The sequence below is a fragment of the Populus trichocarpa genome, chromosome 8 (assembly GCF_000002775.5).
Source record: "Populus trichocarpa isolate Nisqually-1 chromosome 8, P.trichocarpa_v4.1, whole genome shotgun sequence".
Taxonomy (NCBI): Eukaryota; Viridiplantae; Streptophyta; class Magnoliopsida; order Malpighiales; family Salicaceae; genus Populus; species Populus trichocarpa.
The window spans coordinates 8,962,052-9,100,314 of NC_037292.2; the positions used below are offsets into that span (position 1 = coordinate 8,962,052).

The following is a 138,263-nucleotide window of genomic DNA, read 5'->3' on the forward strand; positions in this document are numbered from 1 at the left end:
TAATAACAGGTGGATCATTGCTTGTAATTAGTTAATTGTGTTTTTTAAAAAGACATAATAATTGTTTCACCTTATTGAAAAAAATATGTTTACTTTAAATAATAATTATCTGGGAAATTAACAAAATTTAATAGCCTTGGATTAACATTGTTCAACTTAGACTTGGATGTATTGTTTGTTGGAGCAATGTGACGATGGCTTTGTTATTCCCGTAAAAAAATCACTAAAGTGATCATTGAGGACGGTAAAGTATTGTCTATGAAATATTATTTATTATTAAATTGATAAAAAATAAATATATTTTTCACTTGAAAATACATTGAAATGATTAAAATATCTTTAAAAGTTAAATAAAAAAACAAATTGATGTCTGAGAGCTTATTTATATTTTTATATTGTTTTTTTATTATTATTAGGTTGGCTAAACGGTAATTTAATATTTTAATAAATATAAAATATAATTAAAAAACAAAAAAATTAGTGTGCGCGTCATGTGGGAGATGCTTGTGCTATTTAGAGGGTGCGTTCGACGCCTCGTAAAATTTAAAAAATAACTTTCATAATGATGATGGAAACACCATGTTGAGATCTTTCTTCCAGAACACCATGTAATGGTGGTGGAGTGACGATGCAATGTGATGACTTTTTTTTTTCTCTCTTCCATTGAAAATCATGATAGCCAATCAAAATTCAAGGGCTGCTTCTTATTTGTTGAGAAGTCAACTTTGATACTTTTTTATTCTAATTTATAATTCGTGTTATTGACTTTTTCATAAAAATTGAATTTGTTTTTATTTTTATTTTTTAATCCTAATTTATGATATATAAATTTTTTTAAAAAAAGATTGTTACTCGATTTTTTAATTTTTTTTGTTTTTTTATTAATTTTTTTCCTTTTAATCTCGCCTTTAAATTAATTTTTTTTCAAATTTGATCCTTGTTCGTTTCAAAATTTTTTTTCTTATCATTATGTCAAATTAATTTTTCTTTTCAGTTTTGCTTTTCAATCAACAATAAAATTTATCTTTTATTTTAATTTTGATTCTTATTTTTTAATTATTATTTTTTGTTTTGGATCCTTTTATATAGTTAAATTATTTTTTTAATTTTATCATTCAACATTTGACTAATTGATAATTGGGTTTTGTAGTTTTTCTAAATAAAATGCTTTCAGTTTAATGACCCGAATCACGAGTTTTAAAAGTTAATGAAGGTTGAAACTATCTTTTTACTTATTTTATCTTCAGTTTTTATCATTTGATAGTTTTTTTTTTTTAAAAAAAGACAGGCTTTGTAATTCTCTTTATTTTATTTTTCATCAAATTATTATAGTCTTATGACCTTGAGCCGCGAGTTTATTGGGATAACGCGGGTTGGCTTAGCCCTTGTTATCCTGGTTATAGATTTGTTATGCGAACCTGAGTTAACCCAAGTTGGTTTTTTTGGTTTTTTTTTACCTAAATTATGTCATTTCCTATTTATGAGCCACATTGTCTATTCCATTTAAAAAAATATATAAATTTTTTCAGATTATCATGAGATTTTTTTTAAAATGATCTATCTACTGTCGTGTTATTTTTTATCATTTAATTAAAATAAAATTATTTTATTTAACCCGAGTCATTATTTTTTACATAAAAAAATATTTCAGCCTCGAGATGCAGCGTTGATCTACAACTAGTATAGACTAAGGTGGTGTTTAACATCGTAATAAAAGTTATTTTTCAAAGTGTTTTTTATTTTGAAATGTTTTAAAATAATATATATATTTATTTATTTTTTTAAAATTTATTTTTTATTTTACGTTCAAGCTTAAATAACAAAACAGTATATAAAAACAAATCACGTTATATATAATCGGATCCTGGTTTTCTATCAGCGGAAGACAGGTACACAGCTCCCATCACCATTTATTTATGGAGGGAAATTGTACTTCATCCCCACCTCTATTGGGTCGATTTATTTCATGTACTTTAGTGGGGTATAACTTTGCCATCATAAAAAATCATGAGCCTATCTGACCCTTGTCATGTCGGTTGTGTTGTGTCTTGCTATGCATATACTGTATATTGACTGAAAAACAAGTTCATGCTCAATTGTGTTCAAGGGGTAGACTTTCATCTTTTGCCATAAAAAACATGCTTTTGATGTTTCCTTTTCCTGTAGCGCTTGCATAGGGACTTGGTTTATTGATCTAGGGTGGTCTCCAGCTGGTAAATATTGATGGGAGCACCTGTGCTTGTAGAGGACTAATGTTCTTGCTAGTGGAGCAATGTCATTTCTGAATCCATCATAAATTTTCCAGAAAGATTCTTGTTGCCTTATGAATGCTATATGTGATTTTACTTCTGATTTTGAATGTCAGTTATCTATCTGTTCTCTGCATATGTGGCTATATCGTGTGAAAGCTCGTAAGAAAAGAGAAATGACATTGACTGTATTCTTTTCAACTTTGTTATTTTATACACTCTCGAATGTAACCTGACAATGACAGTGATTTTTATCAAGTTTCTAGCTGAAATATTTGATTAATTGATGCATGGTGGGCATGCGCTTCATGATGTGAGCGTTATGATTTTTATAACGAGATATAGATAGCGACGGGGAAAGACTGAAGTGAATCGTTATTAAAAAAAAAGAGAAGCGGCGGCGCCACTGTTAGGGAGGTTTTATAGCATTTGTCTGCTGTCAATACCAGGTATGATACGTTTACTTGCTTCAGTTCTTGTTCATGTGATATGTTGTTGAATTAAAAATCTCATGTTTGTTCTTGGCATGAATATATGATTGGATAATGTAATTCTTGTGCGTTGAATAATCTTGAGAACCAGATCACTGGATTTTTCTTTTGTAAGTTCACGTGTAAAAGAAAAGAAAAGAAAAGAAAAGAAGACAGACCCTTTGTAGATAGTTGAATTCTTCGACAGAAAACCATGCCTTTCAAGTGTCTGAATCTTGTGAAACTGCAGGGCGTTGTGATTCATGAACATGGGGTGTCCTGAAAGAAAAAAGAACTTGTCTGTGTGGGGTAAGGCTTTGATTTTTCTGTGAAGCATATGCTTCGGCGGATTTTTTTCCTCCCTCTGATTATTAGACATGGAATCTACCTTCGCTTTTTTAAAAAAAAACAAAACAAAAGCAAGAAAGAAAATGATGTCTCTAGGCTAGTCTACCGTTTTTTTTTTCCTTCATGAATATGAAGTCACTTTTTTTTAAAAAAGTAATTTTTAAAAGAATAATTTTTTATGTTTTTGTTTATGTTTTTGTGTTTTTATATTATTTTAATGTAGTACTGTCAAAAAATAAATTAAAAAAAATTATTTTAATATATTTTCATATAAAAAATATTTTCAAAAACAAATATATTATTTTGTGACTAGAGTTTCTTGTAATTTTTCCATGTCTGCAAAAGATATATAGTTAATTATAAATAAGAAGAAAAAAAGGAGAGAACTTTGAGTGATCACTGTCTGCATATGTTGGTGGTACCATGGTCAGAAAAAAAATAAAATAAAAACCTCCTTCTTTAAACCTTGCACGGCCAAGTCTTTCCAAAAATCCTTTTTTTTTTCTTTTGCATATTCTATCATAAAAAAAAAAACAAACATTAGTTACGTTTTAGTACTCAATAAAAATAATATTCCTACCATAAAAAAATCAAAAAAAAAGTTTTTATTTGATATTAGCATTGGAATAAAAATATTACTGTGTTATGTTTTAAATAAAAAAAATTATATATTTATATTTAGATTTAATAATAAGTTTATTAAATTCATCAAGACTTTCTTGGTAAATCGGCTCTTTGAGCTTACATATCAAAAAAATAAAAGGAAAATCCATGTTTTTTAAAATATAAAAATAATGATAAAAATTCTTAATTTTCTATTTTTTTTTACATGTCTAACACCCGCTCGGTCAAAAAAGAACAACTTAACTATCTCAGGTGGTGGCCTAGTGGTAAGAGCTTTGGACCAAGAGATTTGCTTCCTCTGTGGTCTCAGATTTGAGCCCTGTGGTTGCTCATATGATGGCCACTGGAGGCTTACATGGTCATTAACTTCAGGGCCCGTGGGTTTAGTCGAGGTGCGAGCAAACTGACCCGGACACCCACATTAAACTAAAAAAAAAAACAACTTAACTGACATGTCTTCTTTTAAAATAATCAATGTTTTGATCTTACAATCAGATACGAGTTGTGTTAATTTTTAACAATTTCAATAAAAATTCATTTTTAAGACTTAATACCAATATTTTTATAAGTTTTTTATTTTTAGAGACTGATATTATTTTCTAACTTGTTTAAAGACTGACATCAAACTATTCGTAAAATAACTAGAAATTAAAAAAATAAAAAAAGGAATTAAAATAATTAGGACAATTGATAATAATAATAAAAAAATAATTTTAAAAGAGAACATATAGTATGTAACCTTTTATAAAAAAAAAATGCTATGAGAATGACATTATTATATTTTTAAGTATATCTAATTCTCTATCTGAATATTTAAAATCAATGCTAATTTTTAAAATCCCCAACTTTCTCTAATTACAAGGTGATGGTGAATTTCAATTTTTTTTTTCCCTGTATACATTTTTGGTCCCTACGGCGACGTTCATTGAGATGCGACATCAGGTATGAAGATTCTGCTGCTAGGTGTTATGCAGCTTTCTTGTGTAGTAAAGACATAGAACTTGCTAGTTGCTAGTGATGTTACAGTTCATGATGTAATCTAGCAAGTGGAGTACTGCCTCGTGGAGAAAGAGAGGCTTTGCAAACTAGTTACAGAAGCTGTCATTCAGATGCAGCAACACAGGCCGTGTATTTTGCAAAAGATTCCGCTTAGCTTTATACTTGGCATTTGCATTTGCGGAAGTATGTCTTTGAAGTGTCTGTTTTTTTTTTTTTTATAAATAAAATCGAGAATTTATTGTTTTAAATTAATATTTTTTTAGTATTTTTAGATTATTTTAATATATTATATCAAAAATAATTTTTTAAAAATAAAAAAATATTACTTTAATATATTTTTAAATAAAAAACACTTTAAAAAAAAAACATAAACAAACTCTTAAACATCTTCTTCTTCCCCTGCCTTGGCTTGAGTTTTGGGACGATAGTACATTTCCATCAACTACTATATTTTCTTTGCCTAAATCCTTCAGGTAGTGTTTATAATTATAGTAATTATTATAATTAAATTTTAAAGTATTTTTTTATTTAAAAATAATATATTTTTTAAAAATATATTAAAAATAATATATTTTTTTAAAAATATTTTTAATATTAAAACATCAAAACTATAAAAAAACAAAAACATCAATTTAAAATAAGAAAAATATTTTTAAAAAATTAAAAACACATTTTAACCATAAAAATAAATACACTCTTACTCATTGGAGTTGGGCAAACAACGAATTTTGCATAGCCAATTTTCCCTGTGCCAAAAACGACAATTGCTCCAAGGAAGCTACCTATTAAACTCGGAAACGTGGGCAAGTTAGAGTTGAAAGTGGGATTTCGTCTTCCATTTCCCGACCGTAGGATTCTTTGTTTCGAAGATTTAGCTCTCAATTTTCTCCACGCAGGGAGGTCCTGAAAACTAAAACCCATCATTATTACCAGTTTACCACACATTTTTTTTTAAAATGAACTTCGCTAGAGGAAGGGGTTGAACCTTCGACCTTGTGGTTAACAGCCACACGCTCTAACCAACTGAGCTACTCCAGCCGTTGGCTAGGCAAGAGAAGTTAAATATTTATATAATGTAGGTTTAACGATCCCAATAGTTTAATGACAAGATGCACCGAGGGAGTGAAGGTTTAAAAATATATTAAAATAATAATTTTAAAAAATTTATTTATGATATAAATATATTAAAATGATATAAAAATATATATAAAATTTTTTATTTTTTAAAAAATAAAATTTACCTAACTCCTGTTTGAAATACATACCAAACATGATCTTAGTTCTTGTACCTGCAACCTTTGATTTGTGGTGTATTAATCATTATTGGATAGGGTTGTGATCATGCATTCGGCACTCCAATGTTTTATGATAAAAAAATAAAACCCACAAGCCAAAATAAGAAAGGCACATAAAGTGAGTATTTGGTAGTATGGTTGTGGTTGCTTTTTAAATAATTTTTCGTATTGAAATGTATGCCAATGATTTTTTTTTATTTTTAAAAAATTATTTTTGACATCAGCATATCAAAACGATCTAGAACATATTAAATTTTAGCAAAAAAAAAAATTTTTTTGAATTTTTTAGAAACACGATTTCGAAAACTCGATGCAGTTTTGGAAGTAAAAACATTATTAAATAGTGATTGGTATTGTAGGTAATCATTAAAATATTTTTTAATTTTTAAAATTTTATTTTTAATATTAGTATATTAAAATATTAAAAAATACATAAAAATAATAAATAAAAAATTAATTTTTTTGGAAAGCATGGCCACTCCATAATACCAAACTTAGGTCTAGATTGTCATTGTAGTACAATGGTGTTTTTAATTTTTTTTTTAACTTCAAATAAGCTTTTAAAGTGATATTTTTTGGGTCTCAACCAACCCGTTTTTTAAAATAATATTTTTGCTTATGTTAAAATTAAAAAATATTATTTGAAACAGGCACTTCATATAGTTAACCGTGGTGCAATTTCTGTTATCGGAGAGCATAATTAAATTAATTTTAACAGTTTACAAGAGAATAAAATTCTTTTGCCCCAGCCGTATCAATGGGCTTTCCTTTTGTTAAAAAAAAAGGGGGGGGTTTTCCAAAACTTGCATCTTGATAAATAAAAAAATAAAAAAATTGGAAGTAACAGAATCTGAAAAGGTGCCAGCTAAGCTAAGCATGCACCCATTTTTGCTACATGAACTGAAGCAGAACTAGAGGCAGGACAAGTTATAAGCCTCTGCAACGAGAAACATCATTCCATATAACTACAAAGAAAAGAACGCTTCAGATAAATTGTACACAGCCATGAAGCCTGAAAATCAGATCTTCAATGAATACAATGCCAAGGAGGCTGATACACGTATACCTAAAAGCCACAATCAGAATGGCACAGGTATTACTATAGATGCAATCGTGCAATTACATAACTACAAACAAATAATTTAAGCATAAACAGAAGGCCTGAAAACTCTTGCTCCATTTTTCACACTCCTCGAACAACTCAGGAGAGGAAGAAGAATCAATACAACTCCAAAGGCCGAAATGAATACACTAAATGAAGCTTGATTGACTGAATGACACAACTTGTATTCTTCACAGGAATTTGAAGAAGCTTCTTTCCTTCTGCCTCGGTTTCTTCTGTACATGAAGATGAACGGTGTGTGGGGGGCATCAACCCAGCTGAATACTGTGTCTCCTTGTATTCTCTTCATGCTTGTTCATTTCCCTTGAGAATGTTGAACTTGCAGAGAGGACATGTTGCATTCATCTTAAGCCATTTCACAATGCATGTAGCATGGAAATGATGGTTGCAAGGGAGTGCATGGAGTTCTGCTCCATCCTCATATGGGCTGAGACATATACAGCATTCCTAAAGGGTAAAAAATCAAAGAAAGAAAATGATGAAACAAAACTCCAGATCATTAGTGAAATTTCTTAAAAATCATAGTGGAAGTGAACTACGATTGGAAAAACTTGCGACTCATGTATCTTTCAAATATTTCTTGGCCGTTGCAATTTTCCATTTTTTTTCATCAAAGCATTTTTTTTTAAGACCACTCCAACCTCTCCTCTTAATCGAGGAGCAAACAAGCAAAAATATAATCTTAAATCTTATATTTTTCAAGTCCAAACCTAATACATTGATGTAACTCATAGCCAAAGAAGCTGACTAGCCTAGCATGAAAATGTAGACTTACCTGAGCCAGTCATTTGTCTCACAAAAATTAATTGAGCTACTTAATAGAACAATGGAGCTGATACACAACATCATACTAGCATCTCTCCACTCACACACATGCATTCATTCTTCTTGAGGGACATGATTTTCCACTTCTTATCAGGATATTTTGAAGAAGTAATTACTGGCTAAGAAGAGATTCCAATCTATGGTAAGACACCAAATTTAAACAATTACTCCACATTGACAGAATTATTAACCAGCAGCCGAGTTCACCACTAGTTATCTCGGTATGATCTAATATGGTGCTTGCTCACCAACATTGCACTAGCAAATAAATAGCTCAATTTTTCTTTCAATTAATTTTGCACAAATACTAGGGGTGTAAGTGCACATATATAACAGAACAACGGAGAGCAGATTGAAAAATTCCATGGCTTTCCAATAAAAACAACAGCATTTCCTTCTAAACATGGTTTATAGCAGTGCAGATCCACAGGCTTTAAGAAACTGTGAAAATTTTCATAACAGAACTTACTGCATCCTCAGGTAAAAGTATACGCTCAGTTCCCAAAAATCTGCTACTTGTTTCAACAGGAACCATTTTCCCTGCCTCAATGCCAGGCTTTTCCTCATTGCGTATCATTTGAAATTTGTATTTTGGCAGCTGAATGAGATCTGCTTCTGATGCACCTTCCTATATAGTCATTCATGCAATGAGAGCAGCAGTAAATCCTACTTGAGCAAGTGAAAATGCCAACAGCTATAAGGCTTACAAGTCAACAAATTATTTATTTAGTAAACTTAGATCTTCATACCTGCCCCGCAACAGCATAAAGAATAGCAATAATGCATGGCAAGCAGCAACAGAGAGCGATCCCAATCAAACATGCCAAAACAACACAAAAGATCGCAAAGAACACATCAAACGCGAGAAAAACCACAGCCAGCCTGCAGAAATTCAGAATTAGAGATTCTTGTGGTCTTTGTTTGCATATATCATTGATGCATGCAGCTGGCACAGAGGAGATAAAAGTATGGAGATGCCCTACATCCTAATACCCGTAAGGTTTATGTGCCAAATAATCTAGCACAGAGCATGAGGGGTTGTTGGTTGCTTCGGAAAAAGATGTTCTGGTATGCTTGCAAGAAATTACTGATAGAGCATGGTTGTATTTAAAAGATGAAGAAGAAAAGGCAGTTCAATTTTCTCATACATGGGCACATGAAGCTTTCAAAAGAGCTTGTGGTATTTGGTAATGCCCACCACCTTGGAAACAGAATTTCAGTACTAGATTGGTAAACTGCTTACCAGTACAAATGTGGAGCATTTTGCAAAAGGACATCGCCACCAGAGACTACCCAATAAAAGCCAACCATCCACCAAAGAAATGACACCATCGTATTCACCGATTCACATCTTTTAGTAACGCTGAGCAGATATCATTAAATTAAGAAAAAGTGCAATAAATAGATAAAAGCTTCCGGTGAAGTTACTAAGACAACATACTATGAGTGATACCACTGGAGAGACATACAAGAGTAAGTAGGAGGAAAGTCACTCAATAACAAATAGCAGGATATCACATTTTGGAGCTCACTTCAGTCCCACGTGCATAAATGCATACACAGTGAAATCACATAATTCAAAGCTTTTGTGAGCTGAGCAGAGTTGGGCACAGGCATGAGATTATAGATATTCAGAGTCCAACAGTTACATGGATGAAATACCCATACTGTTATGCTAGAGAAACCATGAAGCTCTTCACAAACATTATAACCACAAATGCTTAAAAATCAAGAAACTTGTGAACATTACTTGTTGTATTGAGAAAGTAATTAAATAAGTAAAAAAAAAAATCCATCCCATTTTCGTGCAAAAACCACCTTCCACCATCTTAAGTTTAGTCAAAATCATCCCACACTGGATTTTATAATCCTAAAAACAACTCCTTCCTTCGAGTTTCTAAAAAAAAATCCAACTAGTTTATGTGAAAAGGCAGGTTAAGTGTGCCGCGGATGATATCATCCGGTAAAACTGTAATCCTCAACATTTTCACCAGCAAGAAACTTTCAATGGTGAACTTTTAACACTTTAGATATTGTGTTAGTCTTCTTCCAATGAAAAGAATTTGATGGAATATGAATTATCAAGGACAAGTGAGCTGAGGAACCAAGCCCAGCTGTAAAGCAGCACTGCATATCAAAAAACAAAACTAAAACCAACAACAAATGAAGTGAAAAGCATCCTCTTCATTTCATTATTATTTTACTCTCATCATTACCCCAAAAACAAATGACACAAAAACCCTACCCAAAAACCATCCTTTAAAAAATAAAAAAAATCCCAATTAAATTGGCACAGAAACCAACAATTGCAACAAAAAAAATGGAAAAAAATATTTTTATACCTTGATCTAGGAGAAATGAAAGAAGCCCTGTCATCCTCTTCGTCACTCTCAGGAACATTCTCTTCCTCAGTTGACTGTTGCTGGCTCTCTATATCTCTCTCTCTTCGCGTATTCCTTCTCCTATACTCCAGCCACACCAAAACGACATGCACCAGACACTGCAACGCGTACCCACAGATCCATATCCTTATCGGTGTGTTCGGCCTCTCCTTCACCGTCACCAGAAGCATCGTTACCGACACCACCACGAACGCTGCGTTCCACATCATGTCTAATGACACAACCGGCTTCGAGTACCCCCAGTCGGCGCGTCTCTCATCCAGCTCACGCGCCGCTGTTTCTCTTACCAGCATGGAGGGGCCGCGTCGTCCGGTGGCTCGGCCTAGGAGGGCGGATAGGGTGGTTTGGCGGGATGTTGGGGAGGTCGGAGGGTCTTGGCGAGGGCGGAGCAGTGGCGCGTGGGGTTCATTCTCGGTTGACATTTTTGGATAAAGTTCAGTGGATGAGAGCAGTGTTGTTCTAGTTTCTTAGATAGAAAAGAAAGACATCGTAAGATAAATTTTAATTATTTGATTTATTGGAGATTAAAAGAGTGGGTTGGGTGGTAGGTGGTAGATAATAAGTTCCATAATAAATTTTAATTTTTTTAGTTTATTCATATTAACAAATTGAATTGTTTCCTTGTTAGCTCAGTACATATTATTATTGATAAAACACTAAAAGTACGGTCTCCGCACCACTGTAATAAATCGAGACTCGATTAACAGTGGACTTCCATAGCGCAATTATTTTTTTAAAAAATTTCCCCTTGTAAGATCAAATTTAAAACAATTAATTTATTAGAAAAAATAAAAAAAGGATCCTAAGTGAAAAAAAAAAATTGTGGTTTTCAAACTCTTAGAAAAATATTTACTGTAGTCTTCATACCTTTTGAACTATAAATAATAAATCCTTTTAATTTTTTAGATTAAAAAAATATTAATTTTAGTTCAAAATTTTATTTTTCTTGTTTTTTCAACCTCCTTTAAAAATAAAAATAAAAGTCATTAAAAGAAAATAATTATTGTCAATAATTAATATTTGTATCCATAGTTTTTATTTCACGAGAAGAGTTTTAATTATTTGCCTTTTCATGTTCAAAATGACTAAAAATAAATATATGAGCTTGAAAAATTTTCAATTATTTATATTATAATTTGGTATTTTTTATAATTTCAAATCTAGTTTTATTTAATTAGATTTGAAAAAAATCCAAGATCTTTTAGTATATGTTAGCTATTTAATTGATTTTTTATTATGGGTCAAATAGTTTAATTTTCCATGAAAAAAATACATGCATACTTTTACTATGTGTTTTTTTGCCATAAAAAATTTTCAATCTTATATATACTTCTATTAGAATATTTCGAGAACTGATTGGACCAAAAAATATAAAAAAATTGTTGATGATATATAAAAACTATGCTGAAAAAATTAAGAGATAAAAATAAATTAATATATCTAACATTACAACACATATCATATATTCAGTTGTATTTAATAACTTTATTTCTCTGAATAAATTTTTAATTTTATTAGCAAGGTCAATGTATAATACATATTAAAATTAAAATTAAATTAAAAAAACTCTAAACCTAGTAATAAAATCACTTAAATCAGGACTGTTATGGTGTTTAGGAATATAATAATGATTGTTTTTTATATTTTTTGTTTAAAAATATATTAAAATAAAATTATTTATTTTTAAAAAATTATTTTTATATCAATTTATTAAAATAAAAATATTAAAAAAAATATTAATTTTTAAAAAAAATCAAGTATTTTTTAAAAAAAATTTAAAACGCAAAACCAAACTGAAATCGTATACTGTGGACCTGCAGAACTGATCTTCGCGCCTCTTCCTCTCCCATGCTCTGGGGTGATTTGTCTTGGTTGCAATGTGCTTTGACTTTCGGCTGGAGATGCCCTTTTCTTCTCAAGGCTTCAATTGGTGCTTCCTGCTCTGGCCGGGCTTGGGTGCTGCTGGCTTGAGGGAGTCGTTTGCGCCTCTTCCTCTGGAGAGCTGGGCTTGCTTCGGCTTGGGTCTCCTTTCGTCTGTTCAGCGATGTTGGTGGGGTTTGGTAGCGGCTTGAGGTTCTTTTTTTCTTTTTAATTGTGGCCACGCTAAATTTTTATCGATTATGGGTCTTGGCTCAGAAAAGATGGCCCCTAATCATGATTATACATTCAATGCACATTACTTAGTCCTCCTGCAACATTGGGAGAGCTGCTGCTTATTGGGTGGGATTAGACGATTTGTTTAATCTGGACAATTGCTTTGGGGGTTTCAGTTCCTGATTCCTGTCATTTGTCCTCTGAGGCATATTCGGTTGTTGTCAGGTTTGGTTTTCTTTCCTGCTGTTCTGGTTTGGTTAGCTTTTCTTACCCTTTTTTATGGACCTGTGCTTGCTATGGTGTCATTTCATGTCCTATTATATTAGGTTTTAAAATATGGCAGCTATTCGGTTGTTGTCAGGTTTGGTTTTCTTTCCTGCTGTTCTGGTTTGGTTAGCTTTTCCTACCCTTTTTATGGACCTGTGCTTGCTATGTTGTCATTTCATGTCCTATTTTACTAGGTTTTAAAATATGGCAGCTACTATTGCCCTTGGGCTCGCCATGCTTTTACGTCCTTTCTTTTGGGTTGGAGAGTGCAGATAGGCTCATTCGTGTTTCGATTTGGTTTTTTTTTTTCATGCCTCTATGCTTGCTTCCTCTTTTTGTTCATTTAGCTTTCTACCATTGTTCCTCCTGGTGCATCTTTTTGGGCAACTTTTCTTCCTTTATTATCGTTAGCTTGGTTCTGTCTTTTATTTTTTCGATGCTAATTTCTTTGAGGTTATCTTCCTAGGTTTTGGTTTTCTTTCATTGAATATGCAGGTTTGTTTTGTGTTCATAGTGTCTCATAGGAATAGTTTTCCAGTGCGCTTGCTGAGGCTTTTGTCTCCTTTGTGGATGTTCTTCTTGGCCAGGTTTTTCCTCTTTCATTGCCTTCTCTTTTTTTGCCTGATCATGCTTCCATACTACCTGTTGCATTGGGATTCGATTGGTTGTTGAACCATGGATTATTTGTAGTGTTTAGATTGTTAACCTAGGTTTGCTGGTGTGGATGAGCTGCTACTTTGAGAGCACTGGATCAATGATCAGGGTTTTTTAAGGATCCTTTTGCTTTCGAAGCAAGGTTAACTACAAATATAGATTTCTAAGGATGGATCCATGTTCTTATCATGGCTTGGCAGGGCAGAAATTCCAGTTTCCGTTCATTTAACAGGAATAAATGAGAGCCACCTAAAACGTTCGGAGTGGCGCATAGAACATCGGTTAGGCGTTAGTAAGCAAGATAGAGATTAAATAAATTTGAATGTGGTGCAAAAATTGCTTTGGGGAGTGTTTTTTGAACAACCAGTTTTGGCAGCCTGGTACCTTGACTATAATGGCTGTATAAGTATGCTTTTGCTGGCCAGTTTTTGCGTCTGTGTGATTTGCTTGAAGAGGCTCTGTTGTTTTGGCGTTCTATGATGATAAGAGATTGCCTATCTAGCTTTGGATTGTAAAATTTCCCTCTCTTTTTGATTATTTGTACAGGCTTTACCTGAATATTTGGAGCCTTTTCCGAGGGAAACTTCTCAGGAGGTCTTTTGTGCGTTTATGCTGCGTCTCTTTCCCTTTTTTTTTTTTTTTTTTCTTTTGCCGTGGTCTAATTATGCCCATGTTTGCTTGATGTTTTGGTGGCTTGAGTGGCTTTTTTGTCCTCTTTTGTTTTTTTATCTTTCATGGATGGTGTGTTTTAATCCTAGGAATAGTTCCTGACATGTATTTTTTTTTGCTGCTTGCAAGTTTGGTGAGGTCTCTGGGGCCTGACTTTTTTGGAACTGATTAATTGTCTTTTGCAGAGGATCATGGAACTGTCTTAGTCTTTGATCGGCCAGCTTTCTGAACTCAGTTGTGCGCTTTTTTCCCTATTGATCCACTGTTATCTTGGGCTCTTTCATTCCTAATTTATCTGAGGTACTTTTCTTTGTTTCTTTTGCGCTCTTATTCTTATCGATGTTTTTTTTGTTCATTTCAATGGACTTTGGCATGGCTTTATCTTTTTTCCTGTCTTTTCGAGGTTACAGTGTATTTTTATAAAACTGCCCCCACCTTTTCATATCTAAGATCGTAGGCTGATACATTGTTTTTTGGTGTTTTTTTTCCATATATTTAAACCATTTTATGGCGCTCTCAAATTCATGACATGTACAAAAGTTTTTGGGATTTTTTGCGAGTAACCTGCATTTGCAGATTCATTGTTAAGTCATGCATAGTTCTCTGATTCCTAGGTTTTTTGAGTTAGGAGAGTATGCAGGTGTTAAGGTAAGTTAAACACCAACTCCATTACTTTCTTCCTGTATTTTTTTTTTATATATATAGTTTTTGGTGAACCATTGGATTGTACCTCCGTCACATGCTTTTAACTTGGTAGCATGAAGTTTTAGGATTTCTGTGAAATATAGATTGAGAGCTTCATTTGTGTTTGATTTGTTTGTTATGGTTTGATTGCTTTATTATGTTGTAAGAAATGAATATAATGCATGCTATGGTGATATTGTTTCTTCTCTTGACCCTGTTCCAATATAATTGCTTTCCAACCGAATGAAGGTGTTCTTTTCTTTTCTGACGTGTCATCTTCTTCTTTTTTTTTTCCCGTTGAGTTCCTTCGCTTTCCCTGCTGGTTTTTTTGCCACTTGCTGAGAGAGAACATACTAACACCCTTTGATCTGCAGCTTGAGAACTTCAGCCTTCTAACACATATCCACTTAGACACTTTATTGGATGAAATAAAGAGATTTGGCCAGGACTGCTTCATTTTCCTCCGTTGCTTCATAGGCGACTGTTTTTTACAGGTTCACTTATGATTTTTTTTACCAATTCAAATGTTTTTGTTTGCTGCGCTGGCCTGAAGAAAGGTGCCTAACAGCCTGTTAACCTGAGCTTGAGATCTCATCCACTTGGTTGGGACCCCCGCCTTCTTTTCGCTGTTTTTTCTGCGTCTGTTTGTCCAAGTTTGTTTCTGCTCTTATCCTCCTGCCCATCTCTTTGGTTTTCATTATTGAGGAGCAGTAATCCAATTCTTCAGCAGCCCTTAATTTGTGTGGGAACATTAAACGCTTCCGGTCCAAAGTGTGATAAACAATGGAACTCATGTGAAGAACATTGATCATCAACCTGAGCTCAACGAGTTTTTGGTCAACACCCATTTAGTTTTAGATGTTTTTAATAAAAAAAATAAAATTAATGCACTTTAAAAAACAATTTTTATTATATTTTTAAAGACATGCCGTAAATACAAACTATAATGAAATATGCATTTATCATTTTTAGCTACATTCATTGTACTATCTTTTATGATATATGATTGTGATGGCTTCATTAAAGGAGATATCATGGTATTATGGTTGAGCTTATTGGTTACCATGAATGCTGTCATAAATTATTGTTGAGCAGTCATGTGCTGGTTGGGTATTTATTTTTTATTTTATTTTATGATAATCAAGAAATGCAATCTTAAGATTATACCAATGGCAATCTTAAGCTGCCAGACGTTAAGAAAATAGGCAAGGCTTGGACCCAGCCAGCCCGCGCAGACCTAGGCTACTGTGCAAGCCCGAGTAGAATGAAAGGAGGATGTAACGCCGCAGCATTCTTCGGTTAATCGTTGGGATCTGGCATTTGTGCTGAATTCCCTCGTCCCATCGACATCATAAACACTCGGAATCTCATTTTTTTACGGTTTGGTTTTCATTGAAAAATACATTTAAACACACCTAAAGACGTGGTAATAACATATATTACCTTCAAAATTATTTTTAAACAATTAATTGACATGAAAAGTTTTTAGACCTGTAATCTCAAATCTTTCAATTTTGATAGTAAAATAACTAGTTTACTGATCCACGTTGCAAAAGTTGGGTAAAAAATAATTGAATGCAATAAAAAAAATACTCGAGGTCATTAAGAGCTATTTAATATTTGTATTAATATTGACCTAGTATGTCAATCTTGAACCTCTTGATTTGACATCTTGTATAATTCAAATTTAAAATTAAATTGTATAAAAGTTGTATTGGTATGATCTAATTCACTTGACCGGTTTGAAAACATCTTGATCGATCGATAAAAAGAGTTTGAGGATGGAATTGAGAAAAAAACAAAATTGATATAAAAACATTTCAAGCTAACTTTTTACTTAGCCTGAGTTTTAAAGTAAACTATATGGAAGTTGTCTTGACATGACCTGTCAACTTGACCAGTCAAGAGATAACTTGGTTGATCGGTAAAAAACATTTAAGGATGAAATTGAAAAAAATAATGATATTAAAATATTTTGATCCAACTTCTTGTTTAGCCTGAAAAATATTAAATTACTTGGAAGTTGAATTAATATAATTTACTCAAGATCATGTGTTTTGCTTCAGCATGCACATAATTGATAGTGGCCAAGATAATAATAATAACAATAATTTTTTTTTAATCTAGAGACAATAGGTAACTTTATATTTAGAAGAATAAAAGGATGAATTTGAGAAAAAAAATAAAAATTAAAATAGAAAAGAAGGGGAATGAAAAAAAAAATAGAGAGGGGGCAATTGAAAAAGAAAAGAAAAGAGAAGCTTCAATGATAATATAAAACAATGAAGCTACACACTCATTTACTAGTGTCGTGGGAAAATTTGTCACCTCAATTTTCTCCCTTTTCTTTGTATTCCTCTTCTCTTATTTATTAATTTTTTGATCCCCGTCTTTGTCCCGCGTTTCTTCTAGAAAAAAAAAAGTATTACAAATTTCATTCATTTTTTATCTTGAGACAGGGATGATTTTGAATTTTTTCTTGTAGTTGCTAACAAAATATGGTTTATTTTGTTTTATGCATGTATATTTTGGTCTTATTTATTTTTGCGTTTCAAAAGCGTTTTTAAAAAAAAAAAAATTATTTTTATTTTTTCTTTACTTCAAATTAATATTTTTTTGGTGTTTTTAGATCATTTTGATGCACTGATATAAAAATATTTTTTTAAAATAAAAAAAATATTATTTTAATATATTTCCGAGTGAAAAACACTTTGAAAAGCAACCGCTCACACTCCCAAACATACTCTTTATCATGTACCCGAACCAAATATAATATATAACGTGTTATAAATATATTCATGTACTAAATAGATAAATTAAAACTTGCAAAGCCTTCAAAAAAATCCAAAGATGTAAAACATGTATTCTAATAAAAAAAAACAGTCATAACATTAAATCTGATTGTTTAATAGGATTTAAATTTTATTAAATGATTTTGCATGTATAATTATACAGAAGTATTGCTCGGCTACTGACCGGTCTCCAAGACCTTGAATTAAACTCAAAATATGATTTTTTTGCTATTTTAATTATCTTCGTAGCTAATTTTGAATTTTAATTATTTTTTTACTTAGATATATATTCTTTTCTAGCTAGAGGTCAGTTTAAACCTTGAATAAATTGTTAATGTGTTGGGTTTTTTTTTCCATCAGAATATTGAATCATGAAATTTTTAGAAATGCCACAGTCTAGGATTGTATTTTTAAGGGCTGATAAACCCTGGTTTTTATTTACGTTGTATCAAAATGCTACCTTACATTAAAAAAAAAAAAAAAAAAGGGCAATGGAGAAATACTGTGGACCTAGATGCAATTTCCTATTCACCACAACAGTTCTTGCTGAGCAGCTCAAGAAAAAGGGTAAAGATTATAGGACTCCATGCAAACACTTGGTCTAGAAAATAATATAATTTCCACGCAAACGTGTGCATAACAAAAACCTAAAAGAATCGGTGAATCCACTGTACATCAAGAGATAATCTACTATTCATCATAATAGTTCCGGACTGCATCTCGGCCAACTTACTTTCATTCCTTTCAGTTCAATTTCTGTCAGTGAGCTTGGGCGAGAGGCATGTTTAATTTTTTCTCTTGGGCTTTGCTTGAATGCTGTAATTGAATGATTGCCCATGAAATGCACTACCAAGTTGGCAAGTTGTGCAGGAAGCCATTTTGTGTTGGAGGAGGTGCTGATTGAACATGTTGGCCGTGTGTCTCTGGTTTTCTGGGTTAGCCATTCCATCTTCATTGTAGGGAGGATGTCTAGGTATGGTGTGCATGTGCCAAGGTCAGGTAATGCATTATTTTCAGTTTTGATTGGTTTGCTTCTGTTTATTTTTGTTCAGTACAATGCTGCCACTCCATGTCATTTCGTTTGGGAAGGAGCTGCCATGTTTCTTATAGCCATCTTGGCTATTGCCTCGTTACTTGCTTTTCCATCATGTCAAGTTGTCTGTTTTTTTATCTTTTAAGAGAAAACCAGGTTTTTATTTGTTGCTTTGTCTCCCCGAAAAGTTCAGTTCTCTCTTGGTTTCTTTCCTACGTTGGCTTTTATTTTGGGGTTTCATTGCCTGTGAGTTTTTATTCTTGCCCTGCTATCATTTCCTCCCAGGACTCATTGTAGTGAGTTCAATTGCTTCTACCTCTGTTTTTTGTTTCTTTTTTTTTCTGAAACTCTATTGTTTATTGGTTTTGTTTGACTGTGATTCAATCATCTTGGAGCAGCTACAGCTGCTACTTGAGTTAACCTGCGTGATAACTCTTCTGACAATGATTAATTAGGTGGCTGCCTTCTTTTTTTCTGCACAGCTGCTATCGGGGTTTGCATTCTCTTCATGCAATGGCTGGAGTGTTATCTATCAATGTATATGAATGATGTCCATCCACATAAACATGTAAGCTTTATTTATGAAGAAAAAACAGTAGTTTTGAAGGTATAGCTGATAATCCATGACATTAAATCAATTTATACATTGGAATTTCAAACATAGTCTAACTATATCATGAAAGACACATGTAGAATTTAGGTGATGAGAAGCAAACAGAGTAAATATTCTAGCAACTCATCTCTTTTGGTCCTTAGTCATGTGTTTGATTGTTAATATGCAGATCTCTTGTTAATTATAAAGTTGATCCCTTTTAAAACAATTGTGTGCAAGCCTGTGTTGGCGAAGGTGGCACAATTCTCATCTAGATGGCCTAATTCAATTGCTCCTTCAATTTTGAAAGTAACAATACTTAAATCAAAGATTTACATTTCAACTTAGCTGAGGTTAAAGATAATTACTAATCATTTTGGAACAAGTTTCATAAAAATCCAACACTTTAAAGCCAGAAATTTGTAGTAATCAGGAGAATTCATAACTTTCGTTCTTCAAAATAATGGGAATCAATATCCCAAAAACAAATTAAAATGAATGTACCTAGCCTTATTTATCCTCCTGTTCCAATTAGATAAATCTCATGTCTTCAATCATGTGTCCATGTTACCCGCAAGTTGCAGGTCATAACTTGGGCCATAGATTTGAGCATAATTCCAAAGCATTGTGTTGCATAATCTGATAGTTTATGTGTGGCATGGCCTGATACAGCTGCACCAGGGGTGAAAATTTTAGATGCTACGTCTCCTCTTTATCGATTCTAGGATGGTGGATATGTCATGCATTCTGGAACATCAATGGCAACTCCTCATGTCTCATGAATATTAGCGGCTCTTTTTAAAGAAATCCATTCCGATTGGTTGCCAGCAGCCATTAAATTTGCAATTTTCACAACTGGTATCCATATGTTAACTTTTGGCTATCTGAATTGTCTTAGCAATCTGATCACAATTACAACTTTATCTATGCAGGTTTCTCTGACTGTATTTATTCTTCAAAATCTTGATGAAGAATGAAGAAATGATCAGTCAAGTTTTCCAGTATTTCCAAGTTTTCTATAAACTGTTCACGTTACAACCCGCTGCATCGCGCCGGAAGTCGCCCAGTTACATATCTAGAAGGGATGAAATCCGGTTTCAAAGAAGTTGAATTCGTTGTCATGTCAGTTCCCTCCCTCCCTCCAAGAAAACAATTTTTTTAGGAATTTAATTGTCGAACTTAGAATGAAAAATATAGTCATGACTGTCCTTCGAACTCGTTCAGTTTTACCGAGTCTCAACTTTGATTTTAGGACATTTGAGACTTCAAATTAACGATGGTCTGCTCTGAGCTTGTTTGACAGTATGATTACGGATGTTTTTTAAATAATTTTTCGTGTTAAAATACATGTCAATGATGTTTTTTTATTTTTTAAAAATTATTTTTAACATCAGCATATCAAAACGATCTAAAATATAGAAATTATATTAAATTTTAGCAAAAAAAAAAAAAATCAATTTTTAAAAAACACTGGTCCCAAACATTAGCATTAAGAACACGATCTGTGTGTAGAGTGAACGTGACGTAGGCCAAGTATTTGATACTGTTATATGAGTGTGACTTAACACGGTGCGCATGGCTTTCCTCTGTCAATGACAGTGACAGTTAACATTCTCTCGTGTGAATTATATATCCCTTTTTTTTTCTCGTGTCTAACCACCAAAATAAACACCCTGTAAAAAAATTCCCAGCAATGGACTGTCCGTCATCTTTACATGTACCTCCAATGAATCTGTATTTGGTCTGGAAGTGCTACCAACCAAGAACCAAAATCCAAAAATAAAAATCAAACAAACTGAGAAACTTTATCATCCCTGTACGTGATGGTACTCTGATTGAGTTTGACCATTCGAGGCCCAACAGCTCTATTAAGAAATGGATAATTATTTTCTGGCCCTGGTTATAAGAAATCTTATGCGCGTGAACAGAGAATTCTGCTAAATTCTATGATTTGCTCTCGAGTTGTCCAGTCACTTGTTGTGCACGAGAAACGAGCATGAAAATCAAATTTTAGGTTGGTCTGTAGTGAATTTGCACAGAACGAGAAATGTCTTTATCAATTTCCCCCGACATATGTAAGTTTTTTCGTTTGGTTGAGAAAACGACTGAACCCACGATCTTCTTCCTAGGCCATATCCAGGAACCATCGAACAACTTTGGGAAAAATTTTGTGCAAACCTTAAATCAATCTCTAAACTATACTACATCGTTTGACATTACATTTAAGATGTTTTTTTGAAGTATTTTGTCAAAGTTTTTTTTAAAAAAAAATACTAGATTGATGTTTTTCAAATATATTACCAAACATATTCTTGTGACACTTGTTTTATAAAAAATATTTGATGGATAAATATTTTTTATAATATTAATAAGAAATGATATGAAAATTATAATGCAAATAACTTATGATAATGTGTTATGATTATGATGTGATGGTGGTGGTTGTTGATATAATAATAATAATAATGTTGCGAGTAGAAATGGTGGTGGTGAAGTTGTTGCGATTTAGTGAAGTTTGGGGCTCTGGTGGTGATGAAGTTAGTAATAATAACAATAATAATAATAAAAGTCATACTGTTAAGGTAGCAATGATAGTGATAATAGAATGGAGGACCGAAATTGTTAAACAATATCATAAATATATTATTGTTTGTAAAATATATATGAAATCTTGGAAAGTTTTTTTTATGAATAAATTTAAGAGATTGATTGTGTATAGTGTTTTTAACTTACTAAAATTGTTGTAGAATATTTTATATAAAAGAGAAATAAAGAAATCACAGTAAAATATTTGCATGTAGATTATTTTATATAGAACGAACGCTCTCTGAATCACCTTGAGCATGTCAAAGATTTTAGCACCCACAGTGCATTCGATAAATAAATTAATGAAATTTAATATTATTAAAATTTCAAAAACGAATGCATTCGCGTCAAGACATCAAGAATCAATTATTGAATATATAATTCTAAAGGTATAGCTTAATTGATCAAACTCTAAATTTATTTTTAAAAAATTACCAGTTTGAGTCCCATAAATTTCAAAATCACTGGAGACTTACATAGTTATTAACTTTAGGACCCGTAGAATTAGTCGAGGTGCGCATAAGCTGACTCAAAACCTACATTAATAATAATAAAAAAAATTCACTAAAGATGGTAGCCTGTTTATTGAAAAATGTCGGGAACACACATAAAGAGATGGGATTGTGCAGGAAACATTCATAATAAATATACGTTTTTGTACCGTGAAGATAATTTTTTTTAAGGTATCATTTGTTTTCATTGCAAAATAACTGTTGCTGAGTGTAAGAATATATTTAAAAGACTGGTATAAATGTATAGAGAGTCAATTCGATAGAAATATAAAGATTTTACTCTTTTTTTTAATCAAATAACTTAATTAGTTGGATTTTTTTTTCAGCAACAAAGTGAAAGAAAATGTGGTTTTTTAAATAACCAAACACTACATTTTTACAGCCACTCTAAACCAGTTATTTACATGAAATATTTACTGTACATGTGAAAACTGAAAAGTCATGTTCACATGGAATGAGATATTGAAATATAAGCCAGAACTCACCGGCTAGAGCGTGCTTTCTATAGCCATGCATTAAAAATATTTTTTATTTATAAATATATTAAAATGACCCTTTATATATTTTATTTATTTATTGACTTTAGCATATTAAATTTATTTAAAACATATAAAAAATATTAATTTTATATTTTTTAAATGAAAAAAAAACATGTTACAGTTCAAAAATATGTAGTCGAATATCACAAACTAGGAGCTATTGAAATCGAGGTTAAAATATGAGGCCACTAGATGGATCTTTAGCTTTTGCAGTAAATTTAAACTGTTCCAAATTTATTTTTTAGCCCTTGTTCCAAATTTAATAAATAAATAGCTCAACAACCAAGATTTGATTAAAAAAAAACACAGAAAAAAAGATGAAGTGACAACAACGAAGAATTTTAGATGCTAGAAATCAAGCAAAAAGAATACCGCACCACAACCACCTACAATGCAACGTGTGAGATCAATGTTTCCCAGCAGAGGAGAGAGTGGAACATGCTCTGAGAGTCCAAGGATATCATCAGAGCAAGGAGGAGCAAAGGGACAGAGTTGAAAATAATCAAGCAGTTGAGGACATGTTTATAATTTGTCCCCTTTTCCAAATGGAATATGTGGCCTGAGGTGCCAGATAATCTGACCGATTTTTTATGTTCCAAGCTCCAGCGTCTGTGTGCAATTCGGAGAAAAGGATTGTGATTTTTCTCCAAGAGGAGAATTTTGAATTTGACAGCCAGCTAAAAATTATATTAAAACACCTAGGCTTTTTAATGGGCAATATATTCTCGACTTTATATATTAATTTTCTATTATTTATTTATTCCATTTGAAATTCCCTAGTCCGTACATAAAAAGAATATCATTACATCAATTTTCGTTTATTCGAACTCAGATAATAAATCCATTTTGAATGAATTCTTAAATTTATCGTGCATGCCCGTGCCTCCATAATAAATTATTTCTCTTGTTGTCTCGCTTAAGATTCTAGCATCGTATCGTGGTAACGTGATTATTATTCTAGCTGAAGACTTGAGATGTATTTCACATAATATAATGCTTGGAAAGGTAAACTTGGTTCATTCCGAACTTAAGTTTCTTTAATTTCGAAACAGCTTGATTCAGCTCTAAAGAAGATCTATTTCTGGAGGGAGAAGTCAAATGTCAAGTAATCTGGTGCAAGCAATTTCCATTTGGAGGAATGTGGTGGGTTGAGATAAACGAGGGCATTCAATTGCCCGAGAGAATGGGAGTCTAGATCACTAGATTAACATTGCCAAGAAGCAAAGTCAGGAGTTATTTCATCTAAGAAATTAAGATCTTCTCCTCGGAGCGTTTTATCTTTTTTCTAGATAGTTTGGAGCTAAACCATTGTCACTTTCTTCCCCTTCGGTGCTTCCTGCTTGGTCCTTTTCTTTACCTTGACGAGTATTCTTGCTGGAAAAAGCAAGCTCCGCCAAACAAAGTGCAAAATCTTTCTCGAAAAAGTTCAAGGAGAAAAGGAAGAAGATTAAACTAGAAAAAAGGATTTTACAGCTCGGAGAGACAGAAAACAAGAGCCATTTCAAGGCAAAAAACGAATCTATTCCTTCATGGGTCTGCTAGCCAACGTGCTGTCGTGCTAAATAATTGAAAACTTTAATTGTGATTGCGGTTGTTTTTTAAAGTGTTTTTCATTCAGAAATATATTAAAATAATATTTAAAAAAAAAAAAATTATTTTTGACATCAGCGCATCAAAATGATCTAAAAACATAAAAAAAATTAATTTGAAATAAAGAAAAAAATAAAATAAAATTTAAATTTTTTCAAAAATATTTTTGAAACGCAAAAATAAACAGGATCGATTTATATGCTTCATGGAAACTATCCGCGTTCTCTGCTGCAGCACCGCGTTCCACCAGGTTACATATTTATTCATGGAAATTGTAGTAGTAATTAATTTTTAGATAATTTTTTATTTAAAAATATATTAAAATAATATATATAATTTTTTTAAAAAGTTATTTTTAATATTAATATGTTAAAATAATATAAAAACATCAAAAAAATATTAATTTAAAATAAAAAAAATTAAAATTTTCAAATATAGTTTTTTTAAAAAAACGAACAGATTTTAAATCAATTTTCAGTCCCGACTCTTTGCAAAATTGATACGTGCATATTCATACACCCGACCCGATTGCCCTAAATTTATTTTTTTTTTGTAGAAGACGACAAACTCAAAAAAATCTTTAAAATTGACCCCTTGCACTATTACTGTCACTTGTGACTTGTGAGGTAAGCCAGACCATGTATCGTGCTCTGAGTTCTAACCCAAGTATGACAAACTATGCCTTTTGTCACGCTAAACTCAAAATTCGGACCATGAACTAGTTCTATTGGAAGCGATAAATATATATGCAGGAAAGTAATTTTCGATGCCTGGGGTGGCAGCAGTTCAAGGGGAAAAAAATTATAGACATTAACCGGGGGGGCAAATGATGCATGTTTATTTTATCAAAGAATTATTTTAATTTAATAATTTAAATTATTAGGTGAGACTCCAAGATATAATTTATATTATTCTCTAACACACCTCCTTAAATGAAAGTTCTTTAGGCTTGAAACTTACACAAATTCACATTCTTTTGTGCTTAATTTTTATCAAATAAATGAAGATGTTAAGATTTAAACTCGTGACCGCTTGGTCATTAAGATTCTGATACTATGTCAAAGAACTATTTTTATCTAATATTTTATGTTGTTAGGTGAAATCTCAGTATATAATTTATATTATTCTTTAACATATTTTTTTAGTAAATATAATTCACGCTGGGCTAAGAAATTGATAAGGGGTTTTACTTTCATAACTAAACTTGAAATTTGATTTTTTTCGCGAAAAGAAAAAAGAAGGCCATGCCCTTAAACATTAAACTAATCTTCGATTAATACCTTGTGTTTTAGCTCAACTGTAAGATAAATATAATTTCCCTCTTGGTAGAGATTTCTTGAAATACACATTCCGTTTTTTCTTTTTATGGTAAAAACTCAAACTTCATTTAATCTTGATTAGAAAAAAAAATCTAATTAATTCTTCGAATTAACGATAATGTTCCTTTTTTTTTCGGAACATGGCATTTTGTGTGCTGGTGATTGGTTGATAGTACAAAATTCTCGAGGAAGTATTGCTTCATGCCATCTCACTTTGTTACTGTCAGGGTTAATTCCATGTACAGCCGATGAATTTGTAGCTCAGCTACCAATAATTATTCGAGTGTGTGAAGTATAAATGTGTGAAGTATAAGGAATAATATAGTAAAAACGAACACGAGATTAAACGAATCAAGCAGGATCCCCTGTAACTCCGTGCAACGCTTCAAAGCATATATACCAAGCTATAATTTAACGAAACCTAAAAAGCATAACTAAATCACTCTACCCAGGGGCAGACTGGTAGTATTTGATAAGAAAAACCAAAATTAATATAACAAGATAATTAAAAAGTTTATTTATTTAAAATAAAAAATATTAAATTATTTTATATTTAAATACTAAATAAAAATAAATAAATGTTTTGCAGGGGCTCGGGCTGCTTGCCTCCCCTAATTCCGCCCCTGGTCTCTACCCATGCTCGTAAATTACTGTTCGTAGAAATAGTGCTTTGTCTATTTTTACTTGTTTTTCTTTTCTTTTCAATGTTATTCTTCAATTATTTCTTTTTCAAGTTTACAATTCAGTTGACTAATCACTGTACCTTGCTCATAAAGTACTGTTCACTAAAATAGTACTTTGCCTATCTTTACCTTTTCTTTTCTTTTCTTTTCAATGCCACTCTCCGGTTATTTTTTTATTTAGTATTTTTTTAAGAAAATTTTATAATTCAATATTAAATATATTATATTGTTTGAGAATTTTATTTTTTTATTTTTTTATTTGTTGTCATTGAGACTATCTCATTTCTTTTTATTTTAACTTTTAATATTGGATCCGGTGTAATTGAATATCATATTTTTTATTTATTTTATATGGAGTTATCGCGGTTTCATGATTAAAGTTATGAATTTAATATGTTAACCCATGTTGGCTCGAGTTGTTTGTTTTGTCATGTTTTTAATTGATTTTTTTTTAATTTCATCATTCAACGTTTGGTTGGTTGAGAATTAGATTTCGTATTTTATTTTATTTGCTTTCTGTGACATGTTAATTTAGGCTGACCCATGTTTTTTTTTTTAATCTTTTTATTGATTTTTTTTTAATTTAACCATTTAACATTAGATTAAATCGGAATTGAGATTTATAATTTAATTTGATTTTATTTTTATAAGATTATCACGATCTTATAATCTGAATCGCGAATTTAACAGGTTAATTTACTAGCTCGATCTAATATGTTGTCTCAATATTTTTTTTAAATGCATGTATATCTAATATGACATAATCTCAATTTTTTTTTAAAATATTATCCAATACATTGAATTCTTTTACTATAAAATACATTAGTAACATCTAAAATACAATCTTACCTTAATTTTATTTTTTGACTAGACCAGCTGCATTTCGCAAGCTAATCATCTATTCTTCCTATATATCTGGCTGGTGTAACACCAAAGTAACAATATAACAATAAAATAAATAATGTTATCCCCCCACCCCCCCTTTTTTTTTTTTTTCTATTTCTCAAAATTTATGTCTGTAAACCAATGTTTTTATTGAAATATTTTCTAGAATATTTAAAAAGATATTGGAGAAATTTTTTTCCGATGCATTGAATTTTATTTCGTTTTATAATTCTGGAAAGCTTAGATTATTTTCAGAAGTCAATGAAAGATCAAATCCTCCTAAATTCTTTCCATAGAAACTAGCGACCATTTTCAATTTGGATGCCAAAATCTAGCGGTAGGCAAGGCAAAGCAAAAATTAAAAACCCATGGATAGGAAATTTTACTAAAACGCGCAGTCGTGCTCATTACGCACACCTTGCCATTTGCCTAGATTTCCCTCCCCGGAGAATATGTGCGCAGTACGCACCCCGCTCAGTTACCCTAAAACAAAAACCTCACCCCGAAACAAAACAAAACCATATGAAGGAAAAAAAAAAAAAACAAATGAATCAGGAAAAGAACAAAGAAAACACATAACTAGCCCCGTAAACCATTAATTCCATCTAAAAGTATTTTTAGAGAAGGATATGATTGAGGAATGATATGCATAGATGGAGGACAGGATAGGAAAAATGGGAAGTTTGAGGGCTGAAGACGCAAATGTCATATAGTTAGAGTACTGATACGAGGTTTACCCATAGTTTACTGTCCTATCATACACTGATGAGTAGAGTCTGTCTTATAACAGCAAAGCGTCCCACTCCCTCTCTGTTTCTCAAGAAAGCACAAAACAGAGCACACACTTTATCACTGTTTAATAACAACAAACACATCTACTCATCGAGATTTAAATCACAGCCCCATCACTCTCTAGAGAGAGAAACAAATACAAGAAAATATAAATATAAATATAAATAAAATAACTCTCTCTCTTCTTTCCCTTCCCCCTTTCTCTCTCTACATATCTCTACAGTCTTAGTAATTACCAGATGTGAGCCTGGAGAGAGAAACACAAAAACACTTCACTTTCCTTACTCTCTCTAGAAAATATCTGTAGCTGCTATAGATTTGGAACAAGAATCTGTTTTTACTAGTACATTTGGATCTTGCTACTGCATATGGAAGTGAGTAGCGGGAGGTAAGCACGAGTATTAGATCGGAGGATATGGCGGGGGTTTACGGCGAGGGGACGGCGGTTCTTGAGGTTAATGGTGGAGGTACGGCCACGACGCCGACGCCGCTTACTGTGTCTGGATCTTTTAAGGAAGGGCCGAAGAGCTCGTCGAGGAGGCGGGCATCGGTCAGGCCTAGCTTTGATGCAGACAACGAGTTCATGACGTTGCTTCATGGGTCGGATCCGGTTAAGGTGGAGCTTAATCGGCTTGAGAATGAAGTTAGAGGTGTGAATGTGGTTCGATCTACTGCTTTTTGAGCTGGATTATATTAATAATGATATTCATTTATTTATTTATTGGTGGTTCTGTTCTTCGCTGTTTTGGTGTAGATAAGGATAGAGAGCTGGGTGAAGCACAAGCCGAGATCAAGGCGTTGAGGTTCTCTGAGAGACTTAGAGAGAAGGCTGTCGAGGAGGTCATTTCTCCGCTCTCTATCTCCGTGATTTGTAGTGTTGTTTAAGGTTGTCTGGGTTCAGTTTGAAACTGTTTTTTGAAGGACTAATTTTGCTAATTGGGCTAATCTGTTTGTTACTGGTTGTTGATTTTTACTGTCATTGGAAGTTGTTCCTTTATTTGAAGTTACTTTGATTGCAATATTTTAGATATAGATTAATGTTTGATTATGCTAGTACTTTCTTGATGCAACTGTTAACTTTGAAGTTAATGGAAGATGGCATTTTTTTACCCGTATGATCTTGTTTACGATTTTGCTTAGCTTGTGAGAAATGTAGATCCTGATAGCTATTTGTCAAATATTATTTTCTTTATTCAGGTTCTTTATGTTCCTTCAAGTCGGGTTAGTCAGTCATTTCCCTTGAATGATATGCCATGCATACTAACCTTTTCTAATTCATTTTGGTGATATTATATCATAATTGCTTGGTAATTTTATAATACTGTTAAGCTATATTAATTAAATGGGGAAATTGCATTGGTACCGATTGTTATCAGAGGCCATTCTGTTGTGTGTTCTTACCTGTTCCATCTCCTCTCCTTCTATCGGAGGCCATTCTGTTGTCTGTGTTTACCCTCTCCCTCTCCTCTCCCTTTTCTTTTCCTTTTCATAAATTAATTTCCATTCATTATTCAACTTCTATTGCTAAGCTGACCTAGAAACTGGTTTGACTGTTAAAGTTCATTTTTTGTTTGTTGTTTTTCTTTAACTCACATCTGTTTCTTCAACTCACATTGTTTTTCATAAGTTTCATCATTTTTCTAGCATTGATGTCTATTGTTTTTCACTGCTAGATTTCTGCATTCATCTCTTAGAACTGTTTTCTGAACTGTGCTTGGAATGGACTTGAATACACTCATGCACGTGAGAAATGATGTCTGAGGTTTTTAGTTCTCAAAAATGTCCCTTAGTGTTCTGTCTATTGTATATATTTATCTGACATGCAATTATTTTTCATATGGGATTTTCTTTTAACTGGACATGGACATGCCAATTTCTTTTATATTTTTTTTTGTTTAGGATTTTTTTTTCCTTTCAATGATTCAGTAGCGGTCTATGTGTTCCAAATTGATCCTGATTTTATCTTATTGGGTTCTTTTGTGTCTTAGCTCACTGATGAACTCTCGAAGGTGGATGAGAAGCTCAAGTTAATGGAATCACTTCTAGAAAGCAAAGTATTACTTGGGATCTCTTTCAATTCCTCAATTATTTTTTTACTGTTTTCTTGATACTAATTATAAATTTAATTAATATTGTTTTGCAGAATCTTGAAATAAAAAAAATCAACGATGAGAAGAAGGCCTCTATGGCAGCTCAGTTTGCTGCTGAAGCCACTCTTCGTAGAGTTCATGCTGCTCAGAAGGATGATGACATGCCTCCAATTGAAGCCATTCTTGCACCTCTGGAAGCTGAGCTTAAGCTGGCTCGCCAAGAGGTATTTTTTCCTTGAGCATAATGGTGATTCTTTGTCAACATGGACACATGTTGGTTGATTTATGATTTTTTTTTCATTGCTTTGTTCTGTTGGTTCCTTTGAAGATTGCAAAACTTCAAGATGATAACAAAGCATTGGATCGTCTAACAAAATCTAAAGAAGCAGCTTTAATCGAGGCTGAAAGAACAGTTCAAGTTGCCTTGGCTAAGGCCTCCATGGTGGATGATCTCCAAAATAAGAACCAGGAGTTAATGAAGCAGATAGAAATTTGTCAGGTATTGCAAGCTTGCATGATACTCTTCATTCTTCTTTTATGAATTTGTTGGAAGGGATATTTGTTTTCCTTAGTGTATAAAATGAGAAAGGATATTTGATATCCCTAGTGTATAAAATGTGTACGCACTATTTACTGTTTGTGCATGCAGGAAGAAAACAAAATCTTGGACAAAATGCATAGACAAAAGGTTGCAGAGGTTGAAAAACTGACTCAAACTGTAAGGGAACTGGAAGAGGCTGTTCTTGCTGGTGGTGCAGCAGCAAATGCTGTGAGGGACTACCAGCGGAAAGTTCAGGAGATGAATGTAATGCTCAATACAATTTTGCTGGAACTCTTGGTTGGCATGCTTTGTAAGCTGCCCTAAATATGGTCTGCTTGTTATTGTGTTTTGCAGGAGGAAAGAAAAACTCTTGACCGGGAATTGGCCCGTGCAAAGGTAACAGCAAACAGAGTAGCCACAGTGGTAGCAAATGAGTGGAAAGATGCTAATGACAAAGTGATGCCTGTAAAACAATGGCTTGAAGAGCGAAGATTTTTGCAGGTTTTTGTTGAACTTGGTTTTGTTTCTTTCTATTGTTTAAGCTCTGTTTGGAAGTTTCTTCGTTCCAAAAATGCCTTGCACTTTTCAATCCTAACCAATGTTAGATGACACTGTTATGACAGGGAGAAATGCAGCAACTTCGTGACAAGCTTGCTATAACGGAGAGGACTGCAAAGTCAGAAGCACAGTTGAAAGTGAGGATTTGATATTTTTCAGCTGAGGATTTTTTGCTGTTTGTTTTGTTTTATCTCCTGGTTCTGAAAGTAAGCTATGCTCTTGGCCTTTTTCAGGAGAAATATCAGCTGCGTCTTAAAGTGCTTGAAGAGAGCCTAAGAGGGTCTTCAAGTAATAATCGTAGCACGCCAGAGGGAAGGGGTATAAGCAATGGGCCTTCTCGTCGACAGTCCTTAGGTGGTGCTGATAACATCTCAAAATTGACCTCCAATGGCTTTTTGTCCAAGAGAACTCAGTCAAGATCTTTGTCCTCTAGCACTAGTTCAGTGCTGAAGCATGCTAAAGGAACATCAAAGTCGTTTGATGGGGGCACAAGATCATTGGACAGGAGTAGGAAATTGCTCTTAAATGGGGCTGGCCAAAATCATTCATTCAACCAACCTTGTGATGGAACCAAGGACACTGAGACACCTAGTCCGTGGAAAGGAAACTCGGATGAAAAACCCAATGAATTCCCACTGGCAGATACAGAGGATAGTGTCCCTGGAATATTGTATGAATTGCTGCAAAAACAGGTTGTAGCTTTGAGGAAAGCTGGTCATGAAAAAGATCAAAGCCTCAAAGATAAGGATGATGCAATTGAGGTTGATATTTTTGTCTTGTCTGTGTTATTCTCTTGTTGTTTATGCTTCTGGTTAATATTTTGTCATGATTGTTGATTTTACAGATGTTAGCGAAGAAGGTGGAGACATTAACTAAGGCAATGGAAGTTGAGGCAAAGAAGATGAGAAGAGAAGTAGCTGTAATGGAGAAGGAGGTTGCTGCCATGCGTGTAGAGAAAGAACATGAGAATAGGGCAAAGCGGTTTAGTAATTCGAAAGGGCCTGTAAGTGCTACTCAGATGCTTCCTGGGAGGTACTTGCTTTAGACTCTGAGCTCTATTCCTTTTTTTAAAAAAGGATCCATGCATTGGACTAAACTAGTGTATCATAATGTGATTTGTGTTGGTGTTTACTTTTTTTCCTTAACCAGGAGCTAGCAGCTGCATTATAAGTTGCGAACTTTTTCCCTTTTGAAAATTAATTTTCAAATTTCTGGTTCATTCAATATCTTGTTTTAGTGCCTTAACATGCCTATTTTTTTTTAATATAGTAGATAGTCATATTTTATAAGTCAATCCATCCTTTCAGTAATGCATGCTGGGAAAATTCATGTCAAAAGTGATAAGAACATGCAAATAGGGATTGAATGGCAAGCAGCAGGCCCTGTAGTTTCTATGGGCTTGACTCATGCTTTATTTTTTACAGTAACAAATATTTAAGCTTGAGATCTAGTTGAGGAATTACAGTTAAGTTTTGTTTTCTGACACAATGGCATGCCTAGAAAATTGAGAAACCAGGCTAAATTTTAACCAAACCAAGATCTGTGCCTATTTTTTAATAGCTTTCTCCCCTCCCTCTCGTTTTCTTTGTCCCATTTGTTACTGCTTGCAATTTTATGCATGTGTATGTGTTGCAAAAATTAAATAAACATTGCCCTTTACCAGTCAACAATATCCTGGCCTGTTGTCTATATAGTTTGAAGCAACTAAAATGGAGGACAATGAACTATGAATTTGGCTATGTTCTTTACTGTTGTTTAGAAATTAAATCTAGAGCATTGAGTGCATAAGTAGAGGAAAATAGCTGGTGTATGTTTCTTGGTTCGAATTTCCAGTAAACCATGGACTGTCAGAGTAGAATTTTGAGGTAGACACAAGAACTGGTTCTAGCCTTTTGATATCCGAACTGGTTACTAGCCTTTTGATATCCTCCCTTAGTTGATGGGGTATTTCAATTTGATTCTTGAAAAGGTTGTCTAGGACCATGTGGAAAGGAATCTGGCATCTTGTGGTTTATGATTAAATTTCTGATGGTGTCAGTACAGGGAAATTTTTTTACCTGGACGATAATTAACTTTATGATTTCAATTATCCCATCTGGCAAACAGTGCCATAAAAATTAGTATTTAAGAGAAGTGGGGTGGTTAAGTATTTATTTGTCTTAGAGAGATCCTCATATTTTGTGCAGAAATGTATCACGTAGCGGGTTAACACGCAGCACTCAATGACAATAATCCGCACCCCAGGATGCAAGCTGCATAGGTCTTGGTCTTCAGTTCCTTTTTATATTCTATATTTTTCCCTTCTCCCGTGATTGATTATATGATTGTAACTGGCATGCCGATGACCCTGTGTTCCACTGAAATTGTCAAGGAAAGTACATTCAGGAAGAGAAAATTACTGGAGGATGAAATCGGTATGCATCTGACATAGACTGTTATTCCTCTGTTTTAAGAGATCAGCGTAATGATGGAAAAGAAGATAGTGACTTTGGGCTAACCTTTTCAGGTTTTTCTTTTGAGTGAACAGTGGTTGTGTGGTTGTATAGGTAGCTTATTGGGTTTCATGTGGTCTACCATTTTGCAGTTTATTATTTGTATTCGGCTGCTAGTGTGATTGTTATCGGTTCAGGTTTGTTAATATTGTTTTAATCAGATCAAATTCAGATCTTGTGGCTGTTTTATTCATCTATAGTTTATTGTTGTTTATAAATCTATAACTGAGCTCTTTCTTTTATTTTCTGTTCGAATCATCTCTCAAAATAGCCCGCCCGTCTTGGTCAAAAAGTATGCTTTGGTAAAATCATAACCGGTGCTCAAGGCACAAGCGAGCGGCTTGGACTTGAAACTTTTTATTACACTTGCTTATATATATATATATATATATATATATATTACGGAACAACTCATCAGATTAACTGGCCAAAGCTTTTTTGTTTAAGAAATTTGAAATTCATCGGATTATTCAAATGAGCCAATAGCGTGAAGAGCAAGCCGAGTCATTAATATATAGCCCAACAAGAGTTAATTTATTTGAAGATAACGTTGATTGAAGAGATAGAGTTGTGTGAGACGTTTGCTATTGTAGATGAATGAATATCTAGGTATGAAGAATTCGGTAAAGGTTTTACATTATGGTGCTTAGATCTTAAAAAACTTTATACTGTTGAGGGGTATGATCTAAAAAAAAATTAAATTTTATTGGTATTAGACGGACCTGGGTTTCGTCCCAATCAGGTTAGTGAGTTTTTTTCTAAATAAAACTATGTCTTTATTTTTTTAAGACTCAACGCCACATTGTTTTGGTTTTTTTTTTCTCAAGAAAATAAAATAAATAAGGATTCGATTAATTCAAGTTAACCCAGAACTAATCCTTCTCATAATCAGAGTTTTGAGCTTATCAAAGTCTTATAATGTGTTGTTTGGAGTTGCGTTTGAAATAGTATTTCATGAAAATTTATTTTTTTTATTTTTTAATTATTTTAATATTCAATATCAAAAATAATTTTTTTTAAAAAAACCTTCCAAAAAGTGTAAAACAACATAAGCATCCTTGATAACAATACATTTCTCTACCGCAACAGAAAACATCTCATAGCTTCCGGGGTAGATTCTGATGACTTTGCGTGAATTTAACTCGTGAACACATGCTTGGTTTCTTTTAAACTGTTTGGTATAGCGTGGTGATGTGTGTATTAAAATTGCATTTTGCTCAATTATAATTTAAAAGTAGCTGGTTAAATTTTACATAGCCCCACTAAATTTCTTTTCTTTAAATCTTGATATGAAAAAAGTGCAATCTATAACTTCTTTTAATCATGTTTTTTCAAATTATAACAATAAAAATTATCATAATATCAAACACATACTATCAACCTATAACATGGTGATGTATGTATTAAAATTGTTTTGATGTGCTGATATTAAAATAAATTTAAAAAAATAAAAAAATTACTTCGACATGTTTCCAAGAAAAAATATATTTTTAAAAAAACCATTACCGCAATGACAAACATTACTTTATATCCGAACACTTTAATATATAAAATCTTAGAATTAATTTTGATGGACAAAAAATATTATCTCAATAATAAACTCATGTCAGGAGTCGCATATTAAAAATATAATAGGAAAGCCAAATATACAGATCAAAGTAATATTATTAAAAAAAAAAAATCTAATTTAAAGATTTTGTTTAGCAAAGTGTTTTTTCATCGCAAGGAACCTATTCAGGGTATTAGAGCACGTTGAGATTTGAAAATGTATAGATTTGATTTTAGAATTCAAGGATCAATTGGAAATATCATCCAATAGACAGTCAAAATTGACCGTTAGGTTTTTTTTTCCGTTGGCTGTTTAACCTGACAACATATATCTTTTATCCTCACAGTGAAGTAGCAGTAGTGTTTTTCAGTATCAGCCCTCAAGTTTTGTTATTTCGCATGATTCACCCTCAAGCTTTGTTCAGGATATAAGCACATCATTAAAATTTAATTTTACCACGGGGAAATATTTTGATAGAAAAAGAAGTATAATATTCAAATGGAAACGCGCAAGCTAAGTTGGCGTGGTAATGGCGGTGCAACCTAAACCTTCTCTGTCTCCAACCGTTTTGTTTGTTTCCTAAGCATTTTCTCTCACATTCCACGTCCCCATCTACTGTTCTCTGGGGGCATTTTGCTATATTATAATGCATATTATATTTTTTACTTGAATCAGGACACAGAAGTGCTTTTGTTCATGGAGGAAAAGGAATGGTGAAAAATAATCTTCCCAGTCAACCAACAGCATTCTCATGCAGTAGAAAAAAGGAAAAGGAATGGTCAAACGCACATAATGCAAAACCAGCTAACAACCCGTTACATCCAGCAGCATTCAATTTCTAGCACAAGTCATTATACGTGAGTACTATATGATTGCAACCACAAGAAGCAAAACGTGAATTTGTGCAGGACGTTTACACAAAACAGACAGTTGTTGTGGTCTTCATACTTACAGTACAAATACGAGCAAAAAGCATGGGGCAGGTATTCGGTGATGCAGAAAGATGTGATGGAGCGGAAGAACCTTATAAATGGCATGGGTCATAAAACAGAGTTTTCTGGAGTGGCTGGTGCAAAACTTGTGTCAATCGTAATATGGACAGCTCATTGTTAAATCATGGTTCTGAGTCTTGCCTGCTTGCTAAGCACAACTCATGCAATTCGTTTAGTATCCATTCCTCCCCAGTGTGGCCCCCCAATACTAGGACCCTGGTCCCTCCAACCACACAGGTGCTATGACCCCAGGCAAACTTTGGTGGTTGACCAGGAACATTGAGAATCCTCCATGATGGTTTCTCCTCAGCAGGATCCAACAGGAAAAGCTGAGAAGGAGAGTGCAGCCCAGCAATAGAACCACCAAAGATTAAAATCCTTCCACAGGGCATGCTAACAGCAACATGATCTAGTCTGGGAGGGGGGACATCAGAACTCTGGCTCCCAATGCCTGTTAATGCACTGCACTCCAGTTGCCTCCATTGTGGTTCTTCATCCTCCAAGTCAATGGTGTAGGCCTCGCCTGATCTCAGTCGTAAGTGTCCACTGTTGGCAAGTCCACCAAACATAAGAATTTTTGTCCGATCATAAACTGAGAGTGAATGCCCTAATCGAGATGGAGGTGCCCAAGAAGTTCGGATCTCTCTCCACATCGGCTTGTCTGTAGTGAGATCCAACATGTAGGTGTCACTGAGAAGTACCCCGGCATCTGTACATCCGCCTGAGACAACCAGCTTAGAACCTTCTATGGTGCAAGAGCTATGCCATGATCTAGGTAGAGGGGGAGTTCCGCCAGAAACTTCCTTCCAAGTAGGCTGTTTGGCATCCAAGTCCAGGACAAAAACATCATTGAGCAACCCTTGCCTACCACATCCTCCAAAAACCACCAAACAGGAACCATTGAGGCAAGAAAGAGTGTGGCCCCAGCGCCCTGGTGGGGATGATTTCACACTAATACGCTGCCACTCTGGATTTGCAGCATCCAGATTGAGAACAAACGTGTCATCCATTGGCTGCATGTTTACCCCTTCCCCTCCAAACAATACAAGTCTATTTCCTACTGCACATGCACTGAAATTGCAGCGTGAAGGCTCAACAGCTCCTCCAACTGTCAGTTTCCTCCAGCGCACAGCCTCAAGCGTAGTTAGTTCCCTTGCCAGACGCCCCCAGCCCAACTTTTTAGTCATCAGCTCCAATGCACCAGTGACTTCTCTTCCCCATGCATTTTGACAAACCATCTTCCTTACATGCTCATTTTTTGTTAATTGCCGGATTCTTCTGCATACAGATGCAATGGATGCAACATCCCTTGGCGTCAAGCGTGATAAAATGTTATGAGCCAATACTTCATCAGACAACTGAAGTATTCCACATATTTCTGGATGCCCAGTGAATGTTGATTGTCCACGCGGAAGAGAATAATTAGCTGATTGATCAGACAGCTGATTGCAAGTCTCTTTGAAGACTGGATATGATACATGGTTCAGATCTATTTTGGCTTCTGAAAATACCTGAATAGCTATTATGTGTGTGATAGCTCCATCATCGTCATGTATAGGTACAAGTCTGAGCCTGTTCACCAATGGAGTACCATCCTTCCTAAAGTTTAGAAGTTCACCTTGGAACTCCACCCCTTCCTCAAGACATCTTCTGATTTCAGAAACAACATCAGGATCTACTAAAGGATGCCTTCTTTGAGCATGAGGATCCCTGTATTGTAAGAACCGACTGAAAAGAAATAATTTCCAAAGCAGTCAATATCGATCCCTTACCTCGTAGAAAAATCTCAGTAAGAAAAATCACGGAAGCAAAAATATTGAACATAGAAACTGCACCTTAAAAAGCGTTCATGGAAAACTAATCAAATACAAAAAATTTAAGCAAAAACACAAACAAAACCTGAATAGCTGCACTTAAAAGGTGGGCTAACTGGTAAATACCCATTGCAAAATGAACATCGGAATTGGAAAACATAGTCAGGATATCAGCCATACGTGGTGCAAATCACAAAAGAAAGCCAAGAGGGATCACAGTGGCCAACCAAAACTCAGTATACTACTCCTTCCAAGTGATCAACACGTTAAATTAAACCAGGGAAAAACAAAATCAGCAAGATGAGAATTCGTCAAATAAGGTGCCAAGAGGACCACCTCAGAAAACCAACAACTTAATTCTGAATACGAGGAACCAAACTTTAAAGCCTATCCTTTTCTATTTAAACAGCATCCCATTGCCCCTAGCTCTCTAAGACCACCAAACAATCTCCAGAAGCACAAAAATTATAAGCAAGAGCTATGAAGTCGCACCTGAACAATAAGTAAATCATTAAAACTTAAAACTGTCTCTTGCTCACAACATAACTATCAGGCAACATAACCTTTTCAAGAATCCTAAGTAAAAAAAAAAACCAAACATCTCACGAGTAACCTCGTTCTTCTAAATCTTCTTCCTTCCATTGACCTATGACAAAAAGAGTTTAAGATGATCCCATCTCCTCGTCCCAGTAAAAAAAAAACAATGTCTCGGGCCATTATTCCATCCTTCCTCTTAATCGGAATCAAAATCACTTGTAGAAAAATAGATTGTCTTATTACCTATCCTTAATTTTTTTTTCCTCGCCAACCAAACAAGCTAGAAATCAACTGCAACAATGGTTATAAGCCCTGCGTCATCAATTTCAAAACGAAATCACATAATTTCCCCATTTTTCTACCAACCAAACAAGAGTACCAACATTGAAATAAAACGAACAAAGTAATTGGAATTTAAAATATTCTTCTTTCTTTGTTTCAAGTAAAAAAAAAAACAGATAAGAGTAGGAGGTATTGAAAAACGTAAAACGTAAAATGAAAAATGAAAGAATAAAAAAAAAGTACCAGTTATGACCGAGGACCTCGTGAGCTTGGTAGCCAGTGAAGTTCTGGAAGACCTTGTTGACATAAATGATAGGAAAATCAAGCTCTAAAGCATCCGAAACTACAAAAGATGTGGGATTCGTTGGGTAGAAAAACAACCCTCCTCTTGTGTCCTCCATTAATGAAACCTCTCTTTCCAATTCTTCCTCCTCCTCCTCTTCTTCTTCCTCCTCCCCTTTTTCTTTGAAGGATTTGGCGCATTTCAGCCTTTTACCAGAGCTTTGCAACTCTTCTTCTTCCTCGTACTTTTCTTCTTGAGGTTTTGACATGGTCTCTGTCTCCCCCTCACTCTCCCTCTGTGTGCGTGGAAAAACGAAATAAGAAAAATCAGAGAAAAAGAAAAGACTCTTTGCTGTGAGGATTGGAAGCGGAAGTTGAATTGAAGTGAAGCGTGTAAGTGGAGTCACTGTGCTTCTGTTCTGCTACTCGAGATATTTGTGTTCTTGCTACTTCGCTACTCACAATGGCCCTCTTCGTTCCCTTCATTTCCCAAAATGCCATCGATTTCTCTTTCCTTTAATGTTTCTTTCTTTTAAAAAAAAAAACATATTCATTTTAACCTTACATGACAACTTTAATCTTAAAACATTTTTTCTCTAATATTATTATCAAATTTATTCTTCAATTTTTGTTTATTTTGATATATTGAAAGTGAACCTTTTTAACTTTGTCTCATAATCATGCACAAATAACGTCAAATGTATTTTTATATTGTTTATGTGTGAATTTTATTATCATGAATAAATAAAAGTTACTTGTACATTTATAAGAAATTAATTTATATATTGTCATTAATTTCCTTTGTGAAAACAATACTTTTTATTTAGATTTTATTGCTTGATAATTAAAATTATTAATATCCAGTTGTATTTAATAAGTTAATTAAATCATATATAAAATAACAAGTTTTTTTAAACTCAACACGTAAAAATAACAATTTAAACGATTTAAATTTCTCTTTAATTTTTTATAACTGATTTGCTATTAAGTGCATTTTTTTAATATTGCTATTGTTTCTCTTCATTTTGATTAAGATATTATAATACCATGTTTTTTTTTATCTTAATAACTTGATAGTATGGCCACTTTTATTATGAAAGAGAAAATAGTAATTTCTTGCTTATTTACTTGTGGTGGAAGGATTTTTTTAGCTCAACACATGACAATATTATACGGCATCATGTGTCCCTAAATATTTATTATATCATAAATATTTTGGAAATAAAAACCCTTCTTTAATAAAAACACGAGGGTTCGTTTCAAACAGAACGTTAGTAATAAAATTAAAAACGTTTTTTAAATAAACACTATAAAATAATTATTTCTATCAATAAATGGTGGTTTGACGTTAGAAAAAATGTCAATCACGAGGATGGCAGTTTGGTAGTTTAAGGAATAGGCGAGGGCTTTAACGAAGAATACAAGTCCACGTCGGCTCGGTGATGGAAACGTGTGCTGTATAAATATCTTGGAAACAAAAATATCTAGGACCTAACTGCCACCATTTAGCCTCCACGTCACCCGAAGATATTTATCTGGCGGGAATGGGATCACCTATTCCTCCCATCGTTCCCGTCCTTGCTGACGTGTTTTTTTCTTTTTCTTTCTTTTTTAATCCTGTTTCTTACATTTAATCAATAAAAAAAATGCGTCATTAACTCAGTTTTATTTTTCAAATAATTATCTTATTAATCAATACACGTACTTCTTACACCTCGATGGGACCTCCAATCATCAAAAATAGAATATTAATTGTGAGTCCGATAGAATAATATACAAAGTTTTCTTTTAATAATATATAATATATATAATTAAGAATAAATAATTTATCATAATAATTTCTTTTTTTCTTTTGGACATAACTTGCACTGCAGAGGTTTAAAGTAGTAAATTTTGATTTTTAAAATGTTTTTTGTTTTAAATATATTAAAATAATATTTTTATTTTTTTAAAAAATATTATTTTTTACAACAATACATTAAAGTAATAAAAAATAATAATAATTTAAAGTTAAAAAAATCTTAAAAACACAGTTGAATTGCTATACGAGAGATGCCTTATTCATGAGCTAACTGAATGTTTAATGTCTCTTTGTATCCATAATCATCTTCATAGCACCTCATAATCGCAGAATAAAAGACTAAAAACCACAAGCAACAAAATATATGGAAGCATGCATCATTAGATAAGCTAGGTCCGTTTAAGTTACAGAATTGATCTGCTTCTTAGGTAACCCTTCATTTGCAATGCATAGAAATGGTTTGCCCATGATAAAAGGCCCAGGCCTGGACTCCAATTCGTTGCCTGCTGGAATTCTGCTGGAATCCACAACCGCCATGGATGATCAATAGTACAAGCTTATTAATCAAAAGACCAAGCCGAAAAAGTTCCCACACGGTACCGGCTCCTTTTCTTATTTTTTTCCCTGGTGCCAGATTACTAGCTTAATAGTTAATCAGAAGATTTGAGTGCATCCTGCCTAATACCCTGCAGAATTGCAACTAGCTTGTCGTGAGGAGGAAGCAACTCTTGCACCACAGGAAGCACATGCAAATTTGTCACCCGTGTGTATATCAGAGGATTCTTTTCTGGCTCAAGAACTTTGACACCGAGGACTCCCTCGTAAGCTTTGTAGGTGCTAAATGTTGTACTCACCAGAACGTCCATGAATCCCAGTTTTTTCCCATCACTGGTCCGAATGTCCTCTGCAGAGAATTCCTTAATGCCCTCCTCCAATACTTTCATTTTCTCCTGCACTTCCTCTACTGCCTTTTCTTGTGCTTCTTCATCGCTCAAGATAACCTTACCCATGGACTCAAATAGCTGCGTTGATTAACTTGTCAGTATCGATATATTCTAGCCTTGGCTTGCAATGAAAATTAAATAAAAATATGCTTTTATTACCTGTTGTTGAATAAAACTAACCCAGAAGCGGACTTTGGCTCCTTGATAAGGATCAACAGGCCGAAGCCTTGATGTATTTTCCCAGGCCTCGTCGGCATGCCTTTAATTTTGAGAGCCATTTCCACCCTCTTAGAGTAACTACTAGCCCACATTCCATGTAGTGTTACTCTATCTGTCTCCTCCTCCATCTCTCTGATCTGTTTCACTCTATATTTCTCTGTTTTCGACGTAATGCTAGTGGAGGATATATATATAATACAGAAAAATGAATGCCACGTTAATTTTCTTTCTTCCCATGTTAATGAGTTGTTTGTCAATGCTCAAGGATCATATGATTGAAGACTCTAGCATAAATCAACCTTTTTTTGTCACCTAACAGTGCATTTCTTTTTCAAACAAATTAAAGAAATCTGATCGAAGTTGAGATCGTTGAATCAGGATTAAACAAAATGTTGAGATCATTGACCGGATATGGATTCCACTTTCTTTGTGCCCACGAAATTAATTGTCGAACTGATAATTTTCTTAAATGGATGATGCGGTTCCAGGATGGCCCATTATGAAAATGATAAGTTCAATTTCGGCTGGAGTCATCATGCTTTAGGAAACGTGAATCCTTCCAAAATTTCAATTTCTGCTGAAAGCTAGAAATTAAAACACTTTCCAAAATGTCATTTAGGAGAAAGACGGCTCTTGAAGGCTTCCCATGTTAGGTCCTTCTCTAGATACTCTATATTAGAGGGGTTGAAAGGACCTTTGATTCTGTCTATGGATTTTATCACTGCCCTTGCTGGAAGAACACTTCTTGATGGATCTGGTGAAGTCCCGTAGCTAAGGCATGAAGAGAATCCCTGAGGTTACAAACAAGAAACACAATTTTATTAATTGTTTTTTTTTAAAAGAAAAGAAAAGAAAGAGAGTCAAGGGATGCAGCGTTAAGAGTGTTTGATAGGAGGTAGAAAAATTATGGATAACAATGGATCTAAAAAACGATTAAATTAATATTTAAATTAAATATAATTATAAAGTAATAAATAACTTATATTCGGGGTCAAAAACGGGAGGAGATGAGCAAAGATTAAATTAAAATTTCTCTCAAAATTTCTTTACCCCTTCCCCTGCAACGTTAACATTTAACCATTTTTTGTTGTTGTTAATTCTTAATCTCCATTAAACGTTGTTTAGAGGCTTCTAAAAAACCCAGGGCTTGCTATCCAACAAATTTCAGATGGTCTTGTTATATCTTACAAGTGAATTTGCCATTCAATCCAGTAGCAAATCACTTCGTAGAGCAACTATCCGCCCTTAAAATTCGTGCAGAATTTATCTTTCCCACCTATTTTTCAACATTTATTTGTTTCAAAAAGAAAAACGAAAAGCATATATGTTTGCTATGGGGTTCTTTTTTCCTGGCAATTCTTTTTAATAGATTCTTGAACAATTATTCTTTTACCAGACTTCCTTCTGGATCAATAAAAATTCAAGTCCAAGAAATTCGCGACATGTGCATTTATGAATATTTCAGGACGCATTTTCAAGCCACATGCCCCCATATATGATACCCTCCATAAAAACAATCCTCACACAGGGAAAAGGAAGAAGGATAACAAGAATTTTCACAAGATTAAGCGCTAATAATTACCTTAAAGATGAGTACCTCTACTTCCTGTTCATCTACAATCGCATGCACAAGAAGGGCTTCGCCTATTGCTGACTGACTGTAAAATTCCAACATTGCAATCTCCAGATTATGTCCATATTCTTCTTCTCTATCATCCTCGTCTTCATCCTCGTATCTCACTGATCTTCTCCTCGCTCTGCAACGAGCGGTTGGAATTTCTTGGGTGCTCAGTTTTACAGCTTTAATGGTGGAGATAGTAGCGGCAGTACTGTTGAAGATTGGAATGTTTGTCTTTGATAGAGTAGGTTGTAACGTGGAGTAAGAGGATGGCGTAACCCACCCCCTTGCTGTGTGCTTCGACATGGGCGACAGAGACACCAGACGCTCTAGGTTCCTTGATTAGTTTTGCTTGGATGTGGTTTGTTTTGGAAGATAAGGTCAGATGGATAGCGTAGATTTTATAAGAGGTTTTTATTTTCGTCCATGGGGATCACTTCGCTTTAAGTTTAATTGAGTAAGAGCTTATTGCCTCGATTGAACAGACCGTGTCAGAAAAGCATCTAGGAAGAAGAGGAAGAAAAAAAGAGCTAAGACCAGAGAGAAATTAGTTAAATCCTTGCAATTCAATCCATGCGAACTCTGATTATTTGATACGGTGAGATTAAAATATCCATAAAATATTTAAAAATATTATTTTCTAGTGGTTGGAAAAATTATGTTCTCGATAGTATAATTTCTTTTTATCAACGTCGGTGTATCACCAGCTGTATCACCAGCTTACATGTACTTTAACTAATCATGAATTCTAAAATTAACGATCATATAAGTTTCTGATGGCCCTGAAATTTATGAAACTCAAATGGGTAATCTTTAAAAAGTAAACCTAGAACCTGATTAATTAAATTATATCCCTCATATTTAAAATATTTTTAATTACTTACGAAATAATTTATTATTTATTAATTTAAATATGCTTATCAACTATTCAGAGAATTTCAGAGAACATTCAAATTGAGGAATGTAAATGTAAATTCGAATGTCATAAATTTTAGTTTACATTGAATTGGAGTATGCATAAGCTAAGCTAGTTTGGATATTTATAATTTTAAAAAATTAAAATTAAAATTAGAGAACATTGAATTGAATACTGTAACGAAATCTGGGTATGTTTCATAATCACACACTCAATTTGTCGGCTCCATATTGGAGCAGATAGACGAAGGGGGGAGAAACAAACATGCGCATTCAAGCCGCGGCAGGACGCCACCAGGGTGCCCTCAAGGCGCCAAACGTTTTCAACGCTTGGGCACCGTGTCGCTCGACATGCAATGAATGACTCTGAGCCAGCCAACTTCTATTCGTTTAGTCTTACTGAGAGTACGTACCCCAAAAATAAACGCACGCGGACCACCTCCTTGCGCTTTGGTAGGGACCCCTAGCCAGGAGTGGAGCTGGGATAATTTAAATAGTAATATAATAAGATATATATATATTTTTTAATTTAATTTACATTAATTGTAAAAAAAAAACCTGGTTTAGTTTTATTCAAAGTAACATGAGATATTTTTGTATAAGATAAGAGATTTAAAGTAATACTGTAAAATTAATTTTATATGGGTATGTGCTCTTTAAAGGATGAGTATGTGTTCTTTAAAGAACTCAATTTAATTAGAAAAATCATGTCTAATTGTATATTGGATCTGGTGATAATAAGATACATGTGAGAAAAAAATCCAAATATAATCAAAACAAATCTTTAAAATATATCAAATTAATAAAAAAAACATTCACTATAACAAAAAATAAAAAAAATTATAAGACTAGTAGATCTAGAAAAAAAAGCAGAATTATATATATTAAAAAACCTTATCAAATTCTTAACAAACATAAAATAAATAAAATAAATTTGGATCACTAATTACTTTATTTTGATGGAAAATTAATTATCAGCTTTACTTTAATTTTTTTACATTGTTTTGTATTATTATATATATATATATATATATATTTTTTTTTGTTAGAACTCAAGAAAAAGAAGAGAGAGAAATAATAAAAAAAGATGATTTAATTGAAAAAGTTATTTGTCTTTTTTTTTATTTCATGAAGAGATAGTTTTAAAGTCAAAGATAACTAATGATATAATAATTTATTATTATAAAGCTCACTTGTTATATTTAAATACTAAATAATAAAAAAAATCTAAAATGTTTTGCGGCCCCTGCTTGCTTGCTTCCTCTTAGTTCGGCTTCTGCCCCTGTCCCTATCTACTCACTACCCCATCGAGTCTTTATTTTTATGTTATAATTTATTTTTTAAAATGATTTTTTATTTAATAATTTAATAAATTTTATATATTTTTAACTAAAAATATTTTTAAAAAACATCACATTTCAAAATAAAAAACACTTATCCAAAAAAAGTCCAATTGATATTGTTATATATCTTTTATAGTTTTTATATGTTATATTAAAAATAAAAATATAAAAAATATATTATTTTAATATATTTCTAATTAAAAATACTCCTACAAAATCTCCGTGACATTTTTTAACATTTTTTAGCTAATTCAAGTCACTGGCAAACCTGTTGAGGTGATGATGTTTTACCATGACTTTAACTATATCATATGTTTTAATATCAAAACCCAACAAGCAAAAAAATAAAAATATTTTTGACCACTGAATTTATTTTTTGTATGACAAGCACTTTTATAGACCAGAGTTCAACTATGAATGGATAGTTTAAATGATTAAATTTTAGATTTGTTTTTTAATAATCATGAGTTCGAGTCTTTTTAGAATTATTGAAGGTTTACATGATTGTTAATTTTATGATCCGTAAAATTAATTGAGGTGCGGACAAACTAGCTTGAACATCCACATTAATAATAATAATAAAAGTTCAACTATGAAGAATTGTTGCTAATTAATAATGTTCATGGTTTTAAACCATGGTCTTGGTTGTAGATACATGGTTACAGACTTCAGCCATCACGTAGTGACATTTATGTGGAATTATTAATTAATTGTAAACATATAGCATAAATTATGAAAATTTGATCATAAGTAATAGAGAAAGTGTAAAATAATAATAATAATAATTTTCGTAAAACATACTTAGCAGCAGCAGCCACCAGACATTTGCTTTTCATGATGTTTTTTTTAATATATTAAAATAATATTTTTTTAATTTTTTAAAATTTATTTTTAATATTAATGCATAAAAAAATTAAAATATTTAAAAACACCTGCACTGCAATAACCCGGAAATGGCCCTCCCATGTCCCATCAATATTATCATTCATTCTGGCATTAAATAAATGAATAAATTCTTATAATTACAAAAAAGGACCTCTTTTATTGCCCCTCACGGTCACGCATTATCCAACTGTCTTTCCTACCTTCTCTCTCTCTCTCAGCTTTCCCTTCGCTTCACATTACTGGAATTCAACGCCTTGTAGAATTGAATCAACAAAAAATCCCGGAAATTTATCCCAACTTCCCTCACTACTTATCGATCTGAACTCTAAATATCCTCTAACTTCCCGAGATTTCTCTTTTTTTTTTCCTTCAAAATTCCAGGGTTTCCGTCAAAAGATCTAGCGTCCTCAAAATCCACACCCAATTCCTCCAATTTTACGCCTTTGCCATTGGACATGTTTAATTTAAGCTTATTAACTTCAGAATTTGGCAGCAGAGAGTGTGATTAGTAGTGGGTTAGTGAGTGGCTCAGTTTCTGTTTGGAATTGTAATGGCTGCTTTGCAGCGAGTAGCGCCGAGCTTGGGCACGAGCGCAAGCACTTATGGATCGTGTAAAGGTGCAGGTGCAGATGTAATAGTGTCTGATCAGTTCCCGGCTGGTTTACGGGTTCTGGTAGTGGATGATGACATCACTTGCTTAAGATTGCTTGAGAAAATGCTTCGCCGCTGCCTTTATCACGGTTAGTATACCCTGTTTCCTTTTCTGATTGCTCAATTTGAACAGAAATAGGCGTGGAAGGAGATTAATGGGGTTCTCTGGGGCTACTTTTTGATGCATGTTCATGTCTGGTGAGTGTGAGTGAGTTAAATTTGGATGGAAGTTGGTTAGTTACTGATAGAGATAGAATGATAGTTGCAAATTGGTAAGCTACCTTTCCCATAAGTTTACTGCAACTGGTGAAACCATTCAATCGAAATTAAAAAAAAAAAAAAAAAAAACTAGAAGAAGTTTAGTCCCTTGCAAGTTGAAAACAGAGGTAACCAGATGAACTTTCATTGAACAAGTTAAGAAAGCTACACAAATCAATCCATATTGTTGATTTACTTGTCAATCTCAATAAAAAAAGGTTTCTTATATCGCTCAAAATGCACTTGTAGTTCTTCGTTACCAAATCTAAGCCTAATTGGTTAAAATTTGAAAACATCGGTATAAACACTCAAAACCCAAGTTTGATCCTGCTGCAGAGTTGAGTCTCTGCAATTTCAAAATTGATTTCAGCATGCTATTGAACTCATATTATAGAAAGCTTCCCGCGCATGATTGAAACAATACCCAGCATTGATGTCACATCTCCGATCAGAGATAACAGAAGATGAAGATAATAGCTCACAACAATTGCAAGATCATAGCCACCTAACTCAGGAAAGTGAAAAGATCAATGGCTGAGTTATGGAGACAGATGAACCTTAGGCAAGGACACTGACCTCCTCGGTAGAAATCATCCCGTCCATCCTCTGGTTTTTTTTTTTTTGCATGAATGCAGAATTGGGCCCATGAGACTGCACTCTGATGCTGCCTTTTTTCTCTCCGGATTACAAGACCATAATCCTCTTGAAGTTACGAATAAATCTCAATGGGAGCTCCACGGAGAAAACTGTTTATCCAAGTAACACAACACAAAATTGGACCTCCGCCAGCAGAAGAGCATGAGATAAATTATTGCTTCGTGAGTAGTGATAATAGCACAAAAGTCAGTTCTTGGTATTATATCAAAGAACTATCCTCATATGGATTTTCAAGAAAACACAAGAATAAGATCCGGAAAACACTTCAATTTTAAAGGTTTTTAGACGTACTTGTAGAATGAAGAAGAGTTTAAATCTAGAAACTAAATGCGAATTTGACAACTTCCTATTGTACCTGTAAAAAATATTTTCATTTTATTTGTTGATTGCAGTTACTACATGCTCCCAGGCCACAGCTGCTTTGAAACTTTTGAGGGAAAGGAAAGGCTGTTTTGATGTGGTACTAAGTGATGTCCATATGCCTGATATGGATGGATTTAAACTCCTTGAGCTTGTTGGGTTGGAAATGGACCTCCCAGTTATTAGTGAGTGTATATTCCTTTTTTTCTCAGTAAGGATCTCTAAGTTGTGTATCAAACTGTTGACACAATAATCTGTCCTGCAGTGATGTCTGCTGATGGGAGAACAAGTGCTGTAATGAGAGGAATCAGTCATGGAGCTTGTGATTACTTGATTAAACCTATACGTGAAGAAGAGCTCAAGAATATATGGCAACATGTTATTAGGAAAAAGTGGAATGAGAACAAAGAACAAGAACATTCTGGAAGCTTTGAGGATAATGATCGGCATAAAAGAGGGAATGATGCTGAAAATGCATCTTCTGTTAGTGAAGGAGCAGAAGGAGTTTTGAAAGGCCAAAAGAAGAGGAGCATTGCTAAAGATGAAGATGACGCTGAACTTGAAAATGATGATCCCTCTGCATCAAAGAAACCACGTGTTGTGTGGTCAGTGGAGCTCCATCAGCAATTTGTCAGTGCTGTAAACCATCTTGGAATCGACAGTAAGATCTTTAATGATCCTTCCCTTTTAATTGTTTGTGTTTTTCTATTTGAGGAATAATTTAGATGTGTGTGTGTGTGTGTTTGCATATGGTAGAAGAAAGATAGAATAGCATGACTAACTAGGACACAAATGAGGGAAAATAGCCCCACACAAATCTCCTAATAACAAGCTAAGACACCCTCTTGGAGGGGAAACTAGCGTTAAAAGACCTAACAGTGAAGAAAAAGCATAATTCGCTAACCAATCAACAATGATGGGCTTTAACTACCCATTCTCAAGCTAGAAGGCCACACGTTTGCTGAATAAGAGGGTAGTTATCTGTAACAGCCATTCTAATAGCAAAAAAAGATGTGTATTATACTTCGGCAATGAGACATGTAAATGCTTTAATGTCATTTAAGAGCTAAATTTGAGTGGCCATTGTATCTTTTGCTCAATGCAACTTTTTGGCTACCATTTCAGAGGCTGTGCCTAAGCGAATTCTTGAGTTGATGAATGTGCCTGGTTTAACTAGAGAAAATGTTGCAAGTCATTTGCAGGTTTGTATTTTTCCCTACTTCTCAATCTTCCATAATTCCTTGTGGTTCTTTCCTTTTTTTAAAAAAAAAAAAAACTTTTGTTTTGGGGCTGGTCCCTCTGGGTTGTTCTCATGCAAGCATTGGACTTGTATCCTTGGTGCTCTAAAGGATGCCTTGTCATATGACATGACAACAACCGATGGGGTTTGTGAATGAGTTTCATTTGCTTTGAGAGGATTAGTACCACCAACATGACTACTTAGATCTAGCATGCCGTGAGCAATTAAGGGTAAAATGACACATCCTTTCATGTAGACCTTTTGCTGTTTATATTTTGCTATGTGAAGAAAGCACAAAAAGTGTTGCTATTTTTTTTTTTGACAAAAAATATAACCAATTGTCATAGATACTAGAACCTGACTTAAGTGAAAGCATAGTGATCATACTTGATAAAAGTAATAGCATACATAGAATTGTTTTTTACTGTTTGCTTCATTTTTCATGTATTACTGCATGTTTAGGGTGAATGGATCATGGTTTGAGTCACCAAATAAGTTTCTAGTTGATCCTTCAATATTTAGTGAAGTTCATAATTCCCCATATACTTTTGGTTATTTCTCATCTACTTGTGCCTTTGGAATTTAATTTTGAGATTTTCTACTGAATTTATGGATTGACTCTCAATTTCCTACATGCATTTTCATAGGATACTGCAATAACTATTGAATTTTTAGATTTTTAAATATTAAATACAAGAACATGTCTTCATACAGAACAGTATGAAGTTATATTTCAACAATTCAGATGTATTGAAGTCATTCATTGTGTTAATACTCTTTAGTTTGGCTTCTTCTGATATCAATTTTCAGAAGTTTAGACTATATTTGAAGAGATTAAGTGGGGTTGCTCAACAAGGTGGGATTTCTAATCCGTTCTGTGGACTATTGGACTCAAATGTAAAGCTTAATCCGCTTGGAAGATTTGACATCCAAGTTTTGGCCGCCTCTGGCCAGATTCCTCCACAAACATTAGCAGCACTGCATGCCGAGCTTTTTGGTCATCCTGCAGGCAGCATGGTTACAACAGTGGACCAACCAGCTCTTTTACAAGCATCCGTGCAGGGTCCAAAATGTATTCCTGCTGAACATGGTATGGCATTTGGTCAGCCATTAGTAAAATGTCAAACCAACATGTCTAAACATTTTCCACAAAATGTGGTCTCTGCTGAGGAAGTTGCTACAGGATTTGTAGCCTGGCCCTCTAACAGCGTTGGAACAGTAGGACCCATTAGCAATCTTGGAGGGATGAGCAGTAAAAATAGTAACATGTTAATGGACGTGGTGCAGCAGCAGAAACAGCAGCAACAATCACCACAGCTGCCATCATTACCAGAGCCTAGCCGTATAATTAATGTACAGCCATCTTGCCTTGTGGTCCCTTCCCAGTCATCAGCCACTTTTCAAGCTGGAAACAGTCCTGCTTCAGTCAATCAGAATTGCAGCTATAGCCGAAGTCCTATGATTGATTACAGTCTTCTGTCACCTCAATCAAATAATTCCTCATTGAATATTGGCCAAATATCAAATGGGGATCTCAAAACCACAGGTGTAAGTGGGTACTCGGGCTCAGGTTCCATATCTCCTTTGTCATCATGCTCTGTAAATCCTGACAATACCTCTCAGCAAGGTCAAAGCTCAACCATGACAATTCGAGCTGCAAGACAATTACCAGGACTTGGTCCTAATATCTCTAACTTCCAAGGTTCCTATGGTGCTAAGTCAAGTGAAGTGCTTGATCAAGGACCTCTTAGGAATCTTGGGTTTGTTGGTAAATGTACTAGCATTCCAAGCCGGTTGGCTGTGGATGAATTTGAATCAACAATGAGCAACTTGGAACATGAAAAATTATATATGGAGACAAACGGTAATAAAGTGAAGCAGGAGCCAAACAGTAATGCAGTGAAGCAGGAGCCAAATGTTGAATTTATGGATAACGCCAAAGTTCTCATCCCAATATTACCACAATTGCCCCCAAATACAAGTGATCTCATGAGTGTTTTCAAAGAATAGGTAACTTGGCTACTTGGATATGACATAAATTTGTTTATCCTTATTGCCTGTATATAGGAATTTCAATATGCTGTTGTTGCCGATATCGATCTTACTTGGACTGGGGATTTTACTTCATTAATTTAGTCTGATCTAAATATACAATTTGGCTAGCTTCATAGTTTTCGCATGTGCTTAGGATCATAATGTGGTCTTTTCTGTGGAGCTAGCAATCTCACTTCACGAACTGTTTTGCCTGCAGAACTAAATTTTAGTTTGTTTTGCTGGCATTGGTGGATGTTACACTCTTCTCTTTCTGTCCTTTTAATACTACCTCATTCAAGATAGAAATACAAGTTGGTAGCACGAGTGTTTTGGATTATTATTACCTGAGTGGTCTAGTTGCTCAAAAATTCATTTCTTTTAGAGGACCATGCATCTTTTTATTGCTACTCTCCGTTTTGGTTTAGACTATCTATCTTATGCTGTAACCAACTGGATGCGCCAGTGATAGAAAATTTCATTTCCACGAGAGCCATTTTATGTGTGCACGTAGACTTATCAAATCTAGCTTTTGTAGATGATTTCTTTGCTTTTGCTGTCACTGAGACGCTATTTTGCGATCACCATGTCTTATTGTGATATTATTTGAAATCTCCATGAGAACTGCATGTATGGTCTTTCATAGGCTGGTTCTCTAATCTAATTTCAATTCATTGCAGGTTTGTATTTGTGAGGTTCCCACAGCTAGAAAGAATTCGTTTCATATCACCAAAGAGTTCAGGAGGAGTTCGAATCTTAATTCCCACGGGTAGAGCTAGAGCAGATTTGTTTAGTAGCACCAGATTCAAGTTGAAGTCCGGGTATTATTTATTGTAGACTTTTTATTTATGGTGCCTGCGTCAGGCGCACTGTGGAGCCTCCCCAGTGTCCATCGTTTGGCAAATTTGTCATTTTGTGAAATTCCATTGAAATGCTGGGGTTGAAGTTGTAGAAGCACGAAGTGCTAGTATTATCTTCTAGTTAGCCTGTAGGCTGTAGGGAAAATAAGATTGTATCAGACCACAACAGCTTGAAATGCCTGTCCATCATGATGTATCTTGTCGCCATAATTATGTAGTTACGTGGTTTAATGATGATAAATGATCATTTTTTAAACCATGCTTCTGATCCAGTATTTGTGCATTCCTTTCTGTTTTTTCCCTTGGACAATGGCAAATGATAACCTTCGGTCACATGCTGGGAAGATGTAGAGAGAATAATTTAACTAGTGTCTCGCTTCCAAGCATGACTAGGCTGACCATATGATTAATTGCCTAGCAAGAAGAGATTAAAGGGAAAGATTTGTTTGCTTTTGTGCTGCTAATGGCATTGCTTGCTCTGATGGTTAGTCATGGAAGTACTGAAATTCAAAAGGAACCAGAGCTTTGTACAGCTGATTAAAAAAAAGAAAAAGAAAAAGAAAAAGAGAAAAAAGGCAATAGCATTGGACGTCACGTTTCCCGCGGCAGGATTTTTGTGATTCTGTTCCCCCCTTGTTCAACTGTTCTCTTTCTCCATGTGTGACTTCTGAACCTTCCTAAGAGACTGCATAAACACATGTCTTCCTCGATCTCTGTTTCGAACTAAAGCAGGTCCCTGCTAGAATCAGGCTGTGTTTCAAATGGAGAGAACCCAGGAAATTGCTTTGACCTAAATGAGGAAACCAGGTGGGAAGCTTGGTTCTTCCACTGAGGTAGCTTTCTTGTGATGTAGAAGTAGTGTGATTGTGTTGATGTATTTAATTTTGGAAGATATTATTTTTATTTATTTATATTGTTTTTAATGTTTTATGAAAATGAGTTTTATTTTTTAAAAATAAAAAATATTTATTTTTAGATAATATTTATAACTGCTACTATTTATAACTCATATTATAAGTTTAATGAATTTATCTTGAGTTATTTTTTTAATTTATTTTTTAATATTAAATTGAGTTAATTAAAAATTATTCGTATTTTTAGACTTATCAAATTAATTAAATCATATAAATTATTAAAATAATTATAAATAAATATATTAAAATATAATTCACTCTCTTAAATGATATTTTATTATTGAAATGCATGTAAAACAAAAACAATTATATAAAAATCTTATTACCAATTTGTATTTTTTGTATTTTTATTTTAGAGGTGGAGGTTGAGGTTTGGGTATGAGATCCACTAAAAAAACTATAAAAAATAAAAAAATTAATTTTTATGGTTGAATTTTATACATAATTAAATTATACTCAATAATTAATTACTCAATCACAAAAACTAAAAGAAAGACTGTAAAATCTAAACAGCAACACATGAGAGATTGTTGAGTGCGTGTACAAGAAAACGAAGGGAGAGAAAAATCAAAGCACATAAAATCTCAGCGATTCCTTGTTTGATTATTTATCACACTCATCGTTGCGTACGTGGCCAATACACAACCGGTTTTTAACTTGACTTCCCGCTGTCGTTAAGTGAGAGGAAAACGTTTGCTTTCGTTCATGGGCTTAACGAACAACCACGGTACATATTTTACTGTAATCAGGGCCACACGTTTTTAGTTTTGTTCATTAATCATTAACACCATCCAGATACATGCTGTTAATTAACTTACGAAAACATTCAAGACCCGGTCCCTTTTATAAATGGAATAAAAGAAAATCAAGATTAATAATGTATAAGAAATAAAATAATAATCTTAGATTTTAAATAATAGATTAATAAATCCAAACAAAAAAAAAGAATAAAATTTTAAATAAAACTTTAAAGCAGAATAGGTGGTGTTCCTATTAGGTGTTTTGATGAAAAATAAAATCTTGGCTTCTTAGAAAACATTTTAATGTTAATTGATGTTGTTTTCCGTGCTTGTTCTTCGAGGAATCATGCATTTATTTATTTATTCATGTATTTTTTTATTTTTTTATTAAAGAGTCTTAATTTTGTTATCCCTTATTTTATATCATCCTCGACTTTCTTTAAAACTGAGAGCATGTTGCAAGTGGTGTTCCAAAGTCAGCGGAAGGACTAACGGTGTCGCTAGACTTGAAGTACAGGGATTAATATATATTTTTGACAAGGAACTCCTTCAGAAAAACTCAAGAGTACAGGGACTTCGGAAGTTCCAGGCTCGTTAATCCTTCGAATTTTGACAAAAGGGTTGTGCAGAGTAATAATCATCGAGTCACTTTCCCATCCCAACTCTTTTGTCCTTTTAGTGTGGTCTCTGATTCCTTTTGTCCACGGGAACTCTCTCCTTCACATGCTCTTTTCCCCTTCCTCGCCGCTGTCATTTTAATGCTTTAAACTTTGAGACCTGCCGACTTCATACCCTTCTCTTCTTTTGAAGCCGAAGCAGACAGGCTTCTACTAGTATCATCAGCCTTCCTGCCTATAATGGACAAAACCCAACAAGTAATTGCACTGACCCAGCTGAGGAAATCAGTTGAAAAGCTTGGTTCTTCCACCGAGGTAGGTACCTTTCACATAATTCACCAACTCTAACTCGCATAGCATATACTTGCGCCTGTCCTTGTATGCATCGGTTCTTGATTTTCGGGATTTGCATTTGTAGAAGTATGGGGACCCAACACTGGTGAGGTTCTTAATTGCAAGATCAATGGACCCAGAAAAGGCAGCAAAGATGTTTGCACAGTGGCTGCAATGGAGGGCTGCATTTGTTCCAAACGGGTCTATCCCAGATTCTGAAGTTCAGGATGAATTGAGACGAAGAAAAGTCTTTTTGCAGGGTCTGTCAAGGGATGGATACCCAGTGTTGCTCGTGAAAGCAAACAAGCACTTTCCCTCGAAGGATCAACTCCAATTTAAGAGTAATCACCCTGAGTCTTATAATTTTACTGTTTCTATTACAGTTGATTAATGATTATCTTGTACAAATTTCCATGCATGCTATTAAAGCTCGGTTTTAGTGGTTAAAATTCTGGTTTGATTGGTGTCATGGTACTTTCAATCTAGATTGTCGCTACGGCCCATGGTAAATATAAAAAAAGTTGTGACATAAAGGTGGGAGAATGAGCAGGACTTTTTGGACTGTGTCACTTGTTTGCTGTCCGAGAATCATGGGGCTTTAATATAGCTAGACTTCTTGGTGCATGTTTCTTTTCAATTTCAATATTGGATGATTCCATCTGGTATTGTACTCGCTATATGCTGTAGGTGTTTACTGCCTAAAGGAAATTAAAGATGGCCTTTTCTAAAAGATGATGTTCTTATTAAATCTGTAATTATTTGAAAAGCTTCAGAAAATGGGACCCTTCAATAAAAATAATCGGAGCCTGGGCCAGTGACCAGAAAATCTCCAATCTGATAATCGCAAAACACTAAAGAGGAAATTTACAAAGGATGGCCAAATTATTTTAGGGTATGGCGGGCCTATCTGTATTCTGGTTGCCCCAAAAGAAACGTTCATTTTTAACATTTATTTTCAACAAGCAACTTTTCTTGTTTATGTCTTATATCATAGAAATGTGCTAGTTAAACTTATGAATCACTTGACACAATTTTATTTTATAGTTTATTGGAGCAGGCACTTTCATTACTTGGTCTCATGGGTGAAAATTACTGCTTCTCAAAGATATTTCTTTCAAGTTTCTTTGTCCCCGTAGGCCTTCCTCTGGTCACCTATTGTTCTTCAAGAGTTTTATCCTAATCTGCTAATATCCTTCAGTAAATAAACTTCATATTTGTATTTTCATGCCCTTGGTGTTTGACCTGATAATGTTTCTTCAATTCTCACAACAACTGATTCTGTATCCACAGCTATTTTGCTCAGGAAAAGTGAACAGGGGACTCCTGTCTTTTCATTGGAGGCCACTCTGAAGCTGCTCCATAGAATGCTAGTACATGAACGACCTCCCTTCCATCCCCCCAAAAAACAGATAAATGTATAAACTAATTCCCCACCCCACCATCCTATGTGTGTGTGTCAGGAAGGCATCTGTGCTTTTACCTTTTCCTCTCTTAGTGAACACGCGCACTATTTACACATGGATTGGTCAGAGGTGATTTTTGCTAGGAACTATGGTGTTACGTGTATAATGTATTATATTAACAATAACAGGATAAGTGAATTGAAATGCAGCCGTAGCTATCCATTCTGAGAGCAGCTTCAACCTGCTGTTCTCTGTATTTTCATACTAAGCCTAGGCTTACATTTAAAGGAAACAATAATTGGACTTGATAAACCAGCAAGTGAGCCTTCGACTCATTTTTGTTTTGCCTTTTCATGCAGAGTTTGTTGTTCATCTGCTAGACAAGGCCATCGCAAGGTACCATTTACTTTAAATAATGAATGTGATAAAAAACATTATGAATAGATGTTCCAGTATGGGGTCATTTAGAGGCATGGTTTAACAATTCAGGAGTGATTGTTTTGGGCTTGCCTTGTGTTATTTATTCTAATAGACAAAAGGATTCCAAGTTCTCTTTCTCTCGTATTAGATGTGTCCACAAATCTACAAAAGAAGCATATTCTTAAACTAGATGGCTATTACATGATGATTTATATATTTCGAGAAAGATGGCTTATTGCTGTGGCTTTATGCTATTTGCTCATTGTATTATGTGTTGATAGCATGGAAATGTTACTGGAAACAATGGTAATAAAATCAAAGCCATCATTGCTTTTGACAACTGTTCTTAAAACCACTGGCAAAGAGAATTTTGTTGTTTAAGTGACGTGTACAGTTGTGACAAGTAGCTTATGTATGGAATACATGTGGAATGATGGAAAAGAGGGTAGGCTAAAAGATTATTGTTTTCAATGCTAGACTAGAAGGGGCTGACATGAAAGGACACAAGTATTCTTCTTTTCTTATGTACTTTGAAAAAAAAAAAAGTTTTACAACTTAGTTTTCTTCTCAAGTGATGGTTTCTATATCCACACATGCAGTATTGGCTTCCTGAAGCAGTGCCAAGTCTATGTCCATTCAGATGAAGATCATGATATTCTAGATGATTAGATAAATTATCTTAATAGAATTTCAATTATATGCATCAGAAATTACTAAATGAACAAAGTGAGCAGAGGAGAAATTTCGAATCTGAAATTTTATAACGTAAATGCATATACTTGAGAATTGCTACAAGCCAAGACTTGGAGGAAAAAAAAAGAAGAATCCAGCAATTGCATGTTGTTCTGGGAAACTAAAGAGGCAGATTGAAATTAGTTGTTAAGTGTTCTTGCATGCTGATATATTACTTTGAATCTTCATTCCTGATGCAATTGCATGCTGTTCTGGGAAACTAAAGAGGCAGATTGAAATTAGTTGTTCAGTGCTCTTGCATGCTGATATATTACTTTGAATCTTCATTCCTGATTTCAACTCTGATCTGGTTACTCAGGAAACATGATTCTTCATTTCAAGTAAATATAATGCATTTATTACTTCTATATAACATCCTCTTTTCCAAAATTGTTTTGTATGCCATATATTCGTGTGGCATGCTTCCCAAAGCCTGTTACTCTGATCTTTGGTAATACATTAATGGCATAAAGAAGTATAATATGTTTTCTGACCTTGTTTCAGCTCATTCAAAGGAAGAGAAATAGGAAATGAAAAGTTGATTGCCATACTTGATCTGCAGCAAATTGCATATAAGAACATTGATGCGCGTGGATTGATCACCGGATTTCAACTTTTGCAGGTAATTATTTCATATGAAATTTTGACCACTAAAATATATTCCATCTGCCAAATGGCAATTGAAAGGAGCCTAAGAGTCAGAGTTTGCATGCTGAAAAGATAGCTTAACACTTTTAATATTACACAGGAGATGGAGAATAAGGAAAATGAAAATTTTGGATGATAATTGAGAGCTTCCCATTGTATATTTAACGAGTCTATTTGTAATTCCCTTATTGCCAGAAAATGGTTATCAATTAAATGTGCATCGATACCAAAATACACTTGTAAACATTGATAACAAGGAGACAGCACAGGTTTCGCCATAAAATGTTTGCCTCTTTTTCGCCAGGTGCTGAAAGAAACAAAAAATTGCGTGTTGCCTAGATAAGGTAGCCTCAATTCAGGTATATATAATTGAGGAGATGAAGGAATTAAACTTGGATTTTAGAACTGATTTCATGGAAGCTGATGCTCATTACAGATCATTTATGTCTGTTCTGTATAAGATATAAAACTCTTCTTATCAATCTTCGTCTTGCATTTGATGAATGCCAAGTTATATTTATGCTTCAAGTGAGCGGTAATTTATGTTATTATCATGCCATGAGTGCTGGAGCTTATATGTTTTGCTTCTCTTATTGTTCCTCTGTGATATGCATCAAATGGTTTAAACATTCGAGTTCTGGTCTGGAATTTTGTTTGATAACTCTGTTCACTTTTCAGCACCTCAAACTTACTACATGTTACATATGATGTCTATTAAGCATCGAGGATATATGCATACATTTGGAGTGCAATACAGAGAGCACATTTCACTAAAATCTGAATCCTCATTTCTTTAGTTTTAAAACTGCATGTTTGGTCTGCTTGTACCATGTTTGTGCTGGTTCAGCTGGTCAGTAGCTTGATATACTGGGTTGTTTTGTTGTTACATATGGTTGTCATGGTTATTTTTTTGAATATATTCTTGTTGACTTCTAAGTTGAGTGAAGCTGGTGATGAAGGATGCAACTTTATCTGCTAGTAAATCTTCTCTTGTGAAAAAATGAAATCTTTTCCACATGCTGTCTCCTGTTTTCCCTAATAGGTATATTTTTCTAAAACAATCTCAAGTGAAACTAGGCATAAACTTTTAGAATGACCTGGGTTATGATTCAAACGTATTAAGTCAAACTCGAAGAAAGCATGCTCAAAAGGACTTCTGTTCCATGAAGGGAAACATCAACTTTAGCTTATACCAAGTGATGCAACCTACACTTAAAAGAAAGGCTTGGATTGACTTATGAAGAGTGGTGGGAGGAAACAAAAAAGAAACAGCCCAAGTATTTGCTCAGAGAGATGATCTCAAGACAATGTTACCCATGTAATTACCGGAATAACCTGGATAAATAAACCTGAAATGCTTCCTGGATTCATTGCCATGACTCTCTGACAATAGTAAATAAAGCAACTACACAAAATTAAATACACCTTTTCCTCCGAATTACTCTGTATTCCTTTTTTTTTCCTGATAGGGAGATCTTTTTTCAAAAATTATACATATAAATTTTTTGGCATAATGTGAATGTATTAGGATATGTGTTTGGTTCCATGTTGAACACATTTTAGTCATATCAGAATAAAGTTTGCTTCAAAAACTTCTGTTCCATAAGGTACAATCTGGTGGAGTATACACGGTTGATTGCTGACTGGGAAAAATTCATTACACTGTATGAATATCTAATTTTTTTAGAATTTTTGTCATGTAGGCTTACTATCCAGAGCGTTTGGCAAAGTGCTTCATTTTAAGTATGCCATGGTTCTTTGTTAGTGTTTGGAGGATGGTTTCTCGCTTCCTCGAGAAGGCCACATTGGAAAAGGTATCTTACATTGCTCAGACTCTACATCATTTAAAGTCTATAGACTCATAGACCCTTGGAATTATATAAGTGGATATCATTTGCCAAAGCAACTTGCAGTGGATCTATATATTACTGAGTGCTTGTGCCATTTTCTTGATTATATGTCTCGAGTCATAACTAAACCAGCATTTTTCCTTTTATTGGAAGTCTCACCTTTCATTCTTGCCAAAACATATTTTCACCCAACCCTTTCATATATATTGTCCGCATTGGTTTTGAGAATACTGTATGCTGAGTTTCTAAAAGACAGGCTCCCTAATATCTGTGATAGAAAAAGGAAAACAGTGATGTTATTGGTTAAACTCATGTGAATCTTTTTCGTGTTTGTAATTACAGTTGGTATTATGACTCGCTTTCTAGAACCAAAATTATTTTTTCAAGCTGGTTCTTCTTTTTTCTTTCCCGTGAATGGGTGGTACCTCCTCGGTGCATTTATAGCGTGTATTCGCTTTGACTACCAAAAACAGAACAAAAAGAAACAGAGTTATTTTTGAAGTTAGCCAAGGATGATACATTGTTTAAGCTGATCTTCTATATTAAATTAGCTGGGTGGCTTGCTTTGTGGTGATGAATGCAGGTTGTGATAGTAACCAGTGAAGAAGAAAGAGATTTTTTTGTAAAGGAAATTGGTGAAGAAGTCTTGCCAGAAGAGTATGGTGGTCGAGCAATGCTTGTAGCTCCTCAAGATGTCACAGTGCCGCCGCTGGAGGGTTGATCCTCATCATGTATTGGAGTAGCTGCTACTGCAGAGGCAGCTTATACGGCTGCTATATATGGATGGATATTCACCATTGGATGGTTAGCTAATTTCAATTTAAAGCATGCTGGCCAGTGTTGAGCAGTCACATGCTGCGATGCCTGCAAGTTACAATTAAATTGATTTAAACATGAGATAAAACTTAAACAACCATCAATAATGGTTGTGATTTCACTAGTATATATTGCTTTCAGCATTGCACTAACCACTATTGACAGTGTTTCCCAACTGTTTTCCAAAATATAACCTCAAGAAATCCTTACAATATTTAGCTTTCTTAGTTCATGTAGGAGTGGATTGGCTTCCCACAATATTATGCAAGAAAAGATTGTTCTGCTTTTTATTTATTTTATATATAAAAATATATCTCATATCCATTTTAACGAAGCATGTATATTTTTTAAAAAATAATTAGAAGTTTTTTTTTAATTTATTTTTTTTAAATTGCCAATGCAAAAACCATTTCAATACCGAATACAATTCTCAAAAATCATTTTCCATGGAACACAATTTCCAAAAGAAATTCCTTTCACGACAAACAAATGTTCCTCCATCATCGAATCTGATTTACTCATGTTATGAAGTGAGGGGGGGGGGGGGGGATATAAAAAATGAAAATATATAGAAATAAAATAAAGGAGGCAAAAGCCAACAGGAGACCAAACACCAATAAAACTCGAAAATATATAGAAATAAAATAAAGGAGGCAAAAGCCAACAGGAGACCAAACACCAATAAAACTCACCACCATCCTGTCATAAGTCAAAACCCATAACTCAAAACAACCCACAGGTTCCCCAACCCTTCTCGTCTCCTTCTGTCAGCCGCCTCTCACTTTACTGTTTCTCTCTCAAATCTCTGTCTCCAAAACATGGCAAGTCTCGCTCACCCCGGTAGCCAAACCCGCCTATTCACCAAACTCTCCCATCAACCCAAAAAATTCACACCTCCTTCAAGAATCCGCATGTCCCTTCAAGAAAACGCCCCCTCCCTCGCTGTGGTTGGCGTCACTGGTGCAGTTGGCCAAGAATTCCTCTCTGTCCTCTCTGACCGTGACTTCCCTTACCGTTCCATCAAAATGCTGGCCTCTAAGCGCTCTGCTGGCAAGCAGCTCACGTTTCAAGATAGAAACTACACGATTGAAGAGCTGACAGAAGATAGCTTTGACGGGGTCGATATTGCGCTGTTTAGTGCTGGTGGGTCCATCAGTAAGCATTTTGGGCCGGTGGCTGTGGACAAGGGAGCCATTGTGGTGGATAATAGCTCGGCTTTTAGAATGGAAGAAGGGATTCCTTTGGTGATTCCCGAGGTTAATCCAGAGGCTATGGAAGGGATTAAAGTCGGGATGGGAAAGGGCGCTTTGATCGCCAATCCGAATTGTTCAACTATTATTTGTTTGATGGCGGCTACTCCTTTGCATAGGCATGCCAAGGTAATGTAGTTTCAACATTAATCTAGTGTTTGGTTGTAAGTTTTGTATTGGGGACATCTTATGATCAATGCTTGAAAATGTTTATATATATACAGTCCCTTATTGATTAACATTGACAAACATAAATTATTTTGTAAGACTTTGTAATTTGTACCGTGTAATGTGTTTATCTCTTCGTAGAATTTCTGTTTCCCTGATTGTCAATTACAAATAATTATCTTTAGCTAAGGGTGACTCTGTTCTAGAAATAAAAAATAATAAGAAAAGATAAAAAAAAGTTAAGGGAGATTTAAGACTATATTTCAAGATGTAATTTTAGTGTTTTATATACATGCTGAAATTTAGAAAAAAAAAAAAAACAGAAAGAAAAAAGCCTTGTGAGGTTCTTAGTGCTGGAATTTTGTTTTTTGTTTGTGTGTGAATGCTAGCTAATCAATGGACGTGGCAGGTGCAACGAATGGTTGTTAGTACATATCAGGCAGCCAGTGGTGCTGGTGCTGCAGCAATGGAAGAGCTTGAGTTGCAGACTCGTGAGGTTTCTGTTTCCCATCTAATCTTGTTATCTTCGATCAATTAGTTTGTTTCATTTATGTTTAGCTGGTATTACTGGTTTTATTGCTTATCTTCACAAAGATGATTCCTTGTGTTTTATTTCGGTAAGGTCTTGGAAGGAAAACCACCAACTTGCAACATCTTTAAGCAACAGGTTTGTCTGTTCGTTATGCAATAACTGTAACTTTTTAATAAAAGTTCCTTTATGTGCTATGAAAAGTTCAAACCTAACCTCTTGCTATGTTTTATTTACAGTATGCTTTTAACTTGTTTTCACACAATGCACCTATTCTGTCAAATGGTTATAATGAAGAGGAAATGAAATTAGTTAAAGAAACCAGAAAGATCTGGGTAAGCTTTAAAGGCTATTTCTTTTACTACACTGTTATATCTAATAAGATATATTATGGTCTAATCCTTTATAAAATGTTTCCATATTTTTTTTTGTCAATTTTTCAGAATGACATGAATGTTAAAGTCACTGCTACATGTATACGTGTTCCTGTCATGCGTGCACATGCTGAAAGTATCAATCTTCAATTTCAGCAGCCCCTTGATGAGGTAAGTCGCTCATTTGACCAAATACAAAACTAGCACTATGGAAGTTTTTATTTTGTTTTTGATATAGTTGAACTTATAAAGAAGAATAATAGATTGCCAAGAGAAATAGGTAAAAGAAATTTCCATCCAAGATTTAATAGTTGGTCCATTTATGACTTGTATAAAATTTCATTTGGTAAAATTTCTTGAATGCACAGGATACGGCAAAAGATATTTTGAAGAGCACTCCTGGGGTGGTGGTTATTGATGACCGAGCATCTAATCACTTTCCTACACCTTTGGAGGTATCAAACAAAGATAATGTTGCAGTTGGCAGGATTCGTCGTGATTTGTCGCAAGATGGAAATAAGGGGTAAGACTAATTTGTGGGCCTTGAACTGTTTAATTGTTGTCTATCCTTTATGACAAAGTGTCACATTAATTGTTGGATGCCAAACAGGTTGGATATATTTGTCTGTGGTGATCAAATACGCAAAGGAGCTGCACTTAATGCTATTCAGATTGCTGAGATGCTGCTATAGTCTGTTCTTTTGCTTTGGTGGTGAGGTTCATTTGATGGATTATTCAATTTGGTGAGATAAGGTGGTTTAAAATGTTTTATATTTCTAGTCTCTTGACACGGATATTCATTCTTGCATTGAGGTTGAAGAAATTTGAGAAGTTTTTGTAGTATAAGCATTTGGGTTTGTTATCTCTGCACGTGGTATTTTTCAGTTGATAGGGTATCTAACCTTTGCATTTGAAGTTAATTTTGTACCTTTATTGTAAACTTATGATAGCCTATGCAAGCTAGAAATTTTGTCAAGTATGAAAATAGAATCATAGGGTATGAGTCTCCAACATGCCATGGTTTCTTATCAGTCTTCATCTTCTGGAATTAAGCCCTAGAGCAACCATTTGCACGCAATGCTTGTCAGTCAGATTATATGTGATGTATCGAGCTTTACAAGGCATGCCATCAAACAGCCATGTTTTTTTTTTAATAAAACACTAATCCGAGGAATTGATGCAACAAGTTCAGCAGCCATACCAAGGTTGAGGTATTTTACCCTTGCACTGTTCATAGAATATGTGGTGTTTGGTACATGGCTCTATTTTTGGCTTATAAAATTATGACAATAAAGAGACCCTGATCACCATAACAAGATTGGGCAGATGCATTCATTAGTGTAACAATAGATTATTGTGCCGAAGACTTTGAAAAACTATGTTTAACGCTTGAACCAGACTAGTTGAGAAGTTAAAGAATGCTAGATATGATGGTTGGTGTTTGTTGTGTGTCTGCAACCATCACTGGTGTTTGGCTTTTGCGCTGAAATACAGTTTGTGGGAAATCACTGAAACATTTTAATTATCTTCATGTTTGCATTGGATTGGCAATTTGTTTGTCCTACGTAGGTGAGTTCACGTTGCCTAAGGTGTTTGCAAAATGTATAAAGGATCAGTGCCGTGCCATTGCAGAAATGTTGTCTGAAATGGCTGACATTTGAGAATTTATCTGATTTACGGGGAAGTATTATTTGATAAATTGGGAATAGTTGAAGATAATTATGATGATCCCCTTCCGAAACTAGGAACGTTGATGTTGCCGAAGAAGGGGATGAAGTGGATGGTGGGATCTAGATGCTCAGGGTATCCATCTAAAATCTTCACTGTTCCCTAATTAGTTGGCAGTTGCTTGTCTGCACGAGAAGTGGAGCAGAGGGGAGTCTAGTTCTCGTAGGCAGGTTTTTTTTTTTTTTAATCATTTATCCATCTGGTTTGAGCTATAGATTAGTCTTACTTTTGTTTTTGAATGCATGGAACAGTGACTTAAGATTACTGATTGGATTTGTGGTCGGAGCAACATGCCTCGGCCATTTTAGAGCTGTTCCTATTTGGTGCATTACCTGTCAGGATGTCTTCCTGATTGTGATTCTCTCATTTCTAATATGTTAGATTATTCACTTCTATTTGTTTCCTGATGTTTTTCCACAATCATTGTTTGAGAGTAGGTATTACGTGTTACCCTTTAATCACTTAACGGATTCTGGAGAATATAGTGCAATTTATGTAATTAGCTGGGGCAAGCCAGTTTGTGCCTAGACCAGGAAAACGAAACAGGGATCTTTGAGGGTTACTCCCTAGCTAACTAGCCTTAGTCAGTTCTATTTTCCTTAGATGATTGATTGTTTCCTCGGGAACAAATCTTCTTGAATGTTCAAAGCTGGAGTTCCGTGAAAATCCTGGAATCTAACACGGTTTCATTTTCCTCGACTATTGAGCTGGAATTCTCAGGGGATTGTTTATGATCTGTGGAAACCTTGGCCTGACAGTTACCTTTGTTGGAGATATCATGAGTTCTTGATATAAATTTACCAGGCAAGAGAAGTTGCGTCAAGGGAATATTTGGCTGATGGTGGTTCTCTCTCTAACATAAGTGCTTAAGAGACCGTTTGAAATTCATGATGGCAAATGTAATAATGCAAAAGACAATACAATAAAGAGGGGATGCCATTTTACTCTATCTGCAATCTAAAAGCAGATGATGATTATTATTATAGTACAGAAGAAAGTGTGAGTGATGCATAAGTCATTGGCTTGAGAGATATAAAGCGTTTTGGAATTGAGTGTGCCTATCTACTTTCCCATAGCACGAAGTTAACGAGAAGGTGCTCAGCGGCCAAGCAGACCAGACTAATTGGATAAGCGACATCCAACTTCTTCCCATACAAGTTGTCAGTTTTCCGAAGCTTATTACGAGTTGCCTTGATAATTCCACCTCTCGTTTTTGGTCAATCCTTGGATGATCCTCTGCTTCCATGGCAAGGGAAGTAGAAAGCTACTTTTGCATTTCTGGGGCTACTTTTTTCATGGAATATAGTACGTGGGGGACATACAAATTACTCGTAGAAGGCAGAGGCAAATGCCTTCTCCATTTGATTGGCCCAGCTTTTGAAGGTATTCACTGGTACACAAGTTTTTCTATTTTTTTCTCTATCTATTTGCAATTGCTTTGATTATGTTCTAACTTCAAGTTGGGAACTCGGGACATGGAAATGCAGCTGGGAATATCATCGAAGGGATCCTCTTGTGCCCATAAAATAAGAGACTTCGATGTATCTGTTCCCTCCGCTGATGGGAAATGCCTTTATTGGGTTTTTCTATCAATATGATATTGCATTTTGTTTCTGTAAAACAAAATCTTATTTAATAACAACCCTTTATTTATTAACGTTGTTAGAAATTAATGGTTGATCAGTGAAATTATGACATGTTACTTAAATTATTTTTTACCAGGATTTCTTTTTTGCAAAATACCAAATGATTTTGAAAAATAAATGTACTGTTCTAAAAAATGAAATGTAAATATATTCATAACTTTAGAGAAATTATTAACGTGGATAACAAATATAATGTAAATAAATAAATATTAGTGGCATTGACATGTGATGAATAGTGATATTTCATTTGTACTCCGTCGCGGGTCATGTATTTTTTTATTAAAAATATTATATATGCAGACTTTTCTAATATGTTTCTGTATATAAAAATTCAAAACATAAATAAAAAAGTTTATGTATACATGTAATAAAATAAATTAAGAATTATGTTATGTTAACAAATAAAAAAAACAGTCATTAACTATAAATAAAGACAAAAAAAAATTAAGAAACATATATATATATATATATATATATATATATATATAAAGATATTTGATCTCGCAGCACAGGTTTTTGACCCAGCCGTGTTTAATAACTTTGTTTATCAAAATTAAATTTTTATTTAATCAAATAATAATAAAAATAGATACACATGAAATTGATTAAATAAAATAAAAATAAAAAAAATATTATGTAAGGTTATATATATTAAAAATATTATCAAAAATAAATATTTCTATTCATATAAAACATAAAAGAAAAAATTTATAGATGAATTAGAATAATTTATTCAAAAAATTAAATATGTACAAAATAATTAAAAAATAACAACTATTTGAAAAAGTCTAAATAAGTAAAATAAAAGGAAGAAATGTTATTAATTTAAATCTAAATTAAAATATTATTTTGAAAAAAAAACAGAAAAATAAAAAGGAAAATGCTAAATGTTGTGGGGCCTAGCAAGTCATGCTAGTGCTCACTCGCATGCTTGACCCTCATAATTGTTTGTTAGTAGGTGTTGTTAGTCCTAATTTTTTTTTTTTAAGAAACAAGATTCAGATGACGTGTTATTTGACTGTGTCCCGATTCCGGTCATCGTGATCGCCGAATAATTGAGGTAGAAGGTTTTTTACCAAACAACTCATTTTCAACTCATTTTTTACCAAAAAAATCATAGAAACCTTATTAAATCAATTTATGACCTTAAAAACCTCAAAGAACAACCCAAAACTCGAAATCAGACATAAACAAAAAATCTTCTCAAGGTCAAATATGTTTTTTAGACGGTTTTAATGTAAAACAATACCTAAATGAAATTCTCCTCATCATATGAAACCATTTGATATAAAAATCAATCGTTTTGGTAATTAGAATCGGTGTTAACGTTGTTTTTTTTTCTCTATTATCGAAATCGGATAATTTTCTCTTCTTTCTCAAATTAAAGACTAAAAAAAATGAAATTTTGAATTAAAATTGATTTTTTTTATAAACTTAAAAAATTGGAGAGATTCAATTCTTATAATTAATAAAAAAAAATGAGAACTAAGGTGGATATTTTGCAAAAAAAAAAAAAACCTTCTAGAACACCACCCATCTTCCTGTGTGCTTCGTTTTAGGTTCCTCGTCTCTGAATTTTCTCCATTGATTTTAGCTAAACTAGCCTCCAATCAAACCTTCAAAAGACAAGATTAGAAAAAAACAGAAAAGGATATAAAAAAAAAAAAAAAAAACCTCATGGTAACAGTGAATCTACGATTCCTACGAGTCTCATTCCAGCGCGTGGGGTTAGAGTCTTTGTAATTATCCTCGTCAACCCACAAGTCAATTGGAGGAAGATACAGCACAGGCACTTGGAAGCGAGTTACCTGCCAAACTCTAAAGAGAACTCAAGCTCACTGCCAGTTTGCTCCACTTTCCATTTCATTGGCTTAAAGGACAAAAGGTCAAGGTTAAACTTTGACTCCATTAGTTTAAACTAATAGGATTCCGTAACGTGTCACTCTCATGGGTACTTAGGTGAGAAGTTTGTTGGGGCCCACAGGTCGTGCTTATGTAACCTTCCGTACAACAGCAAAAGTTGATGTTAAAGTCTAGAGATAAATTCGAATAGATCCTCCAACTATAATGTTATTTTCAATTACAACCCTTAACACCAATTTAAGCAATATTACCCTAAAAGTACCCCACATTTATCCATGTTCTCTCCGCCATTAGTTTCAGCTCAAAACTCCATTGAAGAATCTTGTTTTTTTTTATCATGTGCATTGTTTTTTTTTTTTACTTTGGAGATAAAAAATAATCCACAATCTAGGCTAATTAAATAAGATTGATGGAATGGTTTCAAAGATGTTGTGATAGAAACTAATATATATGTATATGGTGAATAAGATGGAATTAGGGTTTACTCTTTACTTATAAAGTGAAATCATCATAATTCACGAGTCAAAAACATGTTTTTTAATAAATCTTTCGAACTAAAACTGGTGATGAGTCAACATTGATAGATGCAAGATAGTTTTAGAGTAATATTGTTTGAATTAGTAGTGGAGGGATGTCACTGAAAGTGGCGTCATAAATAGGGGGCTTATTTGAAGTTATCCCTTGACTTGTTTTTATTAAAAACAGTCTCTCCTGTATTTCTTGTAGTAAGCAGCCTTGCACTTTCCTTGGCCTGAACTTCCTGTTTGTATGTAAAATTCCTTTATATATAGCTCTTGAAGGACTCTACTTCCTTTCATAGTGGAGGGTTAGCTGTTGATTTATCATCGTCGTCATCTATACAATCTCTTGGTAAGACTCATCATCTTCTGCATGTATAACAAAAGTCTGTTCATTTCTTTAGCTCTCTCAGGTCGATCAGTTCCTGTTCCACAGACAAACACAAACATTTCTTTCTGGTTTTCAAGGTTGTGCTATGCTTGTGTTGTTTTGCTTTCGAACGTGACAAAAGGTTGCATTATTAATCATTTCTTGGATTTTCTCCTGGGCTCTGGCTAGTTGTGTACTTGTAATATCATGTATTCTTCTCTTGACTAGCACTCTCATTTTGTTCAGGAAATCCAGTGTTTACGCTGCCTCTACCTAAGGAGCACGCCCGCTTACCATCTCTCGCCTAATCCTGTGGGTATGTTATGTACGAGTGTGTTTTTTGCTTTCTTTCTTTCTAACTATAGTTGTCTGCCTAATGGGTTGTGACAAGCATGCATTGGAGAATTTTCATAGCATTTTGTTTGATGACTTCATTCGCAAGTGAGTGACAGAAGCAATATAGCTGCTTCTTGGAATTTTTAGGATTGCTGTTATTTTCGAATTACAAGGCTCATGTAGTTATGTGTTGGTTTTTATGTCTTCGTCACAAATCACATGAAAAATCAGGGATTTTGTCTACTTTTCCGATTCTTTATCATCTTCTTAAATTTGTACTGGTGTTAATATTTATTCACTTTGATATATTTCTTCTCCATAATTTGGGCTGCCTAGAGAACCCACCATCTCTATTTTCCTACTAAATTACAAACGTCTGAAAGTCAAGCTGCAGCTAATCAGTGTATCAAACTTTCGAAAACTAATCAACTGTATTCTTAATTAATCCCTATGAGAATCATCTACTTTCCATGGAAAAATTGAAGATTTCATTATATATCCTGACCGTTTATTGCCTTCAATGGTTTCCCTTTATATTATTTTCCTGAAATATTCTGGAAAGAAAATTTAAACTTAAATATGTCTCGGAAAGTGAATAAATTTCTTGTAAATGTAACATGCAGCTTTTATTGCAGTCATTTTCTTTTTCTGTTGCCTACTCACTATAAAACGTCAAGACTCGATTTTGCAGGTCATATTACTGACTAGTCCCGGGGAAACAATTTTTCGTTGCCATTACATGCATCATACTCAAAGTTTCTAGGTTCTTTTCCTAGGTTGCATTAATAAGACACTGCTTCCATGCCAAAAATTTGCTCTGTTTATTGAATCTCCATTGTCCATACCGTGAGTTAGATGGATCTTCTCTTGTTTGATGACCAGTCTAATAAACTCAAATTTGAAGCACTTTCTAGTCTGAATACTCATTTCAGGAGGCCCATTCATCATTGCCTCGCATCCAATGAGAGTCTTGATGGTTGCATGCATGAAATTCTTTAATTAATTGAGACATATTGCATACTCTGTATTTATTCTGTTGCCTCTCATGTCATTTCCTTAAGTATTCATTCCTTTAGCTTGTGAGAAAGTGACTTTTTATCAACCTCGAGGCATGTTTGGAAATTTTCCTTGAATGAAATCCTCTGAAACTGAGTGTGTTCCAATCAAAATTTTAAATCTACTTCTTTTAAATCTGAGCGTGTTCCAATCAAAATGTGCTGTACGATCATGCGTTACTAATTCTATACTCCATGAAACTGCAGTTAAAGTTGACTGGAAATAGGAAAGACGATTAGTTTGTATCGTTTTCGTACCGTTGAGACTTCTGAAGATATAAAGGAATTTCTGGAGGAGTACTCTGGCGACGGAACAGTTGTATCTGTTGATGTTGATCAAACAATAAGTGAGGGGTCAAGAACCAAGGCTAAAGTTCAATTCACAACCAGTGAAGCAGCTCAAAAGGTCAAGCTCAGGTCTTATCTGAAAGTACGGGATATGGATTATGATATTGTTCCAACGCGAATGGCCGCTGAGTATACCATAGATAACATAACACTGCACTTTGGATGTCAAGTTTCGAAAGAAAAATTTTATGCTCTCTGGAATAAGGAAAATGTTTCGGTAAAATTTGGTTTTGGAAACAGGAAAATCTACCTCTTCCTGACGTACCTTTCTACAAAATACAAGCTCGAGCTATCTTACGAAAATATTTGGCAGATTGAGCTGCATCGACCTCGGGGACAAGCTAAGAAATTTCTCATTGTCCAGGTTTGATAGTTTAAATTTCTCTCTAGATTCTTTATTGGAAGTAATCAAATGTTGTATACTTTGAATGGTTTGAATGGTAGACTGGCAATCACCATTGGAGCCATGATCCACAATACTGCATATTTTTTCTTAGGAAGAATTTTGCAACCATCTCACGCATGAGTATCTATGCTAGGCATAAGATACATCGAGCTGATGTTTTTCTGAAATATTTGAGTTTTGTTGAATCAATACTGGTTTTTGGCCGAACAAATCTAACTAATCATAACCAGAAATTCTTCTCCATGACAAACGAAAAAAGAAGTGAGCTAATACTAGCTTAGCCAAAAAATGAAGAAAAAACTCTATTATTGAAATTAGAGACTAGATGGAAGCTGATTGAAGTCTCTTTTAACATAAATCTAGTGTTGGTCTCTGGCTATGAAACGACTCCTCCATGGAAGTGTTTGTTCTTCTGTAGCTCAAATTTTGTAAGAGATTCATGTCCTGATTTTGATATTGTGAATCTCGTGACAATTTTGCGAAGTTGTAAATTCCATTTTATGCTGGATAACTAATGAAAGTTCATAGTTCGCAAAATTCTGTTGAATAAATTATGCTATATGCCGATAGTTTCCTGCGTCGTATGAGATATGAAAGTAAACTGTAGAAAGTCCATGCCTTCATTTCTTGAAATAAAATGCTTATTTTGTTTAATCTGTGTCATAGTTGAGTAACACCTTCTTCTTTCAATTGGTAGATGCTCGGGGCCGCCAAGATTCTTAAGAAAGATACTGATGATCAGTGGGTCCGAGATGTTGATTTTTCTCCATCTTACTGCATTGGCCAATCTTCTGCTTTGTGCTTGGAGCTTCCACGCAGCGGCCAACTTCCTAATTTTCAGGAAAATTTTCCCTGTTATAAAGAAGATGAAGGTCGCTTCTTTCTGGAAGTGGGATCAACTTTCTGTCGCGTGTCAGATCTTGTTCCCATTTTGAGGGAAGCTCAAGGAATTGAACTGCCATATGACATCGTGTTTAAAGTCAATTCCTTGGTCCAGCATGGCTATCTTCCTGGACCAGCACTTGATGCAAGTTTCTACCGTTTGATCAATCCATCTAGAGTAAACATTGCACACATACAAAATGCGCTTGAGAAACTGCATCATTCGATGGAGTGCTGTTATGATCCTGTAAGGTGGCTGCGGGAGGAATATCGGAAATGCATCTCCACTGGCAGACTTCCTACACCACCTGCAGTTGCCGTAGATGATGGATTGGTGCATGTACGTCGGGTTCAGATAACCCCTACTAAAGTTTACTTCCGCGGTCCAGAGGTGAATCTCTCCAATCGCGTTTTACGCAAATATCCTGATGATATTGATAACTTTCTCCGGGTTTCTTTTGTTGATGAGGATCTAGATAAACTTTTTTCAACAAATATATCTCCACGGACATTTTCTGCAATCGAGGGGAGGCAAACCAAGATTTATCAAAGGATATTGTCGACTCAAAGAAATGGCATAGTTATTGGGTCTAAGAAGTTTGAGTTTCTAGGTTTCTCATCAAGTCAACTACGAGAAAGTTCTCTTTGGATGTTTGCTTCTAGAACTGGGCTTAGAGCAGCGGATATTAGAAGATGGATGGGTGATTTTCGTGAGATAAAGAATGTGGCCAAATATGCTGCAAGGCTTGGTCAGTCTTTTGGCTCATCGAGGGAAAGTTTCAATATTGATGAGAAGGAAATAGAAAAGATTCCGGATATAGAGGTTAGAAGTGGTGGAGTCGACTATGTATTCTCTGATGGTATTGGAAAGATTTCAGCAGCATTGGCACATAGCATAGCACAGAAATTTGGCTTTCTAAGTTTTACTCCATCCGCCTTTCAGATTAGATACGGCGGGTACAAAGGTGTTGTGGCTGTTGATCCCACTTCCTTAAAGAAATTGTCATTGAGGAGAAGTATGTCAAAGTACAAATCAACTAACACTAGCTTAGATATTTTGGGATGGAGCAAGTATCAGGCTTGTTATCTCAATCGTGAAGTGATTACTCTTCTATCCACCCTTGGAGTTAGGGACCACATTTTTCAAAGGAAGCAAAAAGAGGCCATAGCTCAACTAAATGCTATTTTAACTGATCCATCAAGTGCACAGGAGGCACTCGAGTTGATGGCTCCAGGAGAGAGCACAAACGTTTTGAAGGAAATGCTTGCATGCGGTTATAAACCGGGTGCAGAGCCATTTCTTGCAATGATGCTGCAAACATTCTGTGCATCAAAGTTGCTTGATTTGCGGACAAGAGCGCGGATATTTATTCCAAAAGGAAGAGCGATGATGGGATGCTTGGATGAAACCAGGACGTTGGGATATGGTCAAGCATTTGTTCAGTATTCTAGTGCTAGACATGGGCAGTTCCGTGATCATTCCAGAGGTGGCGAAGCAGTGAGAAATACTCAGATTTTGAAGGGAAAGTTAATTGTCGCAAAAAACCCGTGTCTACACCCAGGAGACGTGCGGGTCTTAGAGGCTGTGAATGTGCCAGCTTTGCATCACATGGTGGATTGCATCGTTTTTCCCCAAAAAGGAAAGAGGTAAATTTCTTATTTTCTGTAGTTTTTGGTTTGAAAAAGACATTTTGAAGAATCGATATTGCAGAAATCCTCTTTTTCACGATGAGGTTGCCATTGTCTATCTATAGTTTTGTGTTAGTCAGACTTAACTACATGCTACAAGATTTATTTATTGCTTGTTGGGAAGGTTCTAGATTTTCTTAATGAAAAAATCATTTTACTGTACTGTTGTATCTTCTGTACGAGGCATTGCTTTTCCACATGGGCATTAAATTTCTTTACGCAAGCATTGCTTTCTGATACTGGTTAAATTTTGATCAGACCACATGCAAATGAATGCTCGGGAAGTGATCTAGATGGAGATGTTTACTTTGTATGTTGGGACCCTGATCTTATTCCTCCTCGGACATTTCCACCCATGGATTATACGGCAGCACCAACTACGATTTTGGATCATGATGTTACGATAGAGGTACCATTCAGTCACTTGGTAGTGTGCTAACGTTTGTCTGAGACATCTCATTTTTACTCTTTAACAAGCAATCATATTGAATCCTTTGATTCAGATGTTCTTCTCATCATTTCAATTTGTCATTTCTAATTTTCGCATAAATTTGCTCAGGAATCGTCTCCTGAACATAAATGTCATTAATTGTTTTATTCCTTGACATGTTTCCAAATTCTGGCCTTTATATACTAGAATTTCATTGCAACCATTGAAATTTATGTGTAGCTGAAATATATTTCATATTTATTTGGATAGAAAGATGGTTAACAGAGATGCATTTATCTACCTGCAAGTAGCCATGGTAATGGCATCCTCATTAGTTTAGAAATTTTTCTGCCAGCAGGTGCTGTTTTCTTGATGAAACATGGAGAATAATGTGCAATCCTGCACTTTTTCGCTCTGATAACTAACGTGGGGGGGGGGGGGGGTATCAGTAGGATATTAGAACATGGCACTTCATTGGATCTGGATAAGAAAAAAGACTAAAAATGTCGCTATTGTTAAAGGCAATGTGCCTGCTACTAAGACTTGCCTGGAGTCTGGACAGTGGAGGCAGGAGAATTTCAGTAGCTAGTTATCAGGAAAGAAACTATTAGATGGAAACGTTATTGTGACATAGACCAAGATATGACTCTGAGAGAAGATGTAGTGGTTGAGCCCTTAAACATGGGAAAATCTAGGACTACGGTTTATTCGAAAGTTAATTTTAATACATCGTATCCAGTGCCATATATCATTACTTACAAATTTGTGTGTTCCACTAATGAGAATATAATGTGCTATTACACAGTTTGTTAGGCTCAAGGGAGATATTTTTTTTTTCTGATATTGATATATTGCCTGGATAGTTCAGCATTGCTCGATGGTTTTATGTCCAAAAGTTCCGTTGATTTGAATTCCTGGTAATTAATGAAATGTTACATAGTACGGATGTTACAGGAAGTTCAGCATTGCTCGGACCTCATATACAAACACATCTCTGATTCATATACTGATAGACCTTTTCCCTTTGAGTTAACTTCACTACAATGTCACAGGAAGTTCAAGAGTATTTTACGGATTACCTTCTCAACGACAGCTTAGGGATCATTTGCAATGCTCACACGGTCTTTGCAGACAGGGACCCTCTCATGGCAAGAAGTAAAGAATGTATTGAGCTTGCTCGGCTGTCCTCAATCGCTGTTGACTTCCCCAAAACTGGGGTGCCAGCTAAAATCCCTCGCGAACTACGTGTCAAAGAATATCCAGATTTCATGGAAAAGGCAGCGGATAAACGTACCTATGAATCCCAGCGTGTGCTTGGAAAGCTTTTTCGAGATGTAAGAGACATTGCACCAGACACGAGTCCCGTAAGATCCTTCACTAAGGAAATGGCAAGGCGGTCTTATGACCCTGACATGGAAGTGGATGGATTTCAGAAGCATATCGACGAGGCTTTCCACTATAAAAGTGTGTATGATAACAAGTTGGGGAACATGATGGATTATTATGGGATCAAAACTGAGGCCGAAATAATCAGCGGTAGCATCATGAAAGTGGGGAAGTCTTTTGACAAGAAAAGAGACTTTGATTCTATTAATTATTCTATAAGGTCCTTGAGGAAGCAAGCTAGAGCCTGGTTTGACGAGAGCGACAATAGCCCTGATGATCTTTACGCAAAAGCATCAGCTTGGTACTACGTCACATATCATCCTAGCTATTGGGGTCGCTACAACGAGGGAATGAACCGAGTTCATTTCCTCAGTTTTCCCTGGTGTTTTTACGACAAGCTAATTGACATTAAGAAGGGCAAAGCATTGGGTGGTGGAGGGGCTTCGCGGTTGACATCACTGGTGCACCGGTTCAGTCAAGCTTCATTTAGAGATTGAGGACAAGAAGGCATCCCTTCTCCTGCCTCGCTGAAAAATTTGAAGCGGATGTTTAATTTGCGTGATACTACCATGGTTATCCTGTGCGACTACTTGGTTTTGCTTATCGTTATTACGTGGTGTATATATGCAGTCTTGTTGTAAGGAGTGATTTTTGTCATTAGTTCGGTGGTTGTAATTTATCAGGATTTCTGTAATTCAATAAATGTTTGGTTTGCCTCTTTTTCTCCTGGTAGATCCTTGCAGATATAAGATACGATGCTTGCTTTTCCGTAGATATTTACAGACAACAACCTATTTTGGATCACTGATGCCATCTCTAGTCTCTACAGCATTACTGTTGAGAGATGTCATATGTGCACACGTGAGCTGTAGACAATATCCCATATTAATTAATCCCCGAGTGACTTTTATATAAGAAAGAACCCATAATCCAACGGTCTGGATTCTTTTATTATAGTGATTGTAACGATTGTTTTTTTACTTAAAAATATACTAAAATAATTTTTTTATTTTTTTAAATTTATTTTTAATATCAATATTTTAAAACAATCTAAATATATAAAAAAATTATTTTTTAAATAAAAAAACAAATACATACGGTGCCCATATGTGGTTGTGGCTAATTTAAAGCTATTCCAATCTAATCTTGTTGTCGAGATAAGAAATTATGAGTGTCTATTGCATCACGGTGGTTAATGCCGGTTATTTTTACGTTCCAAAAATATTTTTTAAATAAATTAATTTTTTATTTTTATTTATTTTAAATTAATATTTTTTTAATATTTTTTGATTATTTTATTATTCTGATATTAAAAATAATTTTTAAAAAATATTATTTAATATATTTTTAAATAAAAATATTTTAAAAAATAACTACTATTAATTTACTAAATACTTGGCGTAAAAGTGATGATAGAAAAATGATGTTATAGTTTAGGATAGAAAAGTTCCTTCGTATGCGTTCCTATCTGGCCAGCAATTTACTCGTATGAGGTCGTCTAACGTAAAATTGATGGATGATATCATGGAGCTACGATCGATTTGTCACTTTTACAAATGAATTTTTTCTTAAAGTAGAATTTACAGCTCCACGAACATGAACAGTTTAGAGGGATCACAATGGAGGTGAACGGAGACCAAAACTACTCCTCGACATCTATGTATTTCAGAGGTGTAATGGTCATTCTTTTAGACCGGACCTTGTCACCGGCAAGCTTCCATCAAAGGTCCGAATTTTACTTTATTTTCATTAAATAAAGTGTATGGTTCATACACAAATATTGAAATAATTTTATAAGTATCAAATAAAGTGTACTTGGATCGCCATTCACGGAGCCGACCTTCGCCGATCTTGCTTTTGTTAGCCTTTAGCTTTTACAATAATTGAAATAATTTTGTTAGCTTTTGTTTTTTGCATGTGATTGGGTTTTAAGGTTTCAAGTGACTGTTGAATTTGACTATTGTCGGAGAGAATGACATAGGTTATTTTTTAAAATATATTTTTTAAAAAATTAAAGTAATAGTTTATTTTTTAAAAAATATATATTTTTTATATAATCACATCAAAATAACCAAAAACATACAAAATTTATTAAAAAATTCAAATTTTAACAAAAAACAAGTTAAATCCACCAGCCAAACACGCCCTTGCTTTTGCCCTCTACATATATTTGATTATGTAACTTGACCCGGAGGACGATTCTTCTAATCCTATTTTTATTATCAAATAACCGTTCTAGCGGCCTCTTAAGTTCGTCTGAGAGAGAGAGGACGAGTTTTTTCACAGATGGAGTTTCTAAAGTAAATCCCAAAATAAAGGAAACAAACAAGGAAGGCCACCTCTCTCTCACCGGAGAATCTCTTTTCTTTCGCCGACATAATTAAATATTATTGGGTTTGAGCTCTCATGGTCGTCGTCGCAGTAGATAATTCATTTCATTTCGGGTTTGTTTTATCGTGGTTGTGGTTGCTTTTCAAATAGCTTTTCATGCCAAAATGCATGTCAATGATGTTTTTTTATTTTTTAAAAATTATTTTTAATATCAGCACATCAAAATGATTTAAAAACACTAAAAACATATTAATTTGAAGTTAATTAAAAAATAAAAAAATTTTAAATTTTATTAAAAATACTTTTAAAACACAAAAAAAAAAAACAAACCTGACGTCCAGTGGAAAAAAAATCACATGCTTGGAAAATTAAAATCTTTTGAAGGCTTTTCGGGATTGCAAATGTTTTCCGTTTTAAAGGGCACCGTATGGAATGTCGAAACGTGGACGTCTCGCGTGACTTCGCGCTTTTTCTTTTTCTTTTCTTTTTTCAAAGGTTCTCTAGTCTGCCTACGTAGAACGATAATCTTACCCAACGTCAGCGTCGACGTCACCATGTGATCATTGCCTTGCTTGCTTGTTAAGCAAGTCGTCCGTCACCGTGCGATCATTGCCTTGCTTGTTTGTTAAGTAGTCGTGCATGATAATAAATAAATAAAAAATGATAAGGGCATAGTTAATCAAATTGGGCTCTTTTATCCTGCGGTAAAATAATGGTTAAAAAAGTATTGGAAAAATAATATAATTTTAACATAACTTCTATTAGAAATTGTTTTAAAAGTTATTTTTTATTCAAATTAATTAAAAGATATAAATGTGAAATTAAAATTTTATAAAGATTCAATGATAATGAAAATGAGATTAAAATTTAATAACCAAGAAAAAAAATAAGATAAGATAAAGAAGCATGTAAGAGAAATAGAAAAGAAAAAAAAAAGAGAAAGAATGGGTCATTGGAAACACACTGGGGCTTTGTTTTTTACACATTTAGTATTGTTAGAAAGATCTTAATGAGACAACGCTAACGACACCTTGAAAAACCATCAAACGAGTTCATCATTAACCCTAACCAATCATGAACTCATTTGGTAGTTGTTAGAATCATATAATTGAAATCTTTTTAACGATAATGAATGTGTTAAAAACAGAGTCCCGGTGTGACCTTAATGACCTATTATTTCTTTCTCTTTTTTTCTTCCACATTTCTTTCTCCTCCCACATCATTTTATCTCCTCTCTCTTCTTAGCCATTAAATCTTGAATCTTATCTTTTGACTATTGGATCTTCATAAAAATTTGAATTGACTTTTGTTTAAGTTCATTAATTTGGAAAGAACATATATTTTGAAACATGCATTTTAATGAATAGCGATTGTGTACAAAAATAATATTTAAAAACATGATTATGTTTAAACTACGCTATTTTCCAGATATTTTTTCAACCTATGTCATTCTCCTAAAATTTTTACAAAACTGAGTTATTTTTTAAAAATATCATCAAATTGGACATTTTCAAGATTTAGGTCCCGTTTGGAATTGTAGCCCAACCGCACCTTTGAAAAAAATTAAGTTTTTTTAGCTGTAAATTAATTTTTTGGTGTTTTTGTATCGTTTTGATGTGTTAATGTCAAAAATAAATTTTTAAAAATAAAAAAAAAATTATTTTAATATATTTTCAAGCAAAAAATATTTTTACAAATAACCTTTACCATACTCTCAAATAAGTCTCTCTTTTTTTTTTTTTTTGCATTGGTACCTTTTTTAAAAAAATTGTATAGTATTTGTGTTTCAATGATAATTTGTTTTGCACGCAATATTGTATTCATTAATTATTACTAAAAGATCTACGATAATTTGGGAATGCTTCATAATTTCTGTTTTGGTATAAGTTCAGGCTGGCATGAAATTTTAATATTCAAAACAGATTCCTCCGTCTAAATGTATTTGTGGCAATTTCACACGTGAAAAAATTTGTTGTTTTGTAGATATGGATGCGAATTGGTTTAATAATCTATTTGATGATAAGTATGACAATGTTATGAATAATGTTGTTCAATATGTTTCAAATGGTTTTGGTGGTACAAGTACTGGTAGTGGTTTTGGATGTAGTAGCGGTGCTGGTAATGACAACAATACAAATGATGATTGTCGCACGTCATATCCGCGCGGCATCGCTGGCGATTTTTCATTATGTGGTTTGCTTGAATTGGTTCGTTGGAGTCGCCACCTAGTAATTTATTGAAGGCTACTAGGAAACCGGATGTACTGGTCTTGTCAGAGATTCGCGGGTAAGAGACTGGTTGTGATTAGGGAAGGTATTAGCACCCCTAACGCACTCTACCTGAGGTAAGCTGCTTCGTGACTTTGACGTGTTAAAGAAGTTTTAAAATTTTGTTTTTTCATCGGATATTAGAAATACAACTTACGTATAAGTTAATAATTCTGGACCGTGAGTCAATAAAAATATTAAATTCTTCTTTTGCCTTTGCGATTTTATCATAAAAAATGTATAAAAAAAAATAGCAAATCCGTAAAACAAATACAAACACACACATACATTTTCACTATATTTTTTTTCTTTTCTTTACTTTTTTTTTTGTTACATCCAAATTTACAACATACAAATAAAAATTCAAACTAAACAAATATTACATTAATCAATTTGAAAATTACAAAATAACCCCTCAAAAATCCATAACAGTGCTGGGAAGCCCTTCTGGAACAGCATGAACAGTGGCGGCGCGTCTTCCCACGCGCCATAGCCACTGGCGGCACGTGGGTTCATGCGCCGCCGCACAAAAACTTGGAAGCCGGGTGGGTCTGGCTCAGTTTCATCTCCTCTTCCCTTCCCTGCTGGCGGTGAGGATCCCCGTCACCTGCAAACCCAAGAAAACGCAACAAATGGCAGTTGATTTTAATCTTTTTCTTCCTTTGTTTTTTTGGATATGCTTCTCCCTTCAGATCCACAGATCCTTCTTTGGTTTATGTCTTCATCTCTTTCGCTTCAGGTGTCTGGCGGCTTCCAGGAGGAAAGGCCGTGTATGGGTTGCTGCTGGATGGTCTCCAATCCGGTTGGTGGCAACGGCGGTTGGCTTTTGCTGTCGTTGTCCGGCTGCGGAGGGAGAGGCTGGTCTGTGTGCGCAGAGGCGGAGGAAGGGAAGACCTGCTGGCCGAGGCTGAGAGAAATGTAGTGGCCGGCTGCTGTGGGTGCTGTTCGAGAATGGGGGCTGCCGCTGTGGGGCTGCTCTCGATTATGGGGAAGCTGGGTCGGCCAGGAGAGGGTGAGCGGCGGCTGGCCGAGAGAGGAGGCTGAGAGGTGCTGGTTTTGTGTTGATGAGAGGGAGATGGGACAGTGTATGGGGCTGTTGGAGACGATGGGAGAAGGAAGTTGTGAGCGGCGGCTGGTTCAGGCGAATGGGTTGTTGGGTCGGTCGGGTGGAAGGAAACCAAGAGCTGCTGGGAGAGAGACGGTGAGATGCCCCGGGGGAATGTGGGGATTTGAAATGGCGGGGTGGGTCCTTGGCTCTCTGGTCATGGGAGAGACAAAGCCAAGGACCCCGGGGGACGGCGGCCTGTGTTTCAAAAGATCTCAAAAGTGGGCGGCTGCGCTCCTTTAACTTAAAAGGGAGCACGGCGGCTCCAGGAGAAAGGAAAAGGGTTTTTAGGGTTAGGGTTTTTTGTGTTTTTTTTCTCTCAATGTGTAAAATTGCCCCCCCTTTTGAGTGTGTTGAGGGGACCAGTATTTATAGGTAAAAATGTTGCTAGGTCTCCAACTTGGTCCCTCAACTTCTTTGTTTGTAAATTTTGATTTTTCTTATTTTTTTGTATTTTTTGAAAATGAGCAATATCAACATCGACTAAATGAGGAAAATCAATGATTTAAAAATAACGCGTTAAAAGTTGAACGCGTTCCAAATATCTTTGAAAATTTAAATTCTTTTGAGACGATGCTAAAAATGCTAAAAACGATGCAAATGTATTAAAAACGTATTTTTATTTATTTATTTTCAATGTTTTTCGCTATTTTTGGATTTTTCTGAAAATTTATCAAAACATGGGTCAAAATTTGGGTAGCAACAATGATGACGACAACGACGACGATGATGAAAATAAACACGATGATGATGAGGAAGGAGATTTGTTTTTGACTTAGAGAGTGTGATCGCAATAAACTATTGTTATGTACAACTGGAGCACTTGCTTTGTATTATAATAATTATATTTATAAAGAACCATGTATGGTTTCATACAACACATGAATGATATGGTTGAATGAAATTTTAAATAGGCATTGGATACGTTATGTTAACATGTTTAGGATGAATGTAAACACATTGCAAAGTCTGTATGTTGATTTGGAAATGTTGTACGGGCTAAAGCATTATAAGAGGATGAGTGCTATTAAGAAGGTATGCATGTTTCTCTACACTTTAGCTCTAGGAGCTTGAAATAGGAAAGTTCAGGGGAGATTTCAACATTCAGGTGAAACCATAAGCAAATATTTCAACGAAGTTCTCAAATCGGTGTGCTTGCTAGCTGTTGAACTAATCAAACCGGTAGATCCAGAATTCTCCACAACACCAATAGAAATAGCAATGAATCCAAAAACTATTTTTTTTATGTAGAATTGTATTAGAGCGATTGGTAGAACACATGTACATGTTTGTGTATCACAAGAAAATCAAATATCATTTATTAGCAGAAAAGGTGTACTCACTCAAAATATAATGGCGGCATGTAGCTTTGACATGCAATTTATATTTATTTGGGCTGGGTGGGAAGGTAGTGCACACTGCACACGATACAAGAATATTTCTTGAGGTGATTGACAATCCAAATATAAGATTTCTGAAGCCACTAGAAGGTATTGAGAAATAAAAAAAATGAAGGTGTTATTAAATTTGAATAATTTTCTTTTTGGTCTGTAATAGAAATTAAGTTTTGAACGAACATTATCTTGATGCAGGGAAGTGTTATCTTGTTAATTTGGGATATCCAGATGAGTACGATTACTTGGGGCTATATAGAGGTGAGAGATATCATCTGCCAGAATTTCATCGACAAGGACAACCGTAAAGTCGGGAAGAAATATTCAACCGTGTCCATTCATCCTTATTGTCGCACGTGAGCGACGTCGCGGCGATCGTCCACCCACAAAAAATGTAATATGGGGGATATATATATCTGGTCAATGTGGGGAGACAAGGAATTCGTTGTCTCTTAGTAGTGGAAAATGGTGTGGGAGTCGCCACCTAGTATTTTGGTCACTAGGAACCCTAACTGGTCTCAGAGATCGGGCACGGGGACTGGTTGCGTAAAGGGAAGGTATTAGCACCCCAAATACGCCTTACCTAAGGTAAGCTGCATTGTTTATTTGTCTGATAAAATTCAAGGTCTCGTTGTGTTTCCTAGTTGTTGGTCCGTCTACGGTTCAAGAAAAGTCCTCCTCAATAAGGAGGTCCTTATCTTATCGGGTAAAAACCTACCTGTTCTAATGTCTATGTATGTTGGTTCGTCTATGGTTCAAGAAAAGTCCTCCTCAATAAGGAGGTCCTTATCTTATCGGGATAAAACCTAACCGTTCTAAAATCTATGTAAAAAAACCATATTTTTAATATCAGGAATACGTTTTATGTATAAATTCGTAATCCCAAATCTAAAAGAAGACAAAAAGATTTTTTAGAATTTTTGAAATATTGGCCTAGTTCTCATGGCTTTAATAAACTGGTTATTAAAGCCGAAATGCATGTTAATACATATATTGTTTTTGAAATTTTCTTTGTTGTGTGAAAATATGATGTTATAATATTTATATATATATATTGGAGAGACTAGGCCGTATTTTAAAACAAAACATTTTTTTTAAAAATATGTATTTTTGTACGCTTTGACGCAAATCGGGTATTTTAATACTAGGTTTGTAAAAAATACAACCAAATATTAATTCACTTTGATAAAATAAATGCCTAAAAATCAACAATATTTTCAAAGATATTTTTAGAAAATTTTTGAAAGCAAAAGACATTTTTTGTTTTGAAAATCTTTGATGTTTTGATGAAAACCGGGTATTTTAATACCGGATTTTGTATTTTTACAATATAAAATACCAACCAATATTAATCAAAATATAATAATAAAATTACAACACAATCACATATATTTTTCTATAATTTTTGCAAATTTTTATAATTTTTTTTTCATGTATATATATATATATAAATAATACAAAATATAATATATATATATATAATAATAATATTAAATCGGGCTGGGCCGGCCCAAACTACTGGGCCGGACTCAGCCCCAAAACCATGATGGGCCGATGTCGGCCCAAAAAAAGCACTGGGCCGATCTCGGCCCAAACAAAAAATCTCTTCTGGGCCAGACCCGGCCCAGAAGACTGGGCTGGGCCAGGACCCGCCTGGCCCAGCAACAAAACGGGCGAGGGGAATTAATTTCCCCCCGCCCCTGCATGCAGAACGCTATTCGTTCTGCATGCAGAGAAGGAAATAAAGAAACGCCAGCAGAGGAGAGGGAGAAGGGTTACCTGGCGCGGAGGAGGCAGCGGCTTGCTGCGTTTCTGGCGGCGCTGTGGCGGAGGCGTAGCCCACGGACGGCGGTTCCAGGCGGCGCTGCAGCTGTTCCGGACGTCCGTTTTCCTTTTTTTTTCTATGTTTCGGTCTTCTCTTTTTCTTCCCCTCCCTCTCTTCTCTCAGTCTGTTTTTCTTTCCTCTGTTTTTTTTCTCTGTTTTTCTCTCCTCTCGGTTTCTCTCTTCTGTCGGTTCTTCCTCTCTCTCTCCTCTGTTTTTTTTTTGTTTTTCTCCTTCTTCCCGACCTCTCCTCTCTTCCCTTCGTTTTCTTTTTTTCTTTCTTCTCTCATCTTTTCCTCAGCGTTCTTGGCCTCTATTTATAGAGGCCAAGGATGCTGTTTTTTACAGCTCTCATGGGGGAGCAGCCGGCTGGTCGGCCATTGGGCGCGGCTGCCGAGGTTCGGTGGGTGGTGCGCGGTGGATGGTCGGCCATTGTGTCCGGTCGGTGGGCTCCAGGCGAGAGAGTGGCCGGCAAAATTCAAATTAAAGCTTCCCTTTCTCCTTCTTCCCCGCTGCGTGATCGGGGGAAGAAGATGAACAGTGTCGGTTCAAAACGACACCGTTCTGCTCTTTCCTTTTTTTTTTTTGTTTTTGAATGTATGAAACGGCGTCGTTTTGGAGAAAACGCGCCGTTTCATTTAAATGTGGCGCCAAAACGCGCCAAATTTCAAATCAGCCCTCAATCATCTTTTCTTTCTTCAATTGCATCCCTGCCAATTTCGGTCTCCATCCCTCTTGTTGGCCGCGTTTTTCACTTTAGTCCTTGGTCTCTGATTTATGCAATTGAGCCCTTAATTGATCAAAAAACTTCTAATTTCTTCAATTAGGCCCCTGAATCAATTAATTCCAGCCCCTCCATTTACGCGCCTCTTCCAATTTGGTCCCTGGTTTCGGATTTTCTCAATTAAGTCCCTAATTGGCCCTTAAACTTCAATATTTATGCAATTAGGCCCCTGATTTGACCTAATAAATTCCTAAAAAATATATTTTGGCCCCAGAACTTAAATTTCTTCTAATTAAAGCCCAAATTGACTTAAAAATCAATTTTTCTTGCAATCAAATCCCCTATAAATTCATTTAAAAATCAAATTAAGTCCATAAACATCCAAATTTGGGCTTTTCTCCTCAAATTTCAAATTTTCCTTCTCAACAGGGCTCTCCTCCTTCAAGAACATACTGTCAAAAATCCAATCTTTGTATTTTTAACCTTATTGATCGATTTTCCAACCATTTTCTGAGCGCTTCTGCCTTCTGTTATTTTTTCTTAACCTCCTTTGGCTATATACATATTTTTATATATATTTTGTGGGGACCCAAAAATGGGTTACAACAGATGCCCCCTCTTTATAATGCTTACGGAGCAGAGGTTTTGCGCAGTAAGTTTTATAAAGATAAACCCTAAACGGAACTCCCAAAACTGATCTTGTTGAAGCTTGATTGACCTGAAACTTGTCTTTTACAGCAATCCTCCTTAACTTCAAAAACTATGATCAAAATTTATCATCTTGAGATCCCTTCTGGCGATCTCTCTAAACCAAAATCTATAATTATTGCTTACTCAACTTGGAATCCCGTCTGGCAATTCCCTTTTAACCAATATTGAAATACGAGATCCCTTCTAACGATCTCCTTCAACAAAAAATCTTAGAATCCCATCTGGCGATTCCTTGTAACCAATGTTGAAATATGAGGTCCCTTCTGACGACCTCCAAATAGCGAAATACGAGATCCCTTCTGGCGATCTCCTTTAGTCAACTTGGAATCCCATCTGGCGATTCCTTTTATTCAATGAAAAACGAGGTCCCATCTGGCGACCTCCCAATAATGAAACACGAGATCCCTTCTGGCGATCTCCTTAAATCAACTTGGAATCCCATCTGGCGATTCCTTTTATTCATGAAAACCGAGGTCCCATCTGGCGACCTCCAAATAGTGAAACATGAGATCCCTTCTGGCGATCTCCTTTAATCAACTTGGAATCCCATCTGGCGATTCCTTTTATTCATGAAAAACGAGGTCCCATCTGGCGACCTCCAAATAATGAAACACGAGATCCCTTCTGGCGATCTCCTTCAATCAACTTGGAATCCCATCTGGCGATTCCTTTTTTTTTCCAACAGGTAATACGAGGTCCCATCTGGCGACCTCCAAATAGCGAAACACGAGATCCCTTCTGGCGATCTCCATCGACTTGGAATCCCATCTGGCGATTCCTTTTATTCATGAAAAACGAAGTCCCATCTGGCGACCTCCAAATAATGAAACACGAGATCCCTTCTGGCGATCTCCTTTAATCAACTTGGAATCCCATCTGGCGATTCCTCTTTTTTTTTTCAAACAGGTAATACGAGGTCCCATCTGGCGACCTTCAAATAGCGAAACACGAGATCCCTTCTGGCGATCTCCTTTAACTTGGAATCCCATCTGGCGATTCCTTTTATTCAAAGCGATACGCGAGGTCCCTTCTGGCGACCTTCTTTGACCAATATCGAAATACAAGATCCCCTCTTGCGATCTAAGACAACTTGGAATCCCATCTGGCGATTCCCTTTTATTCGAAGCTGAAATAATGAGATCCCTTCCGGCGATCTCCTTTAATCAAAAACCAAAAAATCCATCTTGTAAATCGGTTAACCTGGAGTCCCCTCTGGCGATTCCCTTTTACCGCTTGCTCGATGTCGCTCTTCCTGATGGCAGGGTTTGACCATTATTATTTTCTCTTCTTGTTGTTTTAGAACCAACTCAATGATTTTTTTCTTCGTCTTCAATTTTGTTGGAATGTATTAAGATCTCCTCCTGTAACGATCCCAAAAAAAAACATATATGCAATGATTTATGATTAGATGCCATGCATGCATTCGTACCTGGTTTTGAAACATAGGCCCCATCATCTTCTTCGAGTTCATGAGACTCCCTCTTAACATGAGCTTGCTTTTGAAGTCGTATGCTGGATTCCTCTCTCGTGTTGCCTCCGATCATATTCTTGGAGAAGAAATCTCTGACTTTCTTCAAATAGTCTTTTTTCAAAATGTATGACTTGTCATTGCCTCTTTGTCATGCTTTTGTCAAATGTTTTAGCTTGGTTTTTTAAAATTTATAGGCTTTCGTACATGAAAATATCTCTTATTGCCCCCAGTGTAGGGGTGTGATTCTAGTCTAGGCTTTTATAGAGAGAAGAAATTCGTTCAGCCGATGCTAAACTTTTTTAAATGAGATAACACAAGACATGCACTGTTGGGATTCATGCAAAAATGACTGTTGTGAGATCAATGCAAAAGAGAAAGAAGTCAATGGCCAAACTTTGCTTTATTGATTTAGGAGCCTACATCAAGCATAATATCTTTTTACAGAGTCAGAATTCACAGGTCGAGCTAGGTCTTCTCCATCCATTCTAGCCAACTTCAGTGCTCCTCCTGAGAATGCCTTCTTAACTATGTAAGGACCTTCGTAATTCGGTGCCCATTTGCTTTGATCGTCTCCAGGTAGTGACAATATTTTCTTCAATACTAGATCCCCTTCTTGAAATAACCGCGGTCTAACCTTCTTATCATATGCCTTGGCCATTCGTTTCTGGTACAGTTGGTGATGACATATTGCAGCCATCCTCTTTTCACTGATCAGGTTCAGTTGCTCATATCTCACTTTGGCCCACTCGGCCTCTTCTAATTCGGAGTCCATCAATACTCTTAACGACGGGATTTCTACTTCCAAAGGCATCACTGCTTCCATACCGTACACCAACGAATATGGAGTTGTTCCCGTCGAGGTCCTAACTGTAGTGCGGTATGCGTGAAGAGCGAATGACAACATCTCATGCCAATCTCTGTATGTGACTACCATTTTCTGAATAATCTTCTTGATGTTCTTGTTGGCGGCTTCTACTGCGCCATTCATTTTTGGTCGGTATGGTGAGGAATTCGAATGCTTGATTTTCCATTTAGTACACAGCTCCACTATTATTTTGCCATTGAAATTCTGTGCATTATCTGTCACTATCTTTTCCGGAGGACCATATCGACAAATCAAATCCTTTTCTATGAACCTCTTCACTACCTTCTGTGTTACATGGGCATACGAATTAGCTTCCACCCATTTGGTGAAGTAGTCAATAGCCACAAGGATGAATCTATGACCGTTGCTAGCTTTTGGGTTAACAGGTCCGATCACGTCGATTCCCCACATTGCAAATGGCCAAGGAGATATCAGATTAAATAGAGGAGCTGGTGGCATATTGACCTTGTCACTGTAAACTTGACATTTATGACATTTCCTGACATAGTCGATACAGTCTTTCTCTAGTGTCATCCAAAAATAACTGGCCCTTTGGATTTTCCTTGCTATCATATGCCCGCTAGCATGGGTTGAGCAAATCCCCTCATGGACCTCCCGTAATGCCTTTCTAGCATCTGCCTCATTCAAACACCTTAGCAAGGTTCCATCAAATGATCTTTTGTACAGAATCTCTCCATCTAAATAAAAGTCTGTAGCCAACCTTCTCAAGGTTTTCTTATCCGTTTTGGAGGATCCCACTGGATATTCCTGATTTTGCACAAGGTTCTTGATATCATAATACCAAGGCTGTCCGTCTATCTCTCCTTCAACTAAGCAACAATGAGCTGGGTCATTTCTAATGTCAATGTGGACCGGTTGTACTTTGCACTTGAGATCAATGGTAGTCATAGCAGCTAGTGTGGCCAAAGCATCCGCAAAATGATTCCCCTCCCTTCCCAGATGGGTGAATCTAATTTCTTCAAATTCCTTTGCTAGCGTGGATAGGTATTCTTGGTACGGCCTTAACTTTTCCTCCTTAGTCTGCCATTCCCCTTTAACCTGACAGATAATCAACATTGAATCTCCATATACATCTAACTTCTTTATCTTCAACTCTAATGCCGCTTCTAACCCGAGGATACAAGCTTCATACTCAGCTGTGTTGTTGGTGCACTCGAAATGTAGTTTAACCGAAACTGGATACTGTTTCTTATCTGGAGAGATTATTACCGCACCGGCCCCGTTACCATATACATTCACTGCACCGTCAAAAAACATCGTCCACCAATCTGTCTTCTCTTCTTCTTTCTCTATTGACAATATATCTTCATCAGGGAAGTCAAAATCCAAAGGTTCGTAATCTTCAACAGCATTATCGGCCAGATGGTCCGCGATTGCACTTCCTTTTACAGCTTTCCTTGTCATGTATACTATGTCATATTCTGCTAATAGAACTTGCCACCTTGCAATTCGACTTGAGAGAAATGGCTTGTTACAAATGTACCTCAGAGGATCCACTTTTGAAATCAACCAAGTGGTATAGTATAACATATAATGCCGCAACCTCTTTGCTGCCCACACCAACGCACAACAAAGCCTTTCTATCTCCGTGTATCTAGACTCACATTCAGTGAATTTCTTACTTAAGTAATAAATAGCTCTTTCCTTCCTTCCGGTTTCATCATGCTGACCCAATACACATCCCATAGCTGCTTCAGTCACTGTTAGATACAATACTAGAGGTTTTCCCGATACCGGAGGGACCAGTAAAGGTGGATTTTGCAAATAATGCTTGATTTTATTGAATGCCTCCTCACACTCCTCATTCCAGGTTCCAGGATTCTTTTTCCTTAGTAGTCGGAATATTGGTTCACACGTCGTTGTTAACTGAGCTATGAACCGAGCAATGTAGTTTATCCTTCCCAAGAATCCTCTTACTTCCTTCTCCGTCTTAGGGGATGACATAGCTTGGATGGCCCTTACTTTATCTGGATCCACCTCTATACCTCTATCACTTACCACAAATCCTAACAGCTTACCCGATTTAACTCCAAATGAACATTTGGCAGGATTGAGCCTTAGTTCATACTTCCTCAATCTCTCAAACAACTTCCTCAAAACTTCAACATGATCCTCTCCTCTTTTAGACTTGGCAATCATGTCGTCTACATACACCTCAATTTCCTTGTGCATCATGTCGTGGAACAAAGTCACCATTGCTCTTTGATAGGTTGCTCCTGCATTCTTCAATCCAAATGGCATGACCTTATAGCAGAATGTCCCCCACGGTGTGACAAAAGTTGTTTTCGTCTTATCCTCCGGAGCCATTTTTATCTGGTTGTATCCCGAAAAACCATCCATAAAGGAATATGTGGAACTCCGGGCTGCATTGTCCACTAAAACATCTATGTGTGGTAAAGGAAAATCATCCTTGGGGCTAGCTTTATTCAAATTCCGAAAATCCACGCATACTCTAATCTTCCCTTCCTTCTTAGGCACCACAACAATGTTAGATACCCATTGTGGATACCTAACTACTTCTAGAAAACCAGCATCCCATTGCTTCTCGAGTTCTGCCTTGACCTTGATCCAGACATCCGGGTGGGCCCTCCTCAGCTTCTGCTTGATTGGCTTACAGCCTTCTTCCAACGGTATCTTGTGTACTACAATATTTGTGTCCAAACCGGGCATATCTTCATAAGACCAAGCAAAGACATCTGCATATTCTTGTAACAGGGCGATCATTTTTGTCCTTTGTTCAGAAGTAACTAAGGTACCTATTTTCAACTCTTTCTTGAGCTGATCACTACCCACATTGATGGTTTCGAGTTCCTCGGCGATAGGCTTCCAAGTCTGTTCCTGTTGTTCTACTAGCCTGGTGAATTCACTAATATTGCTTTCATCCCATTCTTCTTCTTCCATAGCTATCACATGCTCGTTCAAGTTTGGCCATTTATTCTTGATGCTAAATATATGTGATGTTGTTGGAGATCCGCTTTCAGGATTCCTGAAAGCGGGAAGTGTTTGGTGTAAATGCATAAAAAAGAAAGCAATTTGTGGAAAGTGCATGATCTCACAATTTATTTAAAGAAAAAGTGGGCTCCATGACAAACATAAAATCTAACCGACAATTGAGCCTTGATTGTCGACTAGCGAAAATAAATGAAAACCAAACAAAGCAATGACAAAAGCATGTTAAGACAAACAAAATTGGTTTACATTTTGAAAACCACTGGAGCTTCTTGGGTCACCCAATTCTGAAACTTCTCGTCTTGAGCCAACTTGCGCACAAAGGTCTTGGCGGAGACTTCTTCTATGGTGTAGACCGTCAGTTGTGGGAGTGCTTCATCTCCCTTTCTTGCTACTGTCTTCATGTCATCTCCTTCCACCTTGTTTTCCCCCAAGGTATTTATGCTCAGGTTTGACAGCTCTTGATCGAGGCTTTCAGCTTTTTTATCATGTTGCATTATGTATGCAGCTTTTGAGAATGACACGCTAAGGGGAGGGATTTCTAGCTTTTCTTCATCAGGCTCTCTTCCTTTAATTCTAGCCATCCTTCTTGCCCTTCTCCGACCAGCAGCCCACCGATAATCTTCTTGGTTAGGTTGGTATCCTAACCCAAATCTTTGAGCAGCACTTTTCATCCTTGCCAGATTAACCCCTTCTGGTATCCTGATAATAAAGTTATACTGAACTGGGATCCCGCGGTTCAAAAGGCATAGACTTGCCATCCTTGCTGCTTCTGAGATCCTTGGCCTTCTTAGCACTGTATTCTCCGGCACCCAGTCGGTGTTCACAATCTCAAAGGCATGGATATTGTTACCCTTGCAATCATTCGCTTCGATAAAAGGCACAGCCACATTCTTTATCATGGATACTGTCTCCTCAGCCTTGACAGTTACCAACATCCCATTCATGATATACTTCAGGCATTGGTGCAATGATGAGCTACTGCCCCCGCTGCATGAATCCAAGGTCTTCCTAACAACATACTATAGGAAGGATGGATATCCATAACTTGAAGGGTTACTAGGAACATTTGTGGTCCCACATATAGCTCCACTTCTAGAGTCCCAATTATTGGCCTAGGTGAGCCATCATACGCTCTGGCCATCATAGTACTTGGCTTTATATGGGATTCATCGATCGGCATTTCTTCCAACATGTGCTTTGGCAACACGTTAAGGGCCGAGCCATTATCAATGAGTACTTTTCCTATGAGGCAATCCTTACACCTAACCGTAATGTATAAGGGCTTGTTATGTCCGGTACCTTCAGTATCGAGCTCATCTGCTGTGAAGTATAGGTAATTAGTTGCATGGATCCTCCCTACTAGATGCTCCATGGTTTTATGTTCAATGTCTTGGGGTACATATGCCTCATTCAATACCTTTTGCAAGGCGTTTCGATGCGGCTCAGAGCTGAGTATCAAGGACATAAGGGAGATCCTAGCTGGAGTCTTCTTTAGTTGATCTACTATGCAATATTCACTATGCTTGATCAACTTCAGGAATTCATTCGACTCCTCTTCCGTTACGGGCTTATTAACTTCTAGTGCTTGGTCCAGATCTACCACTTCTTTGCCCTTTGCCTTCCTCAACTCCTCGGAAGTAAAGCAACGACCACTCCTGGTCAACCCACTTATCTCAGTCTGGAACAAAGGAAAAGGAGCTTGAACGCTGGAGGCATAACCATAATTATAAGGCATGGCATTGTGATTCCCTTTTCTGTAGGACGGTTTAACCAAGATTAGCCTTGGGGGACCATTAGCTGTTTGTTGGACCCTGCATACTCCTGTCATCTCCATCTGACCTTCCATCATACTCACCTCTCCGCTGCTCCTTACGGGTTCAATCCTCAACTCCCCCATTTTTAGCATTTTTGCCATCTTTTCGCAAAACTCGATGCAATCCTCAATATGATGTCCTTCTCTTCCATGGTATTCACAGTAATCATCTCCCTCTAAATGGCTCTCCACCTTTGTCTTTAGAAATCCTGATTGTACCAACATGTCGTACAACCTCTTCATGGACACCTTCAACACCTTGCATTGATTTCCCTCTTCGATCATGCCTATTCCACTACTACTTGAGGCATGTTTAGGCAACGGGTTTGAATTAACATTGGGCTTGTCTTCAAAGGATACCCATCCTATCTTAATAAGCTCCATCAATCTTTTCTTGAAAGCGTAACAGGTTTCAATCCCATGCCCAGGATTACCCGCATGGTACTCACAAGTTAACTCGGGCTTGTACCAAATTGGGAATGGTGGTTGTAATGGTAGTGTAGGGATAGGAGCTATGTGCCCAATGCTCAATAGTTTGGCATACATGTCTTTCAAAGGCATGGGTAACGGCGGCAGTTGTTCTGAAGGGTATCTCGTATGGGGTCTTTGGTAGTGATTTTGGTAGTTTGATTGGTTATTTGTTCGATTAGGGGAAAAAGATTGGTTAAAGTTTATGCGTGAGAATTGAGAGGTAGGTACTTGTGGATTGTGGGAATCTACTTTCTTGCCCTTATACCCGTCTTCCAGATTGTTAACATCGCCTTCTCTCTTTCTTCCAATAAAGCCCTTCTTTTCCACTGGCATTGCTATTCGCCCAGCTTTGATCCCCTGTTCTATCCTCTCAGCTATGCGTACCGCATCATAGAAATGTTGAGAGGAGCTACCCATCAGGTGCTCATAATAAGGTGCTTTGAAGGTATTGGCAAACAAGCTCACCATCTCCGTTTCTATCAAAGGGGGTTGGACATGCATTGCCTCATCCCTCCATCTTTGCGCATAAGCCCTTACTGACTCCTGGTTCTTTTTCTCCATTGCCATTAGACTTGTTCGATCAGGAGCGATTTCCATGTTAAATTTGTACTGTTTGAGGAAAGCCTCCACCAAGTCTCTCCAGCTCTTGATCCTGATGCTGTCTAACCTCATGTACCAGCTTAAAGCGGATCCTGCTAGGCTATCTTGAAAGAAATAGATTAGCATTTTATCATCACGGATTACTTCCGCCATTTTGTTGCAGTAGGATCGAAGGTGAGTGTTTGGGCATTCCAAACCGGTATACTTAATGAACTCTGGTATGCGAAAATCTTTTGGTACCACGATGTTTGGTACCAAACATACTTCGGCTGCTCGCATAGGATCAAACCAGTCATTACCCTCAACTGCCCTTAATCTTTCTTCCAGAGCAAATAGCTTGTCTTGGTCTATCAAATTGGGAGACCTATTATCCGGGACTCCCTCCGTTGTTAAGTCAACAGTGACTGGAGTATGAGGTGGTAAGATAGGAGTAATAGGCACAAACTGTTGTTCATTGGCCGAGTTTGCCCCCTGGTTTTGAGATGCTTGAGGAATGTGAACTGCTGGCGCTCCTTCAAGCTGTCGTGCTGATGTTCCCTCCCCATTCTTAGCCCTTAGAAGCTGCTCAAGTAAGTCGGTTAGCCGAGAAACTTCATTCTTTACAGACTCCAACTCAGTCTGATAATGTGACTCCAAGTGAGCTCTTTCTTCGTTCTCCATTCTCGCTCTGGACCGGGTGTTGTGGATTTTGGATGTGGGACCTATGTTTCACGATCTGGAATGCATATGAATTAAAAACAAAATGTGTGATGAAAAAATGATGCTCATGCAATGTATATTTTAGAGCCGACTCATGACTTTCGTAATCCTTTAGGCAAGATTTCTGAGTTGACCCGATTACTGTAAAGGAGGGTTTTGCCAAGTTCTTTATCATAGTAGCTTACCAAAACATATTTAGAAAGAAAGATAGGTCATGCCTTCTTATAAATAGAAGAAGCTCATACATTGATAACAGAACAGGGCGCTATACATTGCTACCCTTAAAAGGCATTTCCTCTATTAGCTAAATCCCCAATAAAACAGGTGATGGCTGCCATATATTCTCGATACTTTGAAGCATCATTTCCCACTTGAGTAGCTTGTCGTTGCAACCTTTCCGCATAGCGGGCTGCTTGCTCGACCTGCTTCGTTATATGCCTTATCTTATCATGGAACACAGTGTTATCTGCAATTATCACTTCGTTGCTGGCTCCTAGGGCTTCATTACTTCTTTCCAACACTCGAACCATATCCTCCGACCGGGCCAACTTATCCCTTACCCTCTGCAGTTCCTCCTTTTTGATATCTAGCTCGGCTATTTTGGAGTTAATTTGGACTGTAAAGCTGTCCATGTAGCCTTGACATTCTTGATGCTCTTGCTTAGCCTTACTGAGATCCTCCTCCATCTCGAAGTAATGGCTTCTCAACTCCCTCAACTCTTCTACTTGTATCTCGATCTCAGATTGTAAAGTCATCATTCTTCCTTTCGAAGACTCAGCTCTTTTCTGGTAATCTCTCATATCAGACTCGGCGGCCTTTCTTGCACTTCTCTCTTCCTCCAGCTGCACCATATATTGAGCTCTAATCCTTCTTTCCTCTTCTATGTCGAGCTGGGCCAGCCGATTCTTCTCCTTTTCAACTTCTATTTTCTTTGAAAGAATGCTCTTTCCCTTCTTCAAGGAATCCATCACCTTTTTGTCAACATTCATCTTGCCTTTTGTTGATCTTTTAACCTTTGCCAACTCTTTTTCTGCGAGCCCATTCTTCTTAACCAGCTCATCATATTCGGTCATTCGTTTCTTTAGCTCAGCCTGGACCCCTTTTGCTATTTCTTCCGCTACCTCGACCCTTTTCTGCCATTCCTTTAAAGATGTCAATTGTTTATCTTGTTTTTCCAACTGCTGGTTCAAGTAAACCCTCATCGTGTTTTCTTCCTCTAATTGATTTTCCAACAGTCGCAGCTGCCCTTTGCTCTTGCTGAGATCAATTCTACATTGTTCTAGCTGCTTTCTCAGCTCTTCCTCAATATCAGTCCTTTTCCTTTTTGGTTGTTCTATTGCGGATTCTGGATGTTTTGGTATGGAGAAACCCCTTTCTTCAAAAAGCTCTTCATTCCTCCAAACTACATAATTCTGGCTGAATGATGTTTCAAATGTGCTCCCTTCTTCCCTTTTTACCATCAGGGGTCTTTCCCAATCCTGTCGGATAAGCTCCATCTCTTCGAGGAAGGGTTGGTGCTTGAATAAACCGATGAAATCAGCTAAACCCAGAGTTCTTGGCGCGTACTGCATTCCACCCAACTGTCTTGTTACTAGGGCGGGCGCGTAACTGATGTACCCGGTTATACCAATCAAAGGAACCCATATCTTATTTCCACAACTCATTGTGCAGATGGCATTGTTCATCCATGGTGCTTTCCATTTGAAGTTGCTCCTTGGCAATGCTGCATACTTATCTATCCATGCTTTCTCATCCCAATTCTTCCAAGTCTCATCCATGGTAACCTTTAATGGTCGTAGGTCAAACCACCAAAAGTTGTTAAAAATGTCCCTTGGTGTTTCGATATGACTGATAATCCATAAATACAACATAGGGGTGCAACATCTCATGGCTCCTTTTCCATGCATTCTGCAGTGATTGAGTGATAACATGGTTTCTCCCAAAATAGCTGATGAAGGATTGATCTGGTCACGCTCGTATTCGATGAAGACACTTGCTGCTTCCAAACTGATGACTCCGATTTCTGAAGGGAACAATACTAGCCCAAAAATGGCGAAGGCCACCAACCTGTATCGTTCCTCTCCTAACTTGCCTTCCTCAGCATTTTTCTTCATTCGGGCTTCTATACCTTCCATTTGAACCCCCCCTCGGCGACTCTACATTGACTGATCTTTCCCAAGCCTAATAAACTGACTACCTCCGAAGCGGTGTCTTCAAATCTTCGCCTTAGATAGATCCTGTGACTGTTGTTTGGAAAATCTAGAATCCTTTCATATTCCTCTAAAGTCGGTGTCATATCAATGTTCCCAAAGGTTAAAACTCCGATAACTAGGATCCCAAAAATTCAGTAGGGCTTTGATTGCTGCTGCTTGTACGGGTAACCTCATTAGTTGTGCAATTCTCCCGTATCGCCTTTCAAAAATAGTCTCATCAATATATTCCATAATAGACACTAACTTCCCCAAGTCATTTACCATGTGATTTATCTTGGTAATGCCAGGCAACCTACTAGCATCGATTCTTGGGCATTTTCCTTCAGCTACTTGAGTCAACTCAGATTCTTGTCCAAACTCTTGGAAAGATAGGTACTTAGTCATGATTTCGGCTCAAAAACCTGGATTGATGATTTTAACATTATTAATCATGATGAAGATGAACGTAAGATAGATATCCTAAGGACAAGTTCTATTTATTAGGTGAGAATGGGTAGGTTTTCTATTTGGTCTTTAAAATGGTCTCATATCTGCCCAGTGACGTTCTTCGTAAAGACAGTATGGGGGCGTTGCAAGGAACAGTTAAGGTAAGTATACCCACCATTACCAAGCAGGCACTCAGATATGAGTTGGGTGTTTCACGCATCTGAACCCTGACCAATAGTCATAGGGCAGATCGCTAATCCCCCTCCTAGCTTAAAGCTTGTGTGTGTTTCTCAAAAATCAAAGTATGTGATGCATGTGACAGTTCTATAAGATGTATGAGACAGTTCTATACAAATGCATGAACAATATGTGTAAAAATATTTAAAGCGTATAAGAAAGTAACAAAAGGAAAGGTATATTAACAATAAACACACGAAAACAAAAACAAATCAGACAAAAACAAAGCTTAGTCCACAAGGTCCCCAGTGGAGTCGCCATTCTGTCGCACGTGAGCGACGTCGCGGCGATCGTCCACCCTCGAAATGTGATATGGGGGATATATATCTGGTCAATGTGGAGGAGACAAGGAATTCGTTGTCTCTTAGTAGTGAAAATGGTGTGGGAGTCGCCACCTAGTATTTTGGTCACTAGGAACCCTAACTGGTCTCAGAGATCGGGCACGGGGACTGGTTGCGTAAAGGGAAGGTATTAGCACCCCAAATACGCCCTTACCTAAGGTAAGCTGCATTGTTTATTTGTCTGATAAAATTCAAGGTCTCGTTGTGTTTCCTAGTTGTTGGTCCGTCTACGGTTTAAGAAAAGTCCTCCTCAATAAGGAGGTCCTTATCTTATCGGGTAAAAACCTAACCTGTTCTAATGTCTATGTATGTTGGTTCGTCTATGGTTCAAGAAAAGTCCTCCTCAATAAGGAGGTCCTTATCTTATCGGGATAAAACCTAACCGTTCTAATATCTATGTAAAAAAACCATATTTTTAATATCAGGAATACGTTTTATGTATAAATTCGTAATCCCAAATCTAAAAGAAGACAAAAAGATTTTTTTAGAATTTTGAAATATTGGCCTAGTTCTCATGGCTTTAATAAACTGGTTATTAAAGCCGAAATGCATGTTAATACATATATTGTTTTTGAAATTTTCTTTGTTGTGTGAAAATATGATGTTATAATATTTTATATATATATATATTGGAGAGACTAGGCCGTATTTTAAAACAAAACATTTTTTAAATATGTATTTTGTACGTTTTGACGCAAATCGGGTATTTTTAATACTGGGTTTGTATCCTTGCGGTATAAAAATACAACCAAATATTAATCTACTTTGATAAGCAAATGCAGAAAAATCAACAATATTCTCAAAGATTATTTTAGAAAATTTTTGAAAGCAAAAGACATTTTTTATTTTGAAAATCTTTGATGTTTTGATGAAAACCGGGTATGTTAATACCGGATTTGTATTTTTACAGTATAAAATACCAACCAATATTAATCAAAATACAGTAATATAAATTACAACAAAATCACATATATTTTTCTATAATTTTGCATAATGTTTATAATTTTTTTCATATATATACATATACATATATATATATATATATATAAATAATACAAAATATAATATATATATAATATAATATATAATATTAAATGGGCTGGGCTGGTCCGGCCCAACCGACTGGGCCGGACTCAGCCCAAAATTGCTGGGCCGATTTGGCCCAAAAAATGACTGGGCCGATCTCGGCCCAAAAAAAATTCTCTGGGCCAGACCCGGCCCAGAAGACAGGGCTGGGCCAGGACCGCCTGGCCAGCAACAAAACGGGAGGGGAATTAATTTCCCCCCCCCCTGCATGCAGAACGCTATTCGTTCTGCATGCAGAGAAGGAAATAAAGAAAACAGCAGGGAGGGAGAAGGGTTACCTGGCGCGGAGGTGGCGGTGGCTTGCGTTTCTGGCGGTGCTGTGGCGGAGGCGTGGCGGGGCGGTTCCGGACAGCGACGGCGGCGCGCGGCTGTTTGTTTGGTTTTCTTCCGTTCCTTTTCTCTTTGTTTTCTCGGTTTCTTTTTTTTCGTTTCCTTCTTTTTCTCTTGTTTTTTTTGTTCTCCTCTTTCTCTCTCTCCTTCGTTCTTCTCTTCCTCTCTCTCCTCTGTTTTTTGTTTTTTCCTTCTCCTCCCTCTGTTCTCTTCTCTTTTTTTTCTCTCCTCCCCTTTCCTCAGCCGGTCTTGCCTCTATTTATAGAGGCCAAGGATGCTGTTTTTTACAGCTCTCATGGGGGAGCAGCCGGCTGGTCGGCCATTGGGCGCGCGCTGCGAGGTTCGGTGGTGGTGCGCGGTGGATGGTCGGCCATTGTGTCCGGTCGGTGGGCTCCAGGCGAGAGAAGTGGCCGGCAAAATTCAAATTAAAGCTTCCCTTTCTTCTCCTTCTTCCCCGCTGCGTGATCGGGGGAAGAAGATGAACAGTGTCGGTTCAAAACGACACCGTTCTGCTCTTTCCTTTTTTTTTTTTTGTTTTTGAATGTATGAAACGGCGTCGTTTTGGAGGAAAACGCGCCGTTTCATTAAATGTGGCGCCAAAACGCGCCAAATTTCAAATCAGCCCTCAATCATCTTTTCTTTCTTCAATTGCATCCCTGCCAATTTCGGTCTCCATCCCTCTTGTTGGCCGCGTTTTTCACTTTAGTCCTTGGTCTATGATTTATGCAATTGAGCCCTTAATTGATCAAAAAACTTCTAATTTCTTCAATTAGGCCCCTGAATCAATTAATTCCAGCCCCTCCATTTACGCGCCTCTTCCAATTTGGTCCCTGGTTTCGGATTTTCTCAATTAAGTCCCTAATTGGCCCTTAAACTTCAATATTTATGCAATTAGGCCCCTGATTTGACCTAATAAATTCCTAAAAAATATATTTTGGCCCCAGAACTTAAATTTCTTCTAATTAAAGCCCAAATTGACTTAAAAATCAATTTTTCTTGCAATCAAATCCCCTATAAATTCATTTAAAAATCAAATTAAGTCCATAAACATCCAAATTTGGGCTTTTCTCCTCAAATTTCAAATTTTCCTTCTCAACAGGGCTCTCCTCCGTCAAGAACATACTGTCAAAAATCCAATCTTTGTATTTTTAACCTTATTGATCGATTTTCCAACCATTTTCTGAGCGCTTCTGCCTTCTGTTATTTTTTCTTAACCTCCTTTGGCTATATACATATTTTTATATATATTTTGTGGGGACCCAAAAATGGGTTACAACAATGAACATGTTAAATAAACCATTATTTATTTCTTAACGAAACACCTAGGTCACAAATTCAAGTTAAATTTCATCAATTTACAAATAAATATAATTTTATAAAATCTCAAACAAACTCTAAACATGGACAAATCATACATTCATATAATAAATTTTCATGAGAAAATGCTAAGTAAACACTCAAACAAAATATACATACTACAAAAATGCAAGAAAAATTAATATTTTAAAATCGAGTTCAAATAAAAAATGAATAGTTTTGCTTTTGAAGTGGAGAATCTTCAATAAAATTTGAATCAGAACAAGAATGCTGACAAATTAAGTGTTGAGGTGGCTGGATTTGTGGAAGGTTGATTTGTGATAAAACAAATTTTTGAGGGGGGTTATGGTGTTTGTTGCAGAGAAAAATGATGGGAAAAAAAATGAGGAAGGGAGAGTAGAGGATCGTTTGTCAGATCATAAATTAAATATTAGAGATAGATTTACTGACGAATTTAATCGACGAGTTTAAATCCATCGGTAATTCTGTCTGTAATCCCCTCAGTATATTGTTTTTTCATCATGTCATCATACTTTTTGTTTATTTTTTTTATTCATTCGTTTTCCATTGTAATTCTCTAGGTATATATTAAGAAAATATTTTTTTCGGTGTTTACCGATGGATACTGTGAGTACATATTCAGTCAGAAAAACTCATCGCAATCCACCGACGAAAATATTTCATCGATGTGTGTTCGTTGTATTTGTCAATTTTCTAGTAGTCCCACCCCTTCCTCAATTATCACAATGCTCACTAAATTCTTTTTCTTTGATTTTTTTTTCTTTATCAAATTTTTGATTTTTTTGAAAATCCATCAATAAAAAAATAAGTAAAATGGTTGAAAAATCATGAAATGGCAAAAAATTAACTGAATTGCATCAAAATGTTTTCATAATTTGGAAACTTCATAATTTTTTATTTTCTTGAAATTATATTGAAAAACAAGAGAAAAAAATGATAGATGACAAGGATAAAAAAGAAGTTGAGATTTTTAAAATTTCACAAGTTTTAATAGATTTGTGACTGCAATATTTAGTCAAAAATCTATCAAAACAAAAAAAAAATGAAAATTTGAGAAAACACGTGAGTGACCGAAAGTATTTTGATCGCAAATTTCGGTGCAAAATCAATGGGGTTTTTTCTTCTTCCAGTTTTCCTTCATTCATTCGAGTATTTCGATAGTGAATCAAATGATCAATGCGTAATAAATTAGCAATAATTAAAAAAAAAAGAACATGATTAAGAAGTCTAAAGATTAATGTGGTACGTTAATAGAGCAAAATCAGAATTAATTTAAATCGTCGACAATAATTGAACATGAATCCACCATGTGGATGGTGAGATGGCTACAACATGCATGTCTTTATCTTCCAAAAGTGGTGTCTATTCCTTGGAGTGCTGCTACTTGTCAAAGTAACTGCTAAAGACAGTATCCTCTTTCATCAACAGCACCAAGACATTGTCAACCGCAACTCCAGCTCGTGAATCGAAAATTGTACTGTTTTTAATTATTTTTTATTTTAAAATATATTAAAAAAAATTATTTTTAATATCTGTAAAAAAATAAAAAAAAAAAAAAATAATTTAAAATTATAATAAAAAAAAACAAGTTGAACATCGATGCCCATATATCAAGGGAAACGCGTACCTCGATCACATGCCAAAAAGAAAAACTGTCAATATTTCATTTCATCATATTCGACTTCTCAGCTACACGAAAAGGCAAAGATTCCATATTTTATTTCTTGATTGAAACTCTCCAATTACATGCTTATTGTTCAAGAATTAATGATGATGGTCATCCTAAACTTGTTGAATACTTGTTTCTATATGTTCTTGAGACATGATGATGGAAAGCGACATGTCATTTGAACTGCTATATATCTAATATATCTGTTTGTTATAACATCAACCCATTTAAGAAATCAATAATACACTTGTCCTCGATGAATATTAAGTCCAAATTTCATTCCCGTGAAGAATTAATCCTCAGTGCTTTCCAGCTTTTCAGTCGGTGAATAAAAAATTTTGAGCAGTTACTTATGCGGTTAAGTATATTGCTATGAAAACGATCTAGGTGGTGGTCCAGTAATAAAAGTTTAGGACCAAGAGGTTTGCTCCTTCTATGGTTTCAGGTTCGAACCCTATGGTTGTTCATATTATGGTCACTGGAGGCTTACATGGTCGTTAACTTCAGGGCTCGTAGGATTAGTCGAGGTGCGCGCAAACTGATCCGGACATCCATGTTAAACTAAAAAAAAAAGGAGTATATTGCTATGAAGTACGCATGTAATGCCACGTCTCTACTTACATAGCTTGCAGTAATGAGCCACCATTGATAAGATTCCAAGAAAGAAATGTGATTTCCCTTTCTTTTTCATAGATTAGCATGAAAATGATGGAACTTAATCAAGAATAAATACAAGATGCACGGATTAATTTTGATATAAGGTCGTCTTACATATATACAATGTAAAATAAACAAATTAACTAAAAATTTCAGTTATTAAATAAGATTTTAATAATAAAATTCAAACTCTGAGTATTTAATTATCAAAATTCTAATATTTTACTGAATAACAATCTTAATCCAACAATTTAAATTTTTAAATTCAAATCATTTTTCAACATATATTTAAATATGTTAGAGATTCACGAAATCAAAGAAATGTTCTAGCACTATATATTATGCTTCTCTTCCCACAGGGAAGATGAATCCAATTATATAAACTTATCTTTTCTCGTTGTTATATACTAATTTTATTTCAAATTTTCATCATAAAATACTTCTATAAACTCCTTTCTTACTTTTTTTTTTATAATGGTAAACATTTGTGTGGCTGGGCCTTTTCTTTAGATAGGAATTATGCCTCAAAGTTTTGAAACTTAGTCAAAATGTTACATATATCTAATTGACCAATAATTATGGTATTTTTCTATGTACAAAAACCATAATGTTAATCTGGACGTTGTGTAAAAACTTTGACCGATGATTAATATTAATAATATGGGCATTTTATATGTATGCATTTTCTTAATAAATGAATGGAATTCATTGATTTAAGAGTAAATTAAAGAAGCCAATTCTGCTTGCAAAGCATATATAGTTGATTTTTGGAGTGATTAATCCGGATGATTAACTCAAACCTACAAAAAAGTATTCGTTCCAAATATTAATTACCCTAATTTTACTCTCACTGGTCACAAAATATCATGGTGAAATTTCAGACTAGACACCATACACGAGGCCCTACTTGAAGGAGCAGCGCTCATGCTGTCAACTGAAACTAAAGGCGCGAGAATACATTCTCAGAACTCTTGCGTAAACTTAATACACATAAAAAAAAAATGGTGGTAGAATGATCCGATTATTTTACACTATTATTCACAGGGAGCATGGCCGAAAAAGAATAGCTTAATTGGGGCCCATATGTGCAGTCTTTTGCAAAAGCTGCAATAATTCCATATACTGCTACAATTCTTTCAATAGCTAATAAAAGAAGTTATTGAATTATGCTGGGAAAAAGAAGTCTACATTTACGAGATGACCAATTTTTTTGTTCTACCCATGCATATACGTGCATGCATAAACATAGACTGCATGTTTATGTTTGGTAGAGAGAGCTTCCATGGTCAATAAATTACACGTAATTAAAAATATTCAAACACGGAGAAGAACCAAACCCTAGATCGAGTTCACAAGACTAACATGCAGAAACCTAAACACAGAACAATTCAGGACCATTTTACCGCACAATCCTGAAATGACCTTATTTTATAATGACCAACTACAATAATTTCACAGAGGTGGGCATACAAAACCAGGAGGGGGGGTCTGTCCGCAAGTTATCAGCACTTGAAGAGCTAGAGGAATGAAAATGGTGAGGTTAAGGAGCTTAAGCCTTTACTAGTGCAAAGACAAATAGCTGCTTCAAGCTCTAGCAATCCTTTAAGCACAGGACAGCAAACATTCTCAACTGGGTTCCCTAATCCAACATGCACCAAGCCTCCTAGCACATCAACGCAAGCCCCTAGTTTTAATGCATTGATTGGACAAGTTGGTTGGGTTGTTGGAGGAGGATTAACCCCTGGAATGCTGCCACCCCGCCACCCCCACCACCACCTCCTCCTCCTCCTCCACCACCACCACCTCCGCCAAATGGAGGACCACCAGAACCAGGTGGATATGGAGGGTAGCTTGAAGAAGGTGGTGGTGTTATCACAGGAGGGTTTGTTATAGGTGGTGCTATTACTGGAGGTGTTATCACTGGCGGGGGATTTATTATAATTGGTGGTAGTACTACTGGTGGCAATGGTGGTTTCTTGGAAGGTGAGTGGCCTCCATGATGCGGTGGATGCTTCGTGGTTGGTGGTTTTGGGTGAGGAACTATAGGGCGGGTTGGGCGGTGGAGGGTGAGGGTATGATGGTGGATGGGGTTGAGTGCAAGGAGTGCCAGCATAAATGGGTGGCAAGGATATTGCCATGAAGATCATGAAGATGAAAAGCATGGCTGCAAATTTAGAACCCATGACTTAGGGTTTCCTTAATTGGAAGGTTACACTGCCCATTGTATTTGGGTTTTTTTGTGAATGGGTTGTGATCCAAGTTTATATAGATGAATCTATGACCAACCCGTGACTGGTCATTTATGATATGAAAGCGAAAAACTAGGCATATAACATCAATTTGTGTACAAAAATATATAATATTATGGATATTTGTTTTTGAAAATATCAATGTCCAAAAAAAAAAAAGAAGTTTTCACAGACTAACATAAAAAAAATATTTGAAAAATAGAACTTCATAGTTATGATAATGAGAATAACACAATCCATTAAATTGCCGGGTAACAACTCAACTTATGTAAACTGTGTGTTTCTAACAACAGCGCAATCAATAAACTTATGCTATTTTTTAAAATGTTTTTTTGGGTTGTGCTAATTTATTTTAAAAAAAATCTAACAGCGAGAAATCCAAGAGACTTTTGTTTTGGTGAACGAAATAGGAGAATTTGGAACGTTGTTGGTCCTTTGCAAAACTTCAATGCCCCATCCGTGACTGTGGTTCAGTTCAATCCGTGAACTTGTTTAGTTAATTTCAGAGCCCTAGTCAGTGGTCTGACAGATTTCCATATGGCTCTTCCTTTGTTCGTTTCCTTCAATTTCATATTTTCTGTCCATTTTCCCTGTTGTTTTAGCCACTTGCTTTTCTTTCGCACGTCGCAGTGTATATCTCTTGCTCTTATGGGTTGTCATCTCTTTCTTTTATTATATTCTGTCATTTGATTTTTGAAGGGAAATATAGGGATGAATTATATTGGGTTCACAGCCAGGCATAGCTAGGATCTTGCTTTTGGTCCATCGATCATCTATTATTTCTGTCATTACGTGACGGTATAGTCTGAAAGCTTGCTGGGTAGAGCTTTGGGTTAGCTGCGCTGGTCGTACATTATTTTGCAGTTCATTTCACGATGTAAACATGTGAACTATTCCCTGTATATTTTTGTTTTTTCCATTTAAAGAGAATATATTAATGATCAAACTAACAATATTAATAACAAAGGCTCTAATGTCAAGTTTTAAAACTATCTAGATTGGAGTGGTACTGATTAAGAAACTATTGAAGCGGTAAAAGAGAGTGAAATCCCTTCAAATTTGCAAGTTTGCGCAATATTGATAAGATTATACGGTGCCCTTGATCCCTTTTTTTTTTTTATTGTAAACTATTTTGTAATGAAGCCTGATATATATCACAGGAATATTATTAGCCATCTTCTTTGCATTTCAAGATTACATCCTATCATTATCAATCTTTCTCCAGATAAAGAACAGAAATGTTGATTTTGTTTTAACTTTTTACCTCCATAATTGAGTTGAGGTAAGTTGAATTAAGTTGTTAGATATTAGTTGAAATCCCAAAAATCTTTGATAAAAATTGATTTATATTTAAAAACTTTATTGAGCTAGTTAATTAAAACTTTTATTGGATTATGATAGTATTTTTGCGCACTTTCATTTAGAAACGCCCAATCGTCTTGTCGACGAAGCATCAACACATTCTGGAGCTCTCCATCCATGTAGAGTTAAGACTGAGAGGTCTCATACTTAGATATACGGTTCTATTTGTGCCCTTTCAAAATATTTTCACTAAGCAATTACTCCACAAGAGCAAGCGATGTTTCTGAAGCATTTTTCAAACCCAACAATTACCGATAACACCACAACAAAATTAGTTTTTGTGCGAATTCTTTAAGAGCCGTATACCGATATTTTAAGAGAAATGCTACTATAATTAAGGCCATTTCAAACAATTTCCAATATAAACTAATTAAGGGACCGGTATGCTATCTCTTTAACTATCTGGTTCAAATTGAGTTCCGGTCAAATTAAGAGAAGTTAAATTTTAATGAATTTTCTAATTCGATATGAATGACTTCTTTTAACTAAATCAGAGAGAATTGATGAGAGGTGAACTTAGACTCTTAATCCAAAAATTAACTCAAGGACTAAAACTAAAAGCGATAAAAAAAAATGATAAAGAGCATCTATAATTTTGGAAGATGAAAGAACCAAGTTCAAACCTACTGAGAGAATACCACTGCCCCCACTCCCATAGAGAGGAGGGGTTCTTAGCTAGAAAGGCATTCTCATAGAATGATTAAGATTTTTTCCAGTTGGATCTTAAAAAGGTATGAAGGTATCATAGATTGGTACAACAACACTAAATCAATGTTTTAAATATAGCGTATCAGCTCATTCAATTCTGATTATTTTTTTCTAATTTGTATTTGTTGGTTTTTTATTTTTTATTGTTTGCTTTCTTTTTTTATATTATTATGTTTTTTATTTTTATTTTTTATATATATCTTACTTTTAATTACTTTCTAGTTAGTCCCTTCAATACATGTTCTCTTTCAAAAAAACAAATAAAGAAAAATAACCTTTCTTACAACTTCTCTTAAGACTCGAACTGTGATTAACAACATGAGGAAAAACAAATTAGTAACCAGGTTAAACCTTTAAAAACAAATTAGTTGTAGGAACTTAAGAAATTGCTATTAAATTTAGGGTTTTTTTTTTGTTAATATAAAGTATGAATCTTAATTAGGCATAAAATAATTCTTATATATCCAGCCATGTCTAAATTTTGCATATCAAGATAATTAGATAAAGTTAGCATCTTTTATCCCACTCAACTATTTCTAGAAAAGATTTGCACTTGCAAAAACTCTGTCTCTTAACATCTCCATGTATATTTTCACACAAAAAAAAAACCCACCTCCATGTATACCGAATACATACACATATGTCGCATCAGTTAGAAGAGGATCATTAACGAAAACATTGCCTTGCTTATTTGGGCAAAAAAGAATAATGTCCAAATCAATGCAAGTTGAACTTTAAAATCATAAATGGAAAGATTTTCAAGTTATAATTTCATTCTCTTTCTCTGATGGGCATGCTTTTTTCCTGAATAAGATTTATATAAACGCGGTTCACTTGTGAATCTTGATGTTACTTGTGTTTCTCCACTTACATTGTCTGCGTATCTTCTCTGAAGAAGACGTTTCACGAGCAAGTTGACGTTTCACAGGAACGGATCTCAATGTCATTGCACTGTTTCGAAAAATACATCCCCTCCAGGCCTCCGGCTCCTACACCCACCCCTATATATCATGGGTGGGCTGTTATACACTGTACAGTTACTGTGTATAATCCAAATTTGGTTTTTGGAAAACTTTGTAGTTTATTAGAGGCTTAATCATATGTTGTACGTTACCCAATTAATCATCTATTCAAAAACATTTTCTTGAAAATCATATAAAAATTACACTTTTTGGCATTAATTTTAATAGTGGAGGTTAATGTGTAATTAATGTTTGATAGATGGTGAGCACAATAAGAAATTATTTTTGTTGGAATACACAATTGAGAATGGGATGATTGTTGGAACTTGGAATATATCCTTTAATTCCAGAATAAGGTTGAGTAAATGTGAACCAATTGACAGGAAACACGTGCTTTGATCACCTGGAGCAACTTCCTTCGCTGGGATAGTCTTTAATCCTTTTTTGTTTACGGAGAAGTAATTTTTAAAAAAGTTATTTTCATGAAATGTTTTTTTTAATGTTTTATAGTCTCTGGAATATAAGTTGAAAAATAATTTTTAATATTTGATTATATCATAAAAAATAAATTAGAAAATAACTTATTAATGTCTTGATGTTTTTTTAAGTTTGTTGAAAGAATAAAAACTAAATCTGAAAAATAAAAAGGTTGAAGGATGATGAGATTAAAACAATTTAATTTCATAAATTATTTTAAATGAAAAAAATAGCATTCAAAATAATAGAGATCAAGTCTAACAAATAAAAAAATTGAAAGAGAATGAAATTGAAAAACAAAATTCAATTTCATAAATTATTTAAAATAAAATAAATATCAATCAAAAGAATAAGGATCAAATCTGATAAATAAAAAATTTAATTAAGAAAATAAAAAAAAAATAACAATCAAAAAAATAAAGATCAAAGTTGATATAAAATTAAATTAAATCAAATTATAAAAGATAAAATTAAAAAAAACATTCAAAACAAATATATATATAAATTAAATATCAAGAATTAAATTAATATATTTAATAAATAATAAGTTATTTTTGATTTTTTCCACAACTCTTTATAATTTTTTTTTTTGCTCAAAATACAAGGTTCTTCAAAATCAAATTAAATTTTTTTAATTAGAAAGTATTTTTATAAAATAATTTTTTTAATAGTAAATAAATACATTAAAATTAAAAAGTAATTAATAGAAGTAACTTTTCAAAAAAACAGTGCCGTACTATCTGTAAAGAAAACAGTCACAGAGGAAAGGCCCCAATATTACAAGTAGGCTTTGAAAAACTCATGAGCGAGGTGTCCCTTCACTGTCCTCATTGTCTCCTTTTTTTTGCCCTTTCTTACTGTGCTGCAGGAACTCCAAAAATAGTGGTGGAGGCAGGGCTAGTGGGGTCTCTGGCCTTGGCCCCTGCAAAAAAAAAAAAAAGTAAATAATATTCCCCTCATAATCCATCAAAATTTAATTTTAGAGCTAAATACTAATGAAATTTTATTGCTCCTTATAAAGATTTTCCTAGTTTGGCCCCTTTAAAAATAATTCCTCGCTCCCGCCCCTGTTTGCAATAGAGAAATGCAAACGTACGAGTTTGTCCTGGATATTTGATCGATGATAAAAGATGATGTCCGATAAAGATGTTTTGCCCAGGTGAGTTATGTGCAAACCTATGTCATTTCCTACTTGGTTTTCAACATACTTTTCAGCACGAGTATTAAAGTTGTTTACCAAACGGTGGGTAACAGTGTTGGCATGTTGTTTTTGCTCGGAATTGTTTAGAAACGCGGTGCAAACTGTATTTTTAAAAAATTTAAAATTATATTTTATTAAAATTTAATATATTTTATATGTTTTGAATCGTTTTGATGTGATGATGTTAAAAATAATTTTTAAAAAATAAAAAAAACATCATTGACATGTATTTCAATACGAAAAATTATTTGAAAAACAACCACAACCACACTGCCAAACATATTTAAAGACAATGTTAGCTGATGATTAGGTCAAGGAGGTTGTGGAAGAAATTGACTATCAAATCTTTTAAAGCACCAGTGTGTAGTGTGATCAGGTTTATCACATAACGTAACATCAAAGATTATTGTAGTTGTTATTTAAACATAAATTATTTTGAAAATTACCTCTACCACGAGATTAAAATTGGCCAGGACCCTGCCTGAAAGTTGGAGTTGTTGTCGCGGCCACGGTATCCAGAAGAAGGTTGTTGTTTGGTACGTAGTAGCATGAGCCAAAAGAATAGCAAATAAGAGAGCTTGTTGATGATGTTACACCTCTTCTAAGATATATTTTCTTTAACATAAATCATGGTAACAAAAGAATCATACTCGGGTTCTAGATATGCAAGAAGATATGTGATAATCTCGTCATGCTTTAGGGCTTGACATGCCATAGCGAGGTCATCATATATAAAGCTTCTTCACATGCATGAAATAGTCTATTATAGATTATGTAGTTTTTCAAGCAACAGAAAGCTACAAACAGGCTTTGAGGGGATTGTTTTTCTATATATTTTTTTGTTTAGAAATATATTAAAATAATATTTTTTTATTATTTAAAAATTATTTTCGATATTAATACATTAAAACGATATGAAAATATAAAAAATTAATTTTAAACAAAATAATTTAAATTTTAAAAGAACACGGGTTGAACCGCATTCCCAAATAGACTCTAAAAATACTATATAAAATTCAAAACCATGCAACTATGTGTATAACAAAAACGAAAATTTTAGCTTGACTTCTAGTAGCTGCGTAATCTTTGACTTGATGATCATAACTTGATTCAATAAACCTTAATGGTCGGAAAAGATAAAATTACTATTTTATCGTTCACTGTTATTCTAGACGATTTCAGGTATGGCTTTTCCTGAAAGATACATTAAACTGGGTAGATATAATTATTGTCCTGACAGCCTGATCTTCTATAAAGCAAACCATTAGGCGGAAACTGGTAATATAGAAGTTGAGATTTATATAATGATAACAAGATTAATCCAAGAAACTCCCGGCAAAGAGCAACCATGGAAACAAATGTTGACTGATCCTCAAAGTCCCAACTGGCTTTGCACCTTCAAGATGGTCTGAGCAGACTTCCTAAGCCTTTGTGCCTCCTCATCCGTCAAATGCACATTGGTCACCCCTAAAACCCCTCCCCTACCTAACTGTGCAGGTAAGCTCAAGAACACATCGCCATCATCAATGCCATAAAACCCCTTTGCAAGAACTGAAACGGGGTGGATTTTCCTCTGGTCTCTGAGTATGGACCGAGCCAAGTTAGCAGCTGAGTACCCGATCGCCCAAGATGTGTAACCCTTGAGACTACTCACTTCATACGCACTGTCTACAACTGCTTTGTGAATCCCCTCTAGTGTTCCTTCTCATATGGAATTTGCTGCTTCTCTAAGAAGCTCAATACGGGCACTCCCCCAACACTTATGCTGGACCATAATGCCACAGAACTATCCCCGTGCTCGCCAATAATGGAGGCCTACCAAAGAAAAGGTAAAAGATTCAGAAACCAATTTTCCCACAAAAATTGCAGAAGATTTCACTTCTCAATATTGACCACATGATCGCTCATGAGAATTCTTTTTTAATCAAAATGCACAATCATAACTAAAATTCTAGTTCCGATAGGTATAACGTGATGACAAGAGGCTTGAGATCTGCACAGCAGGTCTCGAATTCAAGTTAGGTCTCGAGTTCAAATCAGGGCATGTATCTTTTGTAAGAGCCTGGGAGGCTGGGACAACCGAGGTTTTACTCGCTCATCTGAATCTACAAAGTGCGCTTTTCGAGAATGGAGTTTCCTTGAATCTAAAAAAATAAAATAACTAAAATTCTATATTTTTTTTATTATTTTGCAGAATTCAATGAATTATCTGCCAACTTTCGCGCGCCAAAGCTTTAATCCTAAATATGAAAGTCGCACAAAACAAATTTTAACATGCTAAAAGAAACTGCAGTGGGGTAAAGTATGTAACGTAATTGGGCTTGTAATAATAATGAGTGATTCTAAGTTTGCTATATATAGCTAAATAAAAATTTATTTAAATAAATTAAATTTTTATAAAAGTTTAAAAAATTAAAATCACGATTAAATTTTTATAAGAGTTTTCAGAAATTATTTTTCTTAAAATAGCTATGGAATCATTACTTCAACCGTCAGATCTTTAGATTTTTAAAATCTCATTCCAATTTCTGATTTTTATATTTTTTATGATTTTTTTATTTCATGATATTTTCAGATTTTATGCTTGCTTTCTTTGTAATCTCGGATTTTTATTTTTATTTCCTAGTTGATATATGATTTCTAGCCTATTTAAGGCTATGTAAATCTTTTTAAAAATAAATTTTATTATTATTATTCTAAAAGAAAATAAAATCTACGAGCTTTCAGTTCATATTAACAATACTTTTCTCATTAAAATTCTCATATTTTTTTTTATTCTCTTCAGCTTCTACCTGCATTATAATTTGCATGGAAAAAAAAATTATAAGCAAGATCAGTGAACTCACCTGCACATCCTGGGCATTGACATCAAGGTGATCAGCAATCAAGAACCGAAACCTGGAACTATCCAGATTCGTACCAGATCCAACAACTCGATTCGAAGGAAACCCCGACAACTTCCACGCCACATAAGTCAACACATCAACAGGATTCGACACAATCATCAAGATCGTGCCGGGAGAATACTTAGCAAGCGGAGGTATAATTCCCCGAAACAAAGCAACATTCCTCTGCAACAAATTCAACCTAGACTCCCCCGCAATCTGTCGAGCCCCAGCAGTAACAATACAAAGATCAGATCCAACAGTGACGAGGTAATCAGTGGACGCAATAATTTTGGTGCGGGGTAAAAAAGCTGCAGCGTGTTGGAGATCAAGCATTTCTCCACGGAGCTTTTCAGGTTGGGCATCAACAAGGGCAATCTCGTCAGCTAAGTCTTGGGTTAAGATTGTTTGGGCTATTGCCATGCCTACATTGCCAGCACCAATAACAGAAATTTTAGTCTGGCGTTTGGTGGGTGATGGTGGGGATGTGTTTTGGATGGGTTTGAAGAACATATCAGATAGGTCCAGACCTCCTGGGCCTAAAGAAGAAGCTGAAGCACTCTTTTGCATGGTGAAAAGTGAGAGATGAGCAGAGCTGTTTTGTGTTGTTAGATGTTTTGTTCGCGGGGACAGGGTTTCCCAAGTTTTTGTGGTATTTGAAGGGAAGTGGGGTGAAGGAAAAGGACGGGTGTTTCCTTTGAACTTTCAACGGTCAAATATTGTATCAGGCTTCATGTATAAAATTGGTTGATTTGGATTTCAACATTTAAATATTGTTACTTGTTTGAAATTATTAGTTATTTTTTAAAATATTTTTTATTTAAAAATATATTAAAATAATATTTTTTTATTTTTAAAATTATTTGAATTTCACAAACATAATGCATTGTATTATTCATATTCAAGGAGAGGTTTTTTTTAAAGAAAGATAGTAATTTTATTAATACTAAAGTGATATTAAGAATTATTATTTTTTATTATTACAAAGACTAATAAACACTGCGAGTCATCTTCTCATATTTTATTGTGAACTTATTATGCAAAATTTTTATTTTTTTCATTTTGATCTTCAAACTTTTATTTTGCATATTTGTATTTTTTTGGCACAATTAAAGAACAATTACATCAAATTTGTTGATTAAAAATAAAATTAAAAGATAAAAAACCAAAGTGAAAAAAACACCATAAATGGTGATGCTTTCAAAGTTATCATAAAAAAATTTACTTTAGTCATCAGACTTTATAAATTATACATATTCGATCTCTCAATAGTTTTTCAATTCAATTCTGGTATAAATATTTATTTTTCTTATTTTTTTAGTTTTTGATTTGAGAGGAGAGAGAGATGGTGCTAAATTTCAGCGATATAAAGAGAAAATCAGTATTGACACTGATTTCAACCACCAAAATAGTTGATATTGGTGTCAAAATATTTTATTTGGCGAAGAAAGTTCAACTTAGTTGTTTTTTTCTCCTTAAAATTGCCTTAAAACCATTTTGAAGCTTAGGAAGAGAGTTTTTTTATTTTTGGTTGATTTCGGGTTTTTGTGTTATTGTTTTTTTTTTTTAAGATCATTTATGAATTTTTAACATATTTAAGCTCTTTTTTAGATGTTTTGGGTCAAAAAAAATATATTTATTTATTTTTTTAGCCACCTCGGCAAAATGTCAGGCAACAGTGTCGATTGATTTTTTTAAAAAAAAAATATTGAGGATATGCATCGGGTATTCACTTCACTTTTATATATATATATATAATTAGTTCATTTGAGAAAAGTTATATCAGGCTAAAGTATCACAACTTATTTTATCCATTCTTTTCGTTTAGTGTTGGAATAGTAAGTTATTAATAGATGATGTTTTTTTAAAAGAACATTCTTCATAAAATTCTTAGGATGTCTTTTCTCGATGAGAACTTGACACAATATGATAGAGTACTATTTTAGTTATATCCAAATAAATAAATGGATTTCACAAACATGATGCATTTCTTTATTCATATTTAAGCAGGGATTTTTCTAGAAATACAGTAAATTTATTAATATTAAAGATACAAAAAAAATTACTATCTTTAAATTAATTAAATATAAAAATTAAGACTTGTTACAAGATAACAGAACTGACGAAAAACATATTTTTTTCTAAATCATGCACACAGATGAGTCTCTTGTTATCATAGATCAATGGAGCACAGCCGCACCACCAGATCTTGTCAATGAAAGATCTTAACCATCCCACACTGTCAATAATTATCGGTCCTTTTTAAATACAATATATAATTTCTAAAACTTTATTCGGACATAATCTTTCAAATTTTTAAAACACAGAACTCTTATACGAAGGGAGTATATATCTCGTCTACAAATGATGTCCGAAAAGATCAAGCTCTGATTGTAGGAAAACAAATAAAGTTGTATGTATTTAAGAAGAATTAAATAAACACCAATTTATTAAAATTGAAGCAAATGCTTAGTACATTTCTTGTATATTTGAATCATATCATATGTTTAAGAATTTGTCATGTTTTTTTTTTAAAAAAAAACAATTAAAGGGCGATGAGGTTATAAAGCAATCTCTGTGAAATGCCATTATTGGGAGAATTTTATGTTGATAGTTTATAAAATAAAAACAATTGGTTAACATGAATATATATAAATCACCTTTTCATTATTTATTAATTAACTAAACAGTATCCCTACTTTAGTACATTGGAATGGAAGGATAGTAAAAGTAACAGAGCCAAATCAATGGGCAGGCGGTTTCTTATGGATCCATTGCGTGCTTTCATGGCTATAGTTTCTACTTTCTAGAATCATGATGGAAGAACAAGCCAAGTCTGTGTGCAGCAGCAGTAACGCCGATTACTGCCTACAAAATTCTAGGTGGAAACTCTCACTTTTTCCCCTTTTGACAAGAAACTTCTCTCGGATTTCCCATTAACCATGATGGAAGCCTCGAGTTTGGAAAGAGTCAAATTACACGTCTAGCTTCAATTCTTCTCCCAACGCGAACTTGCTGCATCATCCTATAATAATTCGCGAAAAGGAAACAAGAAAGTCAGGAGCTCGTTTGTTCTAGAGAAGCAACAAATCTTACCAGTTTGTTGAAATTGCTTCCCATTCTAGACAAATTATTGAGCTATACAAAAATGATATTTCCGTTGATTTTATGAGATGGGTTGTACAGGTTAGACCTTGACGTTTTCTTTTCTCCATATCCTTGCTTCCACTGCTAATAATGTTCGCAACAATATTTGTGTATTTTAAAAGTATTTTTAAAAAAATTGATTTTTTTAAATTGATATTTTTTTATATTTTTAAATAATTTTAATATTCTAGTATCAAAAATAATTTTTAAAAAATAAAATAAATATTATTTAAATATATTTCTAAATAAAAACCATTTTAAAAAATAATTACAACCTCCTTCTCAGACCCTAAAAACCTCTTTTATGTTGTGGCATAAATGGTAGGTTCATTATTTCCAAAGAAAGGCTAAAAAGGCTAGGCTAGGGGGTGTGTTATTAGATCTTGACTTCACAGATTTTGACACACGTGTATACTTCATCAAAGAAAAGCAAACTTAAGTCAAGAATTGCTAGAAGTAATATACACGTATTTGTGGAACATTGACCGCTCCTTGCATGAGTGGAGAAATGTACTTTACCTTTATTGACGATCTCTCACGATATAGTTAAAAATTAAATACATAAGAAGAAAAAATTGTTACTTTAAGATATTTAAAATAAAAGTTGAAAATCAACAAAATGACCATCCATTTTATTGAAATCGAACAGAAAGACATGTCATTCAACTGCTCACGTGACGTGACGTGTTATCCATTGATATATTTTTTAACCACACTAATTTTTAAATTTAAAAATATCTAAAAATCTAAAAAACCTTTCGATAACCTCATTTACGACCCCTAAAAACCTTTCATCACTCTAGAATTCAAAAATCAAATTGAAAAAAATAATTACAATATGTGATATAATTTTTATGGCATAGTTAAAGATAAAAATAAAAGATGAATCATTTTACAATGATTTTTTTTATTATTTCTCGTAATTCAATAACTGAAACATAATAAAAATAAAGTATAAAGATCAAAACATAAAAATATAAAAATATAAAAATAAAGGGATTAAATATAAAAAATAAAAATTTTAGCTAAGGAATGGTAAGAAAAATGCGTTGTTCCCTTACAGGCATTCCATGGTAGCTTTGAGTATAAAGGGATAGTAAGGTCTGCAATAAAAGATCTACATCAATTAGTTTACTTTACTAACCAATTCACTCAAGCAGGTCGAATTAAAAATTAATTTTTAATGCCAAAACAAAGAATATAAAAACACTGTTTACATTTTTTTAACATTAAAAAAAATATTAATTATGAACTTAACATTTGATGATGCGTATATTTGTTAAAATAAGTAATTAATTATATGCAACAATAAATATTTAAAAGAAATGATAATGATAACAAAGAGTAATTAGAAAGTTGAGAAATAAATGTAGAGTAAGAGATCTGGTCCAGTGTTATGGAGAGCCATTTTTTTTCTTTATTTAATTATATGTCAATAGTTTTTTCAAGAAAATTAATAATTTTAATTCTATTGAAACAAAATAATTTGCTAGCATAATCCCTCTTTTTTTATTAAGATTTTTTATAACAAAAAAATTAAATTGTTTGTTCTATACCATTTATTTAATAAAAATAAAAAATAGAAAAATTATTAAAAAAATTAGATGATTTCAAATAAGGTTAAAAAAAGTTTCTCTCTAATTAAAATCATTTTATCTTATTGACAAGTTTCTCTTTTTCCTACTAGAATATTTATTTTTTAGATAACACCTCATCACTATCCTAAAAGCAAGTTTAGATTAAAAAAAACCATATTATAATAATTTTGATGTATAAAAGATATATATCCATACCCATATATTTATCACAGAAAAAAAATTAAACCCTATTCATCATACATCATACATGGAATAAGAGTTTTAAATATCTATACCCAACTTATTAGATTTTGGATATTCACTATTCAAATATTATTTATTATTCAATATAAAATAAAATATAATACATGTAAATGATGTGTGTGTGTGTGTATTAAATGATAAAATTATTAACATCATATATGTGTGTATGTTTACAATATTAATATTACAGTGAAAAATAAATTAAAGTATAAATTTACAATATATATATATATATATATATATATATATATATATATATATCTTTTTCTTCACTTGAAAAACAGTGAAAATTTTGAAAAAGGGTGAACAACTTTTCAAACGTGTTTTTCCAAATACATATTTTTATAAAATCAGTATAAATTTGAAAAATAAAAAAATAGTTTTAATATTATATTTGAATAAAAATTTACAGTTTGATTTTTTTTATTCTAGTTTTTTTTTTTAAATTAAAGTATTATTTTGTATCTTTATGAACACCCCTAACTATTCAAATGAAATCCACCAATTGACGAATAATAAATATTCATCGAATTAGTCCCGATTGAAATGCATTAATGAGTCATTTATCGTTGGTTTTGTGAAACATGAACGGCCAGGACCTGTTTTTGTTTTTTCATTAATCTTGTGAAGCAAGCACACACAAGATGATAAACTCCTCCAACTTCCAACTGAAAATACAGGAGGCGCCGCTAATGGAACCACAGCTAGCAGAGCTGGAGCGACTTCAAACCCGAATCCTTAATCGAATATCCAAACTCGAGCTCTCTCTTTCTACCCAAAACAACAACAACAATAACCTCTCCGCCTGCGACGGCGGCGATACCACCGAAGCTCGCCTCTCCACCATTCTCCGATCAAACGGCGTGAATGACTTCGCCTTCAAAAAAGTCTCCTCCGATTACTACGATTGGCCTCTTGAGTCCCGGCGCGACGTCCTCGGTGCCGCCTCTATCGATCACCTCTGTAAAAGCATCGTCTTGGTACATTATTATTATTCATTTATTGAGCTGTAGTTAGGTTTTTGAGGCTTTGAATTAAATTGGATATATATGTGCTAATTAAAGGTAGGCTGAATAAAAGGGGTAAAAGTATCGCTACATTAATGGAATTTATGAGGACGGAGAGTCGACAAAAAAGAAAGCATTTTGTTCATTTGCTTGGTTATGATTATTGATGAAGGATAGAATGAAGAAGACCTTGCCTAAATGCATTTATAATCACACAGCGTATATTGCTTGATTAACTTTGTCACATTTGTTGGCTGTAATCTACAGATTGCATAATTATCGTGTTAAGTGAATGTATGGATCTTGGCGTTAGAAATGATAACATTTATTAGTTGTTCTATATTCCTTAATCATTACAGACAAGGAACTGAATGAGTGAGCACCTATTTTGCATTCTCAAGGATTGTTCTTGTGGCCTGGACACAAGAAAAACAAGCCTTGCCAAAGGAGAGAATGTGTGTTGAGATTTTCGCAGAAGATTCAATGGGGATATTTTTATTAGATATGGTTGTATGTGTGGCTATATGGTATATTAGGTTCCAAGAGGGCAGCGGTTAAGGGCCCAAATTTGAGTTTTTGGCATGAAAATTAACATTTTGTTTGACATACAATACTCATTGGTAATTAAAGTTTGTCCTCCTATACCCATTTCTACAGAGTATAATTAAATTTATTTTTGGATTTGAAAACCAAGCAACAGCAGGTCGATGGGGGGAAATACGAATCCCCATCCTAGAAATGATAAAATACCCTAGAAAAATGTACCTTCGTGTCTTCTCCTTATTATTATTATTATTATTATTATTTTAAAAAACACTCCTTTTCAAATTCAGTAAACAAGAGAATTCTTATTCTAAAGTGAAAAGAGTTCAATTTAATATTTGATTAGTTTGAGAACTCAAAGAAAGCAGATTTTTTTTTTCATTCTAATTTTTAATTTAGGACATAAATTTCTAATATAAAATGATAAATGAAATTAGACCTTTTCTTATGTTGACTCAAATTGCCTAACCGTTGGTTTTTTTTTCCACACTATTTTTTTTTTTTTTTTGAATTATCAGTAGAGTTTTAGTTTGATAAGACCACACATTGCATAGTCTTTCGTGATAAATTTTGTACTATTTTTTGCTTGAGACAGGTTGGAATATGTTGTAAAATAGGTGCTCTGTTTGAAAGCATGTATTAACCATCACAGCAGTAATCTGATTCCTTGTGATATGATTTGGATACAACAGGATTTCATGGCAATCAATATTCATTTATTTTTATTGCTTTGTCTTGGCCATTTGTACTATCAAATTCTTTTCTGTCAACCTCGTCTTATAAGGGCATTATTCATCACTCGCCTCCTCCTGTATCACTTTGAATGATAACTGACAAGATACTATTAAAACTTAATATTGAACTTTCTTCTTTTCTTGCAGTATTAGCATTAGTTCATGTAAATTCTCCTTACATTTTCTGAATGTTGGACTGAAGTTCATTATTTTCTCAGGTTAATACCCAGGCCCCATCCAATATCACTGACTGCAGTGACTGCAATAATTCGAAGTATTACATAGTTGTTGTTCAGGTATCTTGCTTTCCCATAATCCACATTACAGCTTACCATTTCATATGATTCACGAACTATCTTACAAGACAACACCTCTTTTACTGCAGTACACTGCTCGATTCAATGCTGAAACTGTTAAAAACTATCTGTATGCTCTCAATGATGGCAAGATAGCTAAAAAGAGATTCAACTGTAAGTTGTTGTTATCCACTTGTTGATCATAAAGGTTGATATAACATCTTAATTCATAAATCAAATGGTAAAAATGGTTTATTGATCAGTCAAGCATACAAATTACATACTAACATGTCATTCTGAACACAGTTGTGTATTATTTCATGTCTCTCTAAAAACTGAGCATAAGACCAAATAAAGTCAGCAGTCCATAAAAGTTACGATACAATGCAATTCAATGATTATTTGATTTGTGCACGCACAAGAGGCTGGTAACAATTACAATTTAATTAAACAACTATCTGATCATGCAATAGAGGTGGGTGGATATCATTTTTGGCTCTGGTGACCAGATAGGTCATTCAATTTAATCTAAAGAAAGTAAAATAGATTATAGTTATAGCTTCGGAAACTACCCACTCTACACAGTCTTCTACGTTGATTCAATATATCATACTTTCCACTCAATTAGCAAAAATAATGCATCCTTTGTCATGTTTCACTGTTTCTATTACCCTTTCCTTCTGTTGCATAAATAGCCCTATTATATTCTTGTGGTTTTGTTTACCTTGCATGATATGATAAAAAAACATAAAGATTAGTTACCAATGGTTAATAAAGAAAAAAAAGGCCTTCCATTTATCTGTGGAATGGAATCCCGAGATGATACACTTGCTAGCCTGATGCTTCTCTGCATTTAGGTATCATGATGGCAGAATATCTCATTGTCTTTAATCCTGTTGGTTCACATGCCTTTCTTTCAGCTGCATCGTCATAAGTTGCTGATGTCTAATCTACTTGCTTAAAATCTTCACATGCCTCCCAATTTTCTTTTCATATCATGATTGTGGAAAAATCAGTTGATAATTTGAATTCTTTCTCTCACTCTCTCTCATAAAATGGCTCATGGACAACAATCATACATTAATTGATGAGAATACTGTTTCCTTGTATACATGCATAGATAGGAATGGTTTGTTTTAGGAATGACCGTGACATCTTGGATGTGTTGACACCTTGTCTGCTTGTGCATTCATTTAGGAAAGTTATAGCTGAAGTGATCATGTGCATACACTCATGGTTATAAAGCAAATACTACAAGGGTTATGAATGAAAAGCTGAGAAAATAATGAGGATTGATGTTCATGCAAACTGAGTCATTGACTTTGAATTGTAAAGGGGTTATAAAACAAACAAAAGAAACAACATGTAACACTCAATGAATTGTGCCAAGTAATTTGTGTGTTGGTAAAGGAGTTTTAGTGCAGGATGATGCGTCATCTTTTAATGATCATTTGTTTGTTTGTTTGTTTGCTTGCTTGTTTATTTTCTACTAGCAAAATCTGTATGTCTGGACATTGTAAAATCATCTGGGAATTTATAATCTTGACTATTATGCATGATTTTGCACCAAAAGAGATTTCAAGTTTGACTGCAAATTGCAACGTCTAATAAAAAGCTTAGTCTCTTTGAGCTTAATGTGATTATTTAGTGAGGAGGCAATGAAATATTGTTACATCTTTTAACTTTGCAGTGAGGCTTGCCCCTGAGGAGACATCAATGAAGCTGACAGGATACGGGCACAATGCGGTGACATGTATTGGCATGAAAACCAACATTCCGGTGAATATTCTCACGATTAGTTCTCAATCTAGGAAGTAGGAATGAACTTATTAGTTGCTATATTTAGCCCTTCAGTTAAGTATTCTATTTCAAGTCATTCTAATTTTATATTTCTTTGCTTACAACCAATCTCTTATTGGAATTTCTACTTCAAACTTCATCTTTGCTTACAAACATATTGGTAAACTTGGAAAGGAAGATCAATCGCTAAGCTGTAAAGTGTAATGTAATTGCCAGAATAAAAAAATTAGGATTGATCCTTATCATGTCTTATTTGATTTCATCCGATTTTTTTAACTCAATTGTCTTTTAACTTCATCATAGTTTAAAACATACCTGAGATCTATTTGCGGTGCATGTGTTCTTGACTCATGTTTTCCAGACAGTACATACATCAGTGTTCTGTCTTGCATGATGCAGCAGAACAAATTGCCTGGGTAGATACTTATCCTTGTCTTTTTTATGGGTGGTGTGGCTGTTTTGTATACAGAGTGTCTGATAAATTGGCCCAAGAAAAAAAACAGAGAATAGTAGAGAAAAAAATAGCATTCTTGATTCACTATTTTAAAAATAATGGCAACGTGGTACTACTTTTCATGAATCAAGTCCTCAACTGCTCAATTGCTGTGCCAGCTGTTGGGTATTCAAGTGGTCCATGGTTCCAAATAACATGCCTACTAAATTCAGATATGCTATAGTGGTTCAGTCAAATGATGGTCAAGATCAATGATTTTCTGCCTGTCTGACACTAGAATAAAAATTGGGTTGACACTGAAAGTTGAGTTGTCCACATTGATAGGCCTGAGCTAGCTGGAAATTTCTGCAGCGAATGGCTGTTGACATGTATGCGTGTCTCTGTAATTTTTGCACATGTATTCATGTAGGGAACACCATAGAATGTTATGGTGGGGGGGTTGAAGCTCACCAAAATTGTTTGAAATTGGCAGAAAGGAGATTCTGAAAGCTAGACACGGACAAGCATGTGGATATATAAATATATTTAGATAGAGGATTATGATTATCTTGTATTATCAGTAATTGGATTTGAGGATCGATGTTTTGATCGCAGGTGATTTTGGATGAAGCAATTCTAAGACTCAATCCCGATTTCTTCTGGTTGGGCGGAGGAGAGATTGATTTGAAGCTGGGGATAAGGACTTCTGAATTTATTGATTTTGCTAAACCATTCATTGTCAGCTGCAGTGGCACATGATTAAAACAAAATGAAATTATTCTTGGACGAAGATGAAGCAAGAACAGACACGATAGTAATGTTCGAAGTAGAAACTTTACTCTGCACAGTTTCATTGACTATTGGAATTGGAATGAAGTTCAATTGGGAGATATTAAATCAATATTTAATATGCAGCATTTGGTTACAGGTTTTCATTGGATGTTTTGATCTCAGGTTGATCCCATATATTGTTTAGAACTTGTATATATGTTATCCATATGAAAATTTTGTTAAATGGAGCGCATTGTTTTCAGATAGAGGAGCATCTTTTTGGAGAAATACTGAAAATCTCACCCATAAGGTATTTTGTCATCTTCCAAATTTGTAGAACACCAATCCTAACAAGAGCAAGACTGCAGGTCCTTAATATATAGTACTCATGGAGCCTGAAGTAGCGGTTTCAGAGGCATGACTCGTAACGGTATCTCACGGAGGTTAGCTCAAGTTTCTATTTTTCCTGCATGGCTTCCTCTGTAGTCATTTTCCTCTGACTGCATGGCTTCCTCTGTATCATTTCCTAGCATAGAACGTCCTTGCCCCTTCATCCCTGCCCAAGCATCAACCAAATATACATCCATTTAATCGAATATCCTTAACATTTATTATAGATGCATATTCATATCAAATGTATTAATCAGTTTCGACATGTAATTAAGCAAATTCGTACTATATGCTATTCATGATCTCATGGCTTTTTCCGATGCGTGCATGAGAAAACCAATTAATCTACTTTGCCCTCCTGATGAAGGACATGGCGAGGAATTGTGGGCCATGAGACATGGCATGTATATATCTAATAATATTCTTTTGCTTCGTTTTATTTTGTTTGGACCATTTGCAGAATGGTTGGTGAATTTATTCGGTGTTTGAAGCATGACTTAAAAAATATGTTACTTAGAATGTTTAGTATGGTTTATGCAAAATGATATTTAAATTTGATTTTTAACTTAAAAAAGTTGTTTGTAATGAATAATTTATGATAAAAATAACTTTAAGTGAGAAGCGTGTTTGATAAGAATGACCTAAAGCATTCTTTCTGGAAAAAAAATATAGTGTAAGTTAGAATTTATAAGTAAAAAGTAAAAAGTTTTTAAATCAAAATTTTAACTCGGTTTTGTAATAAAATTTTAATTTAAATAGAAAGTTATCTTTAATTAAATATATTTTTAAAAATTTCTTTGTAAGTTAAATTATTTTCTCCGAGCAAGGTTTCAGCCTCTCTCAACTTTGTTCTGTGGGGTTTTATGCGTTGTAACGGAAGCTGCTTAACGCTGCCAATACTAGCAGCGGTTCAGCAAAAAATAAAAAGAAAGAAAGAAAGAAAGAGAATGCTGCTACTGTATTCGGTTCAAAGGGAAAAGACACATGATTCTCTATTGCTAAAGTTACACCACAGAATGACAAGGCACCAATAGAAAATTGTCAGGAAAAAAAAAAGTCATTCATGAGCCAAGGTGATATTAAAAAATAATATAAAGTTATTTTTTAAATTTTATTAGGTGTTCATGATTAAATGATTAAGAATTTAAATTTTATTATACTTATTTCTTTTAAATTAAAAATTAAGCATAAAATGGTGGTGGATCTATGCAAGTTGTATGTTCAAAAAACTTTTATGTATATGTTAGAAAATAATATAAAATTATTCTTGAAACTTCATCCAAAAATTTAAAATTTTAGATTAAAATGATTTTTTGTTATAAAATTAGCACAGATGAAAACATCACATGAAAGACAGCAAACATAAATAAAGTCAAAACTCTATTGGAAAATGGTTTTAACCACAAGAATTCTAATTCAAATTTTTATTACTCAATAATTTATCTAACCAATACTAAATATTAAATCTCTTCTAGGTTTCCTATTTATTAGTAAAACATTACTTAAACAAGACTAGAGAAATAATAAAAAAGTTATAAACTAAATAGAAAAGGGAACCCAAATAGAAAAATATGGCAAATCCCGAACAGTAACTTTTTGGTCCAATTTTGGGCCTTACCGATCTTAGATGACTATAAAAACCATATCTTATAAAAAAAATGGTATCCAGAATCTCTTATCAAAATTTTAACTTGATCAAACGGTCATATTAAAATTTATGTCCATTACCATAAAATTGCGTATTTGATCGATATCTCATGTGTCAATCTCCCCATGTTAGAAACATATCGTCCTCGAGTTTAAATTGTTTTAAATTGTTCTTGCCTCGATCTCTTAGATGCCATATCAAGACTCTTAAACTCCTTTATTTCTTCACTTAAGGTGTATAACAATTCTATATATAAACTTTAATTAGTCATTCATTAACATGTGTTGTATCCATTTAATCCTTGAACAAGTCTACTGATGTGATAATAGAAAATTTATAATTAAAAAAATCAACATAGCCTAAATCAACAAAAAAAAAAATTTGTTAGGCACCTTCCATGTTCTCTTTTGATTTAACATTTAACTTATCAATTTGGACATCATTAATGACATTATCGCTCCCCATTACTGTCAATTTTTATGGTACCATTATCATCAAAATAAACATCACAAATTGGTGGAGAATATCAATTCACATTTATCTTATTATAAACAGGATCACCAAAAACCACTCCTTATTTTACCTCATTAAACCAATCAATAAACTTCTCTACCTGCAAAGTTCTTGTGAACTCAGAGAGTATTATCCAAAACCCTAAATCTCCAAAATACTCATCCAGACCAAAGGCTAACTCTGTTGTTCTCGCCTCTAAAACAAGGTTTCAAAGTTATCCGTGGATTCATGACCACTCTCCTTATAATCCACTAGGGTTGTTATCTCTACTAATTATCGAGTCAATTATGTAATTTATTTTTATATATTTTCTATCCTTAGTTCTTGAACATCTCTTTACAAGGAAAACATACTTCCATCCATGGTTATTCCATCACAAAATATTAATCACTAGGAATCATTGGATTCTAATACCAACCGACAAAAACAAAAACAACACGAAAAAGATAGCATGCACAAAAAAAGACATAATTTTGTCGAAAAGGGCTTAACCACAAAAACCATAATTTAATTTTTTATTGCTCAATATTTTCCCTAATCAATACTTAATATGAAATTGCTTCTATACTAGAAAAATATCCTAAACAAAATTGAAAAAATAATGAAAGAGTTCTTAATTAAATAGTAAAAAGAATTCTAAAATAATTAGAAAAGTATGGCAAAACCTGGATAGTGCTTTTTGGAGATAATTTGGGAGCCTTACCAACCTAAGTTGACTATAAAAATTGAACCTTGTAGGAGAAAGGGCCTCTAAAATCTCCTAGAAAAACTATAATCGGTCCAACGATCAAAATTTGGTTAGAATCCATTTCTCTTCTAACTAAAATTAAATTGCCAATTTGGTTAGAATGTAGTTTTTAATTTCAAAACACTATCAACTATCATGTTAATGGATATAACAAGACTATTTTATAGAACTTCACCTTATAATTTAAATTTTTAGATTAAGTCGTTCAATTATTAGATTAATTCCTTGGAAGTCCTTGGCCGGTTTTGACTAAATCCTCTAGTTTAGCGCAGGACTAGTTCATTTTCGCGCGTCAAGGTCGTTGTAACATAGTGATTAGCGACCCGGGCCTCTCACGCTAGCGACCAGGGTTTGATCCCGGCAACCGTGTATTTTATTTTTCAATTAATCCCTTCACAGATTCATTCATTTAGCAGTGGTTCCGGGTTGCAAAGTCTACTAATTTTGAACAGGGCAAAAACTCCTCCACGACAGAAGCCCGGTACTGCATTGTTACATCCGCAATAATGTGCAATGGCAACATCCCTGATGCTATGGCCACTACAATGATACCTGAGAGTTTTCTAACTACCAAATGGCCATCCCTCCAGAATGACCCCGCACCGGACTATCACTAAGGCCTCAATATATTCACCGTCTTCTGGAGTCAGCGACTTGACCTCATTTTCACATTTCAGTTGGATTAATACTCCTTATTTTCAAGATAAAAGCTGAAATAGAAATCATGAGATTTAAAGGCATCCAGTGAAGAAGTATTAAAGATGATTTAAGATTGAAAGGATTTGTCAAGCTTATATACATGACTGGAAATATATGTATATTTAGGCAGAATAAAGAACTATTGACACAAGGCGGTGTAGACAATAGTCATGAAATCAAATTTGGTGAAACCAGGAAAGAAACGAGGCAACCACAGATGGCTACAGTGGAATCTGAGTTCCGAAAGTGTTCTCTCCGCTGTAGGTAACATAGAGAAACCCATCTTCATCCTTTTTCTCTTCATATATGGAAGACATGATAGCACCTATAGACAACAAAACAGATGACAATTCCATGCACCTTTACCAATCAAAATGCCAATCACAACATCTAAATGAGAAAGACAACATATGTGCATGAGTTAACCTGTTGGTGGGAGGACATTATCCACAAATATAAAGATTGCCTTTTCTGCGCTCAACTTGATCCTTTTGCGGATGACATAGACAAACTGCCCCACAGTCAGGTCAGCCGGAACAAGGTACCTGCAATTTTCAGGTTCAGAATATAGCGGGGGAAACTCAATATCATCAAGCATAGCAGCTTATCATAATCCAGGTAATAAATAACATATATATTTTCTAGGGCTAAACCATTTAGAAGATGGCCATAATTAAAAGACAGAAAGATAAGTCATTCCACAGTAGTATAACAAATTTAAAAAGAAGCAAAATAAAAACTAGAGAGGTGGTTGGGTGCTGAATGGTAGGCTCGGATCGGTGATGTTTAGGCAATCAGGTACGGTCTTTACAGCGAAAATGGGCAAGAAGGGTCAGAAGCAGGAGAAAAAATTTACGGAGACACCACTTGTGTATTCTGACAATCATGAAATGCAAAGAAGAAACTTCTAGAAACCGCTAGCCAGAGAAATTTAATGTTCATGAGAGCAAAGTATCATGAAGACAGAAACCATAGGTTATATGGTGTTCCACTTTCACACAAGTAAAATTTTACATTATCAGTTTTACAATCGTCCTTGGGTTCTCTGAGGTTATGACCATCAAGTCATATTTCAGCTTTGCGTGTGCCACCTGCAGGAATGTATGTGTGGTTGAAACTAGAAACTGTTTGTGTTGGATTCCCCTAAATGTGAGAGGTGGCAAAGGTGAGAAGTGAATAGAATCAGAAAGTTATCCACTCTACTTACTTTTTCTTGTCTATGTTTGGTATATCACTTCTTTCTGCCTTCTCCACAATCACCTTAAAAACAAACAAGCACAATTAGAAACATGTTAGCTTGAAAATGCAAAATACGTATAAGATTCTTTAAACACACACTCAACTCATGCAATCATAGACAGCAACTACAAAGTAACATCAGAGATTAAATCGTGATATGTTTTCTGAAGCAAGAGACACATTTTAATTGCTGTATCCTGTAGCCAAAAATAATCTCATTCCAAGAGACTGGTAAAATTATGTACACAGTGGGAAAAGGTAAGATCATTAGTATAAGGCATTTTTCAATACAACCCACAGAAAAGAAAAGCATCAAGAGCATGCAGCAGATCCATTACTTTACTTGTTCCCAATGCACCATACATTCATAGTCTACTGGGTTTGCTCATTTTTAAAACCTTCCAACCAATCATTGTAAATAATGCCCCATCAGACTTTGCCATGGATGATAATTGCAAACAGAATTAACCTGTCGCACAACCTAAATCCATATAAAAGCAGAAGCTGTTTGCTGCTAGATCATTTGGATAAAGACTACAGTTCAAGGCCCTCATTATATTTATAGGTGTTTGACTGTCAAAACCCTGAAAGATATTTTAAAATACATTTAGCAAATACATAGGTGTTAGACTTTCCAGGCAGAAAGAAATGCACCACTGTATACTCAACTTTTGACCATATATACAACTTTGATATAAGACACCAGGTTACAAAATGGCAGGTATAGTAATTGCATTAAGCAACATCAGGCACTCTTCTAAGCACATTAACAGTCCCAAGCAAGGCATTCACTGTTCTAATGCAAAAGAGTTCACACATGGGAATTAACAATAAACAATTGAGAGAGGATATTGTCATTGGACTCTCACCGGAATCCTATCTGGGTACTTCTCCCTGATCCTAGCAGCCTCTGCCCTCCTCTTCTCTGAAGAAAACAAAACACAAAGAAGAAAAAAATCAACATTTTTCATCAATTTGACATGATCAAAACATAAAAATACAACAAGATTCAGAGTATTTACCAAGATCATGCTCTTGCTTGAAATAACTCTTTGCCATTCCTGCTGAAAACAGCACACAAAATAAGTAAACAAAATTGCTTTCTCCATTCTTTTTTCCTCTAAAAAACCGATTACCCTAGAAACAACATAGCAACTAATATATATATAATTCTTCAAAATTTAAGGTCCATGAGAGCATAAGCTTCAATCCATAATCCAAACTTACAACCTTTTAAGAAAAACTAGATGATCACGATGATCCATGACATACTATTAAACAAGAAGAATTATCCCAAAAGAAACCCCCAACCTAAATAAAAATCAACAACTCATAATTAAACAACAAAAGATATTAAAAAAAAACCCAAGTCTTGACCTAAACAACAACCATCCAATACTTGAATAAAAAAGAAAGAAAACGGGTGAACCATCATCTTCGTCAACATCGATAACCCACCAGTTCACAAGAAAGAAAAGAGAAACCAAAACCAAGAGCATAATTCAAGAAAGAGAATAGGAAATTCCTATACAAGATATGAAAATCAAGTATAAAGAAACCTAACCGTGTGCCAAGAGAAGGAGAGAGCTTTTGTGTTGATGAAGAACTCGTGGCTGTTGTGTTTATTTGCAGATAAAGAAAGTCGAAGCTGTTTTGGTTTTTGTTTTCTTTAAATAATAGACTTCTTCATTTTTACTCTTTAGTTATATAATCCTTTATTATTATATTTGTTTTGGACATTTTAGCGTGTGTTCCCTCTCTCGCCGATCAACTTTACTTTTTAACCCCTTCATCATTGCATCACTTTTTCTCCTGGTTTGTCAATATTGCCCTTACTTTTCCCAAAGACACCGTCATTGTTTTATGCCAAAAGGTTCACATCCTTTAACAATCTTTAATTTTATGTATTAAAAGTATTTTTAAAAAGTATTAAAAAAATTTAATTCTTTTATTTTAAATTATTTTTTTTTATTTTTTTATTTTTGAAGTGTTAATATTAAAAAATAAAAAATATATATTATTTTAATATATTTTTAAATAAAAAATACTTTAAAAAACTATCAACCACTCCACTGAAAAAAAAACTTATTCTAGATTAAATAATCCCACATAAATATTCTCTAATCTAATATGGTAAATAGCCTTGATTATTAGCCACTGGATAATTTGGTGGTGTTAAATTATAAGCTCTAGTGTGAATTTTTTTTATTTAAAACTAATATTTTAAATGTATTATATTATTTTGATATGTTGATATCAAAAATAAATTTTAAAAAATAAAAAAATATATATTATTTTGATATATTTTTTAATAAAATAAACTTTAAAACACAACTTTTATCCTACTTTCAAACCAATATTAATATTTTGATGAGATGACCAAGTTTTTTTTAAAAAAATATTATTGGATTAGACTCCTTTTTAAGATAGGAATACCAACATCCAGATCATTGATTTGAATTTTAATAATTAGAATTTCACTTCATTTAATTAGTGGGTAGCTTTATTTATATAAATAAAATCCAAATTTTTTATTTCAAAATTAATGATTTGGATTCAACTATCCCGATATATCATATTACTCCTAATTTAAGAGTTAAATATGATATTATCACACGTATAAAAATTTATAAAAAAAAATGACATAAGTGATTTTCCTTTTTCCACGAAAAAGGGCATGTAAAAAGAGATTTATAAGGAAAATTATTAAACTATACAAATAGAAGTGAATTATTGATTAATAAATAAATCAATAGGGGCAACAAATAACGTAATCTTAGTGTTGAAGAACGTGCCAGCCCCTCTAAAAATAACACATTGTTGTGGGCGTGGCACGTGGCAGAATTTCTTTGGATTAGGACGAACGCGAGGAATGCTAATTTCACATACAAGCACTAGACGCTAGGATACTGAGAATATGCCATCCGAGTCACTTTTTACTCTCTTCGAATTTGGATCCTACCCGCCCTTTTTTTATTGACCGTTTTGTCCCTGTTTGTTATAAAGTGAAGCGTTGACCGTTATAAATTATAAAATGAAATTTATAAAATATAAAATATTAAAAATTAAATAAATATAATTATAGGTTAAAACTTGGCCCAATGAAGTGAACGAACACCCCCCAGTTAGTAACATACAAGGTAAGCCTTGATTAATTTGGGCCTGTTTGGCATCATCGCCCCTATTTAGCCGCTTTGGATATTTATTTTTTTGGGTCCAAATTTGCTTGGGATTGCGGAAAGGTGTAGAAGAAGCAGCACTCACATCCACTGGCTTCTCTGCAAAGAAAGCGGTGGTTTTGTAGACATTATAATAACAAATCGTGGCTCAAACTAATGTTGTTAATTTCATTTTGTTGTGGCTAGAATTACGGGTATATCTTATATTATTTTAAGGACAAAATAAAATTAAAAAAATGCTGTATTGTTAGCATTCTTTTCATCTAGACACAACAATTACATCAACTCTTTTGAACAAGTTCTTTCTATAAATAAATAAATAAATAAAAGTTATACATATCTCAGGCCCCCCATTTTTTTAATCGATAATTATAACTTGGCCTTTACACCAAGACCAGCATGATGACAAGAGTTTTTTTTTTTTTTTTCATGAATTACAATAATTATAATTGTCAATGACACTGCATCTTTTTATCAACAAATAGGTAATAGTTCTTTCAATGAAAACGTGAATTGTGTTTAAAATAGCTATTTAAAATAACATGATGCCTGCCATCTATGCTCTTTAAAATAGAGTCATTGATATTTTTTATTTATTTATTATTATTCAAATTACGTAGCATGTAGCTTGTGTATTTTAAGTGTTGCATACAGAATCATTTCACATCATTCATCTTGTTTATAGCCCCAACAAATAAAAATTAACAGAGATTTTTTAAAAAAAATTGGGTAAGAAAATAATAAATACCATGTGTAACTTTGACTTCATGAAGGGTTGATCATCTATGCACGCCGCCGACCAGCCAAGCCTGGTCACCACACCACCCAGCCTGAAAAGCTCCAGCTCATCACACAGGACAACACCACCACGTCTCAGCCACCACCACAAATGGAGCAGCCATTGAAACAATAACTAGAAGCGCATCCCTACCCTTCGATCTTTCCTTTCCCTGCGTCCGCTGCTTTCTTTTCCTGTTCACACCAATTTAACGGGTTGAATAGTGTTCTCTATTAATATTTTTCTGAATTTTATCTAATATATATAAAATATTAAATATAACTATTATATCATATATTCATATATATATATATATAGCTTGTTCTATAAAATGTAACTACACATATAATATAAATATTTAAAATATAATATTATACACATATAACTTTGTTAAATGTTTTTTAAGTAAAATCTATTAATATTTTTGTCATTGACGAGAGAATTTGGGTTTTGCTTATTAGATTTGGAGGTGAGGTCTTTTATAAGCAACTATAGATTGACAGGATAGTCAATAAAAAGACTGAAAATATAGGATCAACATGATGGATGATATTGAAATATTACTGGTAATAGTGTCTTCATTGGCATATAAAAATGAACAAAAAATTAACTTTACAAAAGAATCTAAAAAAAAAATAACGATCAAAAGAATAACAATCAAATTTAAAATAAAAACAAATGAGAGGACAACTTATATTTTTTTTTATTGAATGATGAAATTAAAAAAATAATAATTTCATAAAAGATCCAAAACAAAAAATAAGAATTAAATTTAAAAAATAAAATAAGAGGACAACTTTCAATTTTTTATTAAATGGTGAAACTAAAAAAAAAATTAAATATTACAAAAGGACCCATAAAAATTTGATAATAAAAAAACTATTGATCAAATTTAAAATAATAATAAAATCAAAGGATAGATCATAATTTTTGATAAGACAACTCAAATTCCAAATAAATGAAAGAAAACTAAGGAAAGAAGAAAGAAAACAACATTGACGATAAACTATAATGATTTGGTCTGCACATGTTGCCTCATATGAAAGATCATAACGCACCACATCTACAGCTACTGAAAAAACCTTTTTTTGCCACTAGAAAAGATCGTACACACTACCAGAGTGTTACAACCTCACTCACTTTCTAACGCATTCAATGCATGCGCCAACCAATCTTACCCTAACCGTTAACTACAGTCCTCCATATTTGTTTTAACATCCAAATTGGTTTTTAAAACCTTAATTGTTATAAACATGTTTTGACAAATTAAACATTAACAAGATACCAAAACTTTTTCCTTAACATTACAAGATTTCTATATCTAGACAACCAAAATAAAACGGTAATTCAATTTCTAAAGAAAAAAAATCCAACAACCCAGAGGGATTAAATTAAAAAAAAAAATATTTCCCCTGCAATCCAGTGCCTAATGGAACAAAATTAAATGTGCTCAATATTTGTCAAAGTATCTGTCAACAAAACTTTAATTGTTATAACTCAATAAAATTAAAATTTATTTTACATAACCTTTGCTAGATCTAAACACGGGCAAACCAGCTAGCTAGCATAAAGGAAACGTGAGCCACATAAGGTGGACTGATCAAACTTTGACTTGTTTTTATTTATTTTCCCCTTTTGTTTTTTTTTTTTTTTCATGAAGATATTTGTGTGCAGGGTCAGTCATAAGATCAAAGAGCTCACCATCTGTTCGTCAATGGATATTGATAACCTCGTAGGAATTCTGTACTTCATGCTATGTGGGCATCCACTTTGGAACCTCATGCGAGGAATTAAGTTGTGTCACCCCCCCCCCCCCCCCCAATCATAAAATCAAAGCCTTCATCCATCCCTGGCATGTCCAAATCATGTTTTTTTTTTAAAAAAAAAAAAAAACATTTCCTACAAGATTGGGCAAAGCATGTCCTCCCATCTTCCCCTCCACACAAAAACAACAAAATTTCCGTTGCTTCAGTGTATTTTGTAGACAAGGGGAAGCTTCTTCTTGGGCCATGCTTCCCGCAAAGCCCTTTGGGTTCCTTGTATTGTTTTCGTCTCCCACATTGAGAATGATAAGAGGAAAAGACACGGGAGATATGCAGTAAAGACAAGTGCGGTCAAACCAGGACTGTACCTTCGAAGTTGACGTCCGAATTTTCACCGGAAAACGCTAGAAAACATCTGTTTGCATGCGTGGCAGTCCATGTAGGTGGATATTTATGCAAATCTTACATTTTTAGGTTTTTGTTGGGGCACCAAAATGATGCTGGGTTGGCAGAGAACTAGGGTCTTTGCATTTGATGGAGGCCTTGTGCTCCTTTCGAGTATTTATTGTCCCAAAGAAACTTACCTCAAAGGTCTTTGCTTTCGTGAATTATTGAGTTTAAGGGAGGTTGGACAGTGTTATAATTGTTATTTTTAAGTTTTTTTAATTCAAAAATAAATAAAAAAATAATTTTAAATAAAAAAATATTTTTTTTAGAAATATTATTTGGAATACAATTCCAAACCACCCCTAAATCTTGCACTCAGTTTTTTCTCTGTTGTTTACTGGAAATCCTGCACTAAAAAGCTTTGAAAAAAAAACTTATATTACATGAAGTTTAAGACCGGTAGTTTATACAATTGTAGTTTGAAAAAATAAAATAAAATAAAAGCTATAAATTATAGTTTTTTTCTTAAACAAGGTTTTTAAAAATGAGTTTTCAATAGAAACCCACACAAAACTATTTTGGGTATTGATTAACAAAACACTTTTACAATACACAGACCAGACCAGACCAGAACACACCACACCACGTAACATGACAAACACAGGCTAAACCCAGTACCAAGAAATTGGCGTTCTCTATCTGTGCGCATGATCAAGGTAACCAGATTGAAAATGACTCGAATATTCAGATGCAGATGACAACAAACGAGGCCTGTAAGGAGTCCTAATTGTTGCATTCAACCTATCAGTGTAACCCTCAGGCCCCAGTGAGAAACAGAGGGGAGAAATAGCAACGTTCGAAGGAAATGTAATCTTGCCGTCTGTCATATTTAGATGTTGACGAAATCCTTCAGCACGGTACATATGATCCTGTTGAAAGTTGAAACTCGTTGTATGTGTGGCTCGGTCTTCTTTCACAATCATCCATCTCAGCTCGACAAAAAAGAAAAAAAATAAGTTTAAAACGTTCTATGGCTGTGGCTTGGACAGTGACATATGCTGCTTTTGCTGTAGAGTTATAATTTTTCTTTTGAACTTAAATGCAGCACTGTGAGTTATAAAGAGTGCAGCGCAGATGCATTGCATATGATGATATATAAAAAGCCTGTTTCAAGAAGAATGTCTGGTTTCAGCTTTTTTTTTTTTTTTTTTTTTTGAGAGTTCGACTCTTCAGCAAACTGGTTAACAAATTTTAATTTATCTAGCAATCCACTCGGGAAGATTGGATTATTAATGATTTTCTTATGGGTTTATATACTATTTTGTATTATGATCTAATCAAGTATATTTTACCTTGTTTAATTTAATTTCGCTAGGACATTTGATTTCCGAAAGAAGAAGAAGAAGAAGAAGAAGAATGCCATTATTGGCACGTAAGGATGGATTGAAGTTCCAGCAATAATCACTGTGGTGTGGATCCTCCTGATTCTAACATTTTCCATCATAAAAGAAGGTGGAAGGACGAATTTCCTTCCCAATGAAATGCCTCTTGACCAACTTACACACCCCACCAACCACTTGAGCATGACTTTAGTCTGATCTTATCATAATCATTGAAAAGATTAATTCACATTTTGATCATGCTATCTAATTTTGCCTTGTCATTGATTGTTTCGTGGACTTGCCCAGTTTTTTTCTGCCAACTCTCTGGATTACATCTTAAAAGGTAGGATTATATGGAGATGCAAGCTTGAATTTACGTTGTTGATATTACTTCTTTATAGAAATCTGTCCCGACAGTGTTTTAACAAAATCGCACCAGTTTCTCTTTTGAATTTCACCATCGCTAAGACTGAAAGGGGTTGGTGAATATTCTCATAGAGCTTGTCGTCTTGCAAGAATCAATTAAAGTGATAGCGAAATCGAGCCTTGTTGTCTGGTCATTGATTACTTTTAGTTGCGACTAGGCATTGTACCCCTCTTCATTGCGCATGGAATTAATTTTTTTAAATATATAAAAAAATATTATGAATAGTAAACAATATTTTAATTATATTATTAAACACGATGAATGAATTAATTTGAGTTAATTAGATGAATAATGGTTTCTCAATATCTTTTAATTTTGTTGCTTTATAAAGTTTAATAATAAAATTTTCATTCTAAAACTATTTTTTTAACTATATAAAAAAAAAATAGACTAGAAAAAAATCAATTCAATTAAAAATAATAAATAAAGAAACCCCAACAAACCTATAAACTAGAGTAATTCAAGAACCTAAGTTACCTTGACAAACTCGCAAATTATGCTAACCTCGTAGAAAAACAAAATAAAAAAAATTAACAAAAGAGAAAAAAAAACCATGTGTTCAAGAAAAAAAGACCAATGAGAGGAGACACTGTAGCAATCTATATTGTTTTGTGAAGAAAGCTACAGTGTTTTCCCACATGCTTTAGTTTATGTTAATAATAAGAGGCTTAATTTATTGGTTAGTCAATTTATATATTTTATATATAGGGAATGTATAATAGTTATTGTAGAGATTGCAACATAAAAATAATAAA

General features: G+C 34.5%; 12 protein-coding genes, 1 long non-coding RNA gene, 1 other non-coding gene and 1 pseudogene across 17 annotated transcripts; 7 read left to right on the forward strand and 8 right to left on the reverse strand.

Moving 5' to 3' along the window:
- Positions 1 to 5,654: 5,654 nt before the first annotated feature.
- On the reverse strand, positions 5,655 to 5,728 carry TRNAN-GUU (transfer RNA asparagine (anticodon GUU)). Its single transcript has one exon. It is a non-coding gene; the product is annotated as a tRNA-Asn (tRNA).
- A 1,184-nt stretch (positions 5,729 to 6,912) lies between these two features.
- LOC7457804 (E3 ubiquitin protein ligase RIE1) lies at positions 6,913 to 10,852 on the reverse strand. The gene is made up of 5 exons (XM_002312428.4): positions 10,276 to 10,852; positions 9,177 to 9,296; positions 8,683 to 8,815; positions 8,403 to 8,561; positions 6,913 to 7,555 (listed from the first exon to the last, which is right to left on the reverse strand). The coding sequence occupies exons 1-5, from the start codon at positions 10,755 to 10,757 to the stop codon at positions 7,394 to 7,396; spliced, it is 1,056 nt and encodes a 351-aa protein (XP_002312464.3). The 5' UTR covers positions 10,758 to 10,852; the 3' UTR covers positions 6,913 to 7,393.
- Positions 10,853 to 12,665: 1,813 nt separating this feature from the next.
- Positions 12,666 to 16,191, forward strand: LOC112328442 (uncharacterized). Its single transcript, XR_002983336.2, has 2 exons — positions 12,666 to 13,283; positions 14,205 to 16,191. It is a non-coding gene; the product is annotated as an uncharacterized LOC112328442 (long non-coding RNA).
- Positions 16,192 to 28,049: 11,858 nt separating this feature from the next.
- LOC7457805 (microtubule-associated protein 70-2) lies at positions 28,050 to 33,900 on the forward strand. The gene is made up of 11 exons (XM_002311495.4): positions 28,050 to 28,676; positions 28,781 to 28,866; positions 30,015 to 30,080; positions 30,170 to 30,340; positions 30,445 to 30,615; positions 30,766 to 30,921; positions 31,012 to 31,158; positions 31,281 to 31,352; positions 31,449 to 31,976; positions 32,060 to 32,247; positions 33,402 to 33,900. Exons 1-11 carry the CDS (start codon positions 28,442 to 28,444, stop codon positions 33,439 to 33,441), a joined length of 1,860 nt encoding a protein of 619 aa, XP_002311531.1. The 5' UTR covers positions 28,050 to 28,441; the 3' UTR covers positions 33,442 to 33,900.
- Positions 33,901 to 35,982: 2,082 nt separating this feature from the next.
- On the reverse strand, positions 35,983 to 39,574 carry LOC7482913 (adagio protein 3). The gene is made up of 2 exons (XM_002312429.4): positions 39,125 to 39,574; positions 35,983 to 37,976 (listed from the first exon to the last, which is right to left on the reverse strand). Exons 1-2 carry the CDS (start codon positions 39,430 to 39,432, stop codon positions 36,371 to 36,373), a joined length of 1,914 nt encoding a protein of 637 aa, XP_002312465.4. The 5' UTR covers positions 39,433 to 39,574; the 3' UTR covers positions 35,983 to 36,370.
- Positions 39,575 to 42,624: 3,050 nt separating this feature from the next.
- LOC7457807 (uncharacterized) lies at positions 42,625 to 44,269 on the reverse strand. Its single transcript, XM_002312431.4, has 2 exons — positions 43,710 to 44,269; positions 42,625 to 42,918 (listed from the first exon to the last, which is right to left on the reverse strand). Exons 1-2 carry the CDS (start codon positions 44,049 to 44,051, stop codon positions 42,739 to 42,741), a joined length of 522 nt encoding a protein of 173 aa, XP_002312467.1. The 5' UTR covers positions 44,052 to 44,269; the 3' UTR covers positions 42,625 to 42,738.
- Positions 44,270 to 47,040: 2,771 nt separating this feature from the next.
- Positions 47,041 to 52,064, forward strand: LOC7457808 (two-component response regulator ORR21). The gene is made up of 5 exons (XM_002311496.4): positions 47,041 to 47,628; positions 48,847 to 48,999; positions 49,080 to 49,475; positions 49,940 to 50,016; positions 50,865 to 52,064. The coding sequence occupies exons 1-5, from the start codon at positions 47,439 to 47,441 to the stop codon at positions 52,062 to 52,064; spliced, it is 2,016 nt and encodes a 671-aa protein (XP_002311532.2). The 5' UTR covers positions 47,041 to 47,438.
- Positions 52,065 to 55,148: 3,084 nt separating this feature from the next.
- Positions 55,149 to 61,570, forward strand: LOC7482914 (sec14 cytosolic factor). Of its 2 annotated transcripts, none has more exons than XM_024606915.2 (6): positions 55,149 to 55,531; positions 55,638 to 55,890; positions 57,312 to 57,348; positions 58,609 to 58,726; positions 60,456 to 60,566; positions 61,186 to 61,570. In XM_024606915.2, exons 1-6 carry the CDS (start codon positions 55,457 to 55,459, stop codon positions 61,321 to 61,323), a joined length of 732 nt encoding a protein of 243 aa, XP_024462683.1. In that variant the 5' UTR covers positions 55,149 to 55,456; the 3' UTR covers positions 61,324 to 61,570. The 2 variants fall into 2 exon arrangements, with proteins under 2 accessions (XP_024462683.1, XP_002311533.1); XM_002311497.4 differs by having other exon boundaries at positions 55,153 to 55,531; positions 55,635 to 55,890.
- Positions 61,571 to 62,084: 514 nt separating this feature from the next.
- LOC7485376 (uncharacterized) lies at positions 62,085 to 64,770 on the forward strand. The gene is made up of 7 exons (XM_002311498.4): positions 62,085 to 62,797; positions 63,246 to 63,332; positions 63,459 to 63,503; positions 63,605 to 63,700; positions 63,809 to 63,910; positions 64,108 to 64,262; positions 64,350 to 64,770. Exons 1-7 carry the CDS (start codon positions 62,237 to 62,239, stop codon positions 64,429 to 64,431), a joined length of 1,128 nt encoding a protein of 375 aa, XP_002311534.1. The 5' UTR covers positions 62,085 to 62,236; the 3' UTR covers positions 64,432 to 64,770.
- A 4,922-nt stretch (positions 64,771 to 69,692) lies between these two features.
- On the forward strand, positions 69,693 to 77,116 carry LOC7471427 (probable RNA-dependent RNA polymerase 1). Of its 2 annotated transcripts, none has more exons than XM_024606035.2 (6): positions 69,693 to 69,846; positions 70,111 to 70,180; positions 71,463 to 71,967; positions 72,707 to 74,538; positions 74,839 to 74,989; positions 76,063 to 77,116. In XM_024606035.2, exons 3-6 carry the CDS (start codon positions 71,695 to 71,697, stop codon positions 76,891 to 76,893), a joined length of 3,087 nt encoding a protein of 1,028 aa, XP_024461803.1. In that variant the 5' UTR covers positions 69,693 to 69,846; positions 70,111 to 70,180; positions 71,463 to 71,694; the 3' UTR covers positions 76,894 to 77,116. The 2 variants fall into 2 exon arrangements, with proteins under 2 accessions (XP_024461803.1, XP_024461804.1); XM_024606036.2 differs by lacking the exon at positions 69,693 to 69,846 and adding an exon at positions 69,925 to 70,006.
- Positions 77,117 to 88,642: 11,526 nt separating this feature from the next.
- On the reverse strand, positions 88,643 to 95,603 carry LOC112325236 (uncharacterized). Its single transcript, XM_052455106.1, is given in 5 exon segments — positions 88,643 to 91,961; positions 92,369 to 93,038; positions 93,041 to 94,334; positions 94,572 to 94,700; positions 95,250 to 95,603. Coding segments are annotated over 5 exon segments (5,766 nt in total).
- Positions 95,604 to 105,222: 9,619 nt separating this feature from the next.
- Positions 105,223 to 106,165, reverse strand: LOC127905619 (uncharacterized). Its single transcript, XM_052454935.1, has one exon. It carries the CDS (start codon positions 106,120 to 106,122, stop codon positions 105,457 to 105,459), a length of 666 nt encoding a protein of 221 aa, XP_052310895.1. The 5' UTR covers positions 106,123 to 106,165; the 3' UTR covers positions 105,223 to 105,456.
- Positions 106,166 to 112,175: 6,010 nt separating this feature from the next.
- On the reverse strand, positions 112,176 to 114,437 carry LOC18097014 (L-lactate dehydrogenase B-like; annotated as a pseudogene).
- Positions 114,438 to 119,302: 4,865 nt separating this feature from the next.
- On the forward strand, positions 119,303 to 124,524 carry LOC7465516 (uncharacterized). Its single transcript, XM_002304384.4, has 5 exons — positions 119,303 to 119,751; positions 121,274 to 121,351; positions 121,441 to 121,525; positions 123,042 to 123,130; positions 124,200 to 124,524. The coding sequence occupies exons 1-5, from the start codon at positions 119,416 to 119,418 to the stop codon at positions 124,341 to 124,343; spliced, it is 732 nt and encodes a 243-aa protein (XP_002304420.2). The 5' UTR covers positions 119,303 to 119,415; the 3' UTR covers positions 124,344 to 124,524.
- A 3,875-nt stretch (positions 124,525 to 128,399) lies between these two features.
- LOC127905709 (autophagy-related protein 8f) lies at positions 128,400 to 131,306 on the reverse strand. 2 transcript variants are annotated; one of them, XM_052455553.1, is made up of 6 exons: positions 131,157 to 131,306; positions 130,615 to 130,653; positions 130,462 to 130,517; positions 129,561 to 129,613; positions 128,780 to 128,898; positions 128,400 to 128,678 (listed from the first exon to the last, which is right to left on the reverse strand). In XM_052455553.1, the coding sequence occupies exons 2-6, from the start codon at positions 130,649 to 130,651 to the stop codon at positions 128,575 to 128,577; spliced, it is 369 nt and encodes a 122-aa protein (XP_052311513.1). In that variant the 5' UTR covers positions 130,652 to 130,653; positions 131,157 to 131,306; the 3' UTR covers positions 128,400 to 128,574. The 2 variants fall into 2 exon arrangements, with proteins under 2 accessions (XP_052311513.1, XP_052311514.1); XM_052455554.1 differs by having other exon boundaries at positions 130,615 to 130,656.
- Between the last annotated feature and the right edge of the window lie 6,957 nt (positions 131,307 to 138,263).

What these genes read in the sequence shown, in the direction of transcription:
- LOC127905619 (XM_052454935.1), bottom strand. Translation starts at nt 106,122, where the DNA reads ATGGGTTCTAAATTTGCAGCCATGCTTTTCATCTTCATGATCTTCATG.
- LOC7485376 (XM_002311498.4), top strand. Translation starts at nt 62,237, where the DNA reads ATGGCAAGTCTCGCTCACCCCGGTAGCCAAACCCGCCTATTCACCAAA. An exon ending in CTTTGCATAGGCATGCCAAG is followed by an intron (nt 62,798 to 63,245) that starts GTAATGTAGTTT and finishes TGGACGTGGCAG; the next exon opens with GTGCAACGAATGGTTGTTAG. An exon ending in GCAACATCTTTAAGCAACAG is followed by an intron (nt 63,504 to 63,604) that starts GTTTGTCTGTTC and finishes TTTTATTTACAG; the next exon opens with TATGCTTTTAACTTGTTTTC.
- LOC7457807 (XM_002312431.4), bottom strand. Translation starts at nt 44,051, where the DNA reads ATGTCGAAGCACACAGCAAGGGGGTGGGTTACGCCATCCTCTTACTCC. An exon ending in TAGAGGTACTCATCTTTAAG is followed by an intron (nt 42,919 to 43,709) that starts GTAATTATTAGC and finishes TTGTAACCTCAG; the next exon opens with GGATTCTCTTCATGCCTTAG.
- LOC7457805 (XM_002311495.4), top strand. Translation starts at nt 28,442, where the DNA reads ATGGCGGGGGTTTACGGCGAGGGGACGGCGGTTCTTGAGGTTAATGGT. An exon ending in AAGAGCGAAGATTTTTGCAG is followed by an intron (nt 31,159 to 31,280) that starts GTTTTTGTTGAA and finishes CTGTTATGACAG; the next exon opens with GGAGAAATGCAGCAACTTCG. An exon ending in ATAAGGATGATGCAATTGAG is followed by an intron (nt 31,977 to 32,059) that starts GTTGATATTTTT and finishes TTGATTTTACAG; the next exon opens with ATGTTAGCGAAGAAGGTGGA.
- LOC7471427 (XM_024606035.2), top strand. Translation starts at nt 71,695, where the DNA reads ATGGATTATGATATTGTTCCAACGCGAATGGCCGCTGAGTATACCATA. An exon ending in TTTCCCCAAAAAGGAAAGAG is followed by an intron (nt 74,539 to 74,838) that starts GTAAATTTCTTA and finishes AATTTTGATCAG; the next exon opens with ACCACATGCAAATGAATGCT. An exon ending in ATCATGATGTTACGATAGAG is followed by an intron (nt 74,990 to 76,062) that starts GTACCATTCAGT and finishes ACAATGTCACAG; the next exon opens with GAAGTTCAAGAGTATTTTAC.
- LOC7457804 (XM_002312428.4), bottom strand. Translation starts at nt 10,757, where the DNA reads ATGTCAACCGAGAATGAACCCCACGCGCCACTGCTCCGCCCTCGCCAA. An exon ending in AATGCTCCACATTTGTACTG is followed by an intron (nt 8,816 to 9,176) that starts GTAAGCAGTTTA and finishes GAATTTCTGCAG; the next exon opens with GCTGGCTGTGGTTTTTCTCG. An exon ending in TTTATGCTGTTGCGGGGCAG is followed by an intron (nt 8,562 to 8,682) that starts GTATGAAGATCT and finishes ATGACTATATAG; the next exon opens with GAAGGTGCATCAGAAGCAGA.
- LOC7482914 (XM_002311497.4), top strand. Translation starts at nt 55,457, where the DNA reads ATGGACAAAACCCAACAAGTAATTGCACTGACCCAGCTGAGGAAATCA. An exon ending in CCGGATTTCAACTTTTGCAG is followed by an intron (nt 58,727 to 60,455) that starts GTAATTATTTCA and finishes TTTGTCATGTAG; the next exon opens with GCTTACTATCCAGAGCGTTT. An exon ending in AGAAGGCCACATTGGAAAAG is followed by an intron (nt 60,567 to 61,185) that starts GTATCTTACATT and finishes TGATGAATGCAG; the next exon opens with GTTGTGATAGTAACCAGTGA.
- LOC7482913 (XM_002312429.4), bottom strand. Translation starts at nt 39,432, where the DNA reads ATGTCAAAACCTCAAGAAGAAAAGTACGAGGAAGAAGAAGAGTTGCAA. An exon ending in GAGGTCCTCGGTCATAACTG is followed by an intron (nt 37,977 to 39,124) that starts GTACTTTTTTTT and finishes ATTTCTTTTCAG; the next exon opens with TCGGTTCTTACAATACAGGG.
- LOC127905709 (XM_052455553.1), bottom strand. Translation starts at nt 130,651, where the DNA reads ATGGCAAAGAGTTATTTCAAGCAAGAGCATGATCTTG. An exon ending in CAAGCAAGAGCATGATCTTG is followed by an intron (nt 130,518 to 130,614) that starts GTAAATACTCTG and finishes TGTTTTCTTCAG; the next exon opens with AGAAGAGGAGGGCAGAGGCT. An exon ending in AGTACCCAGATAGGATTCCG is followed by an intron (nt 129,614 to 130,461) that starts GTGAGAGTCCAA and finishes TTTGTTTTTAAG; the next exon opens with GTGATTGTGGAGAAGGCAGA.
- LOC7465516 (XM_002304384.4), top strand. Translation starts at nt 119,416, where the DNA reads ATGATAAACTCCTCCAACTTCCAACTGAAAATACAGGAGGCGCCGCTA. An exon ending in ATTACATAGTTGTTGTTCAG is followed by an intron (nt 121,352 to 121,440) that starts GTATCTTGCTTT and finishes CTTTTACTGCAG; the next exon opens with TACACTGCTCGATTCAATGC. An exon ending in AGCTAAAAAGAGATTCAACT is followed by an intron (nt 121,526 to 123,041) that starts GTAAGTTGTTGT and finishes TTAACTTTGCAG; the next exon opens with TGAGGCTTGCCCCTGAGGAG.
- LOC7457808 (XM_002311496.4), top strand. Translation starts at nt 47,439, where the DNA reads ATGGCTGCTTTGCAGCGAGTAGCGCCGAGCTTGGGCACGAGCGCAAGC. An exon ending in AAACCATCTTGGAATCGACA is followed by an intron (nt 49,476 to 49,939) that starts GTAAGATCTTTA and finishes CTACCATTTCAG; the next exon opens with AGGCTGTGCCTAAGCGAATT. An exon ending in ATGTTGCAAGTCATTTGCAG is followed by an intron (nt 50,017 to 50,864) that starts GTTTGTATTTTT and finishes ATCAATTTTCAG; the next exon opens with AAGTTTAGACTATATTTGAA.